Genomic DNA, 117908 nt, shown 5'->3' with positions numbered 1-117908 from the left:
AATACAAAAATACTGTAACTCCCTAAGAAATGGAGACTACTCAGATTAGCCATCATAAATCTCCCCTTCCAGAATAATCCTACTTAAAAACCCTTAGGAAATGTGTGGAGTTAGCACAGAGTGGTTTAGTTAGGCTTGCAGAGCCCTGGGGCACCCAGGTGCTGCTGGGAGCTGAGCCCTCCCCTTTGGGGCTGTTTGGTGCCCTGAGTCCTCAGTTCAAGTTCTGCTGGTAACCAGCACAGAGCCATTACACCATTAACTCTGCAGGGATTCTGCACTGAGCCTTCAAGAGGGCTCATTTCAAACAAAAGGGCTTTATTCCTTCACTCGTGGGTGGAATTTAAAAAAAAAAAGAAAAATGAAAGTGAAATTAAATGCTAAGCAGTTATCATAAGTCCTGTGTGCTTTGTAATAACTTTACACAAAGTCCTTTTACATTTCTAGAACGCGATCTTCCTTTCCACAATTATGCTTTCCTGGGAACTTGAGCAGTGTGGTAGCTCTGTGTTTATGTCCTGGCTAATGAGTCAACACCTCTAACGCTTTCAGACTGAAATAGGTGTTGCAGATGTTTTTGTAGGTGGCAAAGGTTCCATTTTGATAACTCCATCCCAAGTGCTGTGAGTTTTTATACATCCAGTCACCTTTAGAGCTGAATAACTACATAGTTAAATGGAGTTATTGTTGAACAAACAGCAGAAGTGCCCTCAGGGAAGAGAGGATGTGGGACATTTGTAAGAACTTGAAATTAAGCCCTCTGTTCTCTGCCTGGTCAGGCACCAGATCTTCTAACTGGAACTAGAAATAACCCGTTTTATTTCTTAGAAAATGGAGGAGTATGTGAGCAAAACTCACTCATGAAACAATAATCATCTTGCTCTTTGTTCCTTTTTTTTTCCTTTTTATTTATTTTTCCCGTAGATCATCCTTGTGTCAAAACATGTTAGAAAGACAAACTCTGTTGGGGAGTAATGCCCATTAACAGACTGAGTGGTAGAGCTGGGAAGCAGACACTTAATAAGCATTCAAGCTCTCAGAGCAGGAAAATTCCAATTAATATTGATTAGAAACAATTTTTTTTCCTCATTTTAAGTACAGCAGCACAGTGTATATTGTCATCAGCACTTTTCTTGTTACAGCTGTCTTCTTGATTTTTTTTTTTTTTTTGCTTATTAGGATCTCAATGGAAAGATGGTCTTTCATTTATTCTATAACATGAACAGAGCTAGTTAACTGGAATACATATGAAAGCAATTATAAACATCTCGACCTGCAATAGATGCAGATCCATGCCCAAACTGACAGCTGAATGCACTGAAAAAGGGAAAAAACATTCATCTGCTTTGCTAAAAGCTCAATACAAGGGGAAAAATCTGCCAAGTTTGGGGCAGGAGCAACTTGTGTATTCCCAGGCAATGGGGCTTGTTCTGTGTGTTCTGCTCTGTTAGGTTGTCTTGATACATCATTAAACCAGGTCTCAATAGCCTCGGGGGTGGTGGTAAAGAATCTTGATGCTGCTTTTAGTGCTGTGTGCGTTATGTAATACTGAATATTCAATTAAGGCTGGATACCTTAACCTTGAGTCTGTATTTCTAATGTCAAGAAACTTTGATAAAGGACTGCATCCTGATATGTCTGTTGGTGTTGCTTAGTTTTCACCGTTCTTACTTGCTGACTATTTAAGTATGAATTTTTGTATTTAAAGAGCAAAGGCATTGTATTCTCACTTGGAAACACTGGACATGTGTGAAGGTGGACTCCGGTACCCTTAAAAACATAACCCTGGTTGTCTGAGGGCTGCTGCAGCAGTCTCTTGTGTTTGCACAGTATCATTGCTGTCAGGGCAGCTGACCAGTAAAGCCATCCTTCTAATGGAGGAGAAAGTCCCAAACATGGAATATCTGGTTTTAAATCCTTATAACCTGGTTGTTGACTCCCAGAACTGTATATCTGATCTGTGGCTTTCCTGGCACTTTGCTGCTCAAGCCCTGAGTCCAGCCCTGCTAAAACTAACAGGGGGACTTTCATTAACTGTAGAAACTAGATCTGGCTTTAAAAGATGGACAAAGGCTTCTGACACTCCTGCTGAGGCTTTTATGCCTTCAGCTATCAAATGTTTTCTCTGCAGAGAGCATCATTAAAGATGCATGGGCTGTCAGGATCACTTCCCCACGGGACAGTACAGTGTGTGTGCTGCCCAGGCTCTGAGCAGCAGCTCCAGCATTAAGAGTCTCCTCACGCCCTTTTGCTTCACACATGGTCAAGTCCTGATGAACTTGGAGCATCCAGGTTGGACCAGTCAGGTAAAGCTGTCTGGTACCCTGTTGTAATGACTTTCTCAGAGTTGAGATGGTGATGCTGGCCATTCATGGGTCCTCTTTGGGGTGCTGGTCCAGGAAAACAAGTGTGTGGTCACTCTCAGGAGTGGAGCAGGACCTGAGTGAAAGCGCCAGAGCCATGGGAATGATTGGAGAGAAACTCCTGTGACCAAACCCATCTGGAAACTGGAAGATGAAGCTCCTCAGACAGCAGAACCAGGGGACTGAGTGGGCTTCAAGATATGGCATGGCTGGTTCATCTCAAGGGTTATGTGCCAGACCAAACCAAGGGCTTGGGGTTATGGTTTGGGAAACCTGTTTGCAGTTTTCCAGTTCCAAAGGGCTCTGAAGCCAAGTTTCTCTCTGAGCTTGGATTAGAAATACATTGCACAGTTGTACATCTCAACAGAAATGCCAGGCACACCCTTAAACCCTTCAGCTTGTCAAATACCTGAATGCCACAGAGAATTCATGGCTAAACGTTCTGTGCTTAGTGTAAACCAGATTATTGGGCAATATTTGCTTGAACTGGGGAGGAAGCTCACAAATGAGGACAAAGCACTGATGAGTTTCAAGTGCAGTGCACAGGAGATATTTTAATTAATTCCAATGAATGGCTATCTAATAGAAGGTGGAAGACTCTTTAATGGGACCAGTATGTGAGAGCTGGGTAGAAAATATCATGTTTTTCCCTGGTAGTGCTCTGACCTTCCCTCTAAAATGCACAGTCCTCTGCAAAACTGACATTTGCTTTCAAAGCTGGTGTTGTGCTTTGTATTTACCATTAGACTTAACACTGCTGTATTCCTGTGATCAAAGGGTATGTTGTTGAGTTGTGACTTTTTTTAACAGACTAAAGAAACCAGAGGTTAAAGAAATGTGTGGTGCTGCAGGTGTTTCTGAGGACAGTGTAAACCCTGTTTTGCTGGCGTACTGAACATGGTAGCACAGCCTTGCTTTGGGTTTCTGTGCAAGTCTCTGTTTTCTCTGAGTGTAGCCCCCACACTGGAGAACAGGAGCACGGCAATTATTTTCTGAGTTTCTATCAGCTTTGTGAAACATAGGTGAAGGCCCATCCTTCCACAAGTGAATTATGAGCTGGGTGATTACTTCAAGGCCAGAAACTGAGAAATTCAAGGATACTATCAGGAGTGACGGTTGCAAATAAAATGGCATTGTCTTATCTAAAAGCTAAACCATCATTCAAAAGTCCAGTGCTGAGATGTTTTAGGAACATCCTGCTTTGCCTGATACGGTATTTTCTTCCTGAAATCTTTCAGAAGTGACCCTAGGGCTGTCAAGAAACGCCTGTTTTAAGGGAGCCAGAGGGTCTTGCTTCTGATTCAGTCTTTTTGGAGGCTGTTTTTTGAGGTCCCCCTCCTCATTAGTTGCTGTCACCTTTAAACTCCCTGAGACAGCATCTATTACTAATGTCAGTACAAGGAGGTTGTACAGAACCAGCAATTTTGTGCATTTCTGTTTTAGTCTGTAAGTTGTATCTGGCCCTCAAAGCTTCTCAGAGACATAAAGACAAATCAGCTTACTGCTGACTGTCAAAATTTCCAGCCAGGTGCAAAGTTTGCATCCTTGGACAGTCTTTCTAATTAATTTCCCCAACCTGCTGTGAAAGAAGGTAAGTAACAGGTATTAACTGCCATGTGAGGGTGGAAGGAAAGAAATAAGATGCAGAGCTATGATGATATAAATGTTTGTGGTCTGCAAACCATCGGCAGAAAGAAATGGTGTGTTGTTTGGGGGATCTTCCGAAGAAACTGCTGGAGATGGCACATACCCCAAATGTTTCTCTGCTCTGCTACAGCAAGAGGGAGGCACAGCAGGAACTCAAAACATTAGAGAAGAGGTAGGGATTAATTGTGAAATTAAAGCAGCAGGTCTGCAGCTGCTCTGGTGGGCTCTGCAGTGCAATTGCTGCAGCGCAATTCTCACTTGCCACCGAAGCATCTGTGCAGAGCTGGGAGGAGGAAACCACCACCAAAGCAATTGCCTCCTTCCCTCACCTCCCCCTCCCAACCCCCCAAAAGCAAACCCCCATAGGATTTCATGCCAAGCACTCAAATGACCCTATGGACATACTCACCTGATGCTCTTGGTACAGGCACCCATGATAAGGTGAGGCAAGCAGTGCCTGTTCCTCTGGCTGGACGATGAGGAGGAGCACCCTGCTAATAACAGAGATACAGTTTCACGCTGGGCAAGCAGCCAGCTCCTAACCACAGGGATTTTAAGTCATATCCTTGCAAGTCGTGGATCTTTGCCCATCAGCCTGTAATATTTCTTTCCTGTCAAGGCTTGAAATCGTCCATAGGTCAGCCTGGTCCCGGCTCCCTGTGCGTTTACAGGGATTTGCTCTCCAAACCTGCTCCTGGCTTTTATGTTTGCAGGTGGCCCTCCTGGGAAAGTCCTGGATGTTCATTGCCCTGGTGAGTGCTGGGGCCGGTACTGAATGTTCTGCCTGTAGGGAGTTGGCCTCTGTGCATACAGAAGAGGAGGAATGAGTGGCAGCCTGTGATAAGGATGTGTCGTACAAGTATCGGGTGTTGATCAGTTAATCTTTTTTCTTCTTTTTCTATTTACAAGGTACAAACTGCCCATTGGCACCATCCCAAGTCTTAATTTTTCTGCAGTGGTAAGCATATACTTGGAGGGCTTGTTGGACTGCTAGGGAGTCATTGTGCCAGTTCACTGCCCAGTGTGGTGGGGGTTTTCCTAGCACAGGTGTAGTGATGGTCCTCAAGGTCAAGGTCCATCCTGCCAGTCTTTGTAAAGTTGTTTCCTTACTGATTTAATGCTGGAAAATGAAAGATGAGTTACTTTTGACTTCTCTTGCTACAGCACTTTTTAATTCTGACGTACCAGATCTATGCACTCTCTCTTTTTGCATCCTGGTTTATTCTTCAGCTAATTTTTGATTTCCTGTCATGGCCCTCTACCTAAATCAGCATGAATATCCCAGATCTACCCCTCTGCCTCTTTTAGTCCCACATTTCTGATGCTGCTTTCAGCTTTCCCTCGGTGTCCTCCTGTGTCCTCTATTCTCTTACAGATTTCCTTCTTCTAATTTTCCTTTTCAATCAGACCCATGTGCCCTTCTGTAAGACATTTGAGAGCCTTCCCATGACTTCAGCACTTTCCAAGCCCTTGAATCTGTTGTTTACTTGTTTGTTTTACAGAGAATAACCAATGTCAATGTTCTTAGTCCTGTCTCTAAGATAGCGTTTCACCACTGGCAATCCCCTGGTTTAAGCATCATTTCCATTTCTTCTCCCTTGCTCTTTCCTTCTAAAGAACCCACACCTACAGGTGAATCACTCCTCCCCTCTCACCACCCCACAGTTCTCCTGTGCCTCACCACTGATTTCCTGCCACTCTCTCTGTTCAAAACCTCTTGCCCTCATGTGCAAGTTTGCTTATTTCCTTGTGTTTTCCCCATCTCTGTCTTGCCCACTTTCATTTCCAGAATCCTCCCACTGCTTTCCATGCCTCCCTTGCCCAACTGGCTTTACCTCCAGCACTGGGCAAGCCCCAGGGCTCAAAGCAGCTCACTATGACCAACTTCTGCCTTCACTTCTTATCTCATGGCTTATTTCTTCTTCCCAGCCCTCACTGTGCTACTGGACACTGTCCATGAGCATTGCAAGTGGTGCTGTGCTGTGCAGACACTGGAGAGGACGTGCTCCTCTGCTTTGCAGAGGCTCGTGCTCCTTTGCAGTAGGTTTAAATAAGGACACGGTCTACTTGCTTGCCATCAGCCTTGCTTCTGTGACAGCAGCTCTTTGCTGGAATAGAATACAGCAGGAGACCTTGAAACATCATGAAGAACTTTGCCAGGGCATTAAAACCTCAGAGATGGAAGTGGAAATTGTAGCAGAGAGAGGAAAAACGGCGCAGCACCTTCAGCTCGAGCCTGGGGCCGCTCCTGCCGTGGCACTCGACTCCCGGAGCCCACCCACGCTCCGTGCTGTGCTTTGACAAGCTGGCACCACTGAGGGCACAGTGAAGCAGCAATCACAAACACACGTGCCCCGCACACCTGCAGAACAAGGGCAGGAGTTTTACTGTCACCTCACTTGCTTTTAAACTCCTAGCGCAGCCAAAGACCGGCAGCTCCTCCTGTGCTTCCGAGCCATGGGGGCTGCTCAGTGTCCTTCAGTCACACAGCTTCCTATCTATTTATTTAATCCAGAAAACTTGATTGAATACCAGCATCTCATCTGACCACTGAATAACTTATGTATTATAAAAGCACAAGAGAAAAATCCTGTTCTTAGACCTGGGTGTTAGGCCTGGGTGAAACCTTTCCAACAAATTCCTAAAGAAAGGAATTTGAGGGATCAAAAATACCTGTGAAATTGGCTTGAACACTGGATGAGGAAGGGAACACTAGGAACTGGGTCCTTGAAAATGCTGGATGTTTTAGTAGTGCTTTTTATGAAACTTCACCTTTGAAATGTCTTTTATTCAGAGACTTAGATCTCTGCAAATTTTTTATCTGTACTGGAAAAAAAGAATTTGATGCAGTGAATTTTGACTGGAATAAAAAACAAACAAATTGTATTTCTCTTCTAGATCCAAAGCTTTGTACTGGCAACTGAAGCAAAGGCTTTGATTTGCCAGAAAAACGAGGATGATGCAGATGCCTGCGGGCTCTCTGATGTGCTCAGCCCTCCCTCTGCTCTGAAGGTCTCCACCTTCTCCTATCCTGGGCCCTGGGCACTGCAGGAGCCTGCTAAGGTGATGGCTGCCCTTATCTTCTCAATCACAATGCTCATACCCAAATTTGAACAGGAAATGAGGGGGGTTTGGGGTTTTTTGATCCTCTAGCTGTTGAGCTACGTTTCAGCTCTTTATGCTGACTCACCAGTCTGGCCCAGAGCCAGTGTATTTATGTGACTCCCCCTTCATTACCATGCATGCCTCAGAAAGCAGCTGTGCTTACAACACACTTTCAGTAAACAGACAACTGAATTATGGACTTCAGAGATTGATCCAAAGTTGGTCAGCTCTCCAGTGCCCTGGGCTAAGACCTACTGCCAGACCCAGGCTTTGGAAAGCTGCCTCTACCCTGCACAGCCCAGGGCTGCCAAGATTTCTGGCTGGTGATCTAAGTCCAGTCCCAGATCTGTAATTACCTTTACCTTGGCTAAAGATTTTCCCATCCATCCATCCTGCATCTCTATCTCTGTGGATCCAGTAAGGAGGAGGACATGGAAGCACTTTCTTCCCATCAGCTTTGTTTTCCAGGTTTTTGCATGTGCAAAGACAAGTTTTCCAGTTAAGACGTGTCTCCATTTGTCAGTTGGTGACTCCTACAATGTGATTCTACCATGTTGCAGCAGTAATATGTGAATTCTGGACAGAGCTCCTGGTCAGCTGTCAGAGTAAGTTCCCACCTAAATCAGGCCTTCATCCTGTGGATGCTCTTTCACACTCATGTACAATTGCAAAGATCCAGGTTTGTTATCTGTGAGGCCTTTGTTGAGCTAGAAGGGTTTTAGTGAAACCCCACAGCTTGATGTCAGAGCTGTTTCCCGTTGATCTGTTCAGTCTGGGTGGAGGCCCTTTCCCAAGGAGAAAAAGTATTGATGGTGATTAATTGTCCAAGCCTTCTGAAACCTATTTAACCCCAGAAAAAACAAGCAATCCCAGACACAATATCTGACAGCAGCACGAGGAATCCTCTCTGCTCTGCTCCCAGTGGGTGAGTATGGGCTTCTCAGTGCCACTCCATGGCCCTGGAGGCTTCTTGGCTTCTCTCCCAGCTCTGGTGACTGGTTTGACTCCTGACAAAGGCTCTTATCTGCCTCCTTTTATCTGTTTATAAAACGGACATAAGGCACACTTCAGGAATGGCATTTGGTTTTGGTATCAGTCACTATGTTTAGTGCCCTGATGTGATGTTACATTGCATTGGGGGTGGTTTTTAGTTTTCCCTAAAAAATTCTCTGTGACCTCACCCTAACATCAAATTGCTCTGTGGCAAATAGGAACCTGCTGGCAGGCTTGGCTATTTATACCAAAAAACCCCGGGCAAAACAGTTTCTAAGGCACATATCCACCTTCCAGTTTTAGCAGGGACAACAGCACGTGCGTCTTGTGCTCAGGCAGAAGTCGGAGGAAATGTTATCTACAGGCAGCTGGGCAGCCGCAGGCAGGGGTGTGACCTTTCGCCAAAACTCAAAGAATTATTTAAAAATATGAATCTATTTATTTCTTTATCTTAATTACCCCCCTGGCGGCACAAACAGCCCCGCCCGTCCTACGCGGACGAGCCCTCATTCCCCAGAGCCTGCAGCGGCCGCTCCCGCAGCATCCCCGGGGATGCTCCGCGCCTTCACCTGCCGGGCGGGCGGGGGGCGGGCGCCGCTCCCCGCCCGCCCCCGGCCCCGGCAGCGGCCGCAGCTCCGCCCCGAGGAGGGGCCGGGGCCGGAGGCGGGCGGCGATCGGGGCTGTGCGGCCGCTGCCTCCTCCTGCCTTCCCTGTGCCTCCCTCCTGAGCGGCCGCTGCCTGCGGAGCGCGGGGCCGGGCCCGCTGCGGAGCTGCCGCGGTGAGTGCGGGGGTTAGGGCTGGGCTGGGCTGGGCTCGGCTCGGCTCGGCTCGGCTCGGCTGGGCTGAGCTCGCTGGGCTCGGCTGGGCTGGGCTCACTGGGCTGGGCTCGGCTGGGCTCGCTGGGCTCGGCTGGGCTCGGCTGGGCTCGGCTGGGCTCGGCTGGGCTCGGCTGGCTCGGCTGGGCTCGGCTGGGCTCGGCTGGGCTCGCTGGGCTCGGCTGGGCTCGCTGGGCTCGGCTGGGCTCGCTGGGCTCGGCTCGGCCCGGCGGGATGCTGCGGGTTGGCGCCGTGGCTGCCGCGGTGCTGCCCGCGGGAGCGGTGCCGGGGGCGCGGCGCGGGTCCCGCCGCGGTCACAGCGCGGAGTTTCGGTAACTCCAGCCCCGCACAGCTCCGGACCGGGCTGGCAGGAGCCGCTAGGGTAAGGCTGCCCTCCCCGGCAGCCCGGCAGCGGCTCATCCCGGCACGGCCGGTGACCTTATGGTGGGCGCATCCACTGATGAGGACGCGGTGCCTCCTTTCAAGGCAGTTTTTAGTCCACGGAGCTTTTGTCGCTGGTGTTTAAGTGTCATCTGTACCGTGAGTCATCGTGCGAGACACAAAGCGCTGTAGATGCGGATGCCTTGGTCTGGTCGTGAATGGGTTTTGCTTAGAATTCCTCTCCCTTTTGGCACGATTGGGGCGTGGAAGAAATTTACTCGAGGTAGCAAAATAGAAGCAACTGTAAATCCTGAAATGGCATCAGGATTGCAAGTGCTGGTTTCTGTGTGAGATAAAGGGGTTTCTTGCAGAGTCTCCTTTGGATACTGGCAGACCAGGGGAACTTCAGCCTGAACTTCAGTGCCTTCTCCAGCTTTAGGGTCTGAGGGGTCACTGGTGGTAGAGGTGCTTTTGGTTGACTCTGACGAGCCAACAAGTTCATGTTTATCTCTTTGCTCACTTAATATGAAAAGATCTTTCCTTCACTGTGATAACTGCTCGAGGATGAGGATGATGCTTCAATCTGCAATAGAGTAGTAGCAGGAAAAGTGACTTTTCGCAAATCATCTAGGAAAGGAGAGAGTTCACAAACCTGGGAAAAAACCCTCCAAATCCATCTCTGAGCCCTCCTGTTCCCTAACAATCACTCAGGGAACCTCGGGGGCAGCGGCTGCCTGGGCTGCCCTACATCTCACCTTGACCCAGCCTTCCTTGGCCCTGAGTCCCGAGCCCTGCCCTTACCGTTAAGTGTTTTTTTCACAGATGCAAGGGACAAGTGCTGTTATGGCAGAAAGCAGAGGGGATTTTTCTGGCTGGAACTGAACTTAATCTTGTGTGAGATTGAGTTTGTTGTGAAAGATGTGATGTATTAAATCCTGACTGTGAAGAACACTTTTTTATTTATGTTTTTGCCTTCCTTGCTTAATCTCTATGCTACGGGTTGGATCAAAAACTGTGGATGATATTGAAAATACTCTTAATGCATTATATTTATGGTTTTTCTTCATGTTCTGGGATCTCTCATGAGGTTAAAAAAAAAAAAAGCTTATTTTCCTTCTGACTGGAAAGCATAAGTGACTATTTCATAAGAAAAAGAAAGTTTAAAGTGTTGAACTTCAGATATCTGTGGTGGATGTGATGAAATGCTGAGATATCATGTCTTCTTTTTGCCATCAAGACCACGTGTCCAGGCTGTGCATTTCTAACACTGTCTTTTTGTTGTTCGTTGTTGCAGGAAAAATGACCCTGTGTGAGTGTTCTGGTACCAACTGTACTAGCTCCTTGGTGCTTCTGCATCACTTCTGCAGTCACTTTGTTGGAACCTTATTTTCCCTTGGTTTAATAATTTATAAAATGCCTGTTGCCTCGAGGCACATTTCATCCAGCAGGAAGAAAAACATCAACCAGTGTTTACTGGTTACGGAGCTGAGGTTGACAAATAACGAAGTTTTTGTGGATGAGGGGATGTTTCATTTTTATCTTATATAAACCCACAGAAATACAGGATTTGTGCTGAAATTTCTGTTGGTTGTTACTCCTTTCTTTTCCCCGTCTTTTAAAAGGTCTTTTGCCCACTGGTGACAAAGTGGCTTTTAACTGTGAGCTTCCTTAACATTGGATCTGCTTCTCCTTTTTGCTTTCTGACTCGAGTTTAGCAGCTTTTGGGTATTTAAAGACTGTAAAGTAACGTGGCAGAATCTGGCCCTACATCTTCACCAGCTGAGCTGCCTTAGCTTGAAAGAAATCAGTCTCTTTTTGGGTAATAAATTGCTCTCTCAAATCCTCTGCCGGATACTTATGAGCCACTATCATTAACTGCATTTTCAATCACTCATTGAGTTGGAGGGGGGAAATTGGCCTGCAGTTCATCTTGTCTGCTTTGGAACTGCTAAATGATGGTTCAGTGACCTTAGTGGGCAACTTATATCAGCGGCTAATTGGCCTAAGAAGAAAAACTTGCCTGATATCAAACAAATTGGCTACTGCTGTTCTTCATCCTGAAGAAGATACTGCTCCAGATGAAACCTCCAGTTTCAAATAGTTATGGGGTTTTGTCGTGGCACTGGAGCAGGAGGCACAGTGAGCTCTTTCTGTCGGCCATGCCTGGGTGTGGTGTCTACACCACCTCCAGCAGGTTTTGAAGGTATCATCCTCTAAAGGATAAAAATCTTAACACGTCAAGCTTGCCTTCCCCTGTGGATAGCCATCTCCTCTTCCTTCTGAGAGGGTGAAACCGCTCACCAGGGTGTTGTGGTTTTGGAGGACTTGGCTCAGTGGGGGGATCCCAACAGAGCTGAATTTAGGAAGGAAGTGAAAACGTGATGGAGGCTGCCTGCTTATCACCTTGTCATCCCCATTCCTTTTTTGGCAAAGCCCTTTTTAGGAGTGATGTGCCACTTCCCTAACATGCCTGACACTGGGAACACAGGTCAGGATTAGTCCCACTGTGTGTCCGGATGGGGCCACGTGCTCTGCCCACGCTCACGGTCAGCCTGACCTTGCTGCTTGTTCTAAACAGTTCAGAGCTGGTGGTTTCTCTGCAAGGAGGGCTGGAATTGCAGGTGAGTGCCAGGGTGGAAGCATCCAGGTATGGCGTGTTCAGCTCTCCTTGCTTAAGGAGCTGCAGGAGTGAGCTGGGATGTGTGAAAGGAGTCAGCTGTTGGCTTTCTGTTAGTCGACTTACACCACCTCCTAGGATGGTCTTGCCAGCTGGCTCATCCTTTAGGGAAGTTTAAAGAGGCTTATCGCAATCTTACTAGAAATCTGTCGTCTTCTATTAACCTGCTTGTCTCTCCTCGTCTCCTTTCCGAGTGCCCCCGTGCTCATTGGTCTCGACAGCACCGCTCTGCTGTGCTGCTGCTGGCTGACACCAGCTCTGCTGCTTGCAAAAGCCTTGTTTAGTGCATGTACATTTGTAGACTGTCACTTTTTACTTTCCAACATGGTTTTTATTTATATATATAGAGATATACAGTATTTTTAAAGGTTTTTTTGAAGCTGACACGGAAGGGACAGCAGAGTCCGGGTGCTTTGCTGGCTGGGGTGGAGGTGCAGGGGATCCATGGTGCACAGGAACAATCTGACTCCAGCTCTGAGTAAGCCAAAGCCCACTCCTACACCTGGTCCTGCTCAGTGGCAGGCTCAGTGTGGAGCACAACGTGCCTTGGTACCACCAGCAGCATGAGAGACAGGTAATTGTGGATAGGAATCACCTGCACCTTCCCCCCCCCCCCCCCCGAAATCAGGAGTGTTCTCACTTTGGGAAACAGAGCTGCACTTGGCTTGAGCAAAGAGCACAGAGGATGGGCAGAGGAAAGACTTTGGGAGGTGTGAGGAATGAATTCAACACCCTGGGTCTCATGGCAAAGCGGGAAAGGGCTCGTCAGTGAGAACTGCTGATGCTGGACTGAGTCAGGACTCAGCAGCACCCTTGGCTCTCGCTGGCTGGGGAACGTCACCTTCGGAGTGATGTGGCTCTTCCTAATGGAGCCTTTCCTTTCAGGGCTCTCAAAGGTGTGTCAGTACTGAGGTTAACCAGCCACGTAGGAACCTAGGAAAAAAAAAAGAGTAGCTTGAGGAAGGCTGAGCCTTAATACCCAAACAAAGCAAACAAATGGTGTATCGTTTGAGGAGGATTAGGTGAGCTCTGAGATTTCTGGCTCTAGAGGTCCAGGTAGGAAATACAGAGCTTCTGACAGAGGTGGTTTGGCTGTCCCTGCTTCCAGAGACAGCATCCATGTGCTGATGCAGGTAGGGGAGCTGCCAGAACCACCCATCTGCCTCTCCCCTTGACTTTCACAGGGATACTCTTTCTCCTGCACAACACATTGTTTGCTCTCCTTGAATATGGTAGCTGCCAGGCAGAGATCAGTCTGGTTTTTTTCTGGAATAGTCAGCTGATTTCATCCCATGGGAAGTGGTTGAAAAGCAGGAGACAGGTGGGTCGGCATATTCCTGCTTTGTAGCCTTCCAGCAGGAGAAGGCTAAACAGGGAAGTGCAGTTGCTGGGTGCTTTTCTGTTTGCATTTGAAAGACCTTGATAGGCTGTGATTAATGGGGCTAAATGGAAGCTTGATAAATGGTAAATTCAAATGAACCTCAAACAAAAATGGCTTTATAAGGAGGCCTTTGGGTATGTGCAAAGGGCAGGTTGTGGGTCTCATCTACTGCCATTTGGTTTAAGGTGGGTTGGGCAGGTTGCATGGGCTGTCCCCTGCCCAGGTCTGTCCCCATGCACCTGCTGTAGGTAAAGCTGTGGTGTCTGTGCAGATGCTCCTGCAGGCAGTTGTTTTTTTCCTGGTTTAAGTTAATGTGATGTTTCCAAATTTAGAGTGTCACATCTGCATTCTGGAGCCCCCCATGTCCCCATATCCAGGCTCCAATTAAGAACACACTAAAAGCAGCAGACCAGCTACCATGGCCTTGCAGATGAGAACCATTGGCCTAATCTATTTTTAAAGTGAGTTAAACTAGAAAAAGGTACTGTCACTCTAGAATAAGAAGCCACCTGGGGAGTTAACCCAGAATAGTTGTTCTGCTTTGATTTTGCACCCTATCTCACTTCAAAATAACTTTACTTTCTATATGCACGTTGTAGAAAATGGGGCATGACCCATCTCTGTAAGTGCAGAATATGGGGCATGACTTAAGCAGGATCACCCAACAGAGCCAGGAAAACATCTTGTTTTTCCTGAGGTCTTCTGTGCATCACTTCCTAGTGAGCTGTGCACGCTCCTTAAGTCAGGCATCCTTTCTTGTAATGAATCTACCCTGTTTCATGCTCAGTCTCCTGCAGAGATCTGTGCTTCTTTCCCACCCCCAGCCCTGTGGTTTGCTGTAACACCCTGACTGCCGGCTTCCACAGTCACCTCTGCTCTCCTCTCATGTCCCTGTGTGGGTCCTGTGCTGGTCACACAGTGAAATGAGCATCCTGAGTGCTCAGTCCTCAGCAGGATTGCAGAGATCTTTTCTTAGGCTGGATGAGACTTTATCACCTTTCTCAGTGAGTCAGTGTGAGCACCAGGTAAAAGGCAGCATTAGGTGCCTTTTTCAGAGCTGGGGCTGATAACCTGAGCTGGGTGTGGGTGGCAAGTGTAAATTATGTGCAGTGTCCGATCCAGGCTCTGCTCTGGTGCTGCTCTTGTCTTGTGTCTGCTGGGAGGAGGAGTGGGGATATTTGCATGGTGGTTTGAGTTGTGCTGAGACGTTGCTATTACACTGCTCCTTCAGATTTGTCAAGCTCAAGTTAAATGTATATAATTTTAACATCTCATGATTCTTTGGGGGCTGACTCATGCTTTCTTGGCCTGAATGAATCATAGCTCTTGAACTCCGTTGCTAAATTCATTATGCAACAATTACAGGGTTGGAAATGCCACCCTAAGTGCACACAAACAAGCTGGCAACAATTCTCTCCACCTTTTCTCTCACCCTGTGTTGCAGGAGACCTTCCTTGTGAGTTAGTCCTTGCCTCTGCTTTGTAGGTGAGGGTCTGCTACATCTTAATGCTCTGCCCTTGAGCTGGCAGGGGCAGGAGTTGCAGGTTGGGTATTTCTGGAAGAGAAGAGAGAGGACAGTCTAGGAGGGGGAGATGCACAACTTTACTCCTCAGGGCCAGTTGATTTAATTTTGTCCCAACTGCTCTGTGTGATGTTATGGTATAGTCATGGCATCTCTAATGATCCATATGGGAAAACCCCAAGTGTGAGGCATTGCTCTAAGGTGGCTCCATGTGGCATTATAGGATGCTGGAAGCATTTCACAGGCACAGATTCTGCTTGATGACTTGCTCAGCAGCTCAGAGGTCAAATATCCATCTGAGGAGAAAGACCAAGGAAGGTGTGAGCCCCAGGCTGGCTGTGAGGTGTCTGCTAATACCCACCATTGTTTTCTCTATTTGACAGTGCTAAACTGAGATTTGGGAATTTGTGCAGGTCTTGGCTTTTTAATAGTAAGGTCTTGAGCAAGTGTTCATCCGGTATGTGAAGTTGAGAGGAGTTTTGTAATGGGTGGGCTTTGCTTGTTGACTTGTTTGACCCCTCCCAAAGCAGCTGGTGGGAGCTGTGCTGTGGGTCTGTCAGCAGGATGCAGAAGGGTCATCCCCACCATCTGCAGGATCAGGTTGGATTTTGGGCTTTAAGATGCTTCTGCTACCTGAATTTAACTTTCACACCCAGAACATCCAAATAAAACTGCTTCTCAGAACCAATGTTCAGCTGAGGTATGTACTGAATAGCAGGGTGGGTACTTCTGCCTAAAAAGCCCTCCAGAAAGTCTCCCTTAACGGCAGCCAGCAGACTTCTGGCCCTTAAATCTTGATATCTTTGGGGAAAGTCTCTCCCCTGGACAGGTTCTGGCTGGCTACACACATTGAGACAGCAGGGAAGGATGGCTAAACCTTGTGCCCATGGGTGGATGAGGTTCTCCTTGGCCTGTGGCAGCAGAGCTCTGGTGCTTGTAATCCCAGAAATGACAGAAGCCAAGTAAGAACTAGACCAATGGAGAGGAGAGCACAAGCAGCAATTCTGGTACCATGTTCATAGCGAAGTTAACCTAAAGTATCCAAAATCTTGTTTTCAAACTAAGAAGTGGTAAATATTTGATGAAACTGAATGTCAGAGCAACTGTATTGTCAGAGCAGCAAGTCATGCCAACACACCACCTCTGTGGCCAAGAGGAGATGCAGGAAACAGAAAGTAGGGCATGTATGATGACGTGGGGGTTGATAACTGCACCTAAAAATAAGGTTCTTTAGAAACATAAAATCTGCCTTGCAAGCAAGGCAGCAGCAAGCTGCTCCAGTGTCTGATTTCAGACCGAAACTGGTGATGTTGGCACCGCAGAAAGCTGTGCTAACATTTTGTTAGCATTCTGCTAGCAAAACATTTGGTTTCAGTCTGAGGGCTTGCATCTGAGATAAGGCAAGTTACTCTGGAGCAGAGCTCGGGCAGAGGTGGAAGTGAGAGGCGGTGCTGGGGCTGTTGGCGGAGCTGCTTTTCCTCAGCCTGCTTCCCGTGCAGGCTTTCTGCTGACCTGCATTTTAAGGAGCCTTTGTCCTCTTGAAGTGTCGTGGTTCTAGATGCACTTATGATATTCCTTCAGGCCTCAAAGGAAAACAGCCTGGATTGCCCTGTGGTAACAGGACCTGAGGGTGCTTGCTGATCTTGGCTGCCGCTGTGAATGGGCTGGTCCTGGTACCCTATGGCAGCTATAGGAGGCTGCAGGGAAGGCTGATCCTCTGTGCTGGAGGTCTTTAAGTGTCAGATCAGCAGCCTCAGGGCCCTCTTCTTGCATGCTGTTGGCTGACCTTGAGCTGCAGAGTCTGGGGGAACTGAAGGATGAGGTTTTTGGTGACATGCGTGTGGTTTAGCAGTGCAATAACTGAGTCATTGTGGAGTTCACTGAGGTGCAAGGGGTGCGCCTTAGACAATAAATCCAGATGTTTGGGCTGCATGGAACAAAATATCCCACACTGTAGCATGAGTAATTAATTTTTCCCAAAGTCTCACCTCTTTACTCTCCCAGCAGAAGCTGCAGGCACCCTGCTGGTCCCTGCACAGCAGAGGCAGGAGGGCAACACCATCCTGAGTAGGTGTACGGGCTCCCTGATGGATGGATACAGGATGGGTCAGAGGGCATCCTTCTGTGTTGTTTGATTAAGATCTTTTCAGGATGATTGGGATGGTTATAGATATGCTCAGTAGTGTCCACAAGCTTTAGAGTTGAAAGCATTTTGTTAGCAATAATTAAATACAGCTGCTACTTAAAGTGTATAAATCAGATGGTTGGGAAGAGAGCCCTCTCATAAGTCTCCCACAAAATCAATATTCCTCCTGTCAGGTGTGTAGCAAACACTTTTAAATTCTGTCAGTCACTGGCATTGTCAACTGTGGTGCCATAAAACTTACAGAATCACACTTTTGCCTTGGAAAGAGAAAAGCAAGGCAGGACTTTCTTCTGGTGACAAAGAAACCAGAAAAATCATTAAAAATAGAGGAACGCGGTCCCCTTGGATGGTAACTCCCTGTGGGGATGCTGTGTCCCCCAGACTCTGCAGGGAGGCACAGCCTTGGGGGTGCAAAGCTGTATGGGGGCAGGTCGGATGGCCGGTCCCACTGTCACCTCTGGTGTGGGTATTCCCAGGGAAAGGCACATCCCTGTTAATGTCTGAGAGCCTGCAGGAGCTCTAGCACTGAAACATCCCACTTTGGCACAGCTTGAGGTGCCTGGGAGCTGCAGACGGAAAATCCAGGCACTTATCTAGCTTGTTGCTGTGCCAGAATAGGGCAGTTCTCAGGATTAGTTTTTTTTCCATGGACCAAAATATATGTAAATGGCTTTAAACAATGGAAGGATTTCTGTTAAGAAGAGTGGTGTGCAGGCTGAATAGGGCTTTAATTTATATCTTAAGGGAAGGGTGTGGGCTCTTGCAGCGGTGTTTTTGAGATTCTGTTGGAAATTAGCTTGGTTGTTTTGATTTGGTTTTTTTCCCGTGTCTCGTTTTGGGGGAAAATTGTTGTTTTCCAAATTACAGCTCTCTCAGTGTGTAGCTGAAAACGTCAGGAAAAGGGATGCAGTTTCAGAAGCTTCCACATATCTGTCTGTGGCAGGGTTGATAAAAAATGGAAGCGTTAACCAGAAAAACAAACAAAAATAAGTAATATCACTGTCACAGACAGGTCAGGCTGCTTTCCCTGCAGGTGACTGCATTGCAAACCACACTCCCATATAATGTGCTGTGGAAAAGATAAATGGAGAGCCGAATCGGAGACTTATGCCCTCAATTAATTTTTGTTCCACATAATCGGAGATGCTGCATGCCTTTCCTTCAATATTTAACTGCCTGGCTCAGAGGATGGGGCTGCTCTGATGCAAGGGAAGTTGGGATTCACTTTATGTTTGCACAGAAATCCCATTCTGATCTTTCTTTCTTTGCCTAAGGGCAGGGATTCTGATGCTGGAGATAAGTTTTGTTAGCAGACACTTTTCTGCTAAGGAGAGGAAAGGGGAGAGGGGAGTGATATGTGATGAATTCTCGAAGGAATAAAATTTCCTTGTCTTCAAGCATCCTCTCCTCTGGAGTCCTCTGTGCTGCCCCGAGCCAGTGCCTGCGCTGTCCAGGGCACAGTCACTGGGGAGCAGAGGGAGAGCTCTGCTCTTGGTTACATGCACACAGTCCTCAGCTAAGGGAAGAAAGGTATCAGCACAATTAGTGTGTGCTCTCTGCAGATTTACAGGCTGTTGAATAGGTTTCTCTGTTGCACTAGGTTAAGAGCAGCTTGCTCTGCTGTAGTTTGAAATTGAGACCTGAATTTAGTTTCTGGTTTTTAACTCGACCCAAAATCTCAGTTAGATTTTCAAATTCAGACTGACAGAAATGTCCCTCTCTCTTCTCTTTGTGGAAATTGAGGGCCTAGAGCCCAGAATGTCTGTTTTTACAGTGTTTTTACTGATTCACTGATCGACTTAAAAGCAGGAGGGAAACCCAAGGTTTCAGTCTTGGAAAGTACAAGGGCGCTGAGCAGTTTTTGCAGATCCAAGGCACCCTTGAAGGTGCATCCAATGTCTGATCTGGAGCTACATCCCAATCTGGGGGCTGGAAGAGCCCACTCTGCCCGTGGATATGGAGGGCCAGCCAGTGAGAGTGGAGAGACTGCCTGGCCTCTGGAGCTTGACTGGTGAGGAGGATGCTAGGCAATAAAAATAGAGAGGGAAGAAGAACCACAAACTTGTAGTGAACATAAAAACTATCCACATGAAAATTCTGGATTTGAATATTTACCCAGGCAAGGGCAGTTTAATGAAGAAAAGTGGCAGCTTTGAGAGCACTGCGTGGAGCAGACACAGAAAGGTGCATTTGCTCTATGGAGCTTTTTGACAATGGTTTTCTAAACCAACTCCTGGTCCTGCACTGGGAACGGGGCTCCAGGAGCAGCTTTGCACAGGAGCCACGTGGAGGGAAGTGAGCGCTGAGTTGGTTTAATGTGCTGGGTTGCTCTTCAACCAAGTGTGGAAACTGTGCTCAGAAATGTACCCTACAAACCAAGCCCTTCGTGGCTGTGTCTGCTGAATCCAAAGACTGTGCTCTTCAGCCACACTGATGTGGGGGAGGACTGCTTGACACAGAAGATCTTTCCTTTTTTTTTTTTTTTTTTTAAGGAAGCTCACGTTGAAATATCGATAGGAAAAAGAATATATATTGTGCTGTGTTGAGTGTTTACAGGAAATATATGGTGAAGATACTGAGGGGCTTTCCTCAAACAACTGCCAGTATTGTCAGGAGTGAAACAGTTGGGAGGAGGAAAGAAAGAGACACAGTTTTCTATTACCAAAGAAATTTTTTTACTTGCTGCTTCACTTTTTAATTCTTACTTGTATTTCATTCCCTCTGCTGGGAAGGAGCTTATTGAAGACAGAGAGATTATCTGGAACTAGAGATAAAGTGGCTGAACCAAAATGTTTTTAATTCTCTAGAGAAGAATTTAGCATTAAATTTTGATCTTTCCATTAAGCTAGAAAAATAATTTACAATGCTGTGCCTTCAGCACCACACTGCCCTTTTCCATCAGGCAGCAATGAAACTTCTTTTGCTGCAGATGGTAAAACAGTATCTTCACTTTAGGAAGGTAATTGGGGCACAGATTAAGTTACTTACTTTGCATACAAGAAACCTGTGGGAAAGCCAAGAATCTCTCCTGAAACTCCCAATTTCTGATGAGATCCATCACCCAGAAGACTTCTGTATCTGCTTTTCCCCACCAGCACTCTAGGGCAGAGTAGGAGTTTTGTTCCCTAAGGGGTCTTGGCTGAAATATTTTTTCTTTTTCTTTCTTTTTTTTTTTTTTTAAGTGGTACTTCCTGCCACTTTCCCCGTTGTTCCTTCAGGAGGACCTGTTCATTTGGTAATGCTGAGCATCTGCTGCTTAAAATGCTGCAGAAGCCTCGAGTGAGGAAAGGAGCTGTTTGCTTCTAAGATACTAGTGAAATTAAATCATGCAGCACCAATTTTGATAATTTTCACTCCTCAGTGTGGTTAACCTGTGGGTGTTGTGGAGCTCACAGCACAGCAGAGAGAATCACACGGCTCAGGCAAGAATTTACCGCCAGAAGCAATAGCCAGTGAGGGACAAACAGCTTTCACCAGCACGTTGTGGCTGGAGCACAGGACTAGAAATAATAATCCTGAGGTGGTGGTGTAGCTCTTGCAGTGACTTTGCTGCCTGAAGTCAGGCGAGTGACCTTATTCTGTGTTCATGTGTTCATCAGTGGATGCTCTTGACCTCTGGAGAAGGGTTTGTTGCAGATTATTGTGAAGGCACTGGCCGAGGTGTTTGTCCAGCAGTTGTTTGATGTGCTGCCTTGAGCTGTGTTCGGGGCAGGTGTGTCACCAGTGGCAGATTTCTGACTTCAGCCTTACCATGAGCTCTGATGTCCTGGGGGAGATGGTGGTCAGTGCCCACCTGTGTCACAGTCCATGCACGAAGATACACACAAGGGAGATGGTACAACCTGTCTGGAAGGGTGTGATATTAGAGAAATAAAAATTTAAGCTCCAGAAAAGAGAGGAAACCTTTCAGGAGGCTGGAAATGCTGCTTTGTAGGAGATGAGACCATGTCCTGTAGCATTGCAGGTCAAAATGAGTGGTTTTTGGGCTGTGATTCCTCAGAGGGATATCTCTCGTGATTTGAACTCCCCTTCCCAGTTTGCCGTGTGGTGGCTGTTGGTATCCACCCCTATGTCTGTCTTCATTTGGAAGACCCAGTAGCAGAGTCCCCTGTTGTAGGTGTGTGAGGCTGTAATGGTTTGAGTAGTTGCTGGATAGGGCTTGATGCAGTGTCCTTGTTAATAATGCTCTAATGAAACCTTTTTCCAAAAGCCAGGAGATGACAGAAGCAGTTACAGAAGGAAAGAAAAACTGGTTCTAGACTATGGTGGTCTTAGCACAGAAGACCCTCTTGACTTGATGCACCACGTACTAATTAAAACCCAACCCTACAAACCCTTAGAGCTCCTGATCCAGCACAGGACTCCCTGTTCCATCGGCAGTCGGGAGCAGGGTTTGTTTCCCATGTTCCCAAAGGTGCTGCAGATCAGAGCAGCTCAGGTGTCAGCGGTGGGGGGGGGAGTGCCTTGGCAGACCAGCGTGGTTACGTGCTCCACAGGGACACGGTTTAGGAAATGACTTGGAGCACGTTCCTCTGGGGAGGGTGGGAAGGGGATGCTGCTGCCCTTCTCACCCTGGTCTGGGCTGTGTGGAAGAGGGGATGGACCTCAGCTCTGTGTGTGGTCACCCCCATGGCACATCCACGCTTTGGGCAGCCCTTTGTGTCCCCTGCCTTTTCCTTCCTTGGGGATAGTTGAACTCCTGTGCCTGCCTTTTCCTACTGCTCCTGCCGGTCCCTTGGGCTGTCACCTCCTTCTCTCAGTGGCTTTCTAGCTGTCTCTGGATGGTATTTTACAGCTGTTGGGCTCCAGTGAGCTCTTCCCCTCAAGCAAGTGATGAAGGGCTGCTCTGCTGCTTCCTCCAGTCTTTGGGGAGGTCCTGGCCAACAGCAGAAACAGCAACGCAGAACATGCATCTTCAGCCTCTGTATCACCCAACAGGGACAGTCCTGAAGGAGAAGCCTGTGGATTCCTCATTGGTGCCTGCTGCAGGAGGATGGGTTCAGCAGAAGGGCTGCAACAGGGTAGTCATTTTGCATTTTGTGGGGCAGGAACACACAGATTGGCCTTGGCCAATTCAGAAGGAGTGAATTTGGCAATTCTTCACTTTGCCATGGTACAGTTGACTCTTAGTGACATAAATAAATCAGTCAGCAACCTCCTCTGCCAACTGCTTATGCACTCAGATCCCTGCTATAGGCTTTCATGCTGGATTTCCAATTCCAGTGGAGAGATTAGCTTGATGTGGGGAGGAGAGGGCTATTTCTGACACTCTTCATGCCACTGACTTGGCTTTATGCTGCAGACACCTCACCTAATCGGGCCCAATCCTGCAGGTGCCTCCCCACAAGCAATCCAGTGAATGCGAATGGTCTCCTTGACTTCAGAAGCGGCTCCTCACATACCAGGGTCTTGAATTTTCCCTTTGCTTGAAAGATACATAGCTTAAAGAATTCTCTAGTTGCTGCACTATTTTGTTTCAAGGTGTCCCATTCAAGGGTTGCTCTTCCATGGTTTGTGTTTGGTTCTTTTTAAGTGGAATAAAACTGAAATCAGTTGATGATACTTAAGTGAAGGACTCTTGTAAGTGTTTGTGTTCTGTGTCAGTGTCACACTGTGCTTTGACTGGTGCCTTGGGGAGATATGGTGGAGGATTTGCAGGTCTCAGCTCCAGCTTCACCATCTGGTGGGGAGAGGAGGAGGTTCTCCAGCCTCCCTCAGCAGCGTGGCTGCTTTAATAAATCCAGCCCCAACCTCAGCAACGTTGTGTCAAAGTGTCTGCAACTCAGATGCTTTGTAGGAAAGTCAAGGGAACAGCTCTGAATGTGTGCTGGAGCAGGAAGATAAGTACCCTCAGTTTTCTCCTTTGCAGGATGCAAGTGCCAACCTCTAAACGTGAAATGGGAAAGAGCAAAGAGCGTGTGCATCGGGGACGCCTCCGGGCAGGGTTGGTGGCACAGGGTGCAATCACTCACTCAGGAAACTCTCACTTCCTGGAATCAAGGTCTGGTTTTGTATTGCCAGTGAGTAACCAGTGCCCGGAAAGTCCTTTTGGGCTTAGTGAGGTGAGTCTTGTCCGAAGGTGAAACAAAAGGTACAGGAAATTCAAATTGACAAGAAATCCCACGGTGGTGTTCAACACGTGCAAGTCCTTCACAGGGACCAATCTTTGACACAGTTTTCCCTGCTGCAGCACCCGAAGGAAGGGGATGGCATGAGCACCTTACCTTCCTTTTGGCCCCTGAAATAGCCCCCGTTGTCCCTGCGGGGCTGGGGGCCGTGTGTGCCTGGGAGGATGTGCTCTGTGCAGTGGCAGGCAGATCTACTGAGCTCATGGAAACTCAGCTCGATCAAACACAAAGAATGGCACTTTCTTTTTCCCTCCTCTTCTTCTTTAAATAAAACAGAAACCAAAGTGAGATGCCTTGCAAACCATGGACACCCACGCAGCCACTTCTGTGTCGCTTTGCAGGTAAACAGGTGCTGGGGACTGAACCCATGCTATAGTTGGCCTGACTGGTTTGTGCAAGAAGTCAAGTGCCAGTTTTATGGTACAGGGGAGAAACCAGGTCACTGGAAAACAGGCAGCCAGAGTGATGGAGCCAAAGTCTTTCTCAAGCTCTGGGGTCTGTGGAGGGTTGTAGGGAATTGTACCTAAGTCTAGGAGAAATTGAGCTGTGTTTCCTTCAGGAAGAGCTCTCAGGGTGACCTTTCTGCTCCTTTAGAGATTCATTTGCTGGTTGATTAGAGGAGATGCTGGTGTTTGGTACTTCCAGAGATGTCTCCATATTCGTGGAATTCCCATCTGCATTTCTCTCCCCTTTGCAGACCACTTGAATCTCCCTTCTTTTCTGTTGTGAGAGCAGAGGTGCTGCTGGAGGATGAGGTGTGTGCAGGAAATCTGAAACATGGGCGAACAGAGCCACACATGTCCTCTCCTTGTAAATCCATGTCCTGTTGCTGTTTCCCAGATGCACTCCTAAAACCACCAAGAAAGCTTCCAGCTTATTTTGGGAAATGCTGAAATAGGGTTTCTTTGCTTTAATAATCCTGCAGAATTGTTTCTACTCCAGGTGTGTTTTGGAAAATATTTGTTCATCTTTTAGCAAACAATGGCAGAAGTGGCCTGGAAAAGGAGCGGGGTGGGAGTGCCTTGGTATTTCGAGAGGCATTTCCTGCCCTTGTCTCCCCTCCTTCGAGGTATTGTAAACGGGGCTTCAGATCTGCAGCCTGTGTTACTGCCGTGGAGATCGCCAAGAAAGATACCTCCCCTGGAATGCCTTCGAGGGGCAGGAGCCGAGTTCACCAGAGGTGCTGAAGAGCGTTCCAACAAAGTGCCTGTGCTTGGGAAATGTGACTGCCCTAAAATAAAAGCTTTTTGGAATGTTCATTTATGCATTTTCTTCAGGGTTTCTGGGGACCCTGGTGAGTCCCGGCTCGTGGGGACTGTGGGCAGGGGTGAGGGGGAGCTGTGCGTGGCTCTCGTGCTGTGGAGGAGCTGTGGCACCCTTCCCTTGCTTTCCAGAGACATACTGAAGTAATGAGTTGATATTTTCCATCTCAGGCAAGTGTTTGAATTTCTAGGTAGTATCTCTCTTATAAAAAAAACTTCGTGAGGATTTGGGTTTGTCCCTGTGGAACTAGTTCTTATGGGATTAAACAGGGTTTTTTTTGTTCAGGTCTGTCCTTAACCCAAACCCTCAAAATAAGGTTTGCAGGTGTTGCTGAAGCTGCCCTTAGCCATTTACTGGATAAAGAAACTGCGCAGGACCTGCCTGTGTGCTCTGGCTGGGTTTGTTTGTTTTCAGTTCTCAAACCAATTATCTGGGGGAGGAAATGGCCTGTGTCGCTGTCAGTCTGCCCAGATATTTATAGGTAAGGTTGAAGCCCTGTGGAAGGTCTGTAGCAGTGTTTAGTAGGCGTGGCTGTCTCAGCCTGGTGAAACTCACTGGCAGGTGGTGGATGTGCTGTGTGGCTTGGACACTTCCCTGCAGCCCCTCACAATAGTGCCTCCACGATGGGCTGCTTCTCCCTCGGAGAGGGATAAGCTGAGGCTTTTCCTGGCTGGGCTGGATGGAGTAAGGTTTGGTATCCTCACCATGTCTCTCACCTTGGTCTAGCTACCTCTCTTCTGCTATTTTTCCCATAGATTCTTTGCATCCATTGCTTATGAGATGTTGCTTCCCCTCTTTTGCAGCAGGAGAGTTGAGCAGGGAATGGCTTCAGCTGTCCCCTTGGGGCTTTCTCAGGTGCTTGGGAATACTTAAGTTCTCCATAGTCTCCCCTTCCCATCAACACTTTCTTTTTATTTTTTCTTTTCCCCCTCCAAACTGGCTGAACAACAAGAGCTCTCTTGTATGTGATTATTTGCTTCTTACCTGGATTTGGCATGCTCACCTTGCATCCATTGTGCTTTGCACGGATGTGTTGGAAAGGACTCGTTCAGTTTGCCTGTGATGTTGGATTTATTTCAAATGCACCTTTCCCTGTTGGACTGCTCTGTAAATCTGGGATGTGTTTCCTCCTCCTGTGCAGCAGGTGACTGGGCAGCTGCCCATGGGTCCCTGGGTGATGGCTTTGTGGGTAGCACTGCTCAGAGGTCTGTGTCATGGTCACACCAAGAGTCTGGAGCTGTGAATTAGCTGCTCTCATCTCTGTGCTTGTGGAGCCTGAACGGCAAAACCAGAGTGATTTAGCGTGTGGTGAAGAGAAAACACGAAGAGAGAAATGAACACAACCCCCATGTTTTTAAGAGCTGAGGCAGTTTAAGTGTTAACAATACCTCCCTGGGAGCCATGTCCTATTTCTCTGTCCTTAGGGCTGGGCTGGGAAGGGGCTGATGGATGAAGAAGTCCTGGCTGCATGGTGGGGACACCTGCAATGAGGGGTGATGGCTGTGCTGGAAGGGATCAGCCGGAGGGAAGGAGGTGTGTCTCCGGTACTCAGATTCCTCCTGAGTTGTCTGACGAACTATATCAAATATGTGCAAGATCTTTGCTCCTTAAGACTATTCTGCTCGTAAGAGAGGGCTGGTGTGAACTATAGGCATGAACACCATGCACACTAGAACTGCTGCTTTAGCAGGAGGGTTTTGCTTGGATGTTTGGAGTGAGAGAAGGGGGGAATTAAAAAGGGGGAAATCACAAAGGCTAGTGAGAACAACCAAGCAATTAAAGCACAATTAACTGAGCTGCCTTTTTTGGGGTGGAAGGTGTTGCCTGTTGTGTTTTCCAACAGTCTGATGTTAGCTGCTTGCCTGCATGGAATGAGGAGACGATCCCTCATTTTTTCCTCCTCATTGCAGGTTTCCACCATATTCTCATTGGACACTGCAATGGGCCCTCCCCAGCTCGGCCTCAAGATGCTGGTATAGCAGCGGGTGGCTGTGATCCAGAGGACCTGTGGTGGGACACTGTTTCCCACTGGGACGTCCTTCCCCATCCCTCTCTCGGCAGAAGCAATGGATGCCCATGTGGACCTCCTGACCGAGCTGCAGCTGCTGGACAAGGTACCCACGCTGGAGAGGCTGCGGGCAGCCCAGAAGCGGAGGGCTCAGCAGCTGAAGAAGTGGGCACAGTATGAGAAGGAGATGCAGCACAAGAAGAGGAAGCACGAAAGGAAGAGAAATGCTGTGAACCGAAAGAAAGTGTCTTTTGAAGCCAGTGTTTCTCTGCTGGAGGCCTCTCTGAGGAACGACGTGGAGGAAGGTACGGCACTTGTATCTGGCAGTTTCTTTGCTGGCTCTGTGTGAGGCCCTCCGTGGTGTGCAGAGGCATCTGTGCTGTCATCCATGCCCTGGACTGCCCTTGACCTGGTGTGGTCTCTAAAGTGTTGCCATCTCTGATACAGCTGTGGGGTCCTCAAAGCACTGTGTGACACACCAGCATTACCTCGATGGGCATCATGAGTGGGCACACAAATGCCAGGATAGGGCAGGAGTTATGACTGAGATTTAGGGAAAGGAAGGCAGTTTTCATCTCTTTCCTCTTCATACTTCCTACTTACAGAAGGTGTGAAACCCTCCTTTGCCTTGTGGGTGTGCCTCTCAGTGGTTTTATAGAAGTCTGTTGCAGGGATTTACATGTCAGTGTAAATCTCCTCAGCTTCCCTGCTTGAGGGCATGGATTGAGGGCTACATGGATGTATGAATTTTTTCCCAAAATACTGTAAAGCATGGCTTTGCTTAGTGCTTCCTATAGAACAGAACTGCATATTGTTCAGAAATTGGTTTAGTTACACCATTTCAAAGTGGATCAAAGTGCCTTGCTTTTGCTACAAAATCTGAAGGGAGGAGGAAAAAATATGTCTAAAAGTCAATAACCATTTGCCTCAACAGAGCATGGGGAAAAACTTGCGAGCTCCGGGGAGCCAGAGAGTACTTTTTTGCGCGTGGGCTTTTGGAGATCCCAGGTGATTACTTTGATATATGAATCATCTTTTGTTTCCACGTGGGAAGTCAAGGGGGAGGTGAAATATAAATGATTAAGAAGTTGAGAAGTCAATGTGAGGAAGGTTGGAGCTGGGACTGCAGCTGGCACGTGTCACCTCCGAGCTGCCTCTGGGCAGGTGTGCCACTTCTGTTCTTCGTGGCTTTTCCATGCCTTTGTGTTTATTTTTTATCGTTCTCACTCCTGAAGCAGGAGAGGGGATGGTAGTAGGTACTGTGTGATGAAATCAGGGAAAAGAAAGTGGAGTTGGGTAGTGAGTTGGCTCTTTGTCCCAAAGATGTCTTGGAGCTGTGATGTGATCTCCTCCTGATGGAGGCGGTGGGTTGAGCCCTCTAGGATGGAGTCATTGGGTGCAAACCTCTGCCTTTCTCTTCAGGGAGCAGCCCTGTGTCCCTGAGGAGCTGAACGTGCTGATTTCACTGTTCTTTGCCTGCCTTTTGCCCGGATGTAATTGAAAGAGCTCCTGTGTGCCCACATGGATCTGCAGCACCTTCCCTTATCCCTGTTTCCTTCTGCCATTGATGGCACAACCACTGGGCTCAGCCACTCCGGCTTCCCACTCATCCAATGACCTCTCTGACTCTGGAGATGTGACAGGCTTAGAGAAGAGGACTTCTTTAGCATGTAAGAAATACGGGTTCAGCCACAGGTGACCAGGCATGTTGCAGAATCGCTGTATCTCCCAGGTAACAAGTGATAGGGCAAGAGGAAATGGTCTCAAGCTGCTCCAGAGGATGTTTAGGTTGGATACTGAGAAAAATTGCTTCCCCAAAAGGGTTGTTAAGCATTGGAATAGGCTGCCCAGGGCAGTGGTGGAGTCACCATCCCTGGAGGGATTTAAAAGATCTGTAGGTTTGGCTCTCGATTAAGTGGTAGGCTTGGCAGTGCTGGGGGATGGTTGGACTCTGATCCTAGAGGGCTTTTCCAACCTAAATGATTCCATGGTTCTATGATCTCAGCATGGTGGTGAAGCAGGACAGAAGTCAGGGGCTCCTGGGGAGCATCAGCGTGGGCAGGAACTATGAAGGGGTGATGGCTTCTGTCAGCTTGTTCCTCACATCGTCTGCAACAGATCTGTCAAAACATCCCAGATTTTACAAACAAGTTGCTATTAAAAGCTCCTTTGGATCTCTGTGGGCAGAACCGGGGTAGGGAGCACGCTGCAAACGTGCTGGTGGCAGACGTGAGCGGACAGTGGTGCTGGGGAGAAGGAGGTGTTGAGCAGTGACCCCAGATGGAGGGCAGCAGTTCCCCTGGGCTGCAGAGTGCTGCCCTGGACCTTCAATTTGGAAAACTGAAATAGCTACAGACAGTTCATGGGAGAACTCCAAGGTGAGAGCGGAACGCTCCCAGTTGCCAGACTGGACCTGCTGGGGTCCATGGGAATGCTGGGGGGGGGGGGCATCACACACCATAACCTTTTAAAGTGGAAATATGTTCAAGTTCTCACCCAGCTCTGAGCTCAGTCTGAGCTGGTTGCAGGATGATGGTACAAAGGGGAGAACACTCAGCCTTACGGAGCTTACAGGGAACACAGTGCTGGATGCAGCCTCTGGGCTGTTCCAATGGCTGTGAAGGAGTTGCTTTATAATGCAATAAAGCAGTGCTTTATGAGCTACTGTACTGATTGCAAAGGAATTGTGAGAAGAAAGACAAGAAGTTGCTGAAGGCTGTAGGTAGCCCTTCGAGGCTGTCCTGCAAGATCGTGATCTGAAATTGTGGGGAGGAGGCCGGTCCTGCCATTCCCAGGGCAGCACCTCATCCCTGAAAACAGCCCTGGCTGCTGCAGGGCTGTCGTGTCCAGGTCTTTCTACATCACTGAGCTCCTCTAAAAGCAGCCCCAGAGACTGGGGAGAGGAGCTGATGTTCTGTAAATTGGAAAAACAGATCCCAAAGGTGGGTAAAGTGGCATGTGGCATTTGCTGTCTGGAAGTCCCTTCTCACACCTGGGCTGTTTGCAGGGGGAGCTTCCGCTTGACTGACAGAAGCTGGAGGTGTTGGCATTAGCTGGGTGGTGAGCTGTGTTCCCTTCAGTGAGCCAGTGGAGAAATAAAGACCCCCAAGGACCAACTCACCTTCCAGCAGTGCTGGAGGTACCCTGGTTTCTCCTGCTCTTGGATGAGAGCTGCCTCCCACAGGCACCTGCTGCCCCCCGCCCATGGCTCTGGGAAGCATCGCTGCAGAGTCCTTCAGCTCCCACCTCCTGGCACTTCATCCTGCAAGCGAAACTTTACCAGAGCCAGAGTGTTGCATAAAACAATACTTCTGCAGGAGTTTAACCATGCAGGCCTTTAGGGCTGGTGAACCAGAAAGTGAAGGAAAACTCAGGTTTGATCCAGCAAAAAAGTTCCCATTGGCAGAGCAGCAGGCGCAAACTTGGGGCTCGCTGGGTCCTGTGCCAGCGTGGGGAGATTTCCCTGAGGAGGAACCAGCTTATTCACATAAACACATCCCCCATGTTTCCCTTCATGCTGACCCTTAAATACCCTTTACATGTGAGGCAGTGCTGAGCATGCTTCACCCACCCTTTCAGGAGCATCCGCAGGGAGTTCTGACTGTGCTCCCTTTGCACCTTTCTGGAATAAACTCAACCCTGTCGTTTCCAAAGGCACTTTTAAAAGCGGCCCTAATTAGTGTCTATAAATTGCTTTCTTTAACCTTTCCAAGTTGATGTGATCTGTTCCCTTGTTACTTCAAACCTTTTATGAGGTGCCTTAATTTTCCACCCACGTTATTAATCTCCTGAAGCTTTTTACATGGGGTTCCTGTGTCCAAGTGTATGAGCAAGTGCATTTGTCTGTCTGAGAAGGTTTTTCTCCTGGGCTTTGTGGCCTTTGAAGGGCTCTGAAAAAGAAAATCTCTTTTATAACCAGAAGTCTGAGTATATATCTGGGTATTTGGGAATGATCTGAGTCAGAAATTTAAATTTTCTTTTCAATAAGAAAGGCATTTCTTGAGTTTTAAATTCTCTGGGTGTGGAAATGAGAGCTCTCCTCTTTGGGAAGCTGTGTGTGGGAGCCCTTGGCAATGATGGATTTTGTTAATTTTGTAAATGGGTGTTGGTATGTCTTCCTAAAGCAAATTCATGTATTTGACCATATTTTAACTTGGCTTTTTCATGCAATTTGGATGCGATGCCAGCACAGGGTGGTTTGCATATGGCAGCTAACTGGAGGCATCTGGGAGCATGAGCAGTATTGAATCTGCAACTTTCTCTGTTGTCATAACAAGTAAATAATCTTTTTTTATTGTCCCCAACTCCCTGAAATTTCAATCGAATGGGAAAATTATATCCATAAGAGCTTGAAATGCCAACTTTTCTGTTTGGATATTACTGCTGAAAGTCCATCCCAGGTTTTCATGGGATGAGGCCCTCTCCCTCCCCAAATCTGGAGTCAACTTCAACATTTTGTTTCAGACTCTTTCTTTAAACGAAGAAGTTTGATCAGAAATACTTTTTTTTAAAAAAATAAGGTGAGATATTGGCTTAACTTCAGAATGTGTTTCATAAAAGATGACACCAGCTGTTGCAGAAGAGCTTTGGTTTCAGTGGGTCAAGCCTCTTCTTGACCCCTTTCAGATGAATTGGGATGTCTGTTCTTGGGACACTGGTGCTTCCGTTCACTGAGTTGTTTTGAGATGTGTGAGTTGAGAAACAGACTCTTTTCATACCCACAGACCAGAAATTCTGCATCTCTGGAATTTCTCTATCTGCAGCACAGGCAGGCTCCCTCCTGAACCCCCACAGCAAGCAATTGCTTTTCTGGACTAAAACAAGAACCAAACAGTCGCATGAATGCCCTCTGACCATCCTTGCTGAGAAGCAGTGATGTAGGGAGGGATCCTGGCTGGAATTTTTCTCGTATTTTTTTTTGATCAACATTTAAACAGCCTGTTCTCCCCAAGCACCTTGCAGGCCCAGCTGCCCACCTTCTTCTCCTCAGTGGACACATCTTTCTGCTTGCCCCTTGCTTCTGTAGTTCTTGGCTTCTGTGATAGAAATGGGTCATTTTCACATCTTTTTGCTTTCTGGCTTTTACACATGTGCCAATTCCAACCATTTCTGATACCACTGAAAATATTTCTGGTGTATCTTGTAATAAGATTACAAGATAATGAATAACCATTGGATTCAAACTGCTTGTCCCACCAGTAAGGATGGTCTGTTTGGATTCAAGTTGTTTTTAATCAAACAGGGATTGGCCAGTGACAGTTGTCAAGATTTTGTTTCTTACTAGAAGTGGCTTAAGGCACTTAATCGGCTTCTAAAATTTGGCTGCAGTGTGTTTTGGAGGAGAAACTCAGTGTCTCCTTGGTTGCATGTACACCTAAATGCGAACTGGACATTTCTTTGGTTTATTAGTGTTGTCAGTGGTGTTAATGCAGCCGTGTGTGAGGACTATTCTGGCTCGAAAGGGGATCTGGGCAATGGGAAGGAAAGGCTGAAACTTCTCAGCTTGTGCATGCAAGGTGCACTAGGTAGGATATGTAAGGTCACCATCTGCTTTGCAAACCCTGCCTGGCCAACTCACGGCAGGGAGGGCTCAGGATGCGCCGCCTGCGCTGGGAACCGTCAGGACTTTTGTCAGCCCAAGGCGGATTATCAATGGGACCTTAATTCAACCAGGTGCCTGGAGATGTTAATGCCTACAACCAAGTGCTAAATCATTGGCATTTAACCTTTCCCTTCCCTGTCCTGGCTGATCTGCTTGCTGTGACCTGGAGGCAGCTGTGGATGGCAGTTTGTTTTCTGGTGTCTAGAGGCTGCCAAATGTTGAAGCCAGAACTTCTCAGTCTGAGCCTGACAATATTTGCCTATATATGGGTGGCTTTTTCTAGCCAGTAACTTCCCGGCTTGGTTGTCTTTGTGATTTCCCTGGGAGGACTTCTGCCTGCCATCCGCACGAGGGGGACCAAGGCATGGAAGCACAGCCATGGCCATGGATATGGTCGGATCAAGCCTTGAAAGCAGCACGCCTGGCTGCCTGCTCAGGGGCGTAATAGCCTGCAAGGGCTGAGGCTACAGCCCAGCCAGCTTCTTGCTCTGGGGGCTGTGACATGGGGTTTCTTGCAGGCAATTTCTTTCTTGCCTGCCTGGCTGCCTTCCAGGTGTGTGCTGTTTCCTATGCTCCAGTTAACTGCGTGTTTGTCCCACTCCAATAGTGAAAAATTGGAGAGCATAAATAGCAGCTCAGTTGGGGACCTCTGGTGTCTTCTGCGTAATAAGCAGCAGAAATCTGGAGTAAAAGATGGTCTGTCTTCTCTCCTTGGCCATGAGCTCTGATAGCCAAGGCCCTGTCCCACTGCAGTGTGATACCTAATCCAGTTCTGCCAAAGGGATGTAAGACATGAGCCTGATGGCTCCCCAGAGCTCACTGGTACCTGGCATTTTGCAGCATCATTCTGTTTTCAGGTGTATTTTGAAAAATAAAGTCCAAACAGCTCACAACCAAAGCACCGTTTTCCAGACAAGTATCTAATTCTTCTTTTCAAATGAATGTCAGTGGGGAAATGAGTGGTTTTGGGGGTGAAACCTTCTTGCGGGGAGAAACCTCATGTTGCTGCTTTACTCTGACTCAGTTGAAAATGTGTTTCTGGATAGGAAGAACTTGGCTGTAAGCTGTGGTTGCAGGCTCTGCTTTCTGCCCCTTTTCCTGTTCAAGGAGAATTTGAAAAGTGGATTAAATCTACTTTTTTCCCCAGATTTAAATTCCTGCCTTTCTGGAGTTGGGCCAGCTCAGCTCAGTTGGTGTAGATTTCTTCCTCCTAGAATCATGGAAAATAGAGGTTGAGAGGGCCTCGGGAGGTCATGTAATCCACCTCTCACCCCAAGGCAGGATCAACTGTATCTAAAATGCTTGCTAATGAGGGTGGAGTTAGGTATCTTAGTGTATTTATAGGCACCTTCACAGCACCAGAGCACATCTACATGTGCAGGTGGTCCTGCTGCTCATTCAGTTCTGCATATTTTTTGTACTAGCTTATATTTATCCTCCTTTCTTTTGCCTTGCTTCTCATCCTTACATTTATTGACTGAGAGTTTTCCTACTTCTGTGAAGAATGCTCTAATTCTTTCTTTAATAGCAGTTGCTATGGCAGCTGGTTCAGGCAGTGCCTTATAGCTTCTTCTACATACACTTTCACTGCTTGTTTTTTCCTCTGGAGCCTGGCCAGGTCTTTGGAAAACCTGATCATTCCCCTTAAGTGTCTTGAGAAAAAAATAAAATAAAATCATATTCTGGTATAACCATTTAAAAACATCCCTATAGCCTTGCCCACCCTCTATCCCATCACTAAAGGATGCTAAATAGGCTAGGAAGCAAACTGTTTAATTCTGTCTGCCAGTGCATTTGTAATCAAGAGCCAAGATGCAATCAAGCACCCTGCACTCCTTTTAATTTGGGGAACAAGAGCCCATGTGCAGCTCCAAGCAAGCGGATGCAGTTTCCACTGAGATCCCTGCAATTTGCAACTGTTTATTGCTGGATTTGGCCTCTGGATTCCCCAGATAGTGAGGTAGACTGGCTGTAAATGCCACTCATGTAGAAAGATGGCTTTAGTTATTCTGGGATGTTCCTCCTGCTCTGCATACATTTAGTAGCAGTTTGCAGCATCTGTTAGTTTGGCCAAGGTTTTCAAGCCAGATTGTAATTCCCTTTTTCCTGATGGTCTTGTCTGCTGTTCTAGGCTTTGCTTTCAAAGGGCACGAGGAGTGGTCCCTGCCTTGAGTGGAAGAGCACCAAGCTCTGAATTGTAAAGGGAAGCTTCCATAGTCTCATTTATCTTGGTCTGTCTTTACCTGGGCTGACAAGAGAAATTAAATTAGTTTAAAAAACCCCACCACTCTCCCGTGTAAAAAGACGCTAAACAACCCAACCACCAAACAAAATAACACCCACTCTTTTTTCTCCCAAGGGCTACTGCTATCGAGTTCACCTCTAGAAAGGGGAGACTAGAGCAGGAATTAACCTGAAAGTCGCTCGCAAACCATTCTCCTTGATTGCACCAGCCCTGTTTTAGCCTGGCTGGCAGCTGATGGTTTCTATTGTAGAGAAGTGTTACAGCTTCTGTTTTGTCCATTTTTATAGCTACATCTGTCTGGAAACATTCACATTTTGGGTGAGTGGAGGAGATTCTGGCACCTTCAAAGTATTTCCACTCTGGTCTGATTTAGAGCAGGAAAGGTTGGAGACGAGGTGCTGGTACTTCAACGGTTCTGGCTGAAATGATAAGGCCTGAACACAGTGAGACGTGATGGCTCACTGTGAATTATCCTGTCTGAAGGATTCTCTATGTCAACACCATCTGTTTCAATACCAGCAAACTTTTACCAGCCCGGCGTTATTGAACGGAAAGCATGAAGCACGGAAAGGGAGCAGCTCTGCTGCACTGAGGTTTCTGTTGCTGCAGGACATTCATGGTCTGCCCTGGAATTCACCTGGAAATCCATACCAGTTCTTGGTCTTTTGGGGTTTGAAAGGTGCAGTGATCCTGCAGTAAAGGACAGTCATTTCACTCACATTAAGGACATGGAGAGAACTTTCTGCATCTGTCTGCAGGCGTTGGGTTGAGATTATGCATTGTCAGAGAAGACAAGTAAGATCCAAACTGGGGTCCTGTGATTAACCCTCTGGAGAGCCCATCAACTCCACAGAGACTAGGACCCAACTTAGAAACCTGGGGCTGGACACTGTACAGTGCTTCCATGGAGAGCAAGTTTCAACCTACTTCGAGTTCAGACTCTTCCTGTGACTCTAGAACTTTTCAGACCTGGTTTATTTTATTATTTCAGATCCCATCAGTTTGTCTTTAATTAGCAAGGCTAGAGCAGGGCTCCATGGGAACTTAAATGGGCCTCTTCTTTTAATTAAAATTTTGGTTTAATAGCCTGGAATAGGAGGCATTAGAAAGAGCCAGAGCTCCAGTGAAGGAGGACAGGATGGTCCCCATGGATCTGCAGTGACATCCTCCTGGCAGTCAGGGAGTTACAGGGTTTTCTTTCCTCCTAAAGCTGATGCTGTCACAACAGTGATGCAAGTCCTGGACTTGATCTGAAACTCCAGTCTAGGCTGTAACCAGCCTATTTCCAACCTGCTGCTGGATGCTGTGCCAAAAGCACAGCATGCCTGGGTTGGTAGGTGACAATGGGTCATGGAGAGATGCTGGAAGTCCATTTTGGTTTTACTAGAAGGGCCAGTGAGTTTAAAATTTCATCTTAAAGGGCATCTAAGCAGGATTCTCTGTGTGCTTTCATAGTAAATTTATTTCTCATAACTTCAATCATGCAGTTGTGAAGTAGCTATGAAAAAGCTGCTGCTCTGTCCCCTGACCCAAATTATTCTCATTTGTGGCAATTTTCCATCACTCTTCAGAGACAGGAAAGCTGTCATCTGAATGCTGGTCGGCACTGAATGAGTGGCATGGATTCAAGATTTGGGTCATCATTGCATTGTATCACGCAGTGCTCTAAAATTTACCATGTGTTTAGTAGTGGCAATGTTTGCAGCATTGATCTGTCAGTTATCCTATGGGGAAAAAGTGAGCAGGAAATATTTCTTGCTTTACTTACACCCAAAGCCTTGTCTTTTAGCTCAAGGGCAATATTTGTTGAGTAATTTTTCTCTCGTGAAATGGGATTGACAGCTTGGATTGCAGATAGAAGTGTGCCCAGAGCAGGGCAAGGGTGATGAGCCAAAGGTCTGGCCATCTGGCTTTGCTTGATCCTTGTGTCATTCCTGTGGGTTTCACAGCTTCCAGGAGTACGTTGCTCACTAAGCCTTCCTGGACCAAGATCTGATAGGAGCACATTCAGCTACTACTGACCGGGGGCTTCTTGTGGATCCCTGAGCATTTTGGCACAGACCTCTAAAGAGATTTGGGTATTTTAACTTCTGCTGCACTCAGTTTGGTTTGGTCACGTAATGCATTTGTGCTCCAGAAGAATACAGAGTCCATGTGAAAAGCACTCAGCTCCTCCCTGCGGGATGCCGGTGTACAGACCACCCAGTTAAGCCCCTCCTGCCCTGTGGGATTACAATATACAGACACAGCATTTTTTCCCCTCGGGGTTTGTCCTGATCAGCACCAGGAGTTCCCAGCAGCTGTGGAAATCTCTCACCTCTGCCATGGGGAGGAGTGGTTCCCTGGGACAGCCAGTACCCAGTGTGGTGGGATCCCCACCCTTCTCCTTCCCTTCCTACAGGAAGGGCCTGTGGGTTTTCCAACCATGGAACAGGAAAGAAGTAGGGATCCTGTTTACCTACCCACTGAGCTGGCTCACTTCTATTTAAAATTGCTCCTTGTCCCATTCTGCTTGTGGCTGTGGCCCCTCGTTTGCCAGCTGTCCTGTCTCTGCTGTGCCCTCTGGAAAGAGCTCCTCCAGGGAGCATCGTGTGTGGAGATCTTGAGATGCCACAGCTGGAGAAGGCTTCAAAACCCAGTGGGCTGAGTTGCAGGGTTAAGACCCCAGCACTGGTTGCTGTGTCACTCAGAGATGAAAGTAACAGCTTGGTCACCCACAGACTATGGGGTCTTGGGACTGGGGGCAAGACAAGGACATTTACTGGGGGGAGAGTTGGTCTTGCAGTTTTGCCCTGTCCCAAAGCAGCTTCTGTGTTAGATCCTAATAACATCCAGTGTAATATCAGCTCCTTGGGAGGTGTCAGATGGCACCTGACCCACGCATGAACGTGGAGGTTTGGTGAGACTCATGCAAAGCCTTGACTATGTTTGTTATCTCTCACTAAAATATGAGAGAACATTGGGCAGGGCCTGATTTGTTTGCTCTTTTTGGGAAGTCTGAACTCTCCACAGCTGGGGTAGAAGCCTGCAGCATGGGAGGCCACCTTCCCACAGAGGATAGGGGGTGACTGCAAAGCAGGAGAACCGGGAATGTTTCCTCGGAGCACTCTGTGCTTCTTCCTGCTCCCAGTGCTGTGGGAGGGTCTTGCTTCTGCACAGGAGTGGTTTGATTCATGGTTAGAGCTCTCAGGGCTGTTAGGAAAGGCAAGCAGGGTGATAGAGCCGTGACTGGAGAGGGTTTATGGTGGAAATGCTTGTGGGTGAGTGAAGAGGAGGCTGGAGATCTCTTTGTCAGAGCAGGATATACACGCTGCAGGAGCAGGACGAGCGGTGCAGCTGTTCCTGACTCTGGGACAAAAACCTCACAGATATGGCACAATTTGTGGTGTACAGAGTGACTGTGTAAAATACTGACTTGTGGGCACGGATGTTTAACCTGAGCAGAAGAGTCACAGGCTGGGGATGGTAATTGGAAGGAAATTATGTACCTGTGTTTGTGCATCCCCTGGGACAGGTACAGGTCTGGAAAGCAGTGGGGCTGGCAGGAGTGTGTGGGGACACAGCCAGGATGGCCTTCTCTGAGACTGCTCGTGGGTGGGAGCTTTTTGCAGTGTCATTACCCCTGGGGAGCGAGTTGTTCCCATGGGATTTGGGGAGAGCAGGAGTGTGAGTGGCTCTGTGGAGCTTTTTACTCTGCCAGCCTGTGTTGCTGTGAAGACACTTGCAGCACCCGGCCCTGGTGTTAATGGGAAGGCTGGTGGCTGTGCTGGGCAGGCAGAGAGTTCTTAGGTAGTGACTAATGAGTGCCCTGCAGAGCAGGAACGTGGACACTCAGCAAGTCACTAAGTGGCTGCATTTAACTAAAATTAATGCCCCTTGTAAGCAGTGGTGGCAGCTCTGCAGAGCAGTGGGCTAATCTCACGCAGGAGAGGGTTTGCTGGAAGAGGTGATGGTGCCCTGGCTGGCGCAGGGGCCAGGATCCATACTGGGCTTTCCTAGGGAAGGCAGGCACGGTGCCCCTGGGGTGTGCATGAGTCATGTTCCTGCAGTACCCAGCTCTGTGAGCATCCCAAGGGAAGCACCAACACCCCAAATGCTGGATTGTGTCTGGGATCACGGCACTGCATCCTCAGCGTGGGATGTTTGGGGATCTCTGCACGGACACAGCCAGTGTCCTGTCTGCCATGCACCACCAAATCTGGTGCTGTCTGGAATGGACTGAGCCAAAAGCCTGGGTCTGGCAATGCAGACCTGTGGATAATCAGGGCGAGCTGCCTGAAGCAGGGAGAGTGGCACTGCCAACAGGCAACGAGCATCACTTATTCTAATTAAATCTGAGGGGGCTTTTTTAATGGCCTATTTTTTTTTTTTTGGACTTAACTGGGAAAGTACACTGAGGGAGGAAGCTGTCCTTGTTTAAAAGTGTCTACCCTTAGCCTTTAGGAACATAAAACCATTTTCTGTGCTGGTGTGCCATAAAATCATTGCAGATGTGTGTTCCTTGTCACTTCTGCATGTAAACTCTGTCCCTGCATGTGATTTACAGCATTCCCAGCTACAGCAGGGTTTAGTGAATGTCGTGCCTTGTTTGTTTGCTCTCAATAGGTCCTAGTTTTCAAAATGAGCCTCCAGTTACTGTGAGATAAGATAAGGGTAGTTGGGGGAAATTTCAGTGTTCCTGCCTTGTTCTGTGACTTGGCTGTGGTGCTGCACTTCCCGGGACTCGGAGCAGCAGCAAGGCACCGGCTTCGTCTGAAATCAGTTTTGCAAAGTTGCTGGTACAATCATTAAGTAAAACAGGTTTTTAGTGAGTTATTCTCCACTGCAGTTGCGTGTGCTATCTAAAATATCTCTCGCTGTGCTCCTGTTGTTTGTAACATGCTCAAACTGACTGATGGGAGAGGCAGGTGGAGGTGAAGGGGCATCTTCCAAAACAGCTCAGGTAACCCTTCCCCATAGCAGACTGGTTTTGTTTTCCTCTTGGGATAAGTCTAACAGGGCAATTTCTATCCATCTGTTTTTTCTTGTGAGAGGGAAGTGTTATCTGTGAGGGGAGATACGGTACCCTGTGTGGTATAGACATGTGGGAGCTGACCCAGGAATGTGGCCAAGTAGGATCTGTCAGTGGGTCAGCATAGCCCGGCCCCTGTCCTTCACTGCTAGTTTAGTCCTGGGAATGTGCTTCATCAACAGCAAACTCCTTATTTCCAGTGGGAATATCGGAAAGGAAGGGATTTCCAGTCAAGATGGGGAAAGCCTTGTCATTCAAATCTAGTCCACTCTCTGAAGAAACTCCTTGATTTAAATACTCTGGGTGGAGGAAGGAGGGGCCAGATGGTTGTGAAGCATCTCAAGAACTGCTGACAATGTAAGGACCTTCTTATAAGAGCTCCTGTTCCTTCCCTCATCCCCTGAAGAGCCTCCTTCTAATGCTCTTGGAATGTCACTGCAGAACAGAAACTCAAGGGAGTGTTTGCTCATCTTGCCGAGCTGCTCTGGGGCCCAGGTTTGTCTGAATTCCCATCTGACTGGGGCTCTCCTGACTGGTGCTCAGGTGGGGGAGAAGATGACTTTACCTTTTGTTTTGTCCCCTTCCCAGGGTGACTCTGCAGTTCACAGTTGCTGTGGTTTGCCTGTTGTGGCACAGCCTCACCTGGGTGTGCTGAGCATTCATCTCTGCTTTATGGATGCTTTATTTGCTAGAAATCTGTGGTGCATATGTTCTCCCTTTTAACGTGTTTGATGCTGTTGTGCATCACAGGCAAAAAACATCTCAAACCAATCTGGTTTATTGGGTCTGTGTAGAGAAACAGCTCTCCTGAGGAACTGGGCTTCCACTGGGGAGCAAGGCTTCAGCAGCAAAGAGATTAATGCAATCTGTCCCAAAAACTATCTGTGCCTCATGCCAAGCCTGGTTGTCACCTTGCTCCTTTTAGCCCCTACAGTTGTTCTGTCCCCAGAGGACATACAATGCCTGTTTGTTCTGTGAAGGATGTGTGTTTGTTGGGAAAGGGCCCCTTGCTCCTGGTGCCCTGTTCAGTGGAAGAGGCAGCACCAGCTATTCCTTTGTGTGTTCTTCAGCCAAAAGTGGATGGTGATGTATGGAGAGCTTGGCCACCAAAATGTGTCCATCCCCTAGTAGAGGTTGCACAGGTGGTGCAATTTATGCAACCAGGGCCCATTTCAGCTCACTTTTTGCTAGTGATCCCCTTCTTCCCAGGTGTGCCAGCTGGAGGAAAGGTAGCAGTCCTGTCAGGATGTGGAGCTAAGCCAGGGGTTACACTTGCAGGAGTCAGCAGCCGCCAGGGCAGAAGACACGTGCAGCCTTCTCATGCTCACTTTTCAAAGAGGAATAGCTAGAATTTGGTTCAGGGTTTGTAGGTCAGGTTTCCATTATACAACTGTACTGGTTGCAGCTGCTCGTGTGAGATCCAGACCCTGTTGGATGCTCCTGGTCGGGCGGGCTCCTTTCCACAGGAATTGTTCTTTATGACAAGATTTACAGGAAGAAAGACAGTTTCTCTGTTGTAGCACTAATTGGGGTGGTAATGGAGAGTTGGAGTGGGATTTGCCTCAGTCTGTGAAATGTGGGAAACACCTTGGAGCATCCGTAACAAACAGCTGCACGGAAAGAAATAATTTTTAAAAATTTTTTCCAGGCAAAGGCAGGACTGAGAAGAATTGGAGGGATCTTGTACTTGATCACAGATCTAGCAATGAGGATCAAATCTCCTGGACCTCCCAAAATGGGTACAAGTGCACTTGGCACAAGTCACACTGAGCATGTGGGTCTCTGCCCATGCTTTCAGGATGGGGCTGGTTGTGTAAGGAAGGTTATCTCCCTGCCTTAGTGAGTGAGAATGCAGCCCTCCCACTTCATTTCCCAGGTGATAAAATGGTCTGTGGTGTCTCCAGGAACAAAAGCTCTTGGGTACCTGTCCTTGTGAGGGTCTGTGAGGGCCCTGTCACCCTGGGTAGCTAGCCTGGCTCATGTTCTTGAAGGACTTGCTCTCAAAAGGTGTCTAGGAAGCTACAAGCCTCTTTTGCGGGATGTTGATCAGCAGAAAAATGCATGTTCTTGCACCAGAAGCTGCCACAGTTGCTCGGTTATACTCAGTGCTAGAGATACTGAATTTTAAGTTTAGGAGCAGGGGAGTGTTGGGTCCAGCCCAAGTGGTCAGGGCTGCATATCTGCCCATTCCTGTGCAGGAGCCTCCAGCTGACTCCTCGTCCCCTGCGCTGTCACTGGGATCCACCTTTGCCACCTGTAATTAGTGCTGTCAGCACAGCAGTGTAAGCAGCCACTTCAGCATTAATTACTTTAATGACCTTGTTAAGGTGGGTTAAGCTACTAAAGCATTTTGTTGTTACTGTAAATGTTAAAGTCAAAATATTAGACTGCGGGATGGATGGGAGATGACGCAAAGCTGGAGCCTGGCTTTCCTCTCGTCTTGATGTTCGAAGTCAGGTTATTTTAGCTAATTTAATCATGCAGTCTGTTCTCCTCAATTGCACAGAAGCAGCCATGGCCAGCAGCACGGGTAGGAGAGAGTAAGGAGGCTCTCTCCTTTTCCTCCGAGGTGTAAGGGATGCAGTGAGTACAGGGCAATCTGCCCGTCAAGCCCAAAAGATGGATGTCACTGTTCTTGCATTCTGACAGCTCAAAGGTGGTCCATGATGCTTAGGCTCTTGTAATGCTAAATATGTAACGAAAAACTCCCCAGTGAGAGGGATCTGCTGGTGAGGGAGCTCTCATAAGCAACCAGGATGGGATGCAATGGTTCATTAACGATGCTGGGTTTAGTACAGAAATAAGCAGAGTTTTCACCACTGTGGAGAGGAGAATGGTCCTGTTCTTGCTAGTGGCAAAACTTAATGGAGAATTTTAATGACTGTTAATTATTTTGCAAACTGCCATTTTATTAGGAATTGTGATATACTTTGGCAAACTGAAGCTGTTCTCCACTGGTGCAGAAAGGAAAACCAGAACTCCTCTGAGCTGCCTCTTGCTGCAGAGGGTGGGAGAGACATTTAACTTGCAATACTAATGTGGAGAGTTAGACAAGGTCTTTCATGCCAGGACAGAAGATCTCTTGCAGGGCCAAAGGGGGAGAAGTCAACAGATGGTTGGGTTTGGTGATCTTAAAGGTCTTTTCCAACCTTAACAATTCTATGATTCTAAGTGGGATATATTAGATATATATCTCTCTCCTCCCTGCTGTTGCTTACAACTCCTTGTTCTCAGCAGAGTTGTTGCTTCTGAGATACTGCTCTGACAAATATGATGCTTTAAACCTGTGTAAGAACTGTAGCAATTATATATTTTTTAATTTGGTGGTTAAACTGTGTATTTTCTTCATATTAATAAGCTCATCAGGTAAATAGAAAGCAAAGGATTAAAAAGAAATAAATCAGTGCAAGCGCAGAGACTAAAGTGCTTGTTCACACAGGCTGAAACATCAGCGACCTGGCCTGAAGCACTAAGGCAAAGCACTTTCTGGAGGAGACTTCCAGCTCTTTTCCTCTTTATGTTAAGTAAAAGACTCCCAGACTGCCCCAGAAGGCTGGTGGAGAAGTCTAGTAAGTGTTGAGATTCTTGAGCTTATATCCCTGGTGTGAGCTGTGCCCGTGGGTTTGGACTGCAGGCCTTCCCTCCTGTGAGGGAGCATCCTTGTTCCCCTGCCAGAGAGGGAGCGGGTCTTCTCTCTCTGCCCAGCTCTGATCTGAAGGCGTTTGCTGAGTTCAGGCTCTATTGTGCAGGTGAAAGATTTAGTAGTAGTAGTAGTAGTATGGCCAGTCTTCGCGAACGAAGATTTGGGAAGGGTCTTTACCCTTCGAGCCTGCGCAGTGGATTTTTTAGGTGAGACACAGTGTGCGCTGAGCTGAGCCCACCCTTTAATCCTGAGGTTCATCTGCCGGGGCCGAGCAAGCTTTGGACGGTGGCAGTGAGGTCCTCAGGACGTAGGTTTGTATAGAGTGACCTTCTCTTAGATGGATGGCCTTACAGGGCTAACGAGCTCCATCTACCCGGGGGACTTTTTCTCTGACCGAAAGATTTAAGCTGATGGAGATGGCTTTTGGAGCAGAAGAGACACTCACTGAAAAGGAAAGTGCTGTTCCTTTCTTTACTGTGTCAAAGTGCTGGAAGCAGAGGAGAGCTGGCAGCAAAAGCTGTCCTGAGTTCACGTGAGGCTGGCACTTTCTGTGGGTAGGGCAGGCAGGCATGGGGGAAGACAGCAAACTGGACTCTTTTTTTTTTTTTTTTTTCCTTTCTGAAGTCTAAATGACCTGTCAAGCTCTGGAGCTGCCTCCCCGTGGGCCACCTTCTGAGCAGTCACGAAGCTGTATTGCATCACCCAGCCTGGGAATAATCTTCAACTGCTTGAGGTAGTGGGAAGCAGAAATCACGTGGCACTTGGGGCAGAAGTTGTTTGAGAGAGTTTACAGCTTTGGGTGGTCTATATGCACAGCATTCGACAGTGGGGTTATAGACCAACCAAGCTTGTATCACTGTGTGCCCACTTGTTTTGTGTCAAATTTGCTGCTGAATAATTACAGGTTGCAAAAGCAGAAGGGTTACTAAGGATCGCCTGTGCTTCTCTGGTGAAGTTCATGTTGCTGCCATACTTGCATGAAAGTTTTTTCTGTGGTGTTTGCTTTTTAAAATGAAACCATATTTTCTCCTTATCTGACCAAAAAAAAAAAAAAGGAAGGGAGTGACTTTCTGCTTTTATAGACATTTCCCTTGCAGCACTGCACAGCAATGCAGCATTTCCAGTAAGAAACGGTGCCGTGGAGCAGAGGGTGATGCTTTAGCAGATTACTTGTTAAGTCCTGGTGTTTGCCCTGTGGTTTCCTGTGTCAGTGATGGTGTGAGACACATCTGGGCTGGCAGCAGCTGCTGCTGTGGCCATGTCACACAGGCCTGGGTTTGAGGGGGCTGCACTTGGAGCGTGTCCCTACACATTGTGCTTCTGCCTTGTGCAGGCATTCAGACCTTGGCTATGTGGCACCCCATTCCATGAATCCAGCAATCCATGGGAGCAGACCTGAGGGTGTGATCCCTGATGTACTCATTCTACGCTAAAGGGAGACAAAGTGAGAGGGGGGGAAAACCCAAACAGTGCTGCTCAGGATCAGAGTGGAGAAGGCAGTGAAACAGCCAGAGCAGATGGAGCCTTTCTAAAGACCTGGGCAAGGTTAGAATTGCACAGCAGAGAACAAGAGTCTCTGAAGAGGGGCAGGATGAAGAGCAGAGGAGGGGAATGAGCCTGGTTTGGCATTGAGCTCCTGGGGTGTGCTCAGCTGGCTGTCCCTGGGGGGAATTGTTTGGAATTAACTCAGGGCAGCTTGAAGAGCAGATACGTATTTCCCCTCCCCTCCACCAAAACCGCTCGTCCGTTACTCTAAATAGAAAGTTTCCTGTTTTATAATTGAGACTCCTAAAAACATTCATGCGGTTCAGGTCACCATACAGCTGCTTAGCTGAGGCCACAGGATACCTGAAATATGAGCTGAGGCAGAGGCTGTTGACTCTGGAACCTAATAATGCTTTCAAATGGCAATATGAACTATTTCCTGCTACACAGAGCATATTAGAGTATCCTCTTGCAAATACTGGCAGGCTGGCTCTGCGTGGAGTTTGGGGGGCATTGCAGTTCTGCTCCTCTGATCACCTGTTATGCTATTGTGCTAATGTAGCTGGGGAAGCTCTTCATGGACTCAAGCAGCTGCAAAAATTTCTCTTCTGACATCATTGCACCTGTTTATCTAAACACTTTTTAGGCTGTCCTTTCTATTAAAGCCAACTGATTTTTTTGGTGCATTTCCTTTTTGGTACCCTAAAAGATTTAATTTCTAATAAGCTTAGTACAGACATCAACAGGTGCTGCCTGCTGCATGTCTCAGTAGGTAGATTTCAGTCCAATACATCAAAAGTTATTTCTGAACAGGTATGTAAGTGGGATCCTCTGTGCTGCTCAGATGAAAGGCTTTGATGTGTTGTCTGAATGGATTTGCATGTGTTCTCATGACTTCCTAGAAGAGTTTTTTGTAGGAAGAAAGCTGAATCTAGCTGTAGCAGGTGAATAGGAGGTCCTGGTTGAGTTATTGGCTCTGTAGGCACCATTCATCTAAGCCTGAAACATGAAGAGAAATGAGATGTGTTCCTCATCCCTCACTTTATGTTGGTGTTCCCTGCACAGGCCACTGACTCGTGTGGCTCCAACCACAGTGGGACGATTCCCTCTGTGCACCATCACACCCTAAAAGCCAGGATTGCTCTGCTGCTTACCACAGCTTCTCAGTCATCCTTGGGAAACTTGACCTCTGTTTGCTTGGTCCATGCCTCCCTAAGTCTGATATAATATTTTTTTCTTTTTAGGGTTTCTTTTTAATACTCTTTAAATCAGCACCATTCAAATACCTACTCAAAAATGCCTCCTAAAGAGAGAAGAGACTCTTTGGCAGCCCAGGTGTCGCTGTCACAGGGATATTGGGGAATCTGCTTTCCTGGCCCCATGCCCACAGCAGTCCTGCTGAAGGCAGCTGAGCCCCATGTTTCTATAAAACACTCATCCCTTTCAACACCCATCATCTGTTTAAAAACCATGCCAAAATGATTTATTTATTCTTCCAATAACAGATGAAAAATGGGAAACCGAGGAAGTAATCTCTGACTTTAGTTTTGCTTTATGTGTTCAATATCTCCAGTGTGGACCAATTTCACTGTTAGTCTGATAGGAGGAGAGGATGAAGATACTTTTGAACATGACACTATATCCTTAGAAAGGTTTGTTAGATGGCAGCATCCTCTAATTTTTATTTTCCCTATTGAAATTAATTTGGCTTTATTTCTGCTGAGCCCTTTGAGCTCTGCTGCTGGCTGCAGATGGGTAACTTGCACACTTATCCAAGTAATTCCAGGTGGATGGCAACCATTAAAGAAAGATGCTTTAGCATCACTAGCACTAAATGCATTATCAGAGCTTGAAGTCCTATAGATGCAGAACAAGAAAAATATGGGATGCAGAAGGGTTTGGGGGCCAGGCTGTGCCCATCCCTCCAAGACACAGCTGTAGGAGGCTGTCCCTCTGGCATTCCTCTTGGTGCTCTGGTGCTACAGTGATGGATAAGGGTCAAAGCAGAGAGCAGAAGTGGAATGACATAGACACGGGGCGGGGAGAAAGAATTGTACCCTCTCCATTAGGTATGTTTGACTTGTTGACAACTCTCACTTGCTCTCAGACTAAAACTTGTGCACAAGCCAGGCCCCCAGCTCTGCAGGAGGAGCCTGCTGTGTGGAACAGGCTCCTTGGGATGAGGAGGGCTGTGCCCTCTTAAGCAAGAAGCATCGAAATCAGAAATAGATTTTCCTTCGAGAAGCAGCACTCGGGTTCAGTGTAGCTGCACGCAGCCTCCCTGCCCGTGTGAGGATGGCACAGAGCAGACGTGGCTCCGTTTGCCTCTTTCCAAACCTCCCCGATTTCGTGCATATATTAGAAGCAACATGTGTGTCCAGCTATAAACTAGGTGGGAAGTGTTTAACAGGATTTGAACCTTCCTGAGACAGCTGGGTGATCAGTCATGATGGGCTGTCTCGGTCGCTGGCTCAGCAGGCAAACTGGGCCATATTTATTTTTAGGTGTGCTACGTGTTTGAAGCTGCCTGAGTGTGGCATTGTGTTTTCTGTGGGGATTTTTTTCTTTCAAAAAGCTTTAGGAAGCTGCAGTCTTTATCAGTGGGCTATCAGTTGTACATTGCAAGGAGTGGAGGATAAGGCTGAGTAAGTTTATCCTGTTATTGCTCAGGGTTTAGATATGCTGTAAAATGTGAATATCATTGTATGCTGTGCTAGGAAGCTGGATGCTTTGCTGGCAGGGCGCTTACAGCTTCAGTGCTGTTTTCCTGGCATTGTTTCTCCTGTGCAATAAATATCCCTGCAAAACCACAGCAGTAAACATGCAGCTTGGAAGTAGCTGAGCAGCTGAGCCCATCCTGACGTGCCTGGCAGGATGGGATCAGTTTTTCCAGACTTTTGCCAACTCTCCTGTGTGGCACAGACACCACTGGTATCTCACAAGTAATGCTGGGAGGAGTTTCTTGTGCTACACTGGGTCTTTGACCAAAGCTACATTTGTATGCAAGTGACTTATAGCAATGTGTAAAAGTCTGTGTCTTAACCCAAGTGAAACTTCATTTTATTCAGTGAAGTCAGATATGAACATATAGGAATTATTCTACCGCCCTAGAGACCTCAGTGGAATAATAGCTTTTAAAGGTAGCCTTAAAGAGCCTAGTTCACCAGAAAGTAAACTAGAAGAGTTTAAATTATTTCAAAAAGAACTTGTTGAATGCAAAGGATTGTGATAAACCTGGATTTTTAAAAACTAGTGACCTGTGTGTGTATGTAAACTTGGAGCACAGAGCCTGCTTGCCAGTATGAACAGTTTGACACTGTATATTTTTTAGGGGAATCAAGACCTTCTTTCAGGAAGGTATCTGTTGGAGTTTTTTTTTTTCCCTCCCTGATATCCATATCAGTTCCAATTGGCTTTTTCTCATATGAGTTATTAATACTTGAGGTGTGCAAGCGCTGGGTACAGATGGGAGTGTAATAGTATCCAGTATTTTATGGTGTAGCTTATTGAATTAGCGGGGATTGCACTAACAAAGGCTCTTTTTCTCCATGAAGAAGTCTTCACCTGGTTTAGAAACTTTTCTGGAAAAGTTGTTTCCAGTGTAAACTCAGTGGGAAATAACACTGATGAAAAATGGTAGTGCTGTAATATCTCTTCAGGTGGGAGAGACTATTCACATTGAATTTTCCTTAGGGCATTTGCAGTGCTTTTTTTGCCTTTCCCCTGCTTTACAGTTTTTGAGGAGAATAAGTGAGGCTTGGACAGGCTTAGGAGGAGAGGGAGCTCCTGAGAAGTGGGTTTGCTGTATTTGGGGAGGAGAATCTTTCTGAGTCTCCCCTAGGACCTATGATGGAGTGCGACTTAAAACCAAGGCTGTATTTTCACAGCTGTTGTGGGAGCTTTTTTCGTTTAACACAGCACAGATGTGAATGATTAAATATAAATTGAAGATGGATGTATACCATCTTGGCATGTGAGAGGTTCAATTATAGGCAGAGCAAGCAGAATAATGGAAAATACATTCGAGTGATTGTTCAGTTAATATAATTTGCAATGAATTATTCACAACAATTTGTTCACTCAGCTTCTATTGTAATAATTTTCGTTCCTTCATTTGCTATGCACTTGAAACTGCTTCCCACAACTTGTGCTTGACACGTAATGAAGTATATCCACGCTCCCACCTGTCCCCACCTACGTGAAAACAAGGACAGAGTTGCCAGAGCTCAGCATTTTCAGCAGTGAGCTCTCTAAGAAGTTAATCGTGGTGTTAAAGTGAAGGCTACTGCTGCTGAACACAATGATGTGACCTGTAAAAGCCTGTTCTGGCAGGCTGAGAGGGGCCTGGGCTCACAGAGGGGCCGGCAGATGACCTTTTCCCAAGCTATACCATTGGCATATGGGAGGATTGTCCTTCCACGAGTGGAAGCTGGCAGAAGGTGATCAGCTGGTGCTGAGTGATTAATCCGTGTCCTTGGGAGCTGATGCATTTGCTTCCTACCTCTACAGCATCAGTAGTGCCTGGAGGGCGGGAGAAGGTGTTGGGCTTTGCACTGAAGTGTGTGGCACCAGCAGTGCTTGAGGAGAAGCACTTTGCATGCTCAGGTCCCTGTCCCTCGTGTTGTGTTGTGTTCAGCAGCCGAGCGGGTCGGTGGCAGTGCCTGGACATGAGGGTCCAGCTTCCAGCACTGCATAGTGTCACATTTGTGCCCCCCCTTCCCTATTCCTAAGGCACTAGAAACCCCACAAATACACATTTCTTCTGAAGTTTATCAGAAAGGAAGATTTGTTCTTCCTGGCCCCTTGGGGGGACCTGTTCCTGGGCAGTGGCTGTGGGGAAGGTGTCCGTGTCCTCCCTCCATGTCCCTCTGCAGCCCAGAGGGAGCAGAGGGTGATGAAGCTGCTCTTTGCCACCCCTTGCCCTGCTGCTGGGGTGGTGGGTAGGAGTGGGGACTGTATTGTGCTATGAGCTTGATGGGACACTGGGTAAAAGGGGGCATATGTAATAGGAAATCACAGTTCTTGGAGTTTTGCCCAGCTGTTGGGATTTGTTGTCTGGAGCATGAGGAATACTGAAGGCAACCTTACTCTGACTTTAGAGAAAAGAGCCAGGACTTGTTGCTGCCCAGCCCTGTGCTCCCCTGCTGAACACTGAGATGCAAACTTCAGCTTAGGACTGGTTGCAAAGGAGTCTGACCTTTTCTTCATGCCATGTTTTTCTGCACTCATTGTTACTACATTCATACCTAGCTTCATTCTCTGACTTTTCTGTGCTTTTCCTTGGTCTTGTGATTGTCAGTCTTCAGTGTGTTGGGAGATACTGGGAAATATGGTGGACCTGTGTGGGAACATGAGTGCTGCTGCAGAGGTTAGTGAAGAATTCAAGGCTGCTTTAGGGTAAGAGAAATACTTCTCTGAGTCTTAACCCTTCAGGGCCTCTTACAAGCTCTATCAAGCCATGATCACAGTGCCTTCAACACAAAACTCCATACTCTGTAACAAGCTGGGATTTATGGTACTGCTTTTTCCCATGGAGAGACAGCACTTGTAAGGTTAATCTGCCAGCATCTACTTGTCCCAATCTCTATAATCAGGCAAAACATGATTATGGAGCTGCATGTCATTAGTACACAATGACACTTAACTGGCTGAGATTGAATTAAAACCCTAATGGCAGAGCATCTGAGGTAAATAAGAGACAGCCAGACCCACTGGTGAATGACTCCCCTATCACTCAGCTTGGATTAGAAGAGCAAGAGCTTGGGGCTGACCAGAAGCAGCAGAAGCAGAGTCATTGAGCTGGATATATTGACTGGAGTTCAGCACTCTTATTGCTGTTAAGCGTGCAAGCGTTGGGGGTGTGAGGCGAGTGTAGGCGTGGGCTTCCTGCACTGGCCTTTGAGCTGTAAAAAACCCAGAGGCTTTGGACTCACCACGGTGGTGGATGACTTTTGTCTTTGCTGTATTCTGCTTTTTTTGCATCAGTTCCATCAAGCAGGTGTCCATGCCCTGAAATTATTTTCAGCAAACATAAATCTGAGCATTCATTTTGAGTTGGGTGAAACCACTCTGTGATTTCAAGTGTTTTATTTCACTTTCCTGTCTTGCCTTCCTTTTTGACAATGTCAGATCAGTGGCTTCCAATCAAAATTTCACTTTGGTTTCATTTTACCTTTCTTCTGAGTGCGTTTTCCAGATCTTTTAAATGAAGCTTCATAAATCAACACTGATGTCATGGTGGGTGTGTTTTTCATGTTGTGTTTTGGATGCCAGAAGTGCTCTGTCCGCAGGGACAGCCCTGCAATTGAGTTTCCTGTGGATGTGCTGGGGAAAGAGCTCCCTCTGACAGTGGGATAGGGATCAGAGGCTGCAGGATGCTTTGGAGTGATCAGGCTTGCAGTGGTTTCAATTGCCAGCTCTGAGGATGGTTATTCCCCTTTTAGCTCTGTCAGTGTTCCTTATTTTGCAGCTCTGGTTTCACTCAGTGCTTACATCCCTGCCATCAAATAAGATATGACATGAATATCTGTTGCTACTCTGGCCCCAGGGACATGATTATGAACCTCTGGCTTGTGTTCGTGCTGTCAGTGACATTTGAGGTAGGAAAAGCATTAGATAGTGAATTCTCTGGAGAAAAAGCAGGGAATGAGCAAGTAAACAACAAAAGATGGGTAGGGATCAAGATCTGTCAGCAGTGTTGAATTTGAAGAGTTTCTGGCATTGCAATTAATTTATATCCTCTGCCAGCTTTGTTGCTATTGCCCTGTGCAGGATCTGTACCTCAGAGCAAACTTTATTTTTCACCTAAGGGCTAACAACTTTTCATGTGTTTCAGAAATTTACATTTTAATGGAATAAATCTTATCCTTTCCCCCCAAAGCAGCAATTGAAAAATAAAGCCTCTGGGAAGCTTTCTCCAAACACCAACAGTCAAGTGAAGTGTCCAAAGCAACCATGGTGGATTTAGATGTGATGAGGCCCTGAATGTATTTGATTTGTCAGCATGGATAGATAACTTCTTGAGGCAAGACCTAATCCCTCTCACAGTGAGGGGAATCTCTCCTACGGCTGTAACTCAGGACCCCAAAATCCCCACTTGCCTTTGAGCTCTCCTGGGCTGCAGAGTGCAGAGGTTGCACTCGGACATTGCAAAGCACAAGGTAAAAATGGAGATTGTTCCAGCACTACTGTATGAAAATGATAGATATATTCAGTCTCCTATGGAAGGAAGTTGGGGGAAAATTGTATGCTGGTGCTCTCTGCTGGATAAATCCAAAAAAGCTCTTGTCTCACTGGCACTGTGGTGACAGGCCAGTGTTGAGCTTGTGTCTCCTGGAACTCTGCCCACACTGGAACACCCTGGTGGGTTGGCTGAGAGCTAGAGGTGTGTTAGGATTACTGCTCTGACTCCTCTCTGTCCTTCCCTTACAGTATGTTACTTGCTGAAGAGCAACATCAGCCCTGACCTGTGCAATGAGGATGGATTAACTGCGTTGCATCAGGTGAGGTGTGGGAGGAGGTCACAGCTCGCTGCTGCTCCGCACCATCGGGCCTTCCTGCTGCCCTCTGAGCAGACCTGTCCAGGTTAAACAGAGACACCTTCTGTATTTCATTTTTTTGCTCAGTTAAAGCAGTGAAACTTCACTATGTTGTGCTGGTAATCCAGTTTCTTGGGGAGCAAACTGAGATCAAACCCTTCTCTTTCTGTATCCCAGACTTTGTTCGGTGATAAGAAGAGCTCGGGAATCAGGGCTGGACTTCAGACGTGAACAATATTTCTCCCACCCTTTAATCTTTGTAGAAGTGGGCTGTAAACTCTTAAAGCAGATTAACTCAAGTTTAGAGACCTTGTCAATCCACAAGTTTTGAAAGTAGTTTAAATAAATGATGCACAGGGCACTTGAAGAGCCTGCTGCTGCTCACTGCAGGCCCACGGACTTCACCACTAAAATACAGATTTGCAGTAGTGATGTGTAAGTCTGTGTCCTTCCTCGAAGCCTCCGTGCTGATCCCATAAGGGTTTTTCTATTCTCCCCAAGGCCCGTGGGACTGGCCGTGCCTGGCAGCTGCCGCCTCCGCTGCAGGGAACAACAGTGGCGTGGTTGTCACACGCTCCGAGGGTGGAACAGACACTCGGGGGTTTTTCTGGAACAGACACTCGGGGGTTTTTCTGGAACAGACACTCGGGGGTTTTTCTGGAACAGACACTCGGGGGTTTTTCTGGAACAGACACTCGGGGGTTTTTCTGGAACAGACACTCGGGGGTTTTTCTGGAACAGACACTCCGGGGTTTTTCACCATGAGTGCCTGCTGTAAATGCTTCCGCTGACTTGGGATTTTGGATTCTTATGCAAGTTGCCTGCTCTCTTCAAAGCTGGATGAGGTGTTTGTTTAAAAATGCAAACTAGCTCCAACAAGAACAAAAGGTCCCCACCACTACCAGCAGCACCTCTCCAAAGAGATGTTATCCTGCACACAGAGACATGCTGACAGCCTCTTTCAGTACCTACCCAGCTAGGTACTGAAGCCATGGAGAATCCCATCTTGCCCACTCAAGGATTGGTTATTGTAAAGGTGCATTTGGGAGTTAAGCTGGGATCTTTACATCCAGTAGAATTAATTGGATCTCTGAACAGAGAGAAGCCCCTAAGCAAACAGTATTGCCCAGTACCAGTGGCTTCCAGTGAAGGGCTCAATTACACTTCTGTGGTAACTTCGCTGTGTGACAGGAACGATTTTAACCTCACTTCCATGTACAAATAGTAAACAGAAATAGAAATGCATAAAGGATCCTTGTCACTCAGTTGCTAAAATGCTTGTTGTGGGTTGGAATTCAGCCCCATTAGTGGCCCATACTGTGTGCTGAGCTGTGAGTCTCCTGCGTGGGTCAGCAGTAACACACAGACCACAAACAGGCTTCTTGCACAAGAATGAATCTTATGTGAATCTTGAGTGTCTTGATCACATGCACATTCATGTCAAGATGTGAGCACAAGGTGGATCAAAGAGCAAATTCCACCTTCTCCAAAGGGAAGAGGCTGAGGCTTTTCCTGCTGGCTGCCTCTGGGACTATGCTGTAAATGCAGGGAGAATGCTGATCTTTTTCAGGAAATGAAAGGTGCCCTGTGAAGTAGCTCATAATTCTAGGAATCCAATTTGCACATCTTCAGATAACTGTGGTAGGTAGTGGTGAACTGTTGAGAAGACTTTTACTAATCACATGCCAGTGTGTGGGATTTTCCCTAAGAAAAGGGAATGTCAGCTTGTCAGCTCATCCCTTGGTATGTGGTTAAACTGGTTACATTGAATTTCTCTTATGTTTTCTCTTGAATATGGAAGACCCAGTGGAATAGAAGCTGTGAGTATACTTGCTGTTATTCCCTGCTGGTTCTGCCCCCACACCAGAAGGCCCTGTAGGACACCAGTGACCTCTGGTCTGCCCAGTGTAGGTGTTCTGCATGGTGCCTTTCTGACCTGCTGCTGTTTAACTCTTGTTGCCAAACAGTGCAGGATAAAGTAGGTCTCCACATCCAGGTACCCTTTATTATTTTGCAGCTGAATAGGTATAAGCCCTCATCTTCCCAAAGTCTAAAAAACCCAATCTATCTGTATCTCTTCCTCACCAGTGCTGCATAGATAACTATGAAGACATAGTCAAACTTCTCCTCAACCATGGAGCCAATGTCAATGCCAAGGACAATGAGCTGTGGACTCCATTGCATGCAGCAGCTACATGTGGTCATATCAACCTGGTGAAGATCCTCATCCAGCAGTAGGTGGCTTTTTGTCTCTGTCCTTTCTGCAGATCTGATTCTACCACAGCTTCTTGTGGATGGAAACCAAGACTGTTCAGTACCTTGTGAGATTGCAGCAGTGCTGATTATTCCCTGCTTTCAGGCTATTCGTGGGACTCCTTCCTGCTTGGGGGAGAAGGGGGTGGAAGAGGAAGAGCAGAAAGGCTGAGGAGGCAGAATAAAACCCCAAGTGGCTTGGCTCAGTTTCATGAATTTTCTGGAGACTGGGCCAAAATTTGCTGCTTTTTGCCTGTATTTTGGTGTGTCTGTGTGTGCTTGTGAAACCACGGTCGCTGGGTGGGTAGAAATAGGAGCAGCCAGCAAGGGTCCACCTCTTCAAGCCCTTAAACACCACTTCAGATCTTCCAGCCCCAGTCAAGGAGACACTGCTGTAGGAGGGCAGCAGCGTGTTTGTATAGTTCAAATACCTGGGTGAACTTTGTGACCTGTCTTACTGGGTCGTAATTAATAACCAGTTTGCTTCCTGTAGTGCATTGGTTCCCCAGTGGTGACACAGGTGCTTGCACTGGACCTTCCACTTGATTTCACCAAGGCTCTAAAGCTCAAGTGTTTGCCCTAAATCTCAGGTCTTTTCTAGACTTACCAGCGAGGTGGAGGAAGCCAGGTGTGTTTTGAGTTGTGCCATTTGGTGAGCACTTGTTGTGAATCCTACCTGGAACAGATAGTTCTGGCTCTGTATGGAGCCCTCTCCTCCATTTCCCAGAGTGACAGTGCTTTGGAAGTGTTAACTTGCTGCCTTGCATGGCAGTGTCTGCTGCTTCTCTCTCAGGGAGGCAGACTTCTCCCTGTGATGCTGTCATCTGGGAGATGAATGTTGAAAATTTGCCCCTTCTTTGGCTGTATAGTGAAGGAGAGAAGAGGATGCAGTTGGACATCCCTTAGAGGATGGTCCCACTTGGGTTAGGAAATTTTTGGATGGGGGAATAAAAATGGAGCAGATGTGGACCAGCATAGTGCATTACTGACCCATGAAGGAGGTGTAGTGTGCTGCCTTTCATCCACTTCTGGAATTAATCTTCCCCATTCATAGCTCCTTGGCTTTGCTTCAAATCTTTATCTCATATGTGTCTTGGTGGCATTTGGGCAACTATTAAACCCCTGTTAGTTTTTCCTAAGCATTTATCCCAATATTTGACACTGCCTGCTCTAGGATGTCTGAGGTCTTTTCTCATGTAACTGGGTTTCCTCTTGCAGTGGAGCAGACTTGTTGGCAGTGAATGCAGATGGCAACATGCCGTATGACCTCTGTGAAGATGAGCCAACTTTGGATGTCATTGAGACTTGCATGGCCTATCAAGGTAAGGAGATGGAGTTCACGTAAAATACAAAACCGGGTCAATGTGGTACTAAAAATTACCTTGTTTGTCAGCTCTTCACTGGCCTCTGGAGAAAAGCAGAGAGCTGCTGCTGGCATCATTTCTTGGAACCTGACTCTTGGAACTAGACTCAGAGTCTAGTTACTCTGATTCCTAAAGATCATGAGGGTGAAGGACAGCAGACAGGTCCCCTCAGCTACATATCCTCTGAAAAGGGTGCGAGGTCATATCAACCAGGATCATAAGTCTGATTTTACTCAAGAAGTGGAGATAAAACCCTTTCCAACTCTCCTCTAACTGGAATTTTAACAGGGATTACACAGGAAAGGATCAATGAGATGCGTGCTGCTCCAGAGCAGGTCATGATCTGTGACATTCATGACATACTTGCGACTGGACAAGACCTGAACAGGACTGATGCCCAAGGTGCTACACTGGTGAGTGAAACTGCAGCAGCTTCAGTTTTGCCTTCATTCAGCCCAGAGGTTATGAAATCTGCCCTGGGGCAGGAGTTATACAAAATCAACATGTACAAGTCACTGAGAGGAGAAATCCCACAGTGAGGAGTTGCAGAACATAAACATCTGCTAACCTCCAGGGAACTGGGACTGAAAGACCTCCCAGTGACCTCTTGCTTCTCACTAGTCTTGTAGATTGCTCAGACTCCCACAGAAGAGGCGTGAGAGTCCTCTGGTTTTCATGGGAGCAGGATCTGGTGTTGGGAACTCTGGAGAGCTTCTGCCTCCTTTCTGCTTTGCATAGCATCTGGCTCACAAGGAGCCAATGACTGCTGTGTTTGCTCAGGTAGGATGGCATCGGCCCCTGGCAGAGGAGAGGAGCCAGGACAAGTGTAGAGCACAAAGCAAGCTGCCATCTGATTTGACTGGACAGGTACCAAGAAGGCTGAACAGTCCTAGTCCTGTTCCCTTCTTTTTCACCTGCAAATGTGTTTCTTAAATCATTGCTTACAGCAGTCCCAGCTTAGGGGAAATTCAATAATGAGGTCATATGTGTTGGGAGTTTCATACAACCTTGGTCGTTTGATGCTTGGGTCCAGACCTAACTGATATACAGGCACTTTGTTCATTTGTTTGATGACCATGCCGTGGCATTCAGGTTTCTTAATCTAAATGTCACCTTTAACATATACCAGAAACATAAGAGGAGGGCAGGCTCCCTCCAAGATAACCTTGGATGACTGAAGCTTTTATTGCAGCTTATTTTTTCAACACCTTTTTCCCTTTAACAAGGATTATATACATAAATTTAATCAGACCTCTTGGCTTCCCCTTTTGTATCACCCCGAAGTGATTCCCTGCTAATTCATGTGACCTCTAGAAGGTATGACTAAGTGGCATAAAATGTATGTAGAAATTAATTGAGTTGCCAAAAAGCATCAGAATTTATTTCCAGATGAGGGTTTAACTTTGTGTGGTGGAATCCACATGGAAATTTTTTGAAAATAAGCTTTAATTCTCCTTTTCAGCACAGTTGAAATAGGAGGATCTTTGGGTGCAGTTAATCCCTTCAGACCAGTGCATAGGTCAGTGTTTAGCTCAGACGTGCAACAGCAGATGGCAACTATGAAAATCTTCAGAGACATTAAGTTGGGGGACTAAAGGAGACTGTTTCTGATGTCTCCGAAGTGGTGGCTGTAGTTGGAAGCCAATACCTGAAAAATCATATTCCCTTAACTAAAAGTAGCAAAGTTTTAAAATGTTTTTGATTTTCAAGTGGTGAAAATAATAATAGTGTGAGTGAAAGTGCAATTGCATGGAGAGAGTCCTGACTAAAGCAGGCTGTAAATTTGATTAAAAAATCACATCCACAGCACTTCAGTGGGGAAGAGAAGACATTCTTCTGGCGTGAGAAATGCAGGGTGCACAGTGGATGATGTACTCCATTGCAGGCTTGCATTTTGATTGTGCTGTTCCCCTGCAGATTAGGTAGCACTTAAAAGCCCTTGATTTAAAATGTGAAAACATTATTTTTCTAACCCATGTAGGTAAGTTATTTTAAGAAATATTGAGCAGTTTCCGCTCCAAACAGAATTACATGCAGGTAATACTGAATTTTAGTAACAGGAGCAACCTGCTTTTGACCTGGTAGCATCTGCTACATGTGTGTGCTGCCTGTTCAGCTCTAGGCTCAAACATTATTCAAGAGAATCCGCTGAAACTTGGTCTATAGAGCCATCCATGATCCTTGCAGGTGGTTCATGTTCTGTTCCTTATCTCCTAGCTGCATATAGCTGCAGCCAATGGTTATCTGCATGCAGCTGAAGTCCTTCTTGACCAGGGGGCGAGCCTGGACATTAAGGACTGGGACGGCTGGGAACCTCTTCACGCTGCTGCTTTCTGGGGACAGGTAATGATTTCGCTGCAAGCCTCATGTATGAGGGTGACATTTCTTTCTGCCTGGACAAATTGTGTAGTACTCTGCAAATGGAAGAAATCTGTGCTGGGGCTGGGCTCTCTGGACAGCATCAGAGGAGGTCCTTTGGGTTCCAAAAAGAACTGGTTGCTGAGAAAGTTCAGACAGAGTATGTCTGTCTGTGCAGGTGAATGGTAGGAACATTGTTTAAGATCACACACATACCAGAATAATTTGAGGCAAGTTGAGCACACATGCCATTGCTTCTGATCTTATTCCAACTTTTCAGCTTTGGGAAGGAAAGCCTAAATTGCTAAAATAGCTCTGTCGACTTTCTCTTTCCATTCTTTAGATGCAGATGGCTGAGTTACTTGTGTCCCATGGGGCTAGTTTGAGTGCCAGAACATCTTTGGATGAGATGCCAATAGGTGAGTTTACTAAGCTTAAAAAAAGAAATGCCTAAGAAATGGCTGGAGTCTTCACATGGTGCCTTCAGAAGCATTAACGTAATTTCTTGAGTGTCTTTAGAATCAAAGTTTCAGTTACTGTAACTGGGACTGAAGTTTTGAAGCTCCTGCTTTACTACTTCTCAAAGTGTTTCTTCCTGCACATAAAAACAAGGAAGAAGGCATTTCTCAAGCACCAAGTCTTTCTCCTGTATGTTTCCACCAGTGTTATCCCTCTGAACCTGTGCTTGGGAGTCTCCCTGCTGAGTACAACTGTAAGACATGGGTGTCTTAAGTAGGAAGGCACAGTTAGTAACACGGTGTCAATGGTACCACATGGGAACTGTCTCATTAAGGGCTTGGTCTGTGTGTGCCATAGATCTGTGTGAAGAGGAGGAATTCAAAGTATTGCTTCTGGAGTTGAAACACAAACACGATGTGATCATGAAGTCTCAGATGAGGCATAAATCCTCCCTGAGCCGAAGGACCTCCAGCACGGGCAGCCGGGGGTGAGTTGTGCTCTTCCTGCAGGTCACCCAGTGTGTGTTGGCTTGGCCACCCAGGGGTGGTTGCAGAGCACCCTGTGGTGGGTGTGCAGGACCCCATCTGTCCTTTCTGAACAAACTCTGAGAGGCAGAAGCTGACTTTGGTTGCTCAAAGCAGAGTTCCCTTGAAATGTGGCTGTTTTACTAGAAAGAGAGGCTATTTCTTGGGGGGGAAATGGCTTTGCACTGTTGTGGTTTAATAACTGCTCTGAGCAGAGGACCAAGTGGTGAGAATGTACTCTGTTAAACCACTGGGACTGGTGTTGGACAGTCAGTGCTTCAAGTGGATTAACTTGAGCTTCTCAATAATAAAATGGCATGGCCAAGATACTGTGCCCAGATACAGTTTGCACAGGTATTTATAAAACATTTACTAGACACCAAAGCAGTCCTGCAGACCACAAAACTCCCTAAACAGCCCGTGGGCCATTCCTCTATATTTTTACTCCACTGGTTGCAGAGTAGATCAGTCATTGAGCTGTATGAGCTTTAATGCAGATCTGCAGTGCTACTTTAAAACTCCTTAAAATTCCTCCCACCTTTAATATCCTCACTAGTGCCTTTGCTTTGTGTGGGTGCCAGGAAGCTAAATCCATGTTCCATTCCAGAGGGAGAGGCTGTGAAGTGTGAGGCGGAGGTGAGAAGGATTATGGAGTAAGGGGAATTGTCATGTCCTGCTCACAGCTTTGATGCCCTTTGTCCCTGTCCCACAGGAAGGTGGTGAGGCGGGCCAGTCTTTCGGACCGAACAAACCTTTACAGGAAGGAGTGTGAGAAAGAGGCCATCGTTTGGCAGCAACTGGGGGCAGCAGAAGAAGGAAGAAACTCGGGTTTCATTGGAGAAATTGGGGAGACTCGGTCTGACCAGGAGAATACAGACCCCGTAAGGAATCTCTTCTCTGTTATGGGAGTCACTGAGGGGGGCTGGTAGTACAGTGGGTGCCCTGGGGTTGAAGGTGGCTAAAAAATTTGTAGACCTCATCCATCAGATGTAAGCAAAAGACCTAATTCTCATTTGGCATAAACTGGGATAACCCTCTCTAGAGGAAAGACTGTTTGGATTTACAGCTGCATAAATAGTTTTGAGATAAGGTCCTGGTGAACCAGAGATTCTGAAAAGATAGTGTGTGCATTTCTCTTTACAGCTAAAAGTGGTAATCACAAAAGAATTGTAAAGTTGCTTTGCAGTTACTTGTTTTCAATTCAGTTACTATCATATTATATTAATATGCTTATCTATTTGTTATTTCTTTTGTGAGTCCTTCTGACTTAATGTTCCATGTACCTGGTTAGGGCTCACAGCATTATAGGGTCCCATTAGTGGGTGAATTCAGTGTTTGTGCTGCAGTACCTGTCTGGTTGAGAGGCTGAATGGGAGTAGGCTTAGGAAGTTGTCACAGGGATAAACCCTGCTATGGGGGACAGTGGAAGATGCTCTTCTTTCATGTCTTCTTGTTCCAGAACTCAGTGCTGGAGAACTCCTCCCTCCTTCCGGAGTTAGCAAACAAAAGCACCCAGTGTGACACTGAGATCCCACTCCAGAATGGACTCATGGCATCTGCCAGCCCTTACCAGTACACCTTTTCCAACGGGGACGTTTGGAGCATGCACGCTGAGCCCAGCAGTAACCCTGGCCACGTGCTGCCCTACGGCAGCCCTGGGCTCCCTGACACCCAGCAGTTCTGGGGCACCTACAAGGAGCACAACCACCAAACGCTCTCAGAACTGAAGAGGCAGCGGGCTGCAGCCAAACTCCTCCAGCACCCTTTCCTCAGCACCCACTTCAGCAGTGGCATGGCAGGAGTTGCTGAGAACGTGGGTGAGGCCAAGTCACACTTAATCGAATCCAGGACTTCTCCCTACAGCTCAAATGGGACCTCAGTGTATTACACAGTGTCCAGTGGTGATCCACCCCTCTTGAAATTCAAAGCTCCCATGGAGGAAATGGAAGAGAAGGTGCACGGGTGCTGCAGAATTTCCTAGTCTTGTCTGAGTCTCGCCCCAGAGAAAACAAGATGTGAGTGGGCTGGTTGGATCTATCTCAGCTGCCAGGTTGTTTGCTTTCCAAAGGGAGAATTTAGTTATGGACATCCTGACTGTGGCAGCCTCGTTCATCCTGAATTGTACTTTACCCTGCCAATTACTTACATTGCAGCTGAATGAGTAATGCAGGTGGAGCAAGGCTTTTAGGAGAGGAAGGGATGCACATCAATATGATGTAAAAAGAGTCTCCCTCATCTTGCTCCCAGGGGGAAAAGGTATCACGCACTGACTCCCCATCCTTGGGAAGTCATGAGATGCCTTGGAACAAAGAAAGGATCTGGATTAAAATCTTTGCATCTGAGCCTCTTGCTGCAAGTCACCAAGGGGCTGGAAGGTGACAGTTCAGACCTGCATTTTCACCCTTGGGTGATGCACATACCTTGGAGGGGAGGTCAACCCCCACATGGGGTTTGCAAGAGTGGACAGAGCTGTTTTCCATTCAGCTGGATCCAGCACTTCCTGGGCCTGAGAAACAAGGAAGTGTAGATGCTGTGCTGAGGAAGTTTGCAAGGTATTATCTCCTTGCAGTGACAGCTCACCATCAAGAACTGTGCACTGGCTGGGTCCTGTTCTGCTCGTATCAGCTCGTCACTGCAGGCTGCCTTCAGGTTTGAAGCAGAACTTTTCCTGGAACAGGATTCACTCATAAGGCTTTAAAACTGATGTTGCAATAAGGGGCCCTGGCAATAGAATTTTACTGCAATAAAATACTGGCTAAGGTCTATACTGGGATAAGTAATTAAAAAAAACCTTATTTGTACTATTTAGACTCTTAATTTGTTAAAACTGAAAAGACTTTTGTTGATCTCACTTTCCTATTGATTCTGTTTGTTTACTCTATATGCTCAACACAGATACTAGGGGTAGTATGCTTTGTAATCTGATTTTTTTCTGGATTTCCAGAACCACAGGGCTCGGGAGGGGTGAGGAGGAAAGGCTTGTCAACACTAATCTAGAAATGCCATGAAAGCATTTCTAATCCCATAGGTATGATGACACTTGCATTAACCTGCAGTCTGTGGCTCATAAATAATTGTTAAACCATTGCTATGGTAGTTCAGTGTTGCAGCAGGACAGCAGTGGTTAGCAGCTGTCAGCAGAAGGTTTAAAAGCCTCTGTGTCTGAAGGAGTTGCCTTGCACCATGCAGTGCTTAGCAAAGCCTCTCTGCTGTGGAGCCGCTGGCACACCACACTGTGTTTTGGTGCAGTCCGTGTGAGCTCTGAGAGACCACCTGAGAAACACTAGCATGGGCTTCTCAGCAAGTTCAGGCTTTGTGTACCGGGGGGAGGTGAGAGGAGAGTACCCCATGGGACACAGCTCCCAGGAACTGGCCACACTTCAGTTGTATCTGCAGCAGTAACTGTAAATCTTCAACCTCTTTTCTACACAGAGGGGCTGTTGCACGTGTAACTCTTTGCCTGCATGAATATTTGTCTTCTTGGGCAGCTTAAATTCCAGACTCTGAAGATATAAACCTGTTTGGGTCTCTGTAGGCTGTCAGTGGATTCAATCCAGCTCGTGTACTTGTACTTCAGCCAAGCAACAGCAAATGCGGCTTCCACCCATCTTCTTTTTATCTGGCAGCTGTTAGACATCGATATTACCCTTCACATGTACATTCCCTCTGTGGGAATCCTCACAGCCTTAACTTTTTTCTAGGCTATAAAGAGTTGACTTAGGCTGCCAGTGACTGTTAAGTGCTACCCTCTGCTCCCATCAAATCTAGCCCATGGCTGGGGCTGGATATATTACAATACAGGGCTCTGGGCTTCTCAAGGCAGCAGCGGTGGCTGTGTGTCACCACCACAGCCACACTGGGCAGGAGACACTTCTGGACCTGTGAGGTCATTACCAGACTGACAGTTTACTCTTTCTTTCCTTACCAATCTTAGGAGCAAATAAGAATATGGCAGCAGCTGACCCAATTAATTTAAAACTTCAGTTCTGTTAAAGGCAGGGTTTGAAGCATTCAGAGAAGTTGGGCTTCCTCCATTGTTGAAATACATATGCTCAGTATGAGACTAGAAAATACTTCTTGTACTTGACTTTAAGGGATTTTTAAAGTCATTCTCTAGGAGAAAGATGATGATTTGGTAACTGGAGAGACTTTACTGCATCTGTGCATGCTTAACAGTGGGTCGTCTGGTTACCCTGAGTAAATTCTTCTGTGGTAACACCAAGTGTGGCCTGGCTATAATGGAACATAGGGGAGATGATCTTTCAGGTGCCTCTCTTCTCCCACAGTGGTGAGGTTTGTCTCTCCACATCCATCCTAATGAGATTTTTGAATTCCCTGTAATAGATTTTGGTGCTGCTCTCCACTGGGTTGTAAATGGTGCAAACTTTGGGCCCAGACTTGCCTTCCCTCCCAGCGAAGGAGGAGTTGGGCCCTTGTCCTTCTCAGAGCAATTCTGTGCTATCAACTGTGTGGAATCCTATCTAACTCCAAGGAAATGAAAAGGTGATTATGAAATGCAATAGTATGAAGTAGTTTAAGGCTTGCTTTCACTGAGAGTTGCTAAAGCATTAAAACTGGGAAACCAGTTAATTTTAGACTAACAGCTTTTTTGTTTCCATTGGTATTTCACTCTAGGAATAAGGCCTTTTATTGTAAAATTTAGCAATGTTACAACAACAGCGGGGTTTTGATATCTATGTGTTTTAAAGGGCAGTAACCCAAAGGTTACTGTGCAAAGATATGAGAACATGAATGTATTGATGGATCTATTGCAAGCAGAACTCCACAAGAATAACCCTTTTGCTCACCACATCTTCTTGCGTGCTGAAGTCATACTGTTTCTAACAAACAAACTGGTTGCTGAGAGCAGCTTTACATTCCACATTGAAAGACATTTTTTATATGGAAAAAAAGGTGTCTTTCAAAATAACGTCTCTGTCAGCCAAGAAAGTCACAGCACTGAAATATTACATAAGGGCTTAAGTTCCATTGCTGGGATCTGTTTGACATCAGACCTGGATTTGTGACGTGATTTCAGCCCACTTAGTCTTACTTCTTTGGTGCTCCTGAATCTTAAAACCTTCCCACTTTTGGGAAGAACTGACTGTAGATTCTGTGCCATCTTGCAGGTGTGGTTGAAGAACCACGTGGATGAGGAACTCCTGGTAGGGAAGGAGAAGAGCATGTCAGGGCAACAGCGATAATGACTTGGTGCAATACTCAGTGGAGGCAATGAATTCTGGAGTTTATTGAGCAGAGTCTTATTTTGTGGGATTGAAATCACTTACAAGCTCCCAAATGCATTACAATTTCTGTATAGTGCCCTTTTGCTTCAGTCTTGAAGCTCTGATTACCCAAATCTTCTCTGCTGAAACTAGATCAGCAATTCCGTAGAAAAGGGACTATCGAACCAGGAAAGCAATAGCACTGATCTCCAGTGAGCCATGGACGAACTGCTGGAAGGTGTTCTCCCTACACCTGGGTATTTCTGTGCCTTATCGTGCTTGCTAAAGGTAACCCATCTCTGGAAGGTTTGTGGTGACTATATGGTGTTGTTCTTTAACTTTAGACTGTTTGCAAGGGGATAAAAGTTCACAGCATGCCAGATTCTGACATTATTATTTGCTCTTTCAGTTTCTCTTGTGAACACCACTTCTCTCTTCCTAAATACACTAAAGGAAATGACAGGGTCTTCATTCTATTTTAACAAATCATGTTGACTACTTTGTATTAGTTGTCTACAGGCAGAATCCAGAACACACTCGTAGCAGCAAGGTCTCACCTCTTATTACAGAATACAGCTAATATTTACTTCTTTTGTTCTGTTTTGCCCCGACTGTACAACAGAACATTGTCCCTGGTTGTTCTTCACCCTTATTCTACTGTTTTCATGTTGGCCAAACTGGTAATGGACTTCTCATTTCCCTCACACAATTCAAGTACCCCTGGGCTCTCCAGGCAACATCTGCCATGGCACAAGTACAACCTAGAATATTTTGCTTTATTTCAGCTGTGGAAGCTGTAGTAGAGGAGACTCTGCTCAAGATACCTGTTCCCAAAGCTACACCAATGCAATGATCTCCACCTGCAGCTGAAGGGGGGATAGGGGTTTTAAAACAGTGCAGATGCAGCCTTAGTATTGCCACTGCTATGTCTTCAGCCTTTAGATTGCAGTGTGAGAGTGGATGCAGGAATGTGGATAACCCTGGTACAGCTTGGCAGGGCTGCTGTGTGTACAGGACATTAACAGATGATGACAAGCCTTCTGCAATAACTCATAATTCCGTCGATCAGTAGTAAATGATGTACAAATAAAACTTGATGAAATGTATTTTATGTGAAAAAAAAGTAAGAACTGTATATTGTATTAGCAGCTTTGTGTATAAAATGGCATTTTGGCAATCAGAGTCTAATATATTTAAACTTTTTTAAAAAAAGGATATTTGATATTTATGGAATTGACTTTATTGCTACTTGTAAGTATGAAGATGGTTTAACATATTGAAGCAATGCATAAAATCTTAAACTTTATGTAAAACTCATGCCAAAAGGGTATGTCTGACAGTATTAGCACCTGACTCAGTGTCTTTAATAGATTGAATTTTTTAATTTAAAAATTATATTAAATTTCTTTTAATAATACAAAAATGCCACTGAGGTCTTTTTAATCGGTTGATGTTTTGGGACTGCTATATGTCTTGCCTCTCTCTCAGCTGTCAGTACAGCCAGAGGATATCGTGGAAGAGTAAATCTGGGCAGTGGGTGAGTGTAACTTTCTGTTTCAGCGAGTGCGGGTCTCAAGAAGCGTTTGGACAACGCTCTCAGCCACACGGGGGGATTCTTGGGGGTGTCCTGTGCAGGGACAGGAACTGGACATTGCTGATGCTTGCGGGTCTCTTCCACCTCAGAATATTCTGTGAAGTAGTGGCAAATCGTGCTGGGGACAAGCGAGAGGGCCAAAGCTGTGCCTGCCTTTCCTGGACTGGGACGTGCCCGAGGCATTCGGTCCAGCATTTGTTAAAGTGCATCATTAAGAGGGTCCTTCTCAGGGGGGTTGATTCGCGCGAAGGCGAAAGCGCCCCGGAGGGACGGCAGGGCTGTGTCCCCAGCAGGGGCAGTCCCGCGGCTGCGCTTCCCGGCCCCAGCGCGGCGGGTCCAGCCCCGCTCCCGTTCCCGGCCGGGCGGAGGCGGTGCCGTCGCTGCGCGGAGCCAACCGCGGCGCGGGGCGGGCGGGACGCGCCAGTGGCGGCGGCGCTGTTTGGATTCAAACGCGCTATAAAGGAGCGGCGGGCGGAGCGGGGCGGCTCCGGCCATGGCCAACTCGTCGCAGTGGCTGGAGGAGGGCGCGGGGCGCTGGCCGCCGCCGGCCGGGCCGTACAGCGAGGCGCAGCGCCTGGCGCTGGAGGAGCTGGTGGCGGGCGGCCCCGAGGCGCTGCGGGCTTTCCTGCGGCGGGAGCGGCTGCCCCCGTTCCTGTCGGAGCCCGAGGTGCAGGACATCGCCCGGGCCGCGCTGCCGCCCGCCGCGGGCCCGGAGCCGGCGGCACAGTCCTCGCCCGGCGCCTCGCTCGACGCCTCCTCGCTCACCTACTTCCCCGAGCGCTCGGACCTGGAGCCGCCGGCGCTGGAGCTGGGCTGGCCGGGCTTCGCCAGCGGCGCCTTCCGCGGGCTGACGCGGGTGGAGGCGCATTTCCAGCCCGGCTGCGGGGACAGCGGCAGCATCTACGGCTGCAAGGAGGCGGTGCGGCGGCAGATCCGCTCCGCGCGGCAGGTGAGCGCCCGGCACCGGGAAGCGTCTCCTTCCCGGGACAAGGCCAGGCGGCTTTGAAACCGCCCCTGTCGAGCAGAGAATGCCTCGTGAAAAGGACAGGCTCGAAAATATCCAAGGAGTGGCACTCTATATGGTGCGTCTCCGAACTGCCCCTTTCCCGGTTCCATCGCTCCGGAGGGGATGGGCCAAGAGCTCCCCGTTGCCCAGTGCCGCGCGGCTGCCATGGGCAAACACCCGCTGTATCCAGATGATCCCGCACTCACTCGGAGCGGAAGGTTTCCTGTTCCAGGTTCATCACTGATGGGCTCTGCCAGACAGATTCACTTACAGAAATCTCTCACTGTCCCCCAAAGGGTATGACAGAAAAGGTTTCCCTTATAAAAGAAGGTTATCTACAGAGATAACACTATGATTATATTTCTTTTCTTTAGCTCATTAATTGTCCCCAAGTGATGTGCAGACCTGCCCTTAGCAGGACTTTCCTCCTACAGAAGTGGATGCTTTTGTTCTGATGCAGAGTATGGCTTAAAAAACATGGGGCATAGTCACTTCTGTTTTCTGTAACTCATTACACCCCCTGAGTTTCTAGCCTCCAACTCATCCCCAGGAGGGAACCACACTTCCCCTTAGCAGCCATTCAATTGGCTTAGCTAAAATTTAAATGTGTAGCTTCCTCTTTGGGTGGCCCTGTCTGTGTGTGACGTGCTCACACACGCACACCTTCAGTCAGCAACTGAGCTTATTCCCTGGTCCCTTCCGAGGACAGAGGCTTAGAGGGTGTGTAAGGATGACATGACTGATGGGCTCATTGCCAGAAACGGTCACAGAGAAAGCTTTGTTCTCAAACGATCCTTATGAGGTAGATGAGACCAGCCTAATGGTACTGAGACTCGAATAAACTCCATATTTGTTTTTCTAAAAAGCCATACTTGTTTGTAATGTCGTCGTTTACAGCATCCTGCGAAGCACCTTCCTTTGCACTGAGCTGAGAGCCAGGCAAGCTGCTCCTGCCCCAGCTGTGGATGTGCCTGATCCAGGGAGCGTTTTTGTGGACATGAGAGAAATTTTTGACACCCTAAAATTTACTGAATATCAGATGCTGTGTGATACTGCTCGATCATCTCGGAGTTCTTCAAGTTTTTGCGAAGAATGGGGAAACTACAGATGCTGTGTAGTTCCTTCCCAGCTCACTCAAATGCATTTAGCTAAGTGACTGAAGGGGACACAGCTGCTGTCTTGCCTTTGCTATCCTGAATGGATGAGAAAAGGGGTTTCTCTTTCCTCTAAACACTTGCAGTAAAACTATTTCTTTCTCAGCTGCTAATGCTGGGATTAGAACTCAAATGTGCTGTGAATTTAATAGTCACATGAAGGCATCAGTGTTCCCAAGGGTTTAGTGTGAATTGTTTTGCTTTCAGCGGTTGCTTTCTTACCTGTCTGGTCTTGTCAAAAGCATCTTTTTTTTTTTTTTTAAATTTATTTTTCTTTAGTGCTTAGACAAGTGATTGTGTGGAGAGAAGCACAGGAGACACGCAAGAGGCACAAGCATAAAGTAACTTTATCTAGAAATACCCATGTGCATGTGTGTGTGACACCTAAGAACTCAACCAAATGGAGCCAATCCCTTAGGGAGCAGGAGGACAGAGGTGGGAATGCAAAGCTTAGCCTGTTCCTGTGGGAAATGTTTCCTTGAGTACAGGCAATGCCACACACAGAGCAGCTGCGTTTCATGCATATACACCTTGGGTGTGTTGCAGCAGTGCATGGATTCATCATCTCTCTGATAAGGGCAGGTGCCAGGTGCCTGCAGAGGTTGTATAATTATTGTCCTTGATACTGGTCTAATAGAAGGAGAATAGAAAAGTCAGTCATGAAGCTAAATCCTTTGTGTCCTTACCTAGATGTAGTTTTGAAGGGTGAGAATTCTAGCACCAAAACAGTGTATGATATGGCTCTGAATTAGCTGGAGAAATTCTTCATAAATGTAATCCTCCTGTTTTAGGATTTGCCTTCTTTAAAGAACTGTGGGGTGGAAGGATTTCTTGTGAAGATGTACGATGGAATCTCAGTAAGAGTCTACAGACTAGTAAGAGTCTGGAAATCAGTCAGGGTTTGTGAGACGTTCAGCTGTGACAGTGAGGAAGCCATTGGAGCTAATTCTCCTGTAGGTGTTTGAAACACTGGGGAAACAAGTGTGGAAATGGCTTGTCTGAATTCCTCATTCTAATGGGATAGTTTTCCCAATGTAACCAAATGGCCAGATTACAAGGAACTGTGTAGGAAGGGAGGATGTTAAAATGTACAAAAGCTGTCATGAGGAAAATCCTCTTCAGGCTTATCCTTTGCATTCTGGGACACACTGAATTTACACAAACATCGTGGGAATATAGGATTCTTTTATAACTTGCCAAGGACAGAGAAATGCACATGTCACCCTGGTGATAGCAGCAGGAGAAAATGGCTGGGGGAGGCAGTGACCTGACCTTGTGTGAAATAAATCCCTTGACTAAGTGTTGTCACTCTTCTCACAGGTGATTGCTCTCGTGATGGATTCCTTCACAGATATTGATATCTTCAGTGACCTGCAGGATGCTTGTAACAACCACAAAGTCCCTGTCTATATTCTCCTCGACCAGGAATTTCTACCCCACTTCTTGGAAATGTGCAACAATTTGGGAGTTTGTCCTGAGCAGGAAAGTGTAAGTACTGAAGGTGGGGGGGCATGGTTTGTTTTTATTTTTTTTGTGGTACAGTTTATGCATATTAAAGAAACCCTTCTACAAAGCATCAGACTTCCTTGAGAGGCTAAAACACCTTGTCTGTTTGATAACTAAAAGGGGATTTTCTAAACTGTTTCTCAGCTCCTGAAAATGAAGGCTCAATATTGCATGTTTTTAGTACAGCCTCTAATCCCGTGTGTGAAACTGCTCACAAACTCAGCAAAAACCATGCAGAAAAGGCAGATCTGTCACCCTGTTCTGCCTCTATGTAGGAGTTACCACCATGTCATGCACCAGCCTGGTGAGCTGGGTGGAGTGTGTGGACTGTGATCCTTGTCCTGAGGATGCAACAATTTTCAAGCATTTAATTTTGCAATATTTAAAGAGTCTTAGTCTTTGGCTTAAGGAACTGCTTGCTAAGGAAAACAGAAACATGGGAAACTCAAGGGTGGTATAGCTCTGGTATGATCTGATCTCTTTCCTAATACCTAGTTGCTGTCTTTTAGAAATGTTTGGATGATGTGCCAGGTGATTTACCTAGTTGTTCTGAATATAGGCTGACATGGCTGTGTTATGGCTTGGCTTGGACAGGTTTATGTTCCCTCCAGTGAGAGTTTCTCCGGACAGGGAAGCACTCCAAGCTTCCTGGGTAGTAATTAACTGGAACTGGCTGTTCTCTCTACAGACTCTGCTAATCTAACAAATTTAGCACTGTGTAACTGATAGCACTCACAAACAGACTGTATAAGAAATTTAATTCCTATTTTCCATAGTGTGCATAGAATTTTAGGTAGAATTGCTAATCAGACATTTTTGGAAGTTAACTTAAATCTGATGTTACTTTTTCCTTTCTTTTCTGAACCAGCTGATGAGAGTTCGAACTCTCACAGGGAACATTTACTACCTGAGGTCAGGTGCCAAAATTGTTGGGAAAGCCAAGGAGAAGTTCATGTTAATTGATGGCATTAGAGTGACAACAGGCTCATACAGGCAAGTATTGGGGTCTGCTGGTACACAATGAAGCTGTAGAAAGGGGGATTTGCTACAAGAAGGATTTATTAACTTTGCTGTTTGCCTGGTGTTAATGAGGGCATGTGGACTAGCTGAATCTAACTGGGACTGAGACTAAGGTGAAAACACCTTTGGAAAACTGATTTACACAAGTTGTTCTTAACAAAGCACTTGGCTAAATAGAGTTCTTCCTGAAGAAGGAGTGAATAGTCTATCGACTTTGTACCTTCCTTACATGCAGCATTTCGAAGCTGAGTCTTGCTTTCTGTAACTGTATGTGTTGAAATGAACTGGAGATTAACTGTGAATCTTGGTTTGTTTTCAATAGTTTCACATGGTCTGATGGGAAGCTGAACAGCAGTAACTTGCTGGTGTTGTCAGGCCAAGTGGTTGAACACTTTGACTTGCAATTCAGGATTCTCTATGCCCAGTCGCTGCCCATCAGCCCTAAGGGTCCATCCAGCTGCAGGAACAGTGGGATGTTCGATCACCTGGTGACCAGACCAGAGTCCTCTAAAAAATATACTGTGGAAGGCAACCTGAGAGCAGAATTTGCCAGACTGTCTAGCACTCCAAAGAAATTGTTGGAAGAACTAGATCAGGCTGAAGATAGCCGTGGAGGAAAACCTTGTAATCTGGGGCATTCTTGCCTCTGTGAAGAGGAGTCATTCAGCAATCAAGTGACCATGGCGGAACGGAAAAGCTCATCGACTCAAACTGACCCGTGGGACAAGACAGCTGCTGTGAACACCCGTAATGCTGCCACACAGACCAGTGCTGCCATGGCAGAAACTGGCACTCAGGCTTCTGTCACTGCGAGAGCAACGGGCACTCAGACGTCAGTTTTGCTGAAGACTGCAGTGACGCAGACAAAGGAAGAGGAAGGCACAGAAACACCCCTACTTCATAGAAAGTTGGCAAAAGAAGAATATTCTCTGACTGGAAATGCTGTACCAAACTCTAGTCTGCGATCACTGTCTTCATCATCGTCCCAGTGCTCTCTTGGAAGCTCGACAGGCTCGCTGTCTTCTCTCCGGTCCTTTGAATATTCCAGCAGTCACAGGGCACAATATTTCCAAAAACTGCATAAAGAGAGACAATTCCACTACTCCACTATCAGGTCGAAGCTGAGCCACATGGTGGATATCCTCTCCCGGAGGGGCCGTGTGCCTGAGGGCTACATGACCCAGTACACCGGCAGATGCAACCTAAAGCAGAGGCGGGACATCAGCGCCAGCCTGCGCAGCCTCCGGGACGTCTCGCTCTTCTCCCTGAATAAATGATTGCTGCCCCGGCCACAGAGCACACAAGCTCCACTCTCAAGTTGCAGTCACTTTGTACCTGCTGATTCTTCCACTTCCGTCCAGCAGTTTTACTTTTTTTAATACACACGTACATCACTCCCCAGCACTTTGTTTTATACTGTGCAATGTAAGTGATAAAAATGAGGTATTGTACGGTAACTACTTACGTGTTCATCTTGTATGCATTAGCAGTGAAGATCATTTTAATTCCAGATGCTTAGCCTGAAAAATAAACTTGTTACTGCTTTCTAGGATTGCTAATGCTCTGGCTTTAATTTATGTGAACTTGGAAAATCTTGATTCAGACTGAGCTTGCTCAGAGTGGCTTTGGAGATTTAGCTTACATCAAGGTACACTCAAATTTTTTTTTCTTTTTAATATTGGCTTTTATTTCTACTTTATATTTGGCACGAGGGGAAACAACTTTTATAAAGAGCTATAAAGCTAATTTTATTCCAAGTCTGACTTCTACTTACTCTTCCACTAAAGTTGTGAAGGGTCTATTGGAGCAGTTCCATGTTCTTATCTTCAACTATATTCTTTTTTCATTGTTTTAGCCTTCTGAAACAGACTGAGCTAAATAGCTCTTTGGTTTGATCATCCTCTTGTGCTTTTGTGTAGATACATATATATTTATGCATATTTATACACATCCTCAGACTAGCATCCTTTTAAAATCAAAACCAGACTAGGAAGTAGCAGGTTAGCGCTCCACTCTGTACCCATTTTAGATACAGTCCTGATGTAATTGCTTCCAGTATTTGGAACTAAAAGCTAGTGATATTGGACCTGTAGGACTTTTAATGGGAATGTATGGCTGAAGTGTTGGGTTTTTATGCTTCTGAGTGGGAGATGAAGTACTATCTGGAGCTCAGTGTCTTACTGCAGCATATCTGTTGTACTTCTCTTATGGGATGACTTCAAAGAACTTTGTGTCTTGTGCAACTTGTTACATAGAATTAAGCTTTAATAATTAATTACACTTTTAGTCTTAGCACTGTAAAATGAAATTCTAATTCTGGCTTGGTCTAGGAATGTCTGAACCATCTTACATCTGTTAGGAAACCTGTAAAGAGCTTCCTTCTTTGTAGTGAACTTGGAGGCAAGACAATCATCAAGGGCATGTGACAAAGCCCCTGTTCAAAAGTAAACTGACAAATGCACTACAAAATGTTATGGGTTATGTTCAGTAATATTATTGTAAAAGTAACTGTAAGAATGAAAAAAATAAACATTTTTCTCTTTTTAACTGTCCTATCTGAAATACTCTGTGTTTCCTCCTCTGTTTATCCTTTATCCACTACTAGCTTGGTTTGAGGAGATGAAGTGCCGCTCCAGTTTTGAAAATACTTTCAATATTGAATGGGCCTTAGGTTTAGCTGTTTTGAAGAGACATCATCTGAATATTTGTTTGCAGTTTTCTGTGCATGTCTGTGCTTGCTGGATCACTTACTGAGCAGAGTGTGTCAAATCTCTCTGAGATCTACCCTGTAGTGTTATTCTTTAGACCTGCACCCCTGTACTTCGGTGACCAACCACACTGAACTCTGCCCACTCAATTCAGAGTCTGTGTATTTTCTTATTTAGGGCCACGTGTGTCCAGCAGATGGCACATTTCAGCTGTTGGCTTGAAAATTCCTGTTAACAGCAATGAATGAGTGAATAAACAGAAAAGTACTCGTAACTCAAAAAGGCTGCCTATGTAGAGAGCAACACTATTCTACTAACTTTGGTATTTCTGTCTGAAATCTCTATAGACAAAGAGGCTTAGATACTTTTATTGCTTGGAATTCAAAGCAGCCACTCCTTCCCTAAAAGCTAGAGGGCAGATGTACAAAGATGTGCAGGTGGGAAAAAAATCTCTGTCTGCACTTGTTTGAAACAGTAAGATACTTTATTGCACGATCCTTGGATCTGCAACACTGGGAGCAAAACAAGTTGCAGAGAGGGAGCCAAAATACATCTTCAAAGCCAATCTCGACTTGTATTTTCAAGAGCTCATGTTCTGCAGTACTTGAACGTATGTGCAATCAGCTTGTTTGTTCCGTGTGCTTTTTAACTTTATTGCACTGTGCAGCTGTTAAGGTAGTCTCACAGAAACAAGAAACTTTACAAATAGACTCCTTTTTGCCGTGGGGTTTTCACCTGATCACTGCTGTGCTTTGTTTTCTGTTTATTTGAGTCTGGGTGACTTCCCCTGTACTTGCTGCTTTCCTCTGGGGACCATTTGCCCTCTCAAACCCTAGGAGCAGCCTTTTGATCTGGACTGGGATGAGGGCTGCACTTACTCTCGCTGCTTAATGCTAGGTTTGCTCTTCTGCGGGTGCTTCCCTGGGCGGGGGAAAGGCTGTTGGCTCTGCCCCCCGGGGCTGTCCCGTGGGCGAAGGGCCGGGCGGGAGGCGTGGAGGGGCCTCCGGAGCGCTATAAAGGAGCGGCGGGCGGAGCGGGGCGGCTCCGGCCATGGCCAACTCGTCGCAGTGGCTGGAGGAGGGCGCGGGGCGCTGGCCGCCGCCGGCCGGGCCGTACAGCGAGGCGCAGCGCCTGGCGCTGGAGGAGCTGGTGGCGGGCGGCCCCGAGGCGCTGCGGGCTTTCCTGCGGCGGGAGCGGCTGCCCCCGTTCCTGTCGGAGCCCGAGGTGCAGGACATCGCCCGGGCCGCGCTGCCGCCCGCCGCGGGCCCGGAGCCGGCGGCACAGTCCTCGCCCGGCGCCTCGCTCGACGCCTCCTCGCTCACCTACTTCCCCGAGCGCTCGGACCTGGAGCCGCCGGCGCTGGAGCTGGGCTGGCCGGGCTTCGCCAGCGGCGCCTTCCGCGGGCTGACGCGGGTGGAGGCGCATTTCCAGCCCGGCTGCGGGGACAGCGGCAGCATCTACGGCTGCAAGGAGGCGGTGCGGCGGCAGATCCGCTCCGCGCGGCAGGTGAGCGCCCGGCACCGGGAAGCGTCTCCTTCCCGGGACAAGGCCAGGCGGCTTTGAAACCGCCCCTGTCGAGCAGAGAATGCCTCGTGAAAAGGACAGGCTCGAAAATATCCAAGGAGTGGCACTCTATATGGTGCGTCTCCGAACTGCCCCTTTCCCGGTTCCATCGCTCCGGAGGGGATGGGCCAAGAGCTCCCCGTTGCCCAGTGCCGCGCGGCTGCCTGGAGCCACTTCGTCCTTCTCCCCTCCACTTGCTCTTAAATACGCTCCCGTTTTGATTTACTATGCTGCTTCCTTATTTCTTTCCCACCCTCTTTTTTATATATTCTTAAAATAGGTTCAATATTTGCCAGCTTTTCCCCCCCCATATTGATGAAAACGTAGTCCGGGTTCTCTGGGTACTGCTAAGCTCCCTCGGGTACTTGGCACCTGTGAGCGATACATCCCGAGCGTGCCCTTTCCCAGCTCTCATAAGCAGCTGTTGCTTCCTTATCCTACGATGGATCCTGGGGTTCTGCCCGTGGGGAAGAGCAGGAGATGGCTCTCAAGGGAAGCTTTACTCAAGGAATTTGAGAGAATAATCAGATCTTGACTTGAAATATCGTGAGAATAATAAGTTGAAAACAAACCTCACTTTGATCTTAAATAGAGAGGTGAGATGTAAAGAGCAGTCAAATATTTTTTTTTTTGTGTTTCTTTTCATATTTGAAAAGTTTGAAACACTGTGAAAAACTTTAGTGTTGGAAATAGCCTCACCTTTTTCTTCTGGCAATGCTTTTGAGGAAAAGACATCTGTTCTCAGGAAAAAAAAAACCCTCTTGCCTAGGAAATAGAAACCAAATTTGTCTAACACAGAACTAAGAGAACTAGACTCCTGGTTTTGCCATATCTCAGGGTGAGGAAGAATATACCATATCACAGAAGACTGTACCATGTTCCATAACCACCAGGAAAAAAATGTGCGTGGGGAAATAGTTAATTTGAAAGTCAAATTCCTCATGTGCCGTCTCCTTTGGGATGCTGTGGAAATAGCCTAATGGTTTCTTCTAAAACTTGTTGCAGATGATTGCCTTGGTTATGGATTCCTTCACAGATACTGATATCTTCAAAGACTTCATGGAAGCTTGTAGCCAGCGGCAAGTTAAAGTGTATATCCTGCTAGATCAGTCTTCGTTTTCCCACTTTCTAAAAATGTGCAAGGATCTGGGAGTTGACCTTGAACAGGAAAAGGTGAGCCTTGTCATAATTAGAGGGGTAGGGAGCTGTTCCTCTTACAAGTGTAATCTGAGCTGTTGAAAGAAGAAACTATTATACCTGCTGCCACAGCTTCAAATGGGGGTTATGTACCTCCACCTCACTCTTGGAAGATTTGACTATTCTTGCATAAGGCAGCAATTAATAGAAAATCTGAAACCTTTGTAAGTGGATGTTACAGCTGCTTTCTGAGCATAAATACTAGTTGAACATTCAAGGAAATGCAGGAGGAATGTCCAGTTCCTAAAGCATGACTAGAGTTGCTTGGGCTCACCGGGACTTGGAAAGCTGATGGAGAAGCAGGTTCTTGGGAGTGTGTAGAATTTGGATCCCTACAGGATTAGGTGAAAGGAGTTTTTACAGTCACATTCTGCCCAGTCAGTTTGTGTGTTTGCCCTTTTTTGCCTCTTTGACTATTAAACAAGACAAAATTATCATTTGATTCCTAGAGAGTGACTCTTGTGCCAGTGCACAGCAACCCTTGCTAGTTCAAGGGAAATCAGGGATCATTATTGGGGTGTTACTCCTTTAAACAGAACTTTGAAATCCACCTGACTCTTGCTGTATCTTTAACAGTTGATGAGAGTTAGAATTATCACTGGGAACACATACTGCACCAGGTCGGGAACCAAAATTATTGGAAAAGTCCGTGAAAAATTCATGTTAATTGATGGCATCAGAGTGACGACAGGCTCCTACAGGCAAGTGCCAGTTTCTTTCTGTTGTTTAGCATGATTTCTTTACATTGAAAGGAAAACCATCAGTGCTGCAGAACTGCTTTCCTTATTGGATTTTATGTGTAACATTTATCCATAAAAGAGCCCACTGCTCATCAGCTGGATTATAAGAACAATGTAACTAATGTGATGAAAGTGAATTTTTAGTTAATACTTTGTTTACTGATTTTTTGAGTTAACTCACAATTTTCTCATTTTTCCACTGCTAGTTTTACATGGACAGATGGGAAGCTGAACAGCAGTAACATTTTGATCCTGTCAGGCCCTGCAGTTGCACACTTTGACCTGGAATTTCGGATTCTCCATGCACGGTCAAAGCCTATCAACCTCAAAGAGTTATCCAGCTGCAAGAAGAACAAGGTGTTGGACCAGCTGGTCAGGATAACAGTGGCTTCCAGAGACATGACCAGGGAAAACTTCCTGAGAATGGATTTTTTGTATCTGAGAGCATTTGTGGGAAATCTGAAGAGGAAGCGAAGCGGGCTGCATGCCTCGAGGGAGGCAGTGTACGTGCCAAACAATGCCCTGCACACCTCCCCTCCGCTGACTAAGAGGAATGGCTCTCTGGTTATGAGGCCACACTGGATCATAGAGAGATGAACTGCACATCTGTGCAGGGCGAGAAGCAGAACTTTAGGAACCACATCCAGCTGTCCCGGTCCAGCACTGTCTTACAGTGTGTTTGTGAGAGCAGCTGAGAAACAAACTTCAAAGGGAGAGAAAGTGAAACTGGAATTGTGATTTTGTTTGAAGACAGACCAGTATAAAGCCGTTATTGTCTTCTAGTATTCTGTTAGATTTTCATTTTTCATGTTTTGAGCTGATGGGTTGGCAGTGTCTTAGCTCAGTCACTCAACCCTTTTTCTTTTAAGGAATCTAGGTATCAAAAATCATATTGCCTAAAAGTCTTCCAAACATGAAAACAGGATAAGTGACTCTGAAATCAGTCTAAGCTTAGTCTTATTTGCATGAGCTCTCCACCATTTCATGACCCAGAACTGGAGTAACCCTAATCTAGAAACCAGTAGGTCGGTACCACACTACTAGTCCTCGAATGTTACATTTTCTTCACATGAAGCTGTGCTGGGAGGCAGAACCAGTTAATGTGTCAGGCAAACAAGGCTTTTGTAGCGACTGAATTTCAAGTGACCTTCATATTATAATGTATTGGGATTGTTGGACATCATGCAATAAATGTGTGCAAGGGATAGTATTCCTACAGACCCACTATGTTTGTAGTAGAGACAAATGAGACCAATCCCTTAGCATTACCAGGTATACTCTTTGGGTTCTTTATGGTTGCTGCTGCTGTCTGATCTTGTGGGAAAAGCTGAGTAGATCTGAAATCTCTGAAGCTGCTGCGTCTTCTCAAAAGCTCTACTTCCACCAGAAATGCAATGATATGAAACTCAGCAATAGAATAATTTATTTTTAAAGTTTCATGCAAGCTTGATTAGTATTATTTTTTTAAATCCGTCAATTTCTGGAGGAAAAAAAAACTCCAACAAAACCAAAACCAAAAAACCAAAACAAATAAAACCCCAACCCAAACCAAAAAAATCCAACTCAAATGAATAAACTCTCCTCCCAAACAGCTGTACATTGAGGCACTGGAATTCCAGCAGCCTGCCAGGGCAGAAACTCATTAGTCCAATTCAACCATGGCAGCTGTGGGCAAAGCCAAAGTTTATTATTTCTCAAGTTGTTCTTGAGGCTCTTCTACTGCAAAGCACTTGTGTACATGCTTGTGTGAGTGTCTTGTGGGTTCTGGGCTTCAAAGGGTAAGGTTCAAACTTAGCTGGGGAGTTTCATAAGTGTCTCTGGTAAACAGCAGTAGGATAACATTAAACTGGACATGGGGAGGTTACAAAAATGGTCTTTATAGACAATGCAATAATGTGTTGCTTGGATACAACTAATCTGGGCCCTTTTTCTTCTGCACTTACAATCATGGAAATGGAATAATTGTGACTCTCCTAATCTGTAAATATTCAATAGTTTATAGTTTCATAGTCTTAACTTTCATGCAGGTATAAAGAAATTTGAAATATGTATTTTTATTTTAAACTATATATTCCATAGACTCAAAACCCATACAGTGTTGTACTCTATGCAAAATATTGTTTATACAATCATATTTTCACAATAATTATCTGTATATATTTTCTCAAATATAACTTTTTTCCCTTTGTTAATTATCTCATTACTTCAATGAGCAGCTCTTTCCATGTGCTATTAGTAGGAGATTTTCTCAACAGTTGCTAATATATTGATGATACAAAATACTGTGGTAAAAGTTGTGTTTGTTTTTAATAGAGTGGGCTTAATCTAAAACCTACATTGAAATGTATAGCTAAAATTTTAAGAACATCTTTAATTAGAACTGAATAACCTCTCTTACAAGGGGTTACCTACAGACTTAGCATAATAAGGGACCACGGAGGTACAGCATTGTGAAGTGCAGTCTGTGTTACTCACCATAACTGCACTGTTAGCATGACAAGTTATTAATGAAGAGAATTATTAATAAGAATATGAAATGTGATTAGATTTTTTTCCATAAGTGTAAATTTTTAGCAGCATTACTAAACTTATTAGAACCTGTTTATTTGGGCTCCTTTTTTTATAATTCCACAAACTCTAAGTCTACATCAAATTTGATTCGATAATAACTTTCGTGACTGTATTTTGGTTAAACAGTCTGCAAGGAGCCTGTGGTAGGGCATAGCTGGATCTTTTAGCTATTACTGTGATTTTTTTCTTTCTAGTCCTTCAGCTGCCTGGTGTAAAGTGAAACAGTTGTGGTGCAAGTAGTGCAGGGACATCTGTCATTGGAGAAGGGAAGTGATCAGCTTTACTTAATTAATGAGCAAGAACTTTTGGGAAGTGATCTTTCAATCCTGTTAAATCCTATGTGCTCCCCCACATAAGGGGAGAATGTTACAGAATGACAGAATGGTTTGCATTGGAAGGGACATTAAAGCTCATCTCATTCCATCCCCTGCCATGGGCAGGGACACCTTCCACCAGCCCAGGTTGCTCCAAGCCCCGTCCAACCTGGCCTTGGACACTCCCAGGGATGGGGCAGCCACAGCTTCTCTGGGCAACCTGTGCCAGGGCCTCCCCACCCTGACAGGGGAGAATTTCTTCCTAATTTCTAGTCTAACCCTCCTCTCTTTCAATTTGAAGCCATTCCCCCTTGTCCTGTCACTCCAGACTCTTGTAAATAGCCTCTCTCAGTTTTTCATGTAGAAAAAGAAGGCCACTGGAAGGCCACAGTTAGGTAACCCCAGAGCCTTCTCTTCTTCAGGCTAAACAAACTTATACACTTTGTTCTAATAACAGGACCGGTACCTGAAAGGCTTGGCTTATCCTGGGCCTTTGTTCTCTGTATTTTGCTCTTCCCTTCTTTTTTAAATTTATTTATTTTTTGATGGAACTCATTTTGTACCATGAAAAATGTGGCCAAAAACATAAGGAAGACTTAAATACTGGAAGCGCTTGGGTGTTCTTATATTTCACCTGCAGATTACTTCCTTGGCTTCCAGAGTACTCTGTTCAGCAGGGAGATGGACGTGCAAGACCCAGGCTAAGAGTATTACTTGGAGTTTTATAAACCTGATCCAAATTTACACACTATTGCCTCACATAAAGGGAGATTAGACATCGGAATGGGCCGTCCAGAGAGGTGGTGGACTCCCTGTCCCTGGAGGTATTTAAGAGAAGATTGTACGTGGCACGTGTCTGGTTGACATGGTGGTGATCACAGGTTGGGCTCGTTGATGTCAGAGATCTTTTCCAACCTAAATGATTTTGTGATTCTTTGTTCCTGTTTATAGTTAACTGTTACTCAACCAACCATTGGGCAATGCCAACACACCCACCCACATCTCAGTTTACTGGACATTAGATGTTATTAGGTGCTAATAACAACTCGGCTGCCTCTCGAATGCAAAGATTTCGCCGTAAAGCCCAGTCTTATGAAGAAAAAAAGGAAAATCTGCTACTTATCCTGTGAGGTGGGAGGGGCCTCGGGAGGGAGCGGGGGGGGGGGTGTCGCCATGGCAACTGGGAGCGTCACGTGGGCCCCGCGCGCCGCTTCCGGCCGCCCTCTCACCCCAAGATGGCGGCGCCCGTGGGCCCGGTGAAGTTTTGGAAGCCGGGTGAGGGGTGCGGGGGACACAGTCCCGGGCCGGGCCGGACCGGGCCGGCCGTGGTGTGAGGGGTGCGGGGGACAGAGCCCCGGGCCGGGCTGGCCGTGGTGTGAGGGGTGCGGGGACAGCCCCGTTCCGCTGGCCCGCCGCGAAAGCGGGCGGCGTAGCCCCTCTCGGCTCTTTGGGGTTGCTGGAGCGTGTCCAGCGAAGGGCATCAAGACTTGTGAAAGGACTAGAGAATGTGTCTTATGAGGAGCGGCTGAAGGAGTTGGGTTTGTTTAGTCTCGAGAAAAGGAGGTTCAAGGGCACCTCATCGCTCTCTACAACTACCTGAAAGAAGGTTGTAGAGGGGTGGGGGCCGATCTCGTCTGTCGTGCCTGCAGTAAGAGGACAAGGGGAAATGGCCTTAAGCTGAGACAGGAGAGACTCAGATTAGGTGATCATTCCCCTCAGCGCCGGGAAGGCCATTACAAGGAATGGTAGGTGGGCTCGGGAGGACATGGACTCGCAGAAGGAGAGCCAAAAAGTGAAGGGCCTTGAAGATAGTTGAGAGAATGGAGTGTGCAACGTGCAGTGGGAGACTGAGGGAGCTGGGACTGCACAGCTTGGAAAAGAGTAGTCTCAGGAGGATCTTTTTAGTGTATATAAATACCTGATGGGGGGTGTAAAGAAGGTGGAGCCAGACTGTTCTTGGTAGTGCTTAAGCTGAAATAGGGGAAAGTCAGCTTAAACAGGAGAAAAACCTCTTGTGTGGCCAGGTTCTGGAACAAGCAGTGAGGCAGGTTGGGAGGTCTCCAACCCCACTGAAGGAGGACCTGAGCACTCCATGTAAGTGACCCTGTGGTAAGCAAGGTCAAGACCCAAGTCCAGAAGGTCTCCAGAGGTCCCTGCCAGCCTCTGCTGGGCCGTGACTCAGTGATCATTCCCTCAGGATTTGGGCAGCTCTATGCATTCCCCTTATCCCATAGGGGACCTTAATGGATCTGAGTCTGGTAACTTTTTAAAATTGGTCACCTCAAAGCTTTTCTGGAGGCAAGATTAGTTTAGCGAACACCTTCTTAATTATTTAAATATTATGATAATATATGTATATATACTATATATACATATATATATATAGTAATATGCTGACAGTGATGTATTAAAAAAACACAGAAAAGGCTGTGAAAGAAAACCAATGGGTGATGAGAAGCAATATCTGTTAACTTAATTGATTTGTCAAGATCCACATATTCAAATCCTTGGCTCTTAACTTCCCCATCTGTCCTGGGAAGTGAATAGTTATTGGAATAATTGCTAATCACTCTTAAAATTGGATCAGTTTGCTATAAAACTGCTTGGCAGCTCTGAATAGGGACTAACTGTTTTTAAACAGTTGGAGAAGCCCAAGTAAGCAAATCCTGCAAAACTGGGGAATCTTTCTCTTTGCTCTCAGACTTTCCCAGTTGAATCTGCAGTTGGAGATGACACATTCTGTTACTGAGATGAGTTTTTGTTTCTAGTTCACTTTCATGATTCAGCATTTTCAGCTGTCAATAGTTTTAAGATAACCTGCAGCAGGAATAAATCAGGTTTCAGTGCCTGAGGTAAATTCAGACCTGAAGTGAGGGACTTACCCCAAAAGTGGGCAAGGCTGAATGTTTATGCAGTTGATGTTAGTCAAGGGAAGTTCTGTTACATGTCTGACTGGCTTAAAATCAGTGGACATACTTCTGAGAAGGATATTGAAGGTATATCTGAACTGGTGCACAGAAAAAGAAGAAAGTTCCGAAGATCTTGCTCTATATTTTACTCATGTGCTTTTTTCCCTCCTGTTTCTTTTAAATAGAAAGATTGGGGGTTTTTTTGTGCTGCCACCTATGATTCCTCCTTGTAAGAAACATGTTTATTTTGGCTGTATTGTGATGCAGTAAACAGAAGTGTTTTCTTCCAGTTAAAATTTACTTCTGCCCTGTAGGCACGGAAGGCCCTGGTGTGGGTGTGTCAGAGGAGAGACAGAGCCCTGCTGAGAGCAGTGCCGTGACCATCATCTATAATCCTTATGCATCCCTTTCTATTGAACAGCAAAGACAAAAGCTGCCTGTTTTTAAGGTACAGGAGTTCTTTTTGTTTTATTGAATCTGTTGTATGATGTCTGGCTCTTACATCTTTATTTTGAAAGAGCAGTATAGAATCACTTTGCAACATAAAATAATAATTTTATGACCATAATTTTATGCTCTCTAGTGCAATTGATCGTTCTGTTTGACAACTGTAACTGACAGTTTTAAGGGCTTTGTTGATTTATATTATTTACTAAATATTTATAGATTTTAAAGGACTGTTTAGCTTTTGGCAGTGAGCTCCATGTAACAGGAAGTTACTGTGTCTGTTAGATATATAAATATTGTAATTTTAATAGTTTTCTTATTTTTATACTGTTTTTTATGTTGAAATGTCATCTTCTCTTTCAGCTAAGAAATCATATACTTTACCTAGTGGAGAACTATCAGACTCTGGTGCTTATTGGGGAAACAGGTTGTGGGAAATCAACGCAGATTCCACAGGTAAGTGTCTGTTTAGCTTGGTAATATCAGGTATTCTCCCAGGGGATTTTACATGAAATAATAAACAGGACCAGGAAGAAGCACGTAGTGTGGAGAACTAACACCTCGTTGTCTCCACACCATGAGCAGTGCCTCTCTTACCCCCACTGTTTGTTGCAGTACCTGGCAGAAGCTGGCTGGACAGCTGAAGGAAGAATTGTTGGAGTGACACAACCTCGTCGGGTTGCTGCTGTTTCAGTGAGTGTCCAGATTTTCCCACTGTGTTGTTCATTGTAACCTCCAGTTTATTTGGTTTTGCTGAATAACAGGAATCACAACTGCATGAGGTCCTGAATGAATAGACTCTTCTGCTTATCTTCCTCACAGAGTTGCTGGTGTTATACTCTAAATGCAACCTGATTAGTGGGTCTTGCCAAACATTCCAAGTCCAGAATTGCGGATGTAGAAGCTTTGAAGTAAAATTGAGTGATGTCAGCAGAACTGTGTATGGAAATTAAGGCTGCACAGGGCTGAGCTGTTATTGATTTGGGACTAGAACTGTGCTTGTGTGACCCTTATCTTCTTTTGCAAGGTGAAACAGTGATGTAAAGCTGTGTGAAGTAATGTACCAGTGGAAGAAAGAAGGGGTTGTGTACCTAGCAAATCATATAGTTTTTTGAGTCTTTGTTCTGTGTTTTTTGTTGGTTTTGTGGGGTGTGGATTTTTCTCTTTCCCCTTGTAAAAGTGTTGGGCAAAAAAGAAACAGTTTTATTGTGAGAAATCTTTGCATATATGTGGTATGTCTTGGAGAGCATAATGTCAGCTGGATGTGCTTGGAGAAGGAGGAGGTGCTGAGGTCAGTGACTTGTGCTCTCTGCTAATAGTCTGCATGCAGTGCTCCTTGTCTTCATAACTGCTGCCAGACACTGACTTCGTGGGTGAAGTTTCTGCTGCAGTGTTCTTTTTGTACACAGAACTGAGGTGCCATCCTGTAACTGTCATTTTGCCTGTTCTTTAGAATATAATAAAGTGTATCTGCAACAAATCAGCTTCTACCTCTGGTAAAAATGTAGTAGATTGAGCAGCTGTACAATTTGCCATTTTAAATCATCCTGTATTTTTTGACCAGATCCAACATGGTTAAAGGAACACTCTCTAGCAGTGCTCTGCATCTTGTGCTTTCAGTCTGCCTGCAGTGTCCTCCCTTTTCTCCTTCATAGGACATCCAGCTGACAGAGCACAGTTCCACAGGAGATGTTGTATGTGCTGCAATGAGTTCTCACAGCAAACTCAACTCTCTTTTCCCTTTCATATCTTACACATTATTTTTAAGCCTGAAATAAAAAGATTATTCAATTCAGGCTTAGTATATAGACACAGTAGGATTATTCTTTAAGAATGTTGTTGCAAACAGCCCGGGCTCTGGCTGTTGCAGGGAGATGAGAAATATGGTTGATGATTTATTGCTTCGTCTTGAACTGAAGGTGATCTTTTGTCTTCATAGGTGACTTATCTGCTCTCCCATGGGGGTTGTCAGAAACAAAGATAGGTCACTGCAAAGGTATAAAGCATAGTTTAGAAATTCCTGAACTTTTGCTTGTGTTACCCAGGCTGACAATTATCCTGAATTCTTGGGCTGAAAGTGATGGAGTGATAAGATTCCAAGTGAAGTAATGACTTCACTCCCTGTTCATATGGCTTAGAGTGTCACTCAACTGAAAGTAGCTTGTTCTTGGAATTCTGCTGGGATTAATGTATGTATGGTAAAGTTTTATTTTGTATTTAGATGTCTTTGTGGCTTGTAATGATACAAGGATGAAGTGTGCTCTGAGCTGTTTGTTTCTTGTTTGTGATAACCTCTTCTCTCAGGTTGCAGGCCGAGTTGCTGATGAAAGAGGTGCAGTGCTGGGACATGAAGTTGGATATTGCATTCGGTTTGATGACTGCACAGATCCAAAGGCTACAAGAATTAAGGTGAAACATGAACAGTGTGTGGTTGCTCTGAGAGGTTTGGCTGAAACTCTTCAAGTACTTTTGCAAAATTAATGAGAACTTTGTGATGCCCAGTCAAGAGAATAGATAGCATTTCAGCTTTCCAGCTGGGTACCCTAAAAGTGTGCTTGAAATGACTGTGGCTGTCCAAACCTTAATATGTTCTATTCTGATAGTCTGACAAAGCACCATCTAAAAGGCATTTTCAAGGTATGGCCAACTGTTGGTTCTGTGCTGGTGTGACCTGCACATCACTCGAGGGCATAGTGAAAGGCTGCAATGAATCACAGATAAAAAGTATCCTCCCCACCCTAAAAATAGATTTGGATTAAAAGCACAGATAAAACCCAAGATGAGTAGGCTAACTGAGATAATTTGGTGTGGATTAAATACAGCTTTGCAGCTGTTCTTCAGTGCTGTGAGCAATGTTAATGCTGCTTGTGTTGGTACAGAAGAGGGTTTGTGTTTTAGTTGTGCTGGAACAGCAGTGATGATGAATGAGAAAATTTGCTTTTTGATTTTTTTTTTCTGAGGCTGGTATCCCTTTTACAGTGAAAGAAATTGAGATGCTTGTTCACAAATGGCAGCTTTTTTTTTTCGGTGCGTGATGATTATTCATTTAGAGTTGGAAAATTGGAGCGTTTTACCACCAGTTCTTGCCTAGTTCAAGGCCACAGTTGGAGTCACAGTTCAAATTACCTTTTGGTGGCTGTAAAAGGCCGGTTTGTTTCCACTGTCCAGTAGCAATAATGTATTGAAATGTTGCCTTTTGTTGAAATGTTAAGGTTTGTGTTCTGGTCAGGAGTGTGTGGCAGATATTAAGGAGCCAGCTTTGAGAGGGTCCAGACTGGGTTGGCACACAGGATGTTACTGATGGAGCAGGTTTAGCCAGGTACAGACAAGAGTGAAGAAACTTCTATTGCCATCCAGTGCTGTCAATCTGATTTATTTTTAAGAACAAAAATAACTAACTTTAGAAATTCCATACTGATTAAAAAGCAATCACTCTGCTTATCTCTGTGTTAGCACTCAGAAATACATATTTGGCTTCCATAGCTAAAAACAAATCAATTTAATAGAACATGAGAAAATTAAAGGCAAGGAAAAATTTAGGCAAAACCCAAGAAAATCATCTTTAAAACTTACATGGCTGATCAAGGCTACCGAAGAGGGATTTTTTTTTACATTTTTCTTTGTATTCACTTTCAGTTTCTAACTGATGGTATGCTGGTGAGGGAGATGATGGCTGATCCTTTATTAACGAGATACAGGTAAGGAAACATGGAATGAATGCTTGCTGAAGTGTAATTTGGTAAACAACTGCATTCTTTTAGCTGTTATTATAGTGGTTATTATAGATTATTAGTGGCTATTAAATACCTCAAAATGTGAAAATTATTGTAGATGTTTTGACTTTTTATGTTGTAAAGACTGTTCGAAAATCAGTTGATCATTGTAGCACCAAACCCAGTAGGATCTTATGCTGTAGTTTTGGAACAAAAGCTAAATGGGCCTCATGGAGCCTGAATTGCTTAATTTGATAGTTCTAAATTCACTTTTTCTTTCTGATGCTAACAAATTTTTAAAAATCAACAAAACCCCAGGCTTTTCTAGTATCCAGAAAACTGATGCAGTACAGTAAACACAGACCTTTTTTCTTCTACCTCTTTCCAAAAACTAAAGAGCAGTGTGTATGTACCATGTGGTGTTATCTACATTTTTCTCCCTGTTTCATTGCTGCAAGTCTTTTTAACTTCCAGCTTTTTAAGTGGATTTGAACAGTAGTAGTCCACCAGCAGATTTCAAATAATGGTATTTCTAGAAGACAGGAAGACACTGATTCTAGTGTCAATCAAATAATTTCCAAAATCTTATCTTTCTGCTTTATTCACAGTGTCCTCATGCTGGATGAAGCTCATGAAAGGACTCTTTATACAGATATTGCCATTGGCTTACTAAAAAAGGTTATTCTCTTTTAATTCACAGTTCTCTGTAATTTTTATTCTTTAATTTTAATACAGTTCTCTGTAACTGTTTTAATTTTCATACTTTTCATGAAACTTCTGGTCCTGATGGCTAATAAGTGAATCCATTTGAGGGAGGGTGATTGCTGCTTCCTCATTTATCCTGCAGCTTATTGTACATTTCGATCATCTGACACTCAGGATCCTCGGTGTCCTCTCCCTGATGCTGAAATCTCTCCTTAGATGATGATATCAGAAAGACAGTGTTCATTCTGCTGCTGCTGATCATGTGAAGTGATCTGATAGGGGGTTGTTGGCAACTTTCAATCTACTAAAGATCTGACTCCCACCAGAATTTAAGAGTAAATTATAGTGATAACAGACTGAATTCCTTTAAAATGAAAATATAAAACTCCAAACAGTCATCAGTTTTTTAGGTTTATGGGGAGATATGGGTGCTTCATTCATCAGCTGTCTTGTAGTTTCCAAGTATTTTTACAGAGAAGTTTCTGGTAATCTGGATGCTCTAAAACTTGGTTCTAGCCTTGTGTCTTAGAAAATAGTTTTGACTCTGGTTGTTGTTGGTCTCTGTCCCAGGTTCAGAAGAAGCGTGGGGATCTTCGACTCATTGTGGCTTCAGCCACCTTGGATGCAGAGGTACAGCTTATGGATTTGGTGTGAAATGAAGTGACCTTAAATGGCATCTCCACTGCTTTTTGTTCTCTGTGCTGCTTGTGAAGCGTCACTGTGAATTGGAGAGGAAGGAGTGCAGGAAAAAACCCTGCTGTGGTTAAATTGCTGTTTGATTTTCATTTATTAGCAAACCTGGAATTGAGTTTAAATTTGAATCTGCTTTTCATATGTTGATACCTCCTTTCTTCTTGGTGGTGGTGGTGTGTAAAAAGATGTTCTCTTGGCTTAACCTTGACATCAGTTTAGTTCTGATTTGAGTGACCACAGACCAGTAAAAATAAGTGATAAATGAGTAGATTTAATTTCACTGAGATCTTACTAGTTCCCTGATTGGCTTGTAGCCTGTAGATACTTAAGTAATGTACTATAAACGTCGTTAATTTAATTTTGAGTGTGAACAGAAGAAGAATTCTCTTAGATCTGAGCAGTGTTTCATCCAGCCCTGTGTTCTGTCTGTCGTGGCAGCAACAACAGGAGCTGCTGTTTAGGGAGAGCACGTGAGCCTGTGCACCTGCTGTGGGTCTGTTCTCTCTGAGCTGCCTCAGCATCTGCAGTGGTTGTAATAGTGGTATTAGGCAGCACATTCCTGCTGTTTCCTTCTAGTATGTGTTTATGGACCTGCTGTTTGCTAATTTGTCTTTGCTTCTGCTCCATGGAGCTCTAAGTCTCCAGGACACCATGTGAGAGCAGTTTTCAGAAGTTTGCCACCTGCTGTCTAATGAAGTACTTTATTTAATTTCTTTCAAACCTGCTAGTATCATCAAGGATCTCCTAGTTCTAGTAGTGTGGGATTCGTGTTTTAAAAAAACCCCATCCCAAACCCCAGTTTTACATTTAGTTTGTCACCTTTGATTCTGTAAACCTCTGCTGTGTCTTCTCAACCTTCTGATCCCCAAGCACAGCCCCAGCCTTTTCAGTCTCTCCTCATAAGGCAGCTACTCCATCTCCTCTATCACATCCGTTCCTTTTTTCCATACTTCTCCTGACTCTGCTGTCCTTAATGAGATGTGGTGGTGAGAGTGCATATAGCACTGAAGATGTAGGTACCCTGACATTTCCTTAAGTGGCAAGTACCATATGCCATAAATGTTGATAATATGTTGTGCTTTGGTAGTGCTTTGCATTATAATGCAAAATTTTAACTGCCAGAAATCACCTTTCAAATAACTTACAGTTAATATGAAAGTAAGTTAAAAGGAGCAAAATGATTGGTGCGACCATATAAACATTTGTTTAATACAGAAAGTTTATGGTTATCTCTATAGTGGTTGTAAAAGTTGAGATGAATTATTTGTGTACTTAAGTTCATTCTTTTGCTGTTATTTACTGAAAATACTTCATGGCAATAAATCTAAATTTATGAAGGTGTCTCACAAAATAAATAGAAAAATCAAAAACTTAGGTAAATCTGCCTAACTCTGCTTTTACTAAGGGACATCTTGGTGTTCAGTAAGAGCTGGAAAATCATTCAGCCAAAAATGGATGAGACTGTACAAGCCCTACCCAAAACTTTTCTCACCAATCATTTAAGTTCTTAGCTTTGACTTTGTTAATGTGATAGATCCAACAAGATTTAAGTATCTGCTTTTTCCAACTGTATCAGCTGATACAATTAATTTTATTATCTCTTTTGGATTTTTTCTTCTCAAAGTAATAAACATGCAAGACTGTATTTGTTCTATACACCTGAACCCCAGGGAGAATAGAAGGCAAAAAAATCAACGTTTCACATTTTTTAGTTGGTACTGTCAAATTTATGAAGTAAACATCCAAGTAGTAATTTAACTGCTTCATGGCTTTAGGTTTCTCCATCAATTCCTCGAATTATCAAACTGGAAGTGGTTTTGTTTTTATTTTAACACAGAAATTCAGGGATTTCTTTAATCAAAATGATACCAGTGACCCAAGCAAAGATACCAGTGTGATCCTTACTGTGGAGGGGAGGACATTTCCAGTGGACATCTTTTACCTACAGAGGTGTGTTCCTGTCTGATCTTGTCAGTGGGGAGACTGCAACTGTGGTATCGTTTTGTCTGGGTTAGAGCTCAGAAATTCCCAGACCAATCGTAAGGAAGGCATACAATTCAATTTGGGAAACATTTGAATATTGCTCATACCAGGAGACACCTTTTAAAGCTTGCTGTGGTATAAAAGAAATAAATCAGTTGCTGAAGGCTGGTTGCCAAGGATGCACCATGAGCTAAATGTGGTGTGGGTGATGTCTGGTGTCCAAAGCTGCTCTGTTCTTTTTGGAGGGAAGAAGTATGTACCCACTTTTCTGCTCATGTCTCTGCTGTTTTCTCTCCCTATAGCCCTGTTCCAGACTATATAAAATCAACTGTGGAAACTACAATGAAAATTCACCAGATGGAGAATGATGGTGATATACTGGCATTTTTAACTGGCCAGGTATAGACATCATCAATTCTTTCTTGTTTTACTGTGCTGTATTGTGGGCTTTGTGAAGCCTCCTCAGTCTCCTGCTTTCCTTAGTTGTGCTTACTTTAATCTTGGTAAAGATGACAAACATTTCTGTATTGATGGGGGCAAAATTAGATGAGTCCCAAAGGCTTACAGAAAAAGTATGGCCTAAATTTATCAAAGCTAGTGATGGATGATAGTTTTTCTCATTTAATGCTGTATTTTTTCAGCCTTGTTACTGAGTGGAGCAGTGTATGGTTTGTTGGTGCCAGTCACACATACACAGCTGTTAAATTGGCAGTGAGTTATCATTAATAGCTAAAGTAAATGGAATTTACATTTGTTAGGCTTAGCATCTGAAATGTTTGACAGGAAAACAAATTGCTATGAGATAAAAATTTACTGGTTTCTTCTGTTCTATTTATGCTTGTCAGCTCACTTTGCAGCTGAAAAGAGCAAATGGGAAGTAACTTATCATTTTTCCAGTGAGGAACCACCTTGAAGAGCTTCAAAACCATCTTGCACATTTTCAAAAGAAAGTCCTTATTCCCATTATTGATTTAACTTTGGAAGAATGAATTTGATACCTCATGAGGCAACGTTTGAACATTTTGTTGTATGTGTTAAAGAGTGAGATGCCACAGTTCAGATTAAATGTGAAGTTGAACAATAGGTGTCAGTGCTGTTCCTGTGTCATTCCTGATCCAGTCCCACAGCATTCTGCACTGTGAGATAGACAGGAAAATATACCTGCGTTCTCCTGAACTTTGTTCAATCCTCCCCTTGTGATTTTGCTCATGTATTTGTGGTGTGACATTGTCTCAAATAACAAAAAACACAAGTATTTATATATAGGTATATTTAATATGAATAGCAATTTATGTAAGAACATTTAAACATTGAAGGAGCTAGTCAAATCCTGGAGTTTGGCCAAGTAAAATAATAATATTTTCGTGTATTTAGGTGATAGCTATGTGATATGAAAGTGAAACCTCTCTCTTTCTGTGCCCCGTGCTGCTCTGGCTCTAGGAGGAAGTGGAGACTGTTGTTTTCATGCTCATAGAACAGGCTCGGGCCCTTGCTCGCACTGGAATGAAAAAACACCTCCGTGTTCTCCCCATGTACGCTGGGCTGCCTTCTCCTGAGCAAATGAAAGTGTTTGAGAGAGTCCCTCACACTGTCAGGAAGGTGAGGCTATTGTTGTGTCTCAGTTTCTACCACCCAGAAGGGTGTCTGCGTCACACAGATTGGATTTATCAGGTTCACAACATGGGATTATTGCAAATGCTTATTGAGGGAGACTTTCTACATCTCCCAACACTGCCTGTCAGTTTTCAAGCTGGTGAACCAAGAACACGTTCTCTGGCTTCCCTTTTCATATTTGATCACTCCTACACATGTCAGCTCTAAGTCTCCCATCTACCTCATCAACTTTGCAATTTTTAAGTGTCTTCATACAACTTTGTAGTTGTCTTCATCCAGTTGCATCTTCTTACACTCTGAACTCCTCTGCTTTTACCTTTTTGTGTTTTGTGGTTTTTTTTTTTTTTGTGATCTAAAAGCCTGGGGCTGTTTTCCACCAGTAATGGAAGATTTAGTGCCAGAGCGGGTAAGTGCCATAGTTTCACCTAAGAAACAAGATAAAACTTGATTTTAGTAGAAAAAAAGCTTTGTTTTGACTTCTACAAGTCTTGTTTGGACATTTAATGTCACAGGAGTGTATAATTGGGTATGATTAGTGCTTTCTGCTTAGGCAGGGCCTGTGTTGGGGCTGAAGTAAGCTGAAAAAACTACACTGGGGTGACTTGATAAAATTCTTATCCCTGCTGGAGGCTGACAAGTGAAATTGTTCATCTGGCATGGGAGAATATTGAGTATAAATACTTCTTTTCTCTCCAGGATATGACATTAGTCAATTAACCTTCAAGATCTACTTCTTAATTTCAGATGAAATAAGGATTAAATTTCACACTGTCTGGGAACAATTATTTTTAATATTTTAGGACATAACTATAAGTGAATGTCTGCAGGAATGCTGAACATGGAATGCTCGATCAACTTTGTTCCCTTTCTCTCCCCCACCTCACTCCAGTGTACAAGGAACAGTTCAGTATAACTGAGAAGCAGAAAGAAAATATTTTTAGTTTGCTACATAAGAACACTTGATTTACAGTCAGTTAATCTTTTTCTCTGCAAACACTGCCAAGTTCTTTTTATGAAGAGAGAATAAATTTGAATAAGAAACTGATTGTGAAGCTGTGAAAACTGGGCTTATTTCAAGCCGACAGCTCCTTCTGCTTCTTGTGCTGTATCCTTTTGTACTCTGGAGTGTTTAGTGGAACTGTCATGTGTGAGGCCTTTCACTTGGCTTGTATTTGAGCCCTGGTGCACTGGTGCAAAGGCCTGCTGGTGTCATGGAGGTTGGGGAGTTCACAGTGTCCTCGCTGTGTTTGCAGGTGATCGTCGCCACCAACATCGCTGAGACGTCCATCACAGTTCACGGCATTGCATTTGTGATTGACTGTGGCTTTGTGAAGCTCCGGGCCTACAACCCCAAAACAGCCATCGAGTGCCTGGTGGTGGTGCCCGTGTCCAAAGCCTCTGCCAACCAGCGGGCAGGACGCGCGGGGCGGAACCGCTCCGGGAAGTGCTACCGCCTGTACACAGGTCAGGCCGGCAGGGGAGGGAAGGTGAACCTGCTGCTCTGACTGCCATTTTTAGTCACAATGCTTTTAATTTTAGCGTTAGATTAAGGAGAACTAAACTGTGTTTGTTCTTTCATCAAGAGAAAGAAATTTCCCTTTGTTATTCCTCTGGCTTATTTAGAAACACACTGTTCATATGTGCTAAGCATTGGAAACTGAATCCTTTTATGAATCAGAAGCACAAATTGAGCAGGGTCAGCAATTAGCAACCTGTTATGTTAATGCAACTCTTAAAGTGGCAAGTCTACTAAGAAGTTTGTTCTTTAATGATTTTTGGTTTCTGAGTGGTGGCTTCAATTTATAATATTCACCAGGGATGCTTTCTTTACTAAAGTCTGCATTAGACTGTGCATATAATGAAAAGGCTCTGGAAATACTTTAGATAACTGAGGGAAAACTTCTTTGTGTCCCTTTTTTTTCCTAGGAATAGCAGCCAACCCCAAATTCTTCCCTTAAATCAATGACCCTGGCACTGTACAAAAATTACTGTTAGAAATAAATCTCTTGACCCCTTGCAGTGTCCAGAAAGCTGCAGTCCAAGTGTCTGTTCTCAGCTGTTTGATGAGAAAAGGCTTTGCAGCTGAGCACTGCCATTGCTGATGTGCCTCAGGTCCCCTTTAGTTCTACTGGAGCTTTGAGACTGAGAGAGATCAAGCATTTTCCTTTAAAATGTGTATGTGCTTGCCAGAAATTGCCACATTAAACCAAGACGTGACTTATAGTCTTAATTTATGTGTCGAGTAAGAATCAGGAGACAATGTGTGCTGAATAACATCCAAGCTTACATAGCTTTGTAAGTGTTTTACTGGAGAAACCATGACTACACTGAAGATATTTTTGTGTGCTCAAGAACTGGTCTAGTGAGTGTTTTAAGGAGCAATTTAAAGGAGGAAAAATAGAAAAGAGAAGAAAGTGCACTGAATGGAAAACAGCAGAGAAACGTACACTGTCTTTATCTCAGGGAAGGTTTGAGAGAGACCAGAGACAGAAAAGAGTTCTGTAGAAATGAAAATAATGTAGCATGTGCCTTTTTCTTCACTGCAGAAGAGTCAATGGAAGGTAAAAGGCTTTTGACCTTATATGAACTATTTTTCCAGACTTAGTCTTTATAGTGAATGTGCTTTTAAAAAGCATTCTTAAATAAAATGGTTTTTTAATCCTTAATCTCTATTTTAAATATGTATTCTAAACCTCCTTTTGTTCGAGTAGTTACTAAAAATAGTGTCCTTATACTGAAAACATGCTGGTTTTGAACTTATCCATGTCCCTTCTTTAAAAATACCTTTTTTGTAGCATTTTGCACTCCGCCTTTTATTTTCTGACAAAAACATTACACAGAAGAGAAACAAAGCATTTCCAGATTTCTGCAAAGAATTTATAGCATTTTAAATTGAGATAGGGGTGGGTCAGCTACAAAAAGAGCAGTGTAGCCAAACCTATTGAATTTCTTTTTAAATTAAAGTATCATAAAATAAAATTGGAGAAGGATCATCTTGGGGTTAGAGATCGTCTTTTAACACTTGTTAAGTATTCATTTTTGAGTTCATGTGTGTAATTTAAACTTGAAATGGGTCTGATTCTGTCGTGTTGAGTGCACAGAGTGGGAGTTGAAGCTCAGTTTCCAGTTGCTTTGTTTTCTCTCACAACAGAGGAGGACTTTGAGAAGCTGCCCAAGGCCACGGTGCCGGAGATGCAGCGCAGTAACCTGGCACCCGTCATCCTGCAGCTGAAAGCTTTGGGCATCGACAATGTCCTCAGGTTCCCCTTCCTTTCGGTGAGTCCCAGGCTCTGTAATCTTTCCTTGGGGTGAAGAAAGATCAGTGGATGACTTGCTGATTATCCAGAGAACTAATTCACTGTACAGATTTGGAAAGCACCGCTCACTGTCCCCTGTCAGGCAGCAAAGAGGGCTTCTGGGAATCAATAGTGCCAATAACCTGTGTGACAACTTAAAAATGACTGTTCGTGTTCCAGAGTTTGCTGTTAGAAGTGTTGAGAAGTCAGGGTGAGAAGACTGAGAAGTCTTAGAAAGACAAACTGTGAGGTTCTGTAGAACTGTAGCTATAGTCCCTTTGCACTGAATTTGTGAAGAAGGAAGAGAGTGAAAGCTCTTTCTTCATTCTGCAGAAATAGAAAGGTTTGTTGTTAAACAAGGATTTTGTAAAAGAGGAAGATCTATGAATTTTTATGAAAACTCATGTGTTTTATGCTGATAACTTTAATAAATGCACATTTTCTCTTCACAGCCACCTCCTGCACAGTCAATGGTGCAAGCTTTAGAGTTGCTGTATGCTTTAGGAGGTGAGAACATTATGCTTTGCTTTATTTGCAGTTTTATTACAGGAGTTATGAAAAAAATTGTAATTTGTATCTGGTGATTGGATGGGCATTAATCAAGCTTTCATTTGAGTGCTGTGCTTTGAAAAAGAGGAACACAGCCCTGACTGGGGGAAGCTTTTTGTTGGCGGGTTTTTAAAGTGTACCTCAGTCTCTTCTGGATTTACTTTTCCTTATTAGCAATCAAAAGGCAGCAGTAACATTCTTTGAGGAACTGGAAATGTATTGCATAGAGTATAAACTAGAATTGAACTGTTTAGATTGGGTACCTGAGTATTTATAGCTATCTTCTCTGTATTTCCTTGCAATTTCGTGGGGGGAAACCAACTCCTTGGTAGGAGCAGGACTCTGAGCTGATGGGGGTGTTTGTTCACAGGCAGATCCTATTTGTGTTTCTTTGGTCCATACAGAGTGTATGAAGATACAAAGGGAGTTTGGACACTAATTAGACCAGTACAGGAACCAGACACTAAATTTACCTGCATCCAGTTAGATAAGATGTTAGATACTCAAGCCCTCGGTGTGGTGGTCTTTCATTTCATGTTACTGTGCTGCTGATGGAAACATGTACACTTGCAAGTATAAATAAAGAAAGGTTGAAAGTAAAGATTTGACTGCTCTTTCAGGATCAAACTGTTTGTAACAACGCAGAATTTAGCAAGGCTAATAGAGTTGCTTCTTCATTTGTTCCTTGGTGGGACTTTAGAAAGCGTAGTGTGTCTATTGTAAATTTTCCTGTTAGCACCTTTCACTCATTATCTGATCTTGATGTATGTGCTAGAACTCGGCCTAAACATTGTGAGTCAAATCTGATGCCTGAATTTGGGAGAGGCCAGTCCCTGGAGGCTCTGCACGAAACCCCATAGAAAGGTTGATTCCCCATGGCTTAGGAAAACAAGTGTTAGTTATCAACCCTTCTGGTTGCTATGATTTTGAAGGTACTGACAAAAGTTATTAAGAGCTAACCTAATTATAATTTTTAGATGGATTCTAGTCTGTGTCTGCTCTGAATGCAGGATGACTTTTGGCTGTAAAGCTACACCTGCTGCAGTGTAGTGCTGTTGATGTGGTTGGTCCTGCAGCTGAGGCAAAGTTCAAACCCACAGCAAGTCAAACTGTTATGATTCTGTTAGCTGTGATTACGTGATGCAACCACTAAAAAAAGAATCCGTGATCATTCCTAAAGCCATCACATTTTCTCCTGGATAAATTGGAACTGTTTCTCACAGACAGTGTGTGTGTTTCAGTGCTGGTTTTGTGCTTTAAATACATGCAACTTGCAAAGACTCTGCTCTGGTTTTAGTATTGAACTTTTTAGTTATGGACAAGTGAACAGATGCAGACAAACTTCTAATGAAAAGAAGGAAAAATAGACTAACAGATCCTGGGAGCATAATTTAAAATGCTTTTCTACTATTTAGCCATTTAATAGAATATAGGTTTTTTTATTCTGTTCTCTGAGTTGCTAGTCACAGCTTCTTCTCCAATTCAGTAGAGTCCAAACAACATTCTTGGCGTATCAGATAGTCCTGCCAGGAGCAGGGAGTTAGACTTGGGCCTTATGGGTGGGTCCCTTCCAACTTGAGATAGTCTTTGATTCTAGGTGTGTTCATTTTGATTTTATTCATTAAGCCGTGGTTGGATGCTTTTAACACTCAAATCACATTGTAGTAATATTTTTTATGCACAGTTTTCAGTTCCTTTTACTTGTGGTGAGTCGGATGTATGCTGCCTAACTTTGCTTATAGGAAGAACTGTTATTTTGGGGGGTTTTCTGACAACTGTTTAAACTTTTTGAATGAAAGAAACTTAAACCAGAACGTTGATGTGAGACCATGTAATCAAAATGAAGCTCTGTTTGACTTTGAATTAACTACAAGCACAGAGCTAAAGTTAGCAATATTTGCTCCATAATGTAAACATGAGGCAGCATAAAGGAGATTGTGTAAGTTTTGGAAGCTTCCAGAAGTTTGTGGCTATTTTCCCATCACTCACAAATGCTGTGTTGTAACTTGTGGCAATCTGCTCCCTTCTTGCTCTCATGGAGCTGTAACTCTGCTTGGCCAGGATTTTGCCCTGTGCTGGTTCAGTTCCAACTTGCAAAGGAGGGTTTCACTTAAGGCACTTGGTTCTTGGCAACCTTTTTGGGCTGGGAACAAGGACCATCACAGTGGCTCAGAAGCGTGTTGCAAGGGTGCCAAAACCACCTCAGGGAAATGGAAAGTTCAATAAACTCCCTGATTAGCTGGTTGATGTTTTGGCAGAAGTGTTCTTCACAGAGCTGTTACTCTCTTGGCGGCCCAGCTTTGTACCAAAACAGAGAAATGCTGATGTTGGTGTTTCAGATGGAAAGAAATGGGTGTGCATGTGTGTGATGCACGGATTCATTCTTCAGTTTTTGCTGAAGTTTAAAGTTTTTGGTGGTTTATTTTGAAAATTGTATGTAAGTAGCAGAGGTGAAGCTGCCCAAGCATTTGCAGGTGCAGTGAGAATCAAATTTCTCTTGTGCAAGTAGGAACATGTATTTCATCATTTGCATTGCAGTAACATGTCAATGTGCAGTTTGGGGTCGGGCCCCTGTTGTGCCCATGTGGTGCCAATGTGTGCAGGGCAGATGCTCTTAAGGCTGAGATAGTTGTGTTGAATAAACACATGACTGTTTTTAGAGGGATTATTTTTACAGTGCTGCAAACTGATTACATCAGGAGTATCTCTCCTCCTTTGATGTCCCATTGAAAGTCCAAGTTGTCAGTTGGAGTTTATTGCTTTTAAGTGTAATTTAAGTGTTAAATAAGCGAGCTAAAAAGTGGATTTATTTTTAGCTTCATTTCAGGTTCATGATTTTGTTGAAGATTTGTTTGTAAGTTGTCACTTATCTGAAACAACCACTCTACCTAAGTCTAAAAAGGAGTGTTTGAATCCCTCAGTGCATCACATACTAGTGGTTGTTACTTGCAAATTTTTAGTGTCCTAGTACTTGAATAATCTCTCCTGAGCATGTTCAATTAAAATCTTTGTAATATCTTTTTCTAAGATCTTCAATTTCATATATATATATATAGATACAGTGGTTGATTCCAGGATTATCTGAAGGAAACTTTTATGTATTCCAAACTAGTACCCACTGCAAGCCTTTTGTGTACATTCAGGCTCACTGCTACAAAGACATCTTTGCATATATGTAGTTCATGCAAAATTGTATTGACATTTGTAGGATTCAGCAGAAGGCAAAGGATTCTGGTTTGATGCACGTGTAGAAGGTTAAAAAGATGGTCATTTCTCCTTTTTCCTACTTAGGAATGTATGTGTCTTTCTGTAGATGAAGGACAGCCTATTCTAATATTCTTTAATAGCTATTAATTGTGGTAGAACTTAACCTTCTCATATGGCAGTAGTCAAATAAGCCTTAAGTTTTACAGTTTCTGTGACTTTGTTTTTATTATTTATTAGTTCATCATTTCACATAAGCTGCCTTTTGCACCTGTTTCTGAGGAAAGTACTGTGATGTGAAAAGCCTGTTAGGTTTTGTTGAACAGTGTAGGAGTGTGGTGAGTGAATTACTACATTATCATCAGTGAGATGATAACATGTCAAATAATAAAGTAAACACTGGATAGAGGTATCTGTGGTTTCAGATATACTGACACGAGTTATAGAAGAGCTCATTCCTTGACTGGATTTGAGGTTTTGCTTTTCTCTGTGAAGCAGAGCTGAAGTACAGCTGTGGGTTTGTTGCCAGCACATAGTCTGACAAATACTGTGTTTATATAATGCATGGGCACAGTTGTGTTTCCTCAGGTCACTTTGCTGTGGTTAGTTATGCAACCTACAGTGCCCTGCAGTGCTGTTCTTGGGCTCTTGTTAGTCCCTCCTTGTGTAGCCTTTGCCTTGTGGTTTGCCTCCACGTCACAGATCATACAACTTGGCTTCTTGCTGTTTTCTCTTTCAATTTTTACTCTTTGCTGCCTTTCTTAGCGAGCTTTTTTCCTTCTTATTGATTCCTGTGTCTGTATTCTTTTTTTTGAATTCTATTTTTATGTCCTCTTGCAAAGGAAAGGCTTTTCCCCGAAGTGTCAGCATAAAGCTCTGAGTTAGAATACGACCTGGTGTTTGTATGGGTCACCCTTGCTGCAGGGGTTTCACTGCAGGAAGCCATTCCACTGGAATGGTAAGTGTGCAGGGTTGCTCAGTGAGAACTGGGAATCACAAAGCAAGCTGTCAAGCCTCCCTCCTGTACTAGTTCCAGGGAAAAGGTTACAGCTGGAACATGCCTGATGGTTTGGTTGTTCACACATAAGGCAGACTAAACTCTTGTTTAGGTAATATTAAATTATTTTTCTCCATGACCTAAGTAGAGGTGATTCATGTACTACCTACCTACCCTGGCAGTGCTTCCTGTTTCTGCAGTAATGCCTGTTACACAATTATCCCTGTTTTCCTTCTCCTCTGTTCTCCTTCTGCTTTACATCCCCATTAAGTGAAATGCTGCTAAATACTTCAGAAGAGATGTGTGAGACTAACAGCTAATATCCCCTCTGGCCATGACATTGACTTGGACTGCAGTTTTTCTAAATCATTGTCAATAACCATGGAACTTCGTTAAAATTAAGAAACCTGTGTGTTTAAATATTTGGGGAAAAAAATTGTGGTGACCCGTGGGAGAGTAAATGGATATCAAGGACTGCATTTAAGCTTGGTGCAGTGTACATTCAGCAACGCTTAGGTGCATTTGGGATATTTTAGCTCGTAATTCTGCTCTTTAGTACACAATAAATTCTTAAAGAAGCTTTTCTGTGCTAGTTTGCCTGTGTCACAGTCAGATTTATTGATGTGCTGCAGGTTTGGATATGCACTGCCGGTTAACAGAGCCTCTGGGAATGAGAATAGCAGAGTTTCCTTTGAACCCTATGTTTGCAAAGATGCTTCTGGAATCAGGTAGGAGAAAAAACAATGGCAGTTTCTTCATAGTCATGTAACTGTAGTGTAGTATTAGACATTTGCTAAATTCAAGACAAACTATTTCATCTAGGTGTGGTCCTTAGTGAAAAGAAATGGTTAAACTCGTGAACCTCTCTAATAAATAGCAAGTCTAACACATTTGTTTCTTAAGTTTTCCATTGAAAACATTCAATCTTATGAAAAAAAATCCAGGAGTTTATGTATTTTGCTTTTAAATATTCTGCTTCTTATCCTTTTTATTCTACATGGGGGTGAGTTGAATGAAAGAAGATTTCCTTTACTGAATTTCTCCTTTACTCCTCAGGAAATTTTGGCTGCTCCCAGGAGATTTTGACAATTGCTGCCATGATGCAGATTCAAAACATCTTTGTGATCCCCCCAAATCAAAAAGCCCAAGCTGTAAGTTCAGTTGTATCTCATTTTCTGTATGTTAGTTCGAAATTTCTGGATTTCTGCCAAGTAGTTTCCTGATACCTGTTAGAAACTGCAAGTTTGTGTGAAAATGAAGCAAGGTCTAGGACTGTACCTGTTAATTGTAGGTAAATGAAGAAGCCAAATAACAGTGGGAATCTTGGGAGTCCTTTACTAGTGGTAAAAACCTCCTTCTGAGGACCAGAAACAGGAAAGGTTATAAACCAATATTAGTCAGTGTAAGGGTTTGGAAAAAAACCCCCAAACCCCAAGCCTTCCCACACACCACTTCCTTTTGAGATGAATAAAACAGAAAGTAGTAGGATGTAACAAATTCGTAATAGGTAGCAGGAGCTTAATTTTAATGAAAGGAGGTTCTTTATCAGATAATTTTTCTAATTTTATTTGCAAAAGTGCTCCTGAATAAAGGGGAGGCTAGTGAAATATTGCTGTTGCCTGGAGGAACTGCCCTAGATGGTAATAATTTTAAGTCACCAGGAAATACAGAACTGATGGGAACTGAGGATATTGGATATGATTTTTGCAAAAATCTACCTCTAAAGTTATATTTATTCTTCTCCAGGCTAGGCAACACAGAAAGTTTGCTGTGGAAGAAGGTGATCATCTCACTATGCTTAATGTTTATGAAGCCTTTGTCAAAGTAAGTCAGTTCAAGTGTGTGTGGATTTGCATGAATGGGAAGAATTTGAGGTTCTCAGTTCTGAATCTGGAAGTTCTCAGAGTCACAGCACCCTCAAAGCTGAGGACTTACTAAGTCTATGAAGTGATAGTTCTGCTTTAAAAGCGATTCTGGTCCTATTTTGTCACAGGCCTTCTGTAGTTCCTCAGAACAGGGAATGAAGAGAATTTTGTTTGGGTTCAGCGTGGGAATCTTACGGGTAGACAGCTGTTTTCAAGGAGACTGGGATTTTTGAAAGGGCTTGGGGAAAACAAGTATCTGAATTTCTAATATAATATTTTGTCATGTTTTACTGATGATAAACTGCATCTAAACCTCTTTTTTTTTTCTCTGAATAAACTCATTGATCATCATATCCTCTTTTTCATTGACCTTATGTATTCATCCTAAGTTTTTACATCAAGCTGAGGTTTCACTTAATGATTTTGAAGTGCTGCACCTATTTGGGAGCAGTATATTTTGCTGGCATATAGCAATTGTATAATAATATATTTGCAGCAGTGCTGAGTTGAAGCAGTATAACCACTCAAGTGTTTAAACATGACTTGCCACAAAGCAGCCAGGCAGGCACCAACTGAAATGATCCCCCTTAAATTTTATATCTGTGTGATTCTCTTAGAAACAGCCAAATGCAGAGATCATGGAGTGGTGAATGCTGGAGAAGCAGTTCTTTGCATAGAGAAGACTGAAGCCAGTGTACAGAAAAGGCTGTTTACATTTAGAGGTTGAAAAGAGACTAGTTTATGATCTGAGAGGATGAAATGGAACAATTGATGCTGTTCTCTTTCACCACATATGAAGAAGTGAAGCACATCTGTTTGAAAATACCCCACAGCATTTGATCTGCTATTATTTAGGAATTTTTTGAAACATGTTTTGTAGTTATTGGTGCTGTGTGCCCTTGTTAGGTGCTTATGTAAATAGGTAATTTTCAGGGAAAACACAATAAATATATTGTAGGAGGCAGAATTAAAAGAGAGCAAGGCTATCCAAAAGAGGTTGGGGTTTGTTTTGCTGATGGTATCCCACTGCAAGTTTCTCTGTTCTTCTCACTGTACAGCACAGCAAGAGCTCCCAGTGGTGTCAAGATCACTTTCTGAACTACAAAGGGCTTGTTAGAGCTTCTGTTGTAAGAGAGCAACTGAAAAAGCTTCTGGTCCGTTTTAAAGTGCCAAAGAAGTCCAGTGAAGGTGAATTATTTTTTTTAACCCATTGTTCAATAAATATTGAAGGTAGTTTCCAAATTGTCAGTCTGCTTCCTGCTTTTCTAGTAACTCTTGAAGTATTTTCTCCCTCGCCTAAAAATAATGTTAATTAAATCCAGATGTTTTTTCCTAAAAATGGCTGAAGAAGAGCATTTCAGCATATTTGTACAATTAGCTAAGTTTTCCAGCAAGAGATTTTAACCACTGATTATATATTTAAGGGAGTGATTTACCAAAGAGAGTCATAAATAGGTCCCCTGTTCCCTCTTAGACTTTTCAAAAAGTCATTTTTTGGTATGTTCAAAATGATGTTCAGTCACTGATTTCCAGCTGTGCTGTGTGTGCACAGGTGCCATGACTAGTTCTCAGCACTTATCTCTAACTCCTCTGAAAAATCAGACTTTAGTACTCAGTGGCATGCAGGGTGAAGGACTGTGAAACTCTCTGCATGGAGTGGCAACAGTAGTTTTTTAGGTAGTAATTTTCGAATTGCTGTGAGAGTGAAGACAAATGAGGTTGCAGGGTTTGTCTGCCTTCACCCCTTTGCTGTCAAAGTCTGATGCACTGTGAAAAGTTGTTTGAGGTGATTAAGTGGTATTTTAGGGATTTTTGCCATTCTATTGACTCATTTTACAGAAAATTTCTTCTATTCAGGTGATCCAGATCCTGTTTTGAGATGTATAGTTTCTGGATTCTTTGCCAATGCAGCTAAATTCCACTCTACTGGAGCTTACAGGTAACTATATATAGTTCCAGTACAACTGTTGATTACTTGGAAAGCTCCTTTGATGAATAAATCTAAATTTAATCACCAAACAGATGCTTCTCTAGACCCTTGCAATTGGAAACATGTGGCAATTGATTTACTAAATTTTTGAAGTTTTGTATTTGCAAATGGCTTCAGTGTTTATCTCTTCTCTTTGGCAAATATAACTAAAGTTATTAATAGTGGGAAGCTGTTACTAGTAGTAATTAGCTTGTGTTTATTTAAACAAGTACAGTTGCAGTGCAACAGTAAATAAATGCCTGAAATGCTACTTTTTCATTTAATGTAGGCATAACTTCTTTTAGGACATTAAATTATCAATTGTTCCTTTGACCAGGATTTAAGCCTGGTTTCATCTGTTCATTAAATGCAAATCTTATTAATTTACTCCAGCTCTTTCATTCTTGCTTTTATTGACATTGTTACTGGGCAAACGTTAAACAATAAATAGATGCACAGTCTGAAATAGTATCTTGCTTTCAAGGACGATCCGTGACGACCATGAGCTTCATATCCACCCCACCTCAGTGCTGTATGCAGAGAAACCTCCACGCTGGTGAGTTAAAGCTGCTTTTACTTGGGTGGGCATTTTTTTAAGGCAGCATCCAGACATGTTCCTGAATGACTTCTCTCCACCAGTGGATAAATAGATGTAGAAGGTCACCCTTCTCACAGAGAGAATCCAACTGGCATTTCCTTTGCAACATTTTGTAGGCAGTATCCAAATAAATCAGGGGAATAGAGTGACATTTAACTGCCAAAAACACCTGCAGAGTTTGGAAAGCAGAGCCAGGTGACCCTTGTTTAGTGGGCACCATATCTTGCACTGCAGATTGTTCTTTGAGTAGTCTCTGTACCTAGACAGAACTAGGGTTAATTTACTTTTACTAAGGCTATTAAGGAAATATCCTGTCAAACGTGTACTGCAGTAATTGCAAATGGCTTGCTGGGAGAGGGCTTACCCATAAAATGCATGATGTGAAAAGCTATGGCTGTCCAGCAGATTGAGGAAAGAAATGGTTGTACTTTCCCATCAGCTGGGATATTTTCATTCTATTTGCAGGTCAGAGATGCTCAGATAACAAACAGAAATGTGTTCCTAACTTTCAGGTCACCATGATCAGCCTGAAGTATTTGGGCTTTTGTCCTTCACTGCCTGTTGCTGGGACTTTGAAGGATAAACTTGGCCCAGTGTCATGGCTTGTGGCATCTTGTAAGACAGGAGTAATTAGCAACCTGAATTTCAGTGCTAGTGCATCCTGGGCAATCATCCTCTATTGAGGGCTTCAATTCTCTGTCTGTTACAGGTGTATCAAAAATGTGTTCTCATTCTGGTTTATTTTCCTCAGATTTCTCTTCAGTTGTATTAGTTGGCATGTCTCATGTTGTGTTTGGCAAAGAGAATTTTGGACTCACTCCTCTTTGCTTTTGAGAGCAAAATACCAATTAATAGGAGCCCACAAACCTCATGCAGCTCTGCTGCATATAGAAGGCAGATAGTGACTTCTGGCTTTGGTGACTAACCCTTCAGCATGGGGGTTTGTGCTTCCATGGGGAAAAGGACCTTCCCTACTAAGGGTGACCTCAGAAATAGGCTGTCTGTGCTGGTATCCTGTTCATGCTGGCAGCAGGGATGAGTCCACATGGTTGGCTGTTTCTGTGTCTCTTGCCAGGAGATGTTCTGGCAGGAGTTAAAGCTGATTTCTCCCTCTAATGCTTATCTTGCTTGTCTGCAGACTGGCGCCAGGGATACTCGTGCTGGGATTCATGCCCTGCTTGTTGTGGGCCCAGGATTTTGGTGCTTTTGACATCTTTCCTTATGATATTACAGAATAACTAATATTCTCTCTTCCAAAGTATCAGTTGTGAGTCCCCCTTGGCCCCATTATAAGAAATATTCTCTCTTCTATGCCATATATGCATATGTCTTGGTAGTATGTGAAAGTGTTTTCATGGCAATCTAAAGTTGTCTTAATGGAGAATACTCTGACCAAGCAGAGGGAAAGAGGTAAGAGGCTGAGTTACAACTTAAAGACTCTCTCGACACTCTGTAAATGCCACCTCTGCAGCACATATGTGAAGCTACCTAAATATGCTCTAGCTCATCTCTCCTTCATTACTTTACAGCAAACACTATTTTTTCTCCTTCCTCCTAGGGTAGTCTACAATGAAGTCATACAGACTGCTAAATATTACATGAGAGATGTGACTGCCGTGGAATCTGCGTGGCTCCTGGAACTGGCTCCTCATTTTTACCAGCAAGGAACGGTACGGAATCGGCATAAATCCCAAACGGTACCATTGCTGCAGCAGCAGCTCTTGTATCTGACCTTTCTAAGTGTTTATGTTTCCTTTGTTGTCTATTTCATGGGACAAAAATTAAGTTGGTTTTGTTCATTTGTTCATTCATTTGTATTGATTTTAGTTTAAAGGAAGAGGATAGTAAGTTGATGCATGAAAGGTTTTTCCCTATTATCCAGCCAACAGACAGGATCTCAGAGATACAAAGTGGTTCATTTCCACCCTGGTAAATTGACCCTTCAACCATTTTACACTTGAATATATGCACTGGACTTGATGATGAGCCAGTGCTGTATCAAATCTGTTCCTGGAATAATTAGTCCTTTGATTCACATCCCATACACAACACAACATCCCACAGTGATATGACCTCTCCACAGGCTGAAGTTTGGGATGAGGTTTTCCTTCAGGTAGGTGGTGTTGGGAAGTGGGACTCGATGGTTTATTCAGATAAAACTTGAATTGCTTTTTGTAAGTGAAGAATACTTGTCTTGAATTTATTGCCTACCTTACATGTTCTCAAGGTAGTGCTGCAACTGTGTGGATATTCTGTGAAATTACATCAGAACCTAATTTTTACCATTACCATTCTTTTGATTTGATAGAGGTGAACTCTGCAGTATGACCTAATCATTGCTTTCATCCTGAAGTGAATGGAAGCTCTGGAGGATGTTGCTGGTTTTGAGGAAATTTGTCTTTTCCAATTTGGTCAGTTATCCATATCAGCCAAAAAGCTTGGGTTTCCTTATAAAATGTTTAAAAATTAGAAATGTTTCTGTTGTGTAAAGCTTTGAGTCATACATGTAAATTTTGAATAAGCAAGCCATTGCAAACCACACAGATTTATGTTAGTTTATAAACATTCAGACCCTTTTTCTACTGAAGGATACATCTTTGTGCTAGGAAGGGATTCCTCAAATATGAGAGTTTTTATTCCTATATCAAGTTAAACCCAAATCCCCAATGAATAGGATTCTGTGTTAAAACATGTTCTTCTACAGCTTCATCTTTGTCTCAGTCACTTATTTCTCATTCCAAATTTTGCAGAATTTCCTTCATATTTTTATTCCACATTTCTGTAGGTCTTTAAAAGCACAGAGGTCCAAAGGTCTAGTAACTGCAGGGTTGATACAGTAGTTAAAGTCTTATCCTTCATGTGCATGCTCCTGGTGTTTGTGCAGATGTATTGTTGGGAGCACATCTCTCTCTCTGTGCATTTTTACATCTGGCAACTTGCTTCCAGTAGGAAATTGTCCCTTTGCTTGCAGTTAGTGCAGAACATCACTTTGGGGTAGATGTGGATTTTTATTTCATAACTTTATTTTAGCTGTATCAGCAACAAGCAGAGGTTGGGAAGGGATATTTGTGTAAGAATTTATATAATTTGGGATTAAAGACTGAAAGCATTCTAATTGATTTTTTTTTTTTTGCTAATCATGGTGTGCCTGCTAAGCAGACTTTCTGTTCTTTTCTTGCAGCATCTTTCCTTGAAAGCAAAAAGGGCTAAAGTAGATGACCACTGACATGGCTTAAGTTTTGTGACATCAGAAGCAGAACCTACCAGTGATTCCAAGCTGGCTACAGTCCATTCAGCAGTCAGTTCATTAGCAGTTTGATCTTCCATCAACTTAAATGTTTAAATGCCTGCCAGGATCTGTAGGGGTTTATGCATGACCAGTACACTGTAAACCTGCGTAGAGCTTGCATTGTGGACATTTTATTCTTTGCCTACTTGACCACTGTTGTTAATCTGGGCATGTTGCTCCTTTTAAATAGGTAGAAAAACAATTTAAAAATTAAACAGACATACAAGACCACAAAAAAATTGAAACCTTCAAGAAAGAAACAGATTTCCTGGAGTGGTACAACTGCCTTATGAGTGTGGGGAATAGGGTACCCTGCCTCTGTTACCTAGAGCACTGTGACCTACACCAACAAAACTGAGCCTGACTCCTGCCAGCAGGAGCTCAGGGCAATCCACTACTCCTGGAGGTGCAAGGTGCTGCCATGGAAACATTGATTTCATGTTGGACCATCCCAAACTGGTGCAGCTTGTGCTCCCAAGCAGTAAAAGTCTCCCTCCTGAGGTGGAGCTGCCCCATTCCCTGTGCTGAGCAGTCCTTCTGTGGGCAGCTCCGACTGAAATGTCTTGATTCTGCACGTGAGAGTTGCTGTTTGGGGAGGGGAGGAAGAGGAGCTCAGTATTTTTAAGAAGGATTAATTTTTTGTTCAATCAGGAGACCAAACATGTATATTCCTAAACAATCAAGTTCACTTTACTCTTTTTTTTCCTACAGGAGAAAAATTGGTACTCTCTCACTGCTTGGCAATATCAATAAATTTCATTAGGGAGATATCGTGGAGCACTGTTTTTTTAGTCTCTGTTGTTCAGTATGGAAGGAAATGTTTTGTACTTTCCTACAGCGAACACAGTCCTATATATTTCTTTTATTATGAATCTGTTCTTTACTGCTTGGGACTCACCTTCCGATGTTACTGAAGAGAAGGATGCTCTGAACAGTTTCTGCTTTAATCAGGATTCCATGACTGCTTTTCAGTAAGGAACTATGCTTATTTGTGTTTTAACAAAATAGCTTGGATACATGTATTTAATTATTTCCATTTTCCATTTTTACCTATTAGTATTTATTTTAGAGAGATATTGTTTGAAAATTTTATTTTTGTAAGGCAGCTGATTTGATAATATGTTTTTGGCATATTAACTATTTTATTTTCTTTTTTTAAAAAAAGTATATAAATAGGCAAAAACTTCTGCATAGAACAAATGCCTTCCTCATTACAGGACTGCCTCGAAAACTTTCTTGAGAACTTCTTTACCTTCTCTCTTCCAAACTCCTGCAGAGAGAACGTGTTGTGCCATGTGCACTGTGTATCTCTTCAGCGTCCCGACTGCCAGCACAAACAGATGTACCAGTCTCCAGGAATGGCACCAGCAGCATGAAAATGTGTCACCTTCCTCCCTGTTGGCCCTGTGACCCTCACCTTTGTATAAATCTCTTAGAGTGGAAGCTCTTTAGGGCAGGGACTGTCTCCCAGCTGGAGCTGAGAGCAGTGTTGGCACTTACTAAAAAGGTTCAATTTGCAGGTTTTTTTCTCTTAAAGGCCTGGAGAAAGAACTGAATATGAAGACTTGTAAAATGTCCATGTTTCTCTGTCCTCTGGAAGTATTCTTAAGAAAAATAAAACCATTGAATCGAAGCAGTTTGAGAATTCATCACTTCAGTGGGTGATTTCCCAAGGTACTGTGTGTTTGTACTGGCCTGGGCTGTCAGTGGGTGGCTACTACATTTGCCAGTTCTGAGAATTTTGGGTGGTTCTGGAGAACTCTCTTCCCCAGATGTTCTTTTATGTGGCTGCACAGCTGCAAAAATTTTCTGTAGGAAAGACTGTGACTCTTGTGGAGTTCAGAACCCAGGGATGTACAAGCTTTGTCAAATGCTACAAGCAATTTTCCTTCTGTAAGAATGGGTGCAGTAGGTCTTTGTAAACAAAAAAAGAAACTAAAACTTGTCTTTTTCGCTGTTTTACAAACTATTGAGGTATCACCAGCAACAAAACAGGCAGACTTTATACTAGAGATGCAGGCTAAGAATAAATGTTTTTAGGATCCAGATTAAGGTCACCTTTAGAGAGAAAGTCCTGCTTGCATCAGAGGTATGGACCCTTTGAAGGTGTTTGAAGATAGAGACCCGAAACTTAAAGAACCCTGAAAATCTCTTTGCTTTGTCAAGCTTTGGCCTACAGCTGTGCTAGATTTGTACAGAGCATTATGCTTTAAATAGCCTTGATTAAGGAGGTGGATTACTGCCTTGTTGTTGGCTCTTTCCTCCATAAACAGTCTGTTGTGGGGGAGGTTGAAGTCATTTGAAGATGGTTGTCAGTAGTTTATGAAACATTTGAGGATTTTATCTCTGGCTTTTAGAGAATGAGGTTAAAATATTAGTCTGTTGAATCAAAATACTGCTTGAAAAAGAAGTCATTCTTTCACTGGCAAGGAAACAGATTTTTTAAAAGGTAAATTTACAATTCATTGATGTCAAATGACTGTGGAGAAAAAAGGAAGGTACACTCCTCAAGCCCATCAGAAAATGCTGTCGGTGTTTCTGCTCATGACTTCAGTACTGTGAGCTCTAGAATAAGATAAAGCTAAATTGGAATAAAGGTTCAGCCAAGATAATTATGTTGAAATATATTTCTCATCTTGTAGATTAAAAGTAATTCTGATAAACTGATGAGAAAACAGTCACAACTCTTCCTGGTTAATCTGAAGAAAGAGACGAGTAGTTAAAAGTCTAAAATGAAAAGGGACAAAAGTAAGGGAGGGGTGAGTGCCCTGGCTTCTCCATGGTTTGTGATAATGGATAAGAGGATGTGTAACTGAGCTGTGCACACACAGCAATGTTCTCTGCACGTACCTCAGAGTGATTGGACAGAACCTGTTTCTAAAGTGAGTTATGTGTTACAATAAGCACATTACAGACAGGCATCGGGAAAAAATGATGGGAAAAAGTGGTAAGTCAGGTAACAGGTGCCTTTAAACACAACGAAAGTGGTTTCCCAGAATGGGATATCTGTGAGACTCATTCTAGATCTGGTGGGTCAGAGCTCTTCTGGCTTGTGGACAAGTGGAAACAGTGAAGAGTTTCTTGTTCCAGCAAATGGAAAAGCAGGAGGGAGATGTTAAGATGGGGAGAATATTGGAGCAGCAGTGCTTGCAGGAAGGGTTGGCAGGGCTGTAAGGCACTAGAAACGTTTTGGTAATTCTAAAGTGTTCTGTGAAGAGGAAGGGCTGGGTTTCTTTGACTGTTGGGAGCCTTGGTTGTAGGGAAGGAGGGAGAGAAAAGAGCCGGGAAGCAGAGAGGTACCTGCAGGGAAGGTGTGCGTTGGTGCAGGGTTTCTTCATCCTCAGTTCACATGGAATTTGTTTTACAGCAGTTGTTTGTGCATTGCTGGTTTGCTCCTCTGGCTGCTGAGCAGGAGGTCACTGAGCTGCTGGCTTGGCTGCTGGGAGACTAAACTTCAGGAGCTGATTGGGAAATGATTAGCTGAGCCAGTACTGCTGTGCTTTGTGTGACTTGCAGTGAAACTCCTGACCAGCCATCCTGGAGTCAAGGGCTGGGCTGTGTCGGGGGGGCCAGCAGCTGCTGCTGATTCCCTCTTCAGAACCCCTTCCTTTGGAGCATCAGTGACCACTGGAAACTGTGCTCATCCCAGAATTCTGGTAAGTGTCACTTACTGGACTAATTCATCACTTTCGAGCCATTCCATTGAAGGCAACTTGGAAGCAGTGTTTATTACTGTAATTTAATAACTTAATGTTAATCTCTATCAAGTGGCTGTACAATCACTAAATGGCAAAGAAAGTCAACAGTACGACTCAGCATTTGAAGTAAGTTCCTTTACTGGGACTCGGAATAAACAAGTTGCAGGATGAACATAAGTAGCATGTGGGAAAATTGTCCTTGTATCCAGTTTTGGGCTTAAAACTGACTGCACTTTGAGAAAGGTGCCAGTAGATGGCAGGCACCGCTTTCAAGTAGTATCTCGGAGGAAAAAGTAATGGGCCAATTCTTAACAGTTTTTCTTATTCTTCAGTTTTAACATTCAGTTAGAGCAATGGTGAGAACAGGGCTGCAGGTACACGGTTGGCAAGAGCAGCTGCTGCTCTGGATCTGCTCTATGTCTTCCTGCTGTTCTCCATCCAAAAATTTTTTACAGACACATCCAAATTCTTGTCCCTTTGTCACAAAGTCCTTTCGAGTCTATTTAAAGGTTGTCTTGTCAGTGTGAGGAGTGGAATACAGAGGGAAAATGTATTGTAGAAGGAGATCCCAGGGACTAGGAAAGCTGAAATATATGGGAACCCACTACTCAGTCACTTGAGTGAAGTTCCCATTAGGGTTTGGAGACTTTCCAGGAGCCCTTCTACCTAAGCAAGCAATAATTTCTGGCAAGACAGGTGTTCTAGGCTTTGCCAGAATTCCTGCACCACGTGCAGTGAGAGGAGAGTTGAGCTGAGCCTGACAGAGCTCTAAGCAGGGCAGAGCCATGCTGATGGCACCCAGCAGAGCTGTGGAGGGAGCTCAGTGCCTGTCACCAGCACAGGTTTTCCCAAGGTGGCTTCTCCAGGGACAAAAACCTTCAAGGAGTCCAGAGGTACTATAGATCACTTTGGAATGGGCTGTTTTGTGTATTTTTACGAAAGTTAGAAGATAAACATTCTGTATCCACCTCCTCTCTCCAGAATTTTTTTCTGGACTGACTTTTTGGTTGGAGACAGAAAGAACTGGAGCATCTGAATTTGCTGTTGACTTTGTCTCCCTCTTTGTAAACCCACTTGTAGTTCATTTTACTGAAGTGTAAATATGAGTGAAATTTTACCTCCTACATCAGAAGGAGACTGCAATGTCTGTCAGACTTATTGACACCCACAAACACGATGCTTTCTGGAAGGCAAAAATGGTTTTGGCAAGTGGGTTAGCGTGTTTGGAGTTCTCTTGCCAAAGCTGGCTCAAACAGTTTGAGAGAAAACTCTTCTCTCTAAAACTGGAAGGAGCAGATTGCTGACATTGATATTTCTCAGTGCTGACTGATCTTTAAATGCTGTGCTTGATTTTAGTTGCACTTTTTTCCTCACTTTGATTTCTCTGTTAAATTCTGGGGACTATTTATGTCACTTGTCTCCCTTTAACTCCTCCTTTGTGGTGACTGGAGGAATAGCTATGAGAGGAGAGAGTGAGTCTTTCTTCTGTCCCTTCTTCTACCATGGCTGAGAGGCAGAAAGTAGTTTGCTACACACCTCTCCTCCTGTGCTTTTCCATTGCGGAAAGATGCAGACCTGCAAGGGAGGGTTGTTTCCTCTCCTTTTCTATTAAAAAAAAGTGAAAAAGCAGGGTGAAACTAAAAACATGGATAAAATGCTAGAATATTCCTTAGGAAAAAATTCAAAGCCTTTTTAATGAAAAGTTTTCAGGGAAAAATCCATGAATTGAGGTAATGGCCCTGTCTGCAACTGCCCAGCTGTTGATATTTGTCTCTCCAAGCTGTGCTCTGCACACACACACACTCAGAGCAATCCGACTCACTGGGCCTTGGCAATGCCATGAAAATGCCCTTCTAGAGACTTCCAGCATTTCTCATTTGTTCTGTGAGCCTGTGTTGTTTTGGCTGAGGGGTTCATGTGGCACAATCAAGGTGGGAAGCACTGAGAAAGCTCCTGCTGTCAGCAGGAACTGCTGTTAAAATCTTGGTGCTTACACGATGCTGAAGAGGTGATATGGAACTCCTGAGTGGAGCAACACGTGGCAAACACATAATGAAAAATAGCAACTGAATCAAAATTAATTATTACAGAGAGCAGCTTTTCTAGACAGTGTCTTGTCTGAGTAGCCAGGATGGTTCAGAGGTCTGGAAGCTCTTTTAATGTCTTTAAAGATTAAATCCCTCCATCGCTGTAGTGTAAACTTGCATTAGTTATTTACAGCTACCTGCATGAAAGGGCTCTGGGCATGAGTCAGGGATCTGTGAGGGCTGACTTTTGGACATCTGGCTCCTGCAGTGAACACCACAGCCTTGTGTAGGTGTCTAATCTTCCATGCAATGCAAAGGAACTATTGATACCAAAGGATAAGGTGCATGGCATTCGGTTTGCTTAGGAGATACCTGAGATAGCCAGGTAAAAGCGACTTTGAGGTGGTTGTCGTGGTGGGAGCTCAGCTCTTCGGGGCACTGTGAAAACTCTCATGGGACTGAGTTTCTCAAATTCTCCCATTAGGTGATGTAGACATATGTGACCCAGTTCCAAGGCTGGAAACCCAGTTGTATTCACTGAGGATACTGTGGTGGGACTTTCAAGTCCTCTTCAGTCACAGTAACACTCTTCACCTCCAAGAGAGAGGCTGAGGGTGCAAATGGGGGCACTCTGCACCCCCGGAGTACAGATCAGCTCCCCCTTGTAAAAGGGAACCAGCATCACATTGCCTTGGGGAGAGGAGTGTGGCTGCAACTCTGCAAAAGCAGCTCCCAGGGAGCAGAGAGCCCCAAATCCTTGCACAAGTGCTGTTTGTGTACTTGGTGTGAGAGGGATATTGGACAAAACACCTTGCTGGGGGTTTGGGCCATGGCAGGAGCTGGGATTGGAGAGCCCGTCCCCATGAGCTGGGCAGAGCTCGGAGTGTCCAGCACTGGCACTGGGGTTAATGGTGAAGGCTGGGGAGCCTGTGATGCTGAGGGCAGGGACAGCAGGGCTCGGAGGCACTCAAGTAACAAATTGAACAGTGAGTATCTTAAGATGACTTTGGTTTATTGTCCAGATCAGGTCAGCGGAAAAAATATTGGGAGACTGAGCAAAGAGACAGGCTGCTTTAGCAGATAAATGGACTGATCATTTCGTATTGAGGAACAATCTCTAAAACATAGTTTACTGCACAGCTGAGGGCTGAGGCATTTGCTGATGCCAAGAGCTCCTTCTCTGACCCTCGGCACGCGTGGAATTAAATGGTGCGGTGTTTTTTGATGGTTAAACTCTCCAAAGAAGACACTCCATTTGTTACCAGGGCTCTGATGAAGTAAAGTGTGGTTTATATGTACAAGGCCGGCCTTCAACTCATCTCAGAATGAATGGAGAGGTAAAATTGAATTTTACACTCCTGCTGCTATGATTAATGTGCGGGCTCTGGGATCCCTGGCCGGCCGCAGGAGGGCAATGCAGGCTCGCCCTGCGGGAGCCTCCGCCCCCGCTGATGCACAGGGATGCCGGGGAGAGGGGACTCTGCAGAAATGAATGGCTGGGGTAAGAATAAACCTGGTAGAGCAATAAATTCCCCGTGTATCCGTCTCAGTGCAGCCCCCCGATGTGAGGCTGCACCTGACAAAGGAATAAACTTGTTGGATGAATAAAAGAGTACATGTACATTAAATCAGAGAGTCTAATGGCAGGGACTGAGAGCTGCATGCACCTCACTGAAGAGTGGGAAAACGGGTAAAGCTGCTGGAGGGAAGTGCTCAGAGTTTGACAGGGATGTGCAGGGCTGGAGAGCTTTGGGTGGTCCTTCAGCTGTGTTGCTTCATCCTCTAGGATGGCTCAGAGGAAGGCACAATAAGACCCCAGGGGGTTGAAAGCTTCTCACAGGCAGGAGAGAGACAAGCTGCCCAGCAGCCCTAGGTCTGTGTGTTGTCCTCACCCACTCCAGGAGCAAAGGAGTGGGTGAGACCTGTCCATAACTTCCTTTGGGACTGAGTGGCTTCAGCAGAAGCAAGTTGGGAGGGCAGGATTTATGAAGCATCCTTGCATTGAGGAGAGGTAATCCCTCAGCATGTGCCATTACACTCTTCTTCCACTCCCTGGGACTCTGGTTTTCCCACTGGGCAGAGAGGCTTGCTTGCCTTATTCCTTTCCCGCTAATCCCAGTGGGGAAACAAGCTCCCATGAAACCCTTCCTGGATAAAAATTGTTCCCTGGCCCTCCTGCATGTTCTGGGCAGTCCTGCTGCTTCATCTACAGAGTGGTGATCACCTCCTTCACCTCCATCCCCAGCTTCCTTAGTGAGAGCTCAGCTGGATGGTCTGCAAATAAATCCTCCCTTCTGGTTAATCCCTGGATGGAGGGTCTGATCCAGCTCCACTCACTGCTCAGTGCAGCAGCTTCCTTTTGCAGCATTTGAACCAGTGGTGAGATGCTCGGCTGTTGAAGGGTCATGTGTTTATTAAAAATAAACATTTCAAAAGGATTTGAATTCTGATTTCAATCAGGAAATTGTTGGACTAAGTACTGCAGAAGAATATTCCTATGTTAATGCATGTAATGGAATGTTTTTCCTGATTTGCTGTACTATTTTTCCTAAAAATGGATAAATTCAAGCCAATTACATACAATAAAGGTAGAACAAGGTAAGCAATTGCCTTTCCCCATCTCTACATCCCTGAGCTCAGGACTTCAAAAGGCTAAAGATCAGAGTTGGTAACAGGAAAACAACCTGGAAATCTACTAGATCTGAAGTCAATGGACTCCCACCTGTGTGACTGACAATAGAACTTGGTAAATCACTGATTCTTTCATTTTCTTTTTCCTTGATAAACTGAAATTTTACATGTCAAATATCACATGAAACATCTTTTACTTTGTAATTTCCTGTTGGAATGCAAAGTCAGAAATACTGTTTTGGACAACAACAGATTGTTGTTTGCTCCAAATCCAGGCTGGGAGGAAAGTTGCAGTCTGAGGGTGCCTGTTGCCTGAGCACATCATTCCTGGGGTAGATCTGAGCCCTCCATCCCGGGTTGGGTGGTGGGACTGGGGGGGGGGCAAGTGGCTTTCAAACATCTGCTTCAACTCAGCATCTCTCCCCCAGCCTTCCCTGTGGGCACCCGCTGACAAACAATAAACAGCTGAAGGATAACAATGAGTCAGGTGAAAAAAAGGAAATTGTTTTTTTGACAATCTGCTGTTGGGAGCGAGGAGGCAAAAGACCCTGTAAGAATAAAGAGCCCGGGAGAAAGGGGATAAGTTAACATTAAATGGGCATGTGGTGACAGGGAGGGAAATGGTGGGACAGCTGGAAATGCAGCAGGAGTGGGGAGAAAATCGATACGAGATAAGCGTTGCAGGGGTAGTGCTGTTCATCAGGTGACAAAGTTAAAGGCAGAGAGACACTAAAAGTGAGAAAATATCACTGACCCCCTGCAGTATTGATCAAACAGCTGAGACACTCAAGGCTAAAGTCACTAATAAAGTGAGACATATCAGCAAGAAGCCCATGAGAGCAGATGAGTTGGCTTCCGAAGGTCTTAAAAATAAAAATAAAACATATCTGCAAAAGTTCTTGTTAACCATCTTCTTTGTCTTGTTAAGTGCAAAGGAGACAAAGCAGCTTTCTTGGGAGGCACAGCCAGAGAGAAGAGAGACCTGAAGATTTGCTGTGTTATTAAATGGGGGGTTGAAAACTGACTGGATTTTGTGGTGCAGAGGAAAGAGGAGCCTGTAATGCTGGAGAGGGACTGCAGTTCTGTCAGATGCTGCTGCCAGCTCTGCTGACACCTGCAGGAGCTGACTGAGCTGTGGGTCATGGCCCAAAGCTTAAATGAGTCAGTCTGACCACCTGAGCACCTGCAGCCACACCTTTGCACAGCTGCCAGCAATGCCCCTCAAAGCCTTCAATCAGCTCCAGAGGGAAGAGCAGGTGATTTGTGTTTATTCCTTGCCTCCGCCCCCTTAAAATGCCTGAAGTTGTGCCTGGAGGATTTGATGCCCTCATTTGCTTTTTGAAACAGGTTCAGGTCAGCTTGGTGTGGGCACAACTCACAGCTATTCTTGACCACCTCGTGAACCAAAACTTGCCCCAGAGCTGGCCAAGAGGGGGCTCGTGGCAGTGCTGTGTGTTGGGAACTGCTCCTGCTGCTGTGGAGCTTGCCTTGTGGAAGCAGAGGTCTGTGGGGCAGAGAGAAAGCCTTGTGTGTGGGGCAGACCCCTGTTCCAAATCCCAGACACTTCAAAATGTCTTTTTATGCCGAGTGGACAGTGTGAAAAAAGAGAGGTAAGTGTTCCTATAATTTCTGGCTTTTTATACAGGACATTCCAATTAGTTTGTCTAAAGGAATTGAGAAGTGCAGGTGACAGTGTGGCTGTCACATGCCCCCTTCTGGACCTGAAGTCCACCCCATAACTGCTTTCCCCATCCTTGTACCCCCTCCCAAAGGGCCACCCTCTGGTCTGCTGCTCACATGGAGCCTTTCCCAGCGCTCCCTCCTGGAAAGCACCACTTCCTTCTGCCTGAAACCAGTGGAACACGAGGACCTGGGCAGTGCCTCATTGAGGCTGCCCAAGCAGGGGGATAACAGATGATGTGCCAGCTCTGGAGCCCTGTGGGTGCTCTCAGCCCCACACTCATCCTGCCGTTGGTATGGTAACAGCCTGGAGCCGAGGGGAAGGCACCGTCCGCAGCCCGCCCGGCTATTTGTACTTGTCTAATTATTATTGCTCTTCGCATTTGCTTCCAGTGGATGAGTAATGAAAGAGGCTTAGAGGGAAGCAAAGGTACAGGGGGAAGAGAGCAGTGGTTTGTGGGATGGGTATCTGGTCTCAGAGAGGAGGACATTCATCTTCCCGGGCATCCAAGGGCAGCCCCAGCTGCTGGTGAGT

General features: G+C 44.9%; 4 protein-coding genes across 7 annotated transcripts; all 4 read left to right on the top strand.

Annotated features, from left to right (window-relative positions):
• Positions 1 to 8758: 8758 nt before the first annotated feature.
• PPP1R16B (protein phosphatase 1 regulatory subunit 16B) lies at positions 8759 to 65556 on the top strand. Of its 3 annotated transcripts, none has more exons than XM_032705166.1 (11): positions 8759 to 8883; positions 26329 to 26731; positions 51844 to 51914; positions 54039 to 54184; positions 55422 to 55525; positions 55856 to 55980; positions 57785 to 57910; positions 58269 to 58344; positions 58742 to 58871; positions 59621 to 59789; positions 60368 to 61671. In XM_032705166.1, the coding sequence occupies exons 2-11, from the start codon at positions 26485 to 26487 to the stop codon at positions 60887 to 60889; spliced, it is 1716 nt and encodes a 571-aa protein (XP_032561057.1). In that variant the 5' UTR covers positions 8759 to 8883; positions 26329 to 26484; the 3' UTR covers positions 60890 to 61671. The 3 variants fall into 3 exon arrangements, with proteins under 3 accessions (XP_032561057.1, XP_032561058.1, XP_032561059.1); XM_032705167.1 differs by lacking the exon at positions 8759 to 8883 and adding an exon at positions 24977 to 25107; XM_032705168.1 differs by lacking the exons at positions 8759 to 8883; positions 26329 to 26731 and adding an exon at positions 28265 to 28804 and having other exon boundaries at positions 60368 to 65556.
• A 664-nt stretch (positions 65557 to 66220) lies between these two features.
• LOC116795334 (protein FAM83D-like) lies at positions 66221 to 72965 on the top strand. The gene is made up of 4 exons (XM_032704982.1): positions 66221 to 66676; positions 69208 to 69375; positions 70262 to 70386; positions 70736 to 72965. The coding sequence occupies exons 1-4, from the start codon at positions 66221 to 66223 to the stop codon at positions 71688 to 71690; spliced, it is 1704 nt and encodes a 567-aa protein (XP_032560873.1). The 3' UTR covers positions 71691 to 72965.
• Positions 72966 to 74150: 1185 nt separating this feature from the next.
• On the top strand, positions 74151 to 78726 carry LOC116795335 (protein FAM83D-B-like). Its single transcript, XM_032704983.1, has 4 exons — positions 74151 to 74627; positions 75690 to 75857; positions 76458 to 76582; positions 76828 to 78726. Exons 1-4 carry the CDS (start codon positions 74172 to 74174, stop codon positions 77216 to 77218), a joined length of 1140 nt encoding a protein of 379 aa, XP_032560874.1. The 5' UTR covers positions 74151 to 74171; the 3' UTR covers positions 77219 to 78726.
• A 2015-nt stretch (positions 78727 to 80741) lies between these two features.
• On the top strand, positions 80742 to 108970 carry DHX35 (DEAH-box helicase 35). Of its 2 annotated transcripts, none has more exons than XM_032704981.1 (22): positions 80742 to 80781; positions 82730 to 82863; positions 83226 to 83318; positions 83478 to 83555; positions 85167 to 85271; positions 86499 to 86560; positions 87184 to 87253; positions 87851 to 87910; positions 89811 to 89923; positions 90259 to 90355; positions 91397 to 91555; positions 92824 to 93034; positions 94722 to 94846; positions 95319 to 95373; positions 100249 to 100344; positions 100673 to 100767; positions 101363 to 101440; positions 102540 to 102669; positions 103339 to 103420; positions 103935 to 104006; positions 105607 to 105718; positions 107230 to 108970. In XM_032704981.1, exons 1-22 carry the CDS (start codon positions 80742 to 80744, stop codon positions 107272 to 107274), a joined length of 2112 nt encoding a protein of 703 aa, XP_032560872.1. In that variant the 3' UTR covers positions 107275 to 108970. The 2 variants fall into 2 exon arrangements, with proteins under 2 accessions (XP_032560872.1, XP_032560871.1); XM_032704980.1 differs by having other exon boundaries at positions 105607 to 105745.
• The last annotated feature ends 8938 nt before the right edge of the window (positions 108971 to 117908 follow it).

The sequence above is a fragment of the Chiroxiphia lanceolata genome, chromosome 17 (genome assembly GCF_009829145.1).
Source record: "Chiroxiphia lanceolata isolate bChiLan1 chromosome 17, bChiLan1.pri, whole genome shotgun sequence".
In the NCBI taxonomy this organism is placed as follows: Eukaryota; Metazoa; Chordata; class Aves; order Passeriformes; family Pipridae; genus Chiroxiphia; species Chiroxiphia lanceolata.
Note: the sequence above shows the minus strand (reverse complement) of the source record. Positions and strands in the feature narration are given on the sequence as shown.

Excerpts from the sequence above, each read along its gene's own strand:
- LOC116795335 (XM_032704983.1), top strand. The coding sequence starts at position 74,172 with ATGGCCAACTCGTCGCAGTGGCTGGAGGAGGGCGCGGGGCGCTGGCCG. Across the intron at positions 74,628-75,689 it reads AGATCCGCTCCGCGCGGCAG|ATGATTGCCTTGGTTATGGA; the intron begins GTGAGCGCCCGG and ends AACTTGTTGCAG. Across the intron at positions 76,583-76,827 it reads GTGACGACAGGCTCCTACAG|TTTTACATGGACAGATGGGA; the intron begins GCAAGTGCCAGT and ends TTCCACTGCTAG.
- DHX35 (XM_032704980.1), top strand. The coding sequence starts at position 80,742 with ATGGCGGCGCCCGTGGGCCCGGTGAAGTTTTGGAAGCCGG. Across the intron at positions 85,272-86,498 it reads CAAAGGCTACAAGAATTAAG|TTTCTAACTGATGGTATGCT; the intron begins GTGAAACATGAA and ends ATTCACTTTCAG. Across the intron at positions 86,561-87,183 it reads CCTTTATTAACGAGATACAG|TGTCCTCATGCTGGATGAAG; the intron begins GTAAGGAAACAT and ends CTTTATTCACAG.
- PPP1R16B (XM_032705166.1), top strand. The coding sequence starts at position 26,485 with ATGGATGCCCATGTGGACCTCCTGACCGAGCTGCAGCTGCTGGACAAG. Across the intron at positions 54,185-55,421 it reads GTGAAGATCCTCATCCAGCA|TGGAGCAGACTTGTTGGCAG; the intron begins GTAGGTGGCTTT and ends TTCCTCTTGCAG. Across the intron at positions 58,345-58,741 it reads TTTGGATGAGATGCCAATAG|ATCTGTGTGAAGAGGAGGAA; the intron begins GTGAGTTTACTA and ends TGTGTGCCATAG.
- LOC116795334 (XM_032704982.1), top strand. The coding sequence starts at position 66,221 with ATGGCCAACTCGTCGCAGTGGCTGGAGGAGGGCGCGGGGCGCTGGCCG. Across the intron at positions 66,677-69,207 it reads AGATCCGCTCCGCGCGGCAG|GTGATTGCTCTCGTGATGGA; the intron begins GTGAGCGCCCGG and ends CTCTTCTCACAG. Across the intron at positions 70,387-70,735 it reads GTGACAACAGGCTCATACAG|TTTCACATGGTCTGATGGGA; the intron begins GCAAGTATTGGG and ends TGTTTTCAATAG.